Source organism: Metopolophium dirhodum, chromosome 1 (genome assembly GCF_019925205.1).
Source record: "Metopolophium dirhodum isolate CAU chromosome 1, ASM1992520v1, whole genome shotgun sequence".
Taxonomy (NCBI): domain Eukaryota; kingdom Metazoa; phylum Arthropoda; class Insecta; order Hemiptera; family Aphididae; genus Metopolophium; species Metopolophium dirhodum.
Window position 1 is genome coordinate 145,900,420 of NC_083560.1, and position 127,578 is coordinate 146,027,997.

The 127,578-nt window shown below is 29.6% G+C and overlaps 8 protein-coding genes and 2 pseudogenes across 10 annotated transcripts; 9 read left to right on the forward strand and 1 right to left on the reverse strand.

Moving 5' to 3' along the window:
- Positions 1–1,934: 1,934 nt before the first annotated feature.
- On the forward strand, positions 1,935–7,226 carry LOC132933180 (uncharacterized). Its single transcript, XM_060999496.1, has 11 exons — positions 1,935–2,062; positions 2,906–3,115; positions 3,185–3,253; positions 3,455–3,523; positions 3,590–3,691; positions 3,864–3,974; positions 4,034–4,087; positions 4,359–4,540; positions 4,663–5,512; positions 5,755–6,021; positions 6,087–7,226. The coding sequence occupies exons 1-11, from the start codon at positions 2,014–2,016 to the stop codon at positions 6,965–6,967; spliced, it is 2,844 nt and encodes a 947-aa protein (XP_060855479.1). The 5' UTR covers positions 1,935–2,013; the 3' UTR covers positions 6,968–7,226.
- A 29,215-nt stretch (positions 7,227–36,441) lies between these two features.
- LOC132933181 (uncharacterized) lies at positions 36,442–38,216 on the forward strand. The gene is made up of 2 exons (XM_060999497.1): positions 36,442–36,816; positions 38,112–38,216. The coding sequence occupies exons 1-2, from the start codon at positions 36,442–36,444 to the stop codon at positions 38,214–38,216; spliced, it is 480 nt and encodes a 159-aa protein (XP_060855480.1).
- Positions 38,217–47,935: 9,719 nt separating this feature from the next.
- LOC132933183 (tigger transposable element-derived protein 4-like) lies at positions 47,936–52,479 on the forward strand. Its single transcript, XM_060999498.1, has 2 exons — positions 47,936–49,318; positions 52,369–52,479. The coding sequence occupies exons 1-2, from the start codon at positions 47,936–47,938 to the stop codon at positions 52,477–52,479; spliced, it is 1,494 nt and encodes a 497-aa protein (XP_060855481.1).
- Positions 52,480–53,044: 565 nt separating this feature from the next.
- LOC132933184 (tigger transposable element-derived protein 4-like) lies at positions 53,045–61,339 on the forward strand. The gene is made up of 3 exons (XM_060999499.1): positions 53,045–54,506; positions 60,411–60,695; positions 60,843–61,339. Exons 1-3 carry the CDS (start codon positions 53,045–53,047, stop codon positions 61,337–61,339), a joined length of 2,244 nt encoding a protein of 747 aa, XP_060855482.1.
- An 81-nt stretch (positions 61,340–61,420) lies between these two features.
- LOC132933185 (uncharacterized) lies at positions 61,421–65,642 on the reverse strand (the record flags this gene model as incomplete). The annotated part of the gene is given in 3 exon segments (XM_060999500.1): positions 61,421–61,468; positions 63,166–65,309; positions 65,312–65,642. Coding segments are annotated over 3 exon segments (2,523 nt in total), but the record flags the coding sequence as incomplete, so codon positions are not given.
- Positions 65,643–67,055: 1,413 nt separating this feature from the next.
- On the forward strand, positions 67,056–69,741 carry LOC132935457 (uncharacterized). Of its 3 annotated transcripts, none has more exons than XM_061002013.1 (5): positions 67,056–68,237; positions 68,313–68,371; positions 68,486–68,584; positions 68,797–68,996; positions 69,065–69,737. In XM_061002013.1, exons 2-5 carry the CDS (start codon positions 68,324–68,326, stop codon positions 69,219–69,221), a joined length of 504 nt encoding a protein of 167 aa, XP_060857996.1. In that variant the 5' UTR covers positions 67,056–68,237; positions 68,313–68,323; the 3' UTR covers positions 69,222–69,737. The 3 variants fall into 3 exon arrangements, with proteins under 3 accessions (XP_060857996.1, XP_060857997.1, XP_060857995.1); XM_061002012.1 differs by having other exon boundaries at positions 67,068–68,237; positions 68,483–68,584; positions 69,065–69,733; XM_061002014.1 differs by lacking the exon at positions 68,486–68,584 and having other exon boundaries at positions 67,057–68,237; positions 69,065–69,741.
- Positions 69,742–71,639: 1,898 nt separating this feature from the next.
- On the forward strand, positions 71,640–83,523 carry LOC132933186 (uncharacterized). The gene is made up of 3 exons (XM_060999503.1): positions 71,640–71,746; positions 71,783–71,887; positions 81,618–83,523. The coding sequence occupies exons 2-3, from the start codon at positions 71,877–71,879 to the stop codon at positions 83,521–83,523; spliced, it is 1,917 nt and encodes a 638-aa protein (XP_060855486.1). The 5' UTR covers positions 71,640–71,746; positions 71,783–71,876.
- Positions 83,524–87,344: 3,821 nt separating this feature from the next.
- LOC132933187 (zinc finger MYM-type protein 1-like) lies at positions 87,345–89,112 on the forward strand. The gene is made up of 3 exons (XM_060999504.1): positions 87,345–87,354; positions 87,412–87,546; positions 88,112–89,112. Exons 1-3 carry the CDS (start codon positions 87,345–87,347, stop codon positions 89,110–89,112), a joined length of 1,146 nt encoding a protein of 381 aa, XP_060855487.1.
- Positions 89,113–89,274: 162 nt separating this feature from the next.
- LOC132934088 (uncharacterized) lies at positions 89,275–117,625 on the forward strand (annotated as a pseudogene).
- LOC132934089 (cytochrome b-like) lies at positions 100,762–101,510 on the forward strand (annotated as a pseudogene).
- Positions 117,626–127,578: the final 9,953 nt, after the last annotated feature.

Consider the following 127,578-nt stretch of genomic DNA (forward strand, 5'->3'; position numbering starts at 1 on the left):
CGGCCGATTTAAAATGTTTGAGTTTTTAATTATTAAATAATAATATATTATTATATAAACAAATTTTAAAAAAGCGGTCAGTGGATGTCGCTCTGCTGTACTGTAGGTTAGGTACTATATTGTTATTATTTATTATAGCCTGGCCTGTAAGTTTAAACTAATATTGAAATATTTTTTTTTATTCGTGTCTATGGTGATACACAAAGCGTTAATTAATTGAAAATGTTGATAACTGCGAAGCTTTGAACATTTTTTACAAAATCCTTCGTACATATCGTATGATAAAATTTGTTTTTCTTAATCATGTAAAAACACAACATTTAACATGTACGAGACACGAGCCAATGGTGGGTGGTCCGGACTCCATGGACCCCCTCCCCGTAAATACGCCACTCTGTTCGATGGGAAAGTGAATCTATTTGGCGGATTGGGGGGTGATCAACATTTATATTTTCGGTAGTTTTCAAAAGCAACGGGAAAAACAAAAAAAAAAAATTAAGGAAAACAGTAATTTTACGTAAAATCGGTTTTCGACAAAATTGATTTTGGTTTTTGGTGTAATTCTATAACAAATGACTGTAGATACTTGAAATATACATAATATGTTTATTTTATAAATTCCGATACCTTCATGACAAAATTTTCTTCTTTAGCTTTTTTTTTTTATACCTGTCAATACAATTTTATTTGTAGGGTCAAAAAGCGTGAAAATATAATACAAGGTCCTGATATATTGTTACAATAATAACAGTTGAAGAATATTAAAAATAGATACCTATGCGAAATTTATTTTTATAAGCATTTAAAGTTCGAATTTTGACAAAGTTTATCAAAATCTCGAAAATAATCAATTATTGTAATCAAAAAAGGCACTGGTCTAGTTGACACCCCGCCAGAAAGGCAATTCCCCCGCCACTCAAGTTTACTTGACGGCCACCACTTACATTTTGTATTTTCGATAACCAATAATTTATATTAAAATGTACGATTAATAATACATTATACATTTATTAAAAATTATACATTTATGATTATACAGAACAATTCAAGCGATCAAAATAAAAATGTATAAAAAATATGGTAATAATAAATAAAAATAAAAAATAATAATAAAAATTATGCAGGTGGCCAAAACTCTGCTATGTCCAGAATAATTCATATATGAATAAATATTTAATATAATAAAATATGTAACGTCACGGAATTTTCAGCCTCATAAATTATGATAACCATCCCTGAACATACCTATTGCTAACGTTGTTGACAAGTCAACGCACCGTTATTCTTATAACCATTAGTAATAAAAGTAGATATCGCGCGCTAATGCACAAACGACCGCAGTGTTATGCAATAAATGCTCCCCGATCCCCCCGTCATCATGGAGTGTCCGTCGCCGACGTGTCGCGGTTGCCCGTCACCCGTCGCCTCCGGCGCTTTCGTCGCGTCCGCCGGTACGGCCCGCAGACAATACTGTACTCCCACGATAATATGTACAATCCCGCCAAACGACGACACTGATCCACCCTACTACCACGACAAAAGCTACGACACCAGCAACGGCCGGACGATCAGCTCACCATCTCATCGCTGGCTATTAAATTTTTTTCTGTCTGTCGACTGGTCACCCAGGGGATGGTAACTGTATAGTAGTTATACAGACATTGGACGTTCATTCACCAGGCACCACGAGCGCTCTAGTCACCGACACCGCCACCCACCCAATGACCCATCATATCAGCTGCGTACCGCCGCTGATACCGATTACCGAATTACTGTTATCTGCATTTTGCATTTCTGCTCTGACTGTTCATCTCAGTACTCACTGTTTCAAATTTTTAGTATTCTTGTCTATGATTCAAGTAGTGTTCTTGTTTATGCTTGTTTTCTGCTGTGACTGTTCAAGTAGTATTCTAAATTCTTGTAAATAGTTCAAGTTAAACTTTTCAAACTGTTGTGCCGGCTTGACTACATCGCCGCCTCTTGTTTTTATTTGGTTTTTGGCAAATTAAAACGATGCCAAGATACGCTTACAAATGTTGTGTGGTTGGGTGTTTTTCAACAGGTTTGTATATTATATTGTAGTTATTTGATTAAAAAATATTAAATTATATAATTTTTAAACCAGGTCCCATATTTTAATTTCATATTTCGAAGTAGAATATTTTCAGATTGATTTAAGTATTTAGAGTTTAAAAAGCGGAGTAGTAGGTACTTAGGCAATGATTTCAATGATTTCACTTAACTACTCACATCTGAACATTAAATAAATAAATAAATAATCAGCTAGCGCTATTAGGCCAAAAATTGTCCGTCTTCATAGAGTAATAAAGCCATTTAGAGTAGAATCTTGGAAATTTAAAAATGTATTAAGGGGTTTTTATGAGTGGTTGCAATATATCTTTCATTCATCATTTTTATTGGGTGTATTTTTGTATATTAAACATTATATAATGAACTTGTGGTGTAATGTAGAGTAAAATAAGTTTTTTTACTACTGGAAATTCCTTACGTAGAGATTATAGAGTGACCTTTTTCATAACTTATCATAAAATATAATTATTGGTTTAATAATAATATAAGTAAAATAACTTAATTACTGGGAATTCCCTTTGCAGACCTTATCTTACTATTATTTGAGTCAACAAAATGTGTTATGTGTCAGTGTTGTTAAATATTATAGAAATTATATTCTTTAGATAGCATAGATACAATATAATATTTATTATATACAGGGTAAATCTTTTAACATTGAATACTCAGTAGATACATGCTATTCTATAATTGTATAACCAAAGGTGGGCATTAACTAGTTAAAAAGTTAATTATAATAACATAATTTTGTAAACAAATTATACCTTCTCTAAACTTCATATTAAATACTATAACATTATAATTTGAATTTAAGGCACATCATCACATCGTTTTCCAAATCCAAAAAAAAATAAAGAGTCTTTTGATAAATGGGTAGAAATTGTTGGTGGAGATTTGAGATCTCTCGATCCATCAATAGTCTATGAGAAAAAACGGATCTGTTCGAGTCATTTTCTAGACAATGATATAAGTCCAGGGACCAAAAAATTGAAATGTTTGGTTGTCCCTTCTTTACATTTATCTGGTAAGTTATTTACTATAGGTTAGTTTCAGTATTATAAACTTATTCATTTTTTGTTATTATTATTTATAGTTCCTATTGTTGATAGTTTTAAGACACTGTCCACTTCTTGTAGTGATCGACCACAGTACAAATCATCTGGTATGCTAATTTAACTGATATGTAACTAGTATAAAAAATCTAATAAATTACATTTATTATTTACAGTTCCTATTGTTGATAGTTTTAAGACACCGTCCACTTCTTGTAGTGATCGACCACAGTACAAATCATCTGGTATGCTAATTTAACTGATGTGTAACTAGTATAAAAAATCTAATAAATTACATTTATTATTTACAGTTCCTATTGTTGATAGTTTTAAGACACCGTCCACTTCTTGTAGTGATCGACCACAGTACAAATCATCTGGTATGCTAATTTAACTGATGTGTAACTAGTATAAAAAATCTAATAAATTACATTTATTATTTACAGTTTCTATTGTTGATACTTTTAAAACACCGTCTACTTCTTGTAGTATAGAAGACACTGATTTAGAAGAAATTTCAATATTTTATGAGGATTCAGTTATTCAACGTATGTATTTTAATTTTTAATTTTTAAAACAACAAATAATTATTAGTTATAGTTTAATGCATATTAATTTTTATACAAATATATGTTTACTAATTTAATGAAATTATAGAATTTTTTAAAAACAAACCCTGGCAGGCAAGTTTTTCAAATGTTACTGTTTTGTTGTTTATAGTTACTTGTACATCAGACAAAGTAATAAATGCATTTGACCTAGGCTCAACTTGTTTACCATCATCTACACCATCACATCTCAACAGAGAACTTGTTGAATGTGAATCCTCAGGTATGCCTATAAAAAAGTCTTTATATCTTCCGTTCAATAAATTTAATTTTGTTCAACAGAAGAATCTGAGTTGGAAGGAATTTCCAAGCTAGACGATGACTCGTTTCTTCAATGTATGTATAATAAACTAGTGTATTTATGCTTCATCTCTTTGCTTGATTTTATTGCTTTGTTTTCAAGCTAATGCAGTAGTTGTAAAATCTATCAAAAAACCAGTAAAACGCTTAAAAAAAACTGGTGATTATTAATGTTTTTCTTATTTTTATCCTTATTGATTGTAGCTTTTAAAAACCAAAAAAAATTTTTTTAATGAATTAGATTTTTTAGTTACAATTAATAGTATTTAATTCAAACATTTTAAAATTGCTTTGAAAATTTTTTTAGGGGTATTGACTAACATTGGTGTAAGAAAAATGAGCCAGTTAACACCAAAATGCAAGTCACTATACAGAGGAAGTGTATTGCTGAGTAGACGTTTGCGATGGGAACAAAAGAAATCATTCACCTTCAAAAGTCGTTTGTCAGCAGCTGAGAAATTTTCTGAAGGGTTTTTAAATTCAAAAGCCGTAAGTCGTATGACTTTTGCAGCTGCCATTTTCACTAATTTACAACTGCGTGCAACAAATCAAAAAGCGCGAGGTAGAAGATTTACTTTAGATGAAAAACTACTCAGCTTATCTCTCTACAGAGTGCAAAATCATATCGAACATTAGCAAAACTATTCACTCTACCTGGCAGAAAAACTTTGACGAATTTACTATCCAAAATCCCAGTAAATCCAGGAATTGATCAAACATTGATGAAAGTTTTGAAAACCAATGTCGTCAAGTTAAGTGCTAGGCAAAAACTCTGTACAATTTTATTCGATGAGGTCAGTCTGGACCCAAATTTAACTTATGATCATAATACCGGCATGATAACTGGTTTTGAAGACAATGGTATAGGAAGGACCCAACATTTTGCTGACCACAGCTTGGTATTCATGATTCGTGGCGTGGTTAAAAAATATAAGCAACCCATATCTTATACTTTTTGCAAGGGCACCACCAGTAGCCACGATTTGTCAAACCAAATAAAAAATGTGATTCAAGCAGTGCACGAAACAGGGTTGCATGTTGTTGCATCTGTTTGCGATCAAGGAGCCACAAACAAAGGTGCCATTAATATGCTGCATCGTGACACTAGAGCGGAGGCACTAAGAAATAATATTCAATTTAAAGAAGAGTTTTACAATGTTCAATGTGGGGCAGATATATTGAATGTTGTACATATCTATGATCCACCTCATCTACTGAAAGGAGTGCGTAACAACATTCTCAATAAAAATGTTTTATTCACCATGGACGGACAACAAATGGAGGCCAGCTGGAGTGACATTACCGAACTATATGAATTGGACTGCAAGATCGAGGATGTGAGAATGCTACCAAGGCTGACAGCCGAACATATAATTCCTAATAAAATTAAAAAAATGAAAGTCAAATGTGCTGTGCAGGTTTTATCCGAAAGAGTTGCATCCATAATGTCATTTTTAGCTTGTAAGTAAAAATATCAGCAATGGACCGTCATTGAGCATTAAGTACAAATGTATCTAATATAATCTAGTCTATAAAAAAATTTTTTTATTTAGTTATTTTAGTTATTTTAGTAGCATGTTTAAAAATGTCCAAGCTATTTAAGCATAGTTATCAATACTGTTGTACTTAACACTCAATAATATTTTCCGACATTAAAAAAATGCATAATTCTATAAGTACGATAATTGTTCATCATGTTTCAGCAAAAAAAATTTTAAAAGAAAAGGCGAAAGACACTGCAAAATTCTGCCAGTTTTTTGACAAATTATTTGATTCAGTAAACGGGAGCTATGACAAGGTAGTAGATGGAAAAATATATCGCACCGGCCTGAAAAGGTACTCTCCACACCATGAGTTATGGGAAGTGTCGCTCAAAGTGTTGCAGTCAATGTATTTCATAGATCCTGTCAGTAAAAAAAAGACAGTTCCTCAACCTCCAACAATTAAGAATTGGATAAAAACTATTAAAGGTAAATATTAATTGTCCATTTCATTACACGGAGTATGTAACTATATATATACTTAACATTTGTAGGATTTCAAGAGGTATTTAAGTTATTGAACAAGATGGGTATAAAATCAATTCTCTTAAGAAACTTTAACCAAGATTCACTAGAGAATTTTTTCGGAGCATTGCGTGCCCTGGGCTACAGAAACACCAATCCGACTTGTTACCAATTCATTTCCTCATACAGAACTCTGCTTCTCAACAACTTAATGTCTTCACATTCTCCTGGGAGCAATTGTGAAGAAGACTTCAGCGACGGTTGCTTAACATCGTATAAGACATTGTTTGAAACGTTTGAAGACAACTTGCCAGAACAATGTGATGAACCTGAACCTAGAGTTTCGGATGGTACTCCAAAACAAATAACAAATTTTAGTTCAGAAATCTTACAAGATTTACAGTTCCAGACTCACAACTATATAGCTGGGTTTGTAATTAAAAAATTAAATAGTATTTTATTTAAAAACTGCACAGTTTGCTTAAATCAAGTGTGTTCCTTAACAACAGCTAAGGGACATCAACTAACTGTTGCCAGAGATTACAATCCAAATGGTAAACTTTTATTAAAGTACCCTAACAAAATTTTTTGTTCTTTAGTAAAAAAATCAATTGACTTGATTGCTCAGTTTTTGCCCTCAATTTGTCATCATAAAACATTAAAAAATGAATTATCAAAAATATTGACACACCAAATTAATGTTAATGTGATAAATTGTGAAGAGCATGGTCAATTGTTTCCTAAACAGTTTTTCGATTTTGTAATTAAATTAATGGTCCACAATTGGTGCACTCAAATCAATAGAATTTTGTCTGGAAAACTGGGCATTGGTAAAAATGAAAGGGACCAAATAAAAGTGAATGCCTTTCATCGTTACCAAACTTTTTGTAAAAAGTCTAAATACAAATAATTTTATTTTGTTACTCATATTTTTAGTATTGTGAATATAACATATTATATTCTTACGTACCTTACTATTGTACTTTTAATTTTAAATTTTATCAATTATATTATTAATATTGACTATGTGTATAACCTCATGTGAATTTTTGGTGACGTTGAAAACATGCAAGACTACATTTTTATTATTTATTATAGTATTTAAGTTGAATTAATATTATAATGTTATAATTTTTTATTCGTTGCTACAGTGATATATTATGTCATAATTTGTCTTAATTGTTAAATAAATAATGAACATGTTAATTAAAATTATTTTGTCATAAAGCATGAAATTTAGTCATCAACGCACGTTTTGTTTTCTATACAAAATTTTTAACGCGTTAAATATGAACATTTTACATTAATATTTTTGATTTACTAAAAAATTGATTTACAAGTACCTCAATAATCAAAAATTATTATTTATTAATATCATTTAACCGAAAAAAACTACCAAAACTAATATGCAAATGCATGAACTCCCGAGCCCTGTTAATAATTGATTATTTACTTACTTTATTGGACTAAATTTATACCTAAAACCTGCTCTATTTTAGTTTTTCGTTTTAGTAGCTCTTCTTTAATTAAAAAAAAAATTCATGACAATTGAATAAGTAGATTAGAAACTAACCCGTAACAAAGATTCCACACCACTATTATATGCATAATAGTGTAGTATATTATAGATATTATTATTATTATTATTATTATTATTATCATTATTATTATTATTACTATAATATTATACTATGGATTATTAAATATAATTAATAATAATTATCAATTGGATGATTTATACTATTTTTGTATGTTATATATATGATTTAATTTTGACTGTCACTAAATTTACAATATTTCATGAACAATTATGATTAATTTAATTTGTTATGGTTTGCCTAATAAATGTGTATATTATTGTTATGTATATTATGCTGTTGAATATTTTTAATAAATGTTTTATATTGAAAAAATATGTTTTTATTTTAATTTCTATTGTTTTCAAAACACCTAATAATTAATAAAAATAAATTGGTAAGGAAAAAAAGAATTTCAATTGGTTAATTCAAAAAAAAGCGGGAATGTATTCTGGCGGCGGCGGCCGCCGCCGCCGCCGTAGTTCTAACACCAAGCACCGGTAGCGGGGTTTGCAATACTCCAATAATTAACACGGCAGTTGCCTATCTATTAGTATTCTTGTCTATGTGGTCACCACTTAAGGCACTTATCGTCTGCCGACACAGTTTATCGTCTGCCGACACAGTTTTTCGTCTGCCGACACAGTTTTTCGTCTGCCGACACAGTTTTCGTCTGCCGACACAGTTTTCGTCCGCCGATACAGTTTTCGTCTGCCGACACAGTCCGTCTGCCGATTCCACCTGGCATCGACCCGGATCCGTCTTAAAAGAGTCAACCACGCTGTCCACAACAAAATGATGGGCTAAGACTAACCACGAGGGCCCGGGCGGCGGCCGGAGCGGACACGTCAACCACGTCAACCACGCAGTCAACCAGTCGTAATATGTCATATCTTTCCCCTTATTCCCCCCCCTTTACCAGCACGTGGGCCACACGTTATGCGAAATTCACGTTCGTATAACGTGTGTGCCGGAGGAGGCGTCGCAAGACAAGTCCCTACAAAAGGTATTCCCCCTGTTTCCCGACTAATGTAAACCCCGCACGCTTTCCCGGTAACCCTGTGAGGGCATACCATGATTGATATGGCGTGTCGCCTCCCGTGGGCCGGGGAAGTATGCGCCAAACTTATATACTTATTGTATTTGCCAAACTTATATACTTATTGTATTTGCCAAACTTATATACTTATTGTATTTGCCAAACTTATATACTTATTGTATTTGCCCTGTGCCCTTATATTATTATTTTATAACCGACATGTAAAATATACCCACATAATTACCCTAATACTATTATTATTTATTTTAATTAACTCATATTCTTTTTTCTCTCCCAACATAAATCCTCTACATTCATTTGTAGTTGCGTGTATCAAAGCCTGTGAGTTCCACCGACTTGACCCTCGGGTCTCACGCGGTGCGGCTCACAGGTCATGACGAAAGTGTTCCCCTTTCGTCATGGGTGGTTTTCGGAGCTCTAAAAAGCGACGAACTCTCACAAATATAATAAAAATAATAATAAATATGAATATAATAAAAGACCTTTTTCTGTTCGACATGATCTTAAATGACATCGCCACCGACCCCTTTGTGTATCCAAAACCATTTCTTGTTCACTGTCACAAGTCCTAGTCTTATGGATAATATTTTGGTTTTGCAAAAAAATTATTGCCGATGAAACATCATGCACTATGTCACTATAAATTTTTCGGAAATTAATTTTATTTTTGTTCAGATGACGACAACTGAATAACTGAGGTAGGTACTTCATAATATTGTATACAGCACCCGCTGTTATACCTATCTTATATAATTATTCATTTTATTACACGGATTTTACCAAATATAATTCTTAAAATATCTAATTAAAGAATTTCACACAAATACCTAACGTATATGATTTCGTACCTTTTTTATCTGCACTCAGATGATGCATAGTATATTATTATACATTTTATAACATCAAAAATACGAGTGGCGGGGGAATTGCCTTCCTGGCGGGGGTCAACTAGACCAGTACCTTAAAAAATTATAAAACAAAGATTTTCATAAATAGTTCATACTGTAACCAAAAAATCCAAAAAATATATGAACACAGTAATTTTATACAAACATTTTAAATTCAAATTTGTACAAAATTACATACCTACTAAAACCAATCATCTTCATTCCTGAATGCATGATTCGCAGCATTATTAGGTATTTAGGTATTTCTTAGTATGTTTTTATCTACTCTCTTAATATTCTTTCTTAATATTACAGACGTTCTCAAAATCTCAACCATTCCGAATGTGAATGCGACCAAAGATATCAACCCAATGTTTCATGACATTAATAATACAAATTATTATAATTAGGTACACGAATTTACGAAAAAATGTTTAAATATAAATAAACAAAAATAACAATAGGTATTACAGTAGTCACTCAATAATTCGAAATTCAGGGGACCTAGTTAAAAATTCGATTTATCGAGTGTTTGAATAATCCGCGATCACTTTTTTTTTTGTCGGCTATCGACAAACACGTCTTGTACTTTACGGGACCCATATTGCGACTGACTACGTTTAATTCGAATTTATATATTTACGTAGAGCCTTGTTTTAAATTTTCAATCCTTAGCCATAAAAGTTAAAAATTTATACATTTTTAACTACAAAATAATTAATAAATTATAAATTTGATAAATGTTGTCAAAATTTGAACTTTAAATGCTTATAAAAAAAAATTGTGCCTATGTATTTTTAATATTTTGCAACTGCTATTAGAACGATATATCAGGAGCATTATATTAAATTTTCACGCTTTTTTACCCAACAAATAAAAATTTATTGATATTTATACAAAAAAAACTAAAATATTGAAAACAGACAATGTCCGTAAACAGCTCAAAAAGAGTCAAAATATTTTCAACATTTTATGGTGTATAGAAAATGCTAATATAAACATTCAGTGAAATTTTCAAGTATCTACAGTCATTCGTTTTTTAATTACAATAAAATAAGAAAATTTTTACATGAGAAATCGAGTAAATATCAAATGTTGTAAAAATATAAATTTCAGACGCTCATAAAAATTTAATTTAAGTTTCTTCTAGACATTTTTTTTTTGATAAAGGTAGACAAACTTATAAGTAATCTTATATTACATTTTCAAATCTTAGATTTAAAAAGAAAAATTTTTATGAATTCTCATCAAAATAATTTGCTATTTTTCGTGATTTTCCGTATTTTGTCAAAATTTGAACTTTAAATGCTTATAATTAAAAACTGTGACTAAGGATTTTTAATTTTTTTCATCTGCCTTTGAAACAATAACCTGGGAGCCTTCTATTAAATTTTCAAGCTTTTTTACTCAACAGATAAAATTTTATTGATATTTATAGAAAAAAAAACTAAAAAAATTGAAAACTGACAATGGCCGTAAACAGCTCAAAAAGAGTCAAAATATTTTGTAAATTTTATGGTGCATAGAAAATGCTAATATAAACATTCAGTCAAAATTTCATGTCCCTACGGTCATTTGTTTTAGAGTTACACCAAAAACCAAAATCGATTTTCTCGAAAACAGATTTTGCGTAAAAATTCCCGTTTTTCCTTAATTTTTCTTTTGTTTTTCACGTCGCTTGTGAAAACTACTGGGAAATTTTTACTTTTGACCCCCCAAAGTACCAGCTAGATTCACTTTCCTATCAGAAAAGTTACTATTGAAGAAAATCCAAGCACTTTTACTGTCCTAAAAGGTGATGACAGACACAAAAATAAAAAAAAAAATTAAAAATTAAAAAAAAAACACATCATTGTAGAATCAATACATTCATCGCTTCACTTAGAATCTAAAATTAGAATTGTAAAGTGTGTCCCACCGACAGACATTTTGATTTATCGAGGAGACCGGAATACAAGTATTTTCTTCTAATTATAGAGGTTTTCTCAGGGGACTTGGCGTTTAGTTCAAATTATGGAGTTTTTCGATTTATCGAGGTTCGAATTATCGAGTGACGACTGTACATAGTCAAAGACTCAAAAGCCAAATTTACATTTTTGTAATAAGACACTAGTCTGTAAAATTAGTATATATCATAATATTATAACGCTTAAGTTGGTTTTTCCCCTTAAGATAAATATTTTAATATACACATATACGATATAGGAATCGCGGTAAAAAAAGTCTGTAGTAAAAAAGTCCTAGTAAAAATGTCCGAGGCGTAAAAAGTCCGTCGTAATAAATCCATATTAACTAGGTATATCGGATGTATAATATAGACTATATATGGTACGAGTAAAACTTGACAAACCAGATAATTGAGATAAAAGAAAAAGTACTTGATTACTACATGCAACTAAAAGTCAAGCAGTGTTCAAAGTCCAAAAAAGTAGTTATTAGTACATACACGATTATTTATTAATTTTGTCAGGTAAATAATTTAGTTCCAATGTATATTTACACTACTTGGAAGTTTGATAGTGCATCACACGGTATTTTTCCTTTTACCTAATTATTTATTATATGTTTCGGACTTTTTCACCTTTGACTTTTTATGCCTCTTAATTTTTACCTCGGACTTTTTGGTAGTATACCACTATATAGACGTCTTTAGAAAGAAATAAAAATTTGCAAAGGTAAAAATTGATTTATCAAAATTCAACGGCTGATTTAGGTAACTATATTGTCTATAATTATACATTATATATTTTTAAATTTCTTATTTTATTTCATCATTGGGATAACTAGGGTAACCACATAAAGTATTGTAAGTAGGTTCCGAAGCGACATTAACTTTGGTTTATTAATTGTGACTCCTTCCCATTGACCTACCTACGTTTTCGGCTAAAATACGGTTCTGATGAAATATTTTTTTTTTAACAAAATGCATAGATATTATAAAGAATGGATAGGCCATAAATTATAGATACATTAATAAAATAGATAAAAGTGTGCCGGAATGGGGAAGAGAGAAAGACTGTTTTTTACATGGACTTTATACTAATAGTCGGAACATCCTTGTGGGATGAGGGTGGGTGTGCGGTCTGTTCTACAGTGATATATATATATAATATATACAGTAATATACAGAGTATTGTTTCATCTAGAGCGCATGTGTGGTGTACGTTTTACTACCTTGATCAGCGCTATCACGCTTGGACACCGGAATTAAAACCACGCACCGTCTATTATAGTATATATTACTCTATGATTAAAATAGTATAAGGTCTATGGTTTTTTATCATTGCCTCTCATTCTAACAGAGGTCTTATCATAAATTTTATACAATTATACATATATCTATTTGTGTTAAAACCTCTATAACCTCAAAATATTTTCATGTTCGTTCCCGTATGATAAGCACAAATGGCTCCATTCTTTAATATCTATGTTCGGATGATACAATTTCGACTAAAATATTTTTCGGATAAAATAAGGTTCGGATGGTATATTTTCGACAAAAATATTTTTCGGATAAAATACGGTTCTGATGAAATATTTTCGACTAAAATATTTTTGGGATGAAATATTTTTCTACTAAAATACGGTTCGGATGATACATTTTCGAATTAAATATTTTTCGGATGAAATACGGTTCGGATGAAATATTTTTCTACTAAAATACGGTTCGGATGAAATATTTTTCTTCTAAAATACGGGTCGGATAAAATATTTTTCTTTGTAAATATTTTCTTATAGTATATTTTTCGGATAAAATACGGTTCGGATGAAATATTTTCTGCTTTATTATTTTCGATGACAATATTTTTCGGCTAAGATATGCTTCTGGCATTATATTTTTCGTATCAAATATAGTTCTGAGAAAATACTTTTCTCAATGTATATTTTTCGGATAAAATATTTTTCGGCCAAAATACTGTTCGGACAAAATATTTTCGGACATTTTACGCGCTCCCATTTTGGTTTTTCTTATTCGTTTAACCTCTTCTAATTGGGTATGTACTATTCCTTTCTGAGTCCGGGTACCTATTTTTTGTAATTCCGTTTCACTAACTAATATCGGTCTTATACTTGTATTCAACAAATTCTTTTCCCTGATGGCTGTTAAATATTTTTCCCTATCGAAATCTACAGAATATTGATATCCTTCGTCTGTACTTAAGTCGATTAATAAATCCTTATTATCGCTATTTGTTGTATCTTTTTCCTTGTCAGTTCCTTTATTTAATTCACTATCACTTGTTACTTCAGTGTTTACGGAAACTTTAACTTGATCTACTATTTGAACACTTCCGGTTTCGCTTTCAGTTAGGCTAACATTAACTTCTTTTTGACTCATTAAATAATAGTCATAATAATTTAATTAAATAAATATAGAATTCTAATTAAAATAGATTAATTTTAAACTCAACTAAAACGTAAATGACACACTAGCGTAAAATAAATTAAATCGTTTATAATAATTAAATATACAATTAATAGCAGCGATGAATAAATACTAAACAAAATATTAAATTCGTATAACTAACGATAATTAATAACACCGTTATTATATTCCCTATTAAAACCCATTTAATTTTTTTTTTTACTTAATTAATCAATCCTAGGACATCTATACTTAAATAGTGACTCCTACCAATTAATTAAATTAATTCAATTTTATATTTAACTCAACACTTAAGGACTTATTCCTGCCTTATATAAAATAAATCTCAAAATATAGACTCACTGTCTTCAAATAAATTCACAAAATATCAGGACTTACAACTTGGCCTATAAAATTCAATAACTCGACTTCAATTGTCGTAATAACTCAAAATTCAATAAAACTCGACTTCAACTTGTCGTAAAAATTTAATATAACTCGACCTCAATTGTCGTAAAATTCAATATAACTCGACCTCAATTGTCGTATAAATTCAAAATTCAATATAACTCGACCTTAACTGTCGTAAAAATTCAATATAACTCGACCTCATTTGTCGTAAAAATTCAAAATAAACGGAAGGACTTACTACACGGCCTATAAAATTCAACAAAACACGACTTCAATAATTGTCGTAAAAAATCACGTAAACAGAAGGACTTACTACACGGCCTATAAAATAATCTCAACGAAGACTTCAATGTCTTAAATAAATTCAAAAATATAAGGACTTACTTCTCGGCCTTTAAATAAAATTCTCAAATAAATTCACTAAATGTAAAGACTTACCACACGGCCTTAATAAATTCCCCCAATATGGACAACAAACGTCCTAAAATAATTCACAAAACGTAAGGACTTACTACACGGCCTTAATAAATTCCCCCAATATGGACAACAAATGTCCTAAAATAATTCACAAAACGTAAGGACTTACTACACAGCCTTAATAAATTCCCCCAATATGGACAACAAATGTCCCTAAATAATTCACAAAACGTAAGGACTTACTTCCCGGCCTTAATAAAATATTGTTTCAAAATAAATTCCTAATTTTTTTTTTATAGATTGTGGCTATATTCAACAATAAGGACTTGACTGCCTTTCAATAATTAAAATATCAAATAATAATTCTCAAAATTATTATAAATAATAAGCACGGTTTAATTCAATTAATTGTTACGTAAAATCTGGATTTTTGTTTAACCTAAATAATTTAATTTATTTATTAATGAATCGTAAAAGTTTTATTTAAATATCTAAAATAATTAATTCAATTTTTGTTTTATTTCAATAATTTATTTTTTAATTTAAAAATAATTATTAATTTATTTATTTACGCGATGAATTTTCTCTTTAAAAAAATATTATTTATTTACGTATTATTAGTTTAAGTCCTGAATAATTATTTATTTATTTTATTAAAACAATTATTAATTTATTTATTTAAAATGATTGAATTTAAAAATAATTTATTATTTTATTTTAGTTAAATGACTGAAAATTTATTTTAAGTTATTTTAAAATGTATTTAATTATAGTAATAATGTTTCAATAGTAATATTTTATTTTATTTAAATGATTGGAAAATTATTTAAGTTTATTTCAAAATTAATTAATTATATTAATAATAATATAATAATAATACTTTATTTTATTAAAAGGACTGCAAAATTATTTTAAAATAAAAATAAAAGTATTATTTTATTTAAATGATAATTATTTTAGTTTATTTTAAAAATGTATTTAATTATATTAATTATATTATATTAATATTTAATTTAATTTAAATGACTGTAAAATGTTTTTAATTAAAAGTAAAAATTTAAAGTATTATTTTAATTTTATTAAATTGCTCTAAGTTTATTTTAATATTAAATTTATTTAATTTATTCAATGTTTGTAATTTTATTTTATTTAATTATTTATTAAATTATTATTTGTTTTAAAATATTCGAACTACTATTTAATTTAATTCAATTTGATTCTAAATTATTATTTTATTTAAGTTAAAAGGTTGAACAATTTTATAATATGTTTTTAATAAAATCGAAAATTCATGTTCCACAATCTTAATTAACACAACTTTTTTTTTTCTTGTAATAATATACTATGGTCATACGCTATACCATAGGAGACGAACAATGACGGAACTTAACTAGATACTTACAACAACGCAGCTGGTATGATTGTTGACTTTCTCGCTGGCAATTCCATTGCTTCGACGTATTGACTAGTAATTGTTACTTGTACAGGGTCCTTTCTCGGAGTTGTTGGTAGGTGATCGGTCTCCCAACGGTGTTTCGATGAAGAAATTGCCTCCTTGAATGGACTTAGATTGAAGAAAAAATTTCAAAAATTTTCGAAAATTCGAAAAAAATTTTTAAATTATTTTTTCCTGTTCTCTAAGTATCTATTGAGATACCCTGTCCACAGCGCCAATTGTAACGTTCCCCAGTCAATAGGATTGAAGGATGATGGAATAAATGTAAATCTCGAGTGTTTAGTATAATATGTTTGATTTATTTAACTTATTCAACTGTGACTGATTATAACAAAATTACTCTAAGTCCAAAATTAAGGAATGAAGCTAGCGAGATGTGACATTAGTTTACTGATGACTGTTCCAAAGCTCGTCGGTTGCTCGTCTGATGAACGCTTGTCCATCAGCTCTTCTCGATAGTTCTGTCCCTCTCCCTACTTTACTCTGGATGACCATACATAGTCATCTTGCGGTTAGGCCTACCGTGGGATTGTCACACGCTTGCACACGGCCGGATGAACATATATGTGTTGTTGTTGCACATTTGTGGTGTTTGTTTTATTCCATAAAACCACACAGATCTATACGGTCATTTTACACGAGTTATTTATATACGTAAGCATATAGATATTGACGCACGCCGTCCAGGGTCACGCGCTCGATATTCGCTGTACTACTACACACGCAGCGCGGACGCTATTACTATTACTATTAATGTTACGCGGCGCGTACTATAATATATGATTATATATACACTTTTTCACTGCCTAAATAAGTGTTATATATTGGGTAATATGATATTAAGTCACAGCTCGCTACAGGTACAGCAGTGGTTAATTCTTTAATTCTATACAAAGAAGTAACTGGTAAAAATATTCAAATATCTGAATTCATTCAAAATATTAGTCAAGAGTTGAGTCAGCTGGGTGACATTAGTTCTCCATCTTCACAAACTAAAAAACATTATTTAGTTGAAGGATCAGAAGTCAATAATGGCAATAGGAAAAAACGCCGTAGATGTGGTAAATGCTATATCAATTTGAGTAAAGTATTTGGGAGAGAAGAGGCACAAAAAAAATGTAAGCAAGTATATACTTATTGTTCTACATGTGATGACAAACCATACCTGTATTTAGAACATTTCCAAAGGAATCATAAATAAAATTACATTGTTAGTTATTAAGTTGTTTCAATTATTATATAGCACTAAAAGTTATAGTGTTTTCCATAATTATTTTATGTTGTTTTATTAACTGTTAACTATGTATACACAAAGGATAGTGTTTATTTTAATGTTATTTCAAGTTATTTAATATTTTTTTTTTAATTTAAAATTTTTCTTTTAAACTTGTTTTTTTGATTTTGAGACCCGAGTAGCAATTTGAAGGTGCAACGTCTGTGTATTTACACGGTGCTTAAAAGACCGTTCATACACGGTGTGAGCACTGTGCAGCTTCAATAAACTCTAACATTTATGCTAGGAAGGGTTGACGGTGTAAGAATAACCAATCAATAAAAGTGTTAATATATTCTTGGGTTGAATTGCGTGTGTAAATGTGAAAAAAACACGGTGAAATAACTGTGAGAAAATTGTTTCAAGTACGGTGTTCTCAGTGTGCTATATATAATATATTACATAGAGGCGAAACCGTGAAACATATTTATAGGTATTTGTGTTTTTGGTCGAATACCGTGTGTCCGTGCTAAGTACGCACGGTGAACTTACAGTGTGGAAATTGTTTCAAGTACTGTGTCCCCACAGTTGTTTATGTTTCTGGTTGAATAACGTGTGTCCGTGCAAAGCACACACGGTGAACTTATAATATAATATTATATGATAATGGGCAAATTATTTAAACCACGTGATTTAGATTTAGATTGATAATATAGCGAGTAGGTATAATAATATTATTATTGAAATCATATAATTATTTTCATTCTGTTGTAGGCGTTCCGCTTTTCACTATTTGGCGCGTGCCGCGTTGTTTTCTTTGTTAACCTTTCAGCTGTGTTTCTAACCTAACCTAACTACCTAATTATTAAAAATTATAACGTTATTAATTATTATTTCATACCGTTAAACAGTTTATATGTGACTTACTGACTTATGTGCATTCAATATTGAACAAGTGTGAAGTGTATGAATATTGAATTCTAGCTAAGGACAGTTTATATATTATACTATAAATTATATAATAATATATATTCAACATTTCAAAATGTAAGTACAATATATGTAAATAATACAGTGTGTTATATATTATATATAAGGTGTTACAAATATATATATTTATATATCTGTTATATATAAACAGCAGTCTACTGCACATTATATATTATTATATATACCTACCTATATAATTATCTTATATTACATACATAATTATTAGATATACCTATTTAACATAACAATCGTTAACATATCTCGATACATAGCATATATAGGTAGTTGGATATAATAATATACCTAGTAATATTTTATTTAAGTTTAGCAATTGTTTTAATAGTAATATTATTATATTATAATATTATTATATCTCTACCTTAATCATTTATACCTACTTCTCAGATATTGTATATTACTTAATATGTAGTTATATGTGCATGGTAAACACACTATTTATATATTTAGCCATGGTATTATAGATTTGGTATAATTATACAAACTTGGAAATCAAAATATTATAATATAGGTAGGTATATATTACATATTTTGATTTCCAAGTTAGTAAAATTATACCAATCTAGTATCTTATAACTTATACGATATATATAGATACTTAGTTATGAAAAGTACCTATAGGTATAATATTCACATTCTAAATTTAATTTAAAAGAACCAATTTATATAACTTAATTTATTAAAATAATATTGGGTCTTATAAATTTTAAAAAGACTGGAATGATTGAATGATGGTTTTATTTATTAATTAAGTATAGGTTCCTAATTCAAATTTATTTTTTTACTTATAAAATCTTTTATAGTACCTACAATACCTCGTACAATACATATGTAACATAAGTTTAAATTATTTTTATATAGGTACCTATGTATAAATCTGTAGACTGCCATTTGAATAGTAATTATGTTTAGTTAAAACTAATCATAATATGTAATGTAATTAGTCAGGATGGTATACTATTATATTAAATTTAATTTAATAACATGTCATCATATTTTAATTAGGTAATTTTTTTAGAAATTACATATATATTATATACTAAATTTGGATTAAAATAATATGTATAGGCACCATAATTTTGGCTTGCTTTAAAATGTCATCATTAAAACAGAACATTTTATTACTTTTATAATTCAATACCGAATAGAATACATTAAAATAATATGTTTAAATATCTATATATAGTTATTATATGTTATTGTACCTAATTTGTGATGAAATGTCTATTACATAGTCTATATAGATACTATATAGTATATCTATGAATACAAAAAATAACAGTACGCGTGTTAACAATATAAAGTTTAATTTGGTTGTGTTCTTATTATATAGGTCTAAAGTGGACTTAAGCAAATCTAGTCGGTATCGCAGAAGAAAGCGAGCTGCTACAGTTCTTACTTCAATGTATTCATCATCTAGTTCTGGTAATGAGTTTAATAGTGATCCTCATCAAAACCCCCTTCCTCATATTCCATGTCCATCAAATTCAGAAATTTATGAACGTTGTTCATCACCAATAGTACACACAGAGGAAGAAGTAACTTTAACTAATGATGTTGAAGATTGTAGTGAACCAAGTTCTAGCTATAGTTCTTATGATGAAAAAGAATTTAATCCAGAAATTGATGGTGGGGTTAATTTAACTATTGCTAAATGGGCCATTCGAAATAATATTACTCACATGGCTTTAGACGATCTTCTCAAAAATTTATTAAAGTATCCATAATTTAAGGAATTACCCATAGATTCTCGAACATTATTAAAAACACCCACCAAAACTATTATTAAAGAAATTAAAGGGGGTAGTTACCATCATTTTGGAATCTTTGATCAAATTGAACATTTGATAAAGTCTGGTACTCCACTCCCTTCAATAATCATGCTAATGGTTGGAATAGACGGATTACCCATCACAAAAAATCCTTCAAGTCAATTATGGCCTATTTTAGGGTATTTTTCAAATATTTCTGACCCTAGTGTTTTCATTATTGGTTCATATTATGGTAAACCAAAACCAGAAGACAGTAATGAATTTTTCAGTGATTTTGTAAATTAAATCCGTGTGCTGATTAATGATGGTGTGACGTATAATAATATCCATGTAAAACTTCATCTAAAAGCTCTTATATGTGGTGCCCCAGCAAAATCGTTTGCATTAAATTTTAAGGGGCACACAGGAAAAAAATCGTGTATTCGTTGTCATACTATTGGTTCTTTTGGGAATAATCGTATTTATTTTCCTCAATTAAATGCACCACTTAGGAATCATGAAGAATTTAGATTATATTCTGATTCAGATTTTCATTGTGGAAAAACAATTTTGGTAGATATACCTAAATTTGATGTCATTTCTTCTGTACCGTTTGATTACATGCATTGTATTCTCATTGGTGTCACCAAAAAATTACTGGTTCTGAACTGGTGGCATAAAACAACACAATCAAAATCTTCCAAAAAATTTAATTTCTGCAATTGATAAAAAATTGACCAATTTATCGCAATATATTCCTCAAGAATTCCAAAGAAATTTAAATGAAAATAGTAGAAAGCATCCTCTACAAGATGTATCCCGGTGGAAGGCTACAGAGTTGAGACAATGTCTCCTCTATACGGGGATGGTAGTTTTTAAAGATTTTCTCAGTAAAAAAACCTATAATCATTTTATGGAATTATGCGTCGCTATAAGAATTCTCTCTACAGACAATATTTCAAATGCATATATTATGTTTGCTAAGGAACTACTTACACACTTTGTTTCAACATTTGGACAAATTTATGGAAAAACATTCATGTCACACAACATTCACATAACTCTACATGTAGCTGATGATGTGAAAGAGTTTGGACCCTTAAATTGTTATTCTGCCTTTCCGTTTGAAAGTTTCATGCAGCCATTGAAAAAAAAAATTAAAAATTGTGTAAAACCCCTTCAACAGTTGGCTAGAAGATATACTGAATATAAATTATTACGGGAACACAGACAAATAAATGAATCTAAATTTGACTACCCAATAAAAGTTTCATGTAAAAATAAAAATAGACCACTACTGCAAGAAGCTTGTGATCCACAGTATTCAGGATGGAAGCATAAACATTTTACAGTTAAACTTAATGACGCTAATAACTGTTTTGAATTGGAAAACGGTGATGTAAAAGTAATCGAGAATATTGCAACTTCAAAAATTAATAAAAACCTGTTGGTCATTGGAAGACGGATTTACTAAATTGTTAGATTTCTTCACCACTTGTTCATCAAAACTATTAGGAATTCAATCTGCCTCGGAACTTGGACCACTTCAGTCATGGGATTTTAAATGTTTAAAAAAAAAAATATGTGTTTACCTCTCAACGAATTAACATCAATTGTTATTCCACTGTTACACTTCCAATGAAATAGTATAACTTTTTTTTTTACATTTACCTACCTTATTACTGTTTATTAGTTTAATAATTTAAGTAACGTAATTTATAAAAATGTTTGATTATACTTTTAATTATTGTACATTTAAAATGCATTTTACTTATATGAATTTTCAAATTTCTCAGGTCGTGGCTAGTTGTTACATTTTTTAAACACAAACGAAGTACAGCATGTACCATTTGTGTGGTTTGTTAAAAAATCAAAAATGAACCAAAGTACTTGTTGGTTTCCGCACATGAAATCTGATTCCAAAAAGGTATCAAATACATCTGCTGCAAGGGTATTATTTAGTGGATCCCAAATTGCCAAAATGATAACCATATGCATTGAACCTAATGAACGTGATGGGTCATATTATGAAGCTTCAAGAACTGCAGGACCATTTGGTTAGTGTTAGTTTAACACATGATTTCATAATTATCAAAAATATTAAATCATATAATTATCTATAATTTTAATTTTATTATTCCAACTATACAAATATTAGTTCTCATAAAACTCTATAGTTACATACTAAATGCAAGTCATCATTTAAATGTGTTTCTTTTGTTTATAATTTATTAAATTAATTATTACCTAATTTGTAAACATAATATTTTTATGTAAGACCTCTTGAAAAAATAATTTTACTAAAGCGTATTACAGAAATGCTTACATTGAGAATCTATCAAATAATAATATTCAATTTATTATCTGACAAAAATGTATATATATATGTTTATAATTTCCATCTGTTATTACTTAATTCACAAATATTTCTTTAAATAAAGCTAATGAAATTCAAGCGAGAAATGTAGCCAAGGCTTGTTCAGACTGCGAAACATGTGATGAAGAACTAATTAGTTCAGATATAACAGCTTCAACAAGAAAAAGAATGCCCAAAATATTGTATTCGCCTGAGATTCTAGTTAAAAAACCCAAACAAATTTGTTCTATAACAGATACAGAAGAAACTGATGAAACTATTGAATACTCATTACCGAATCCACCATTAGTTGCTGTTACTCAATCTGATTTAAACGAAAATACAAGTACCTAAATCAATGCACTATTTATTTTATATTATACTAAAATTAATTGTTATAACTATATTGCAGCAAATGATCTAGAGCCAAAAGATTATAGATCCTTAGAATTAATTTCAATTCAAATTAATGATTTCATAGATGTGGCATCTCAACCAAGTTTATCAGGTATTAAGTCAGTTTATATGTGTCAATCTCATGTAATTAAACCTCTATGCATTATTTTTTCAAATATACTTTCAATTGTTTATTGATTGCTAATCTTATTTTGTTCAGGTATTTGTAATGATGGGTTGAAGGATGCTGAAACAAATCTCGAAAAAGACATTATTTCAAATTTTTTAAAAGAAAGTAGTAGCGCTGAAGATTTTTCAGCATTTTTAAATAATAATAATGATGATGATGCTAACATGATAAATACAAATCTTGATACTACACTTCATTGTAATGAAACTTCCAACACATCTGCAGTTACCTTTTCTTCTAACACAGGAAATACTACTGAGACGAGTAAGTTAGAGAAAACTTTTATTTAATATAGTTCATATTATAAGTAGGTATGTTAATATTTTTACAAAGTTGGTTAAGTATATTACCTAAATCAAATATAACTAAGTAATATTTTTAAACTCTATTTTTTCATACAAACCTTAATTACTCAATATGATATCAAATATAAGTAAAAAATAATTTAAATTAAAAACTGAGCTTTATTTTATCAGAACAATTTTATAATAAAATATTTATCTTGCCGTAATTTGTGAATTTATATGGTTATATTGTCAATCATTTAACATTAAACAAAACTTTTATTTCATATAATGTAGGTTGTTGCTGCAAAAGTATTTTAGATATGAAATCATACTTCAAATCTAAAGATAAACAATTAATGGTTCAAGTAATGATGCTAAACAATTCAAACACCAAACTTTGCAAAGCAGTAGAGAATATGGACAAAAAAATTGTTAGTATAATGAAATCAGATTCACGAATTAGAGCTATGGCTGTCCCACTTCCAAATATTCCTCCTGCGTTCATTGGTATCTTACCAGTGAAAACGATGGATGAATTAAAAACTGTAGAGACATTATTATCTGATGGTAACGAAGAGGCAAATAAATATAAAGAAGAACTGGTAATTTATAATTATTATTTAAATATTAATATTGCAGTTATTAAAAAAAAAAAATATTTCTTTGATTCAAAAAACTTTTAAATTGTATTTAATACTCAATAAAATAAAATATATATTAACATATTAAGAATTATGGATATTGAGAGTTTATAATCTTAAAATTGTGTATTCCATAAGTGTTAAAACATTAAAACTATAACATAAGTTGTACAATAGTACTATTGTAGGTACTCTATACTTCATCACACGGATAAAATGTATTGTAAATCATTTATTAGTCATTGTGCGTTGTGGTTGGTATATTTGTAATTTTGTACTATATGACCCATGTAGTCATATATATATATTTAATCATAGAACATCCACAATAGTTTAGGTATATATTATTATGTATAATTCAGATAGAATCTAAATAATTGTTTTTTTTTTCTACTGGTTTTATAAATGCCATTTCAGAAGTTCTATTTGTTGAATAAAGTTGGCGGGATGCCATTTAACACTGCCATAAGGAAAACAATTGACTGTTGTTTTGAAAAAGAATTACTAACAAAATTTAGTTATAAGGGGAAAACAAAAGAAAAATGTATTGGCCTCCAGATATTCTCAGTCATTTATGGTAACATTACTATCATTTATAACTTATAAGATTTATATTATATCATCATTTTATTAGATTCCTTGTCAAGTTTTCGCCGAAGTCTTGAAGATGAAACAAAATTTCATTCTATTGCTGACAACTACATAAGACATGCCCCTCTTTATAACTGCAGTGGTAAGAGTGAAAAGAAAAATATAATGATTATGTAAAGTATTATATATTTAAGTATTATATATATGTTGTGCGACGGCTGCACATCAAGCCGGGTTGACGCGTGTAGGTATGTGCATGCGCTGAAGGCTGCCTACAAGTGTCGGATCGTGTGTGACTTAACTCGTCGCTGCTGACCTGTCGATAAGCCTGTAGGAGGGGGTGGGTGGACTGTATAGCGGATTAGGTTTGAGAGTAAGAAACGTAAGGTATGAGGTGATGAATAAAGGCTATTCAACAAGAACAATATTTACGATATGAAAGGGTATGATATACAATTTATTATAATATGCTGCAAATAGATAACTTAATACTAGTGTTAGTAGATACTAATACTACGATCACATAACGATCGGCATAATTCAATGACAACGAATAAATAAGAACGTCGCGTAGGACGAGTAATAATTACAATGACAAAATAAACAAACAAATGATAACGGTGTGTACGACCTGATACGACGGCAAGTGATAACACGGTGATGTGGTTGTCCCGGAACGGTTACGACCAGCTGTAGATAGGCAGGACTGCGACAATGCTCCGAACGTCGCCTGCGACGAATAACACGACAACTCGTTGACGTGCGACTGATGGTCGACCGGTGGAGCGGAGGTAGTTTAAATTAACTGACCGACGCGTGTGCGAAAGAGTACTTATGGTTGACGAAGTAACTCAAAATCGTCACGCGTGGACGTGCGTTGGCACGATATGAACGGCAACAAAAAGTCGGTTTTACGCCACGGTTCGCACTGCGTTGAAATGGACGGGCGAAACACGTGATACACGGGTACGTGGATGAGCAGGGCTCGAATCACACACTTAACGATCGAACGACAGGAGCCACTACAATATTTATGGCTCGTGACACGGGCGGTTGAAACGATGCAACCGGGTGCACAGCGCACGATAGCAAACAATAACACGGCGGCTACGACACGGTTCGCACTGCGTTAGAAACGGACGGGCGGAACACGCGGTATGTGGACGAGCAGGGCTCAAGTCACACAAAGATCGGACGAGCGACAAAGGTCGCTAGAAACACTGTCATATCGCGACACGGACGGTCGAGACGAGAAAAACTCGTACAACGCCGGAGCTTGGATGCTCGACGTAAAACAAAAAAAATGGCGTATAAACGGCGACGACGCACCGGGTCGTGGAAAAGACATAAAAAAACTATAGAACGCCAAGACGACGGCTGAGTAACGACAGACACGGCGGTGGCGGGTGTCGGCGACCAACGGCTAGACCGCGACAGTACCCGTCCCCTCCTCATAGTAAAAGGTTCGGTTCGCGTAGATTTCGTCAGGGTGACAAACATTGCAACAAATTCGGATCGCATGCAGCGCGCCGGATTTAAAATTTGATTGTATATCCAACATATATAGTATTATATGTCAGTTTTATTTTTCAATTTTATAATTTTTAATTAATTCAGTTCCTATACTGTTGTGAGAAGATAATTTTTTTTTTTTTTTTAATATTGAATGTAAAAGAAATAATGTTACTAATGTGTATTTTTGTAATAAAGAATACAATAATTGTTAAAATAATAAATATTGTTATTTATGTTATTTTTTAATATTTATACTCTATAATTAGATTATAATAGTGTGCTGTTAGTTTTAATATTAGAGTGAATTGACCTATCATCAAACCTCTAGGTAAGAACTTTATATGTGCTCTAGTGCAGTCGGTGTTTATTAAATATTTTCATTTTCAAGTGAAATTTTTAATTTGTGATATTTCACATAATTGTATTTATTACATATACAAATTAAAATATCAATAATTCATTGACGCTTGAGATTTTTACTTTAAGTTTTAATAATAGGCAATTTATTCTAATTTAAAAACAAACAGCACACTATTGAAACTATAGTGATCGAAAATTTGCTGTCGTATGTTGTAGGTAGTATCAGGTAAAACAGAGACAACAAACTCGCGCGTGGTTATATAGTATCCTCTAATAATTATATAAGCTGGTATATAGGCCCAGGCCTGTACTTAAGGGAGGGCCAGGATGGATCATAGCGCTCCTCATGGTGGAACTTGGAGGACGGTAAATTTTCATGAACTTTTTTTTATAATGATGTAAAATAGTTTTTCCTTTTATTATGTATATTGTGATTTAGTGGAAATTTATTCACGCTAGGTAACTAAAGTAAATTGGTTCCTTTATTAAAATACAAGTAATGTTTTATAATTTTATATAAGTATTCATAATTTTTATTTTTAACATTAGACATCCCCCTCCATGCTAAATACGGGTCTGGGGCGTATAGCTATAGTCAGTGCTCGAATTGGGGGTGGACGCAGGGGGACGGAGCTCCCCTTCAAATTTTAATTTTTTTTAGCGTACCCCTTCTTATATTTTTAATTTGAATGGGGGGACGGTACGTCTCCCGTGTAAATTATTATTGAAAAACTTATAAAACGTTTATTTATAGATATTTATTATGTATTATCAATTTGAACAAAATATGCGATAAATTGTAAATTTCATTAATGATAAAAATCAAAATATATAAGATAATTTATTATTATAATCACGGACCACAGACTATAAATCTTAGTCCGTGATTATAATACAGGCTTACATATACTGATATACTAATAATGTGTATAAATAATGTATATTATATCGAGATTAAAATTAAAACCACCAGTGCACATGTTTGTACCTGAGCCTTATGTTGTATCATGGATACAGAGAGGCAAACAATGTGCTGATGAAGTTAACTGCCCTAAACGACAAAATATTGAAGAGAACCATTCATATGTAGAGCTATGGAATATATTAAAAATTTAAAAATTTAAATAATGTATAAAATATCTTAAAATAAAATAAAAGATTTGTTTGTAATTTAATAATATTTATTTATTGTTGTAGTGTAACCTTTGTTTAATTTTAATGATTGTTTGATTTGGGTTGAAAATACTACATGGGGGGTGTTGGGGGCGAAGCACCCCACGGGTTAGTTTGGTTTAAATCATTGAGTGGAACGCTAAATTTTTATAAGTTCTTTAGCACCCCTTCTATTATATTTCCAATTCGAGCACTGGCTATAGTTAATTAATACACTGTTGCACGGTGTTGAACCAGACCTACACACATACAGTACATGGTGTTTCAACCGACAAATGCCCAATAAGTACACGGTGAAATATTAACATAGTTGCACAGTGTTTGAACTGACAATAGCACTCTGAGTGCACAGTGCTACCCATGTAAAAATTTGGTATTCAAAATGACTGAAAACACAGTGCAGGGACAGTAACTACACCGTGTTCTACACAATTAATTTATTGATGATTTGACACAATTATAGCACAGTAATTGCTACTCGGGGAGTCACTGGTGATACCCCAAGTGGATCATATAATGATAACACAATTTACAATAATTTAGTGCAAGAATTATTGAGAACAGCTGTTTGGATTTACCAGTGTGACCACGTTAAGTGGAAAATATGTGAGAGTCACAGGTAACTCACATGGTACTTCGAGAATCGTGCAACGTGAGACACCCGTGACTCCTATGGTATATGAGAGAAGTTCTTTCTTATCTTATCTGGTACGCTAGGATAGTGTATGTGAGAGTCGCCCGTGATCTTCATGGTAGCCAACGTGTTAATGAATTTGAATGCATATTTTCAATTTTTTATGTGCATATTTTTCCAATTTTACCTCCTATAACTTCTCTGCCCTATGTTTATTTCTGAAATTCCGCGTTTTTGGTCGAGTATTATTTATAAGTATAAGTATAATAATTCAGGCAGTAAGCACGAATAAAGTATTATGTAACACTAATATTATTAACTTTTTCAAATAAAAAATTGATGCCCCTTGAAATTTGATGCCCGGGGCGATTGCCCCCTCTCGTCCCTCCCTAAATACGCCACTGCCTTGTTCAACTTTAGCACAACTAGGCCAGGACCTCCCATTTTTTTTACGTTTTTGAAATTCAGCTACTGCTACGTCTCAACATAAATTATACCAGTCAACTATAGTTGGTCTTGATTTTTTCTAAACGCCTCGGCTTGTGTTACCTTTATTTGAAATACCCAATACCAAACAAGTTCTACGATATCACACAAACTTAAACCACTGTTACACTTCCCATTTTTATCCATATACGTAAAAAAGTTGTTGTTCTTGCGTATGGAATAAAATGTTTGGCATCCTTTTTTCGTACATCGATTATAAATTGTTTTCAAAATATTACCTTCCGAATCACGTTTTCGACTATTTTTCAGAACTTTTATTAACTCACCACAACAAATTGCTTGGTTTTTAATTTTTGTACAAGTTTGGTCGATTGGTAATAAACCGCGTATACTTAAAAAATTTTCGCACATCTCTTCATTTTGAATTATGTGTCGATATAAATAACTCTAAATAATAATTATTAAATAATATTTAATAATAAATAAATCACAGTAAAACCACGTATATAATCGACACGAAACAGAAACACACACGAAACTAACCTACCTAACTTACTTAGGTATAAAATATAAATATAATATGATTTGAGGTTTCAATAAAAGCTTAATCTTAAATCGTAATTGCAAAATGATAAAGTATGTATAATATATTAATATACAGCATACGGGCATACGGTAGATAGCATATTGAACGAGTACCAGTAATTTATATATAACCTATTTACGTGGAGCCTTGTTTTCAATTTTCAATTCTTAGCTATAAAAGTTGAACATTTTATAAATTTTTAACTACAAAATTATAATTAAATTATAAATTTTGTCAAAATTGGAACTTTAAATGCTTATAAAAAAAAATTGTGCCTATGTATTTTTAATATTTTTTGATATATCAGGAGCCTTATATTAAATTTTCACGCTTTTTTACTTAACAAATAAAATTTTATTGGTATTTACAGAAAAAAAAACTAAAAAAATTGAAAACTGACAATGTCCGTAAACAGCTCAAAAAGAGTCAAATTATTTTCAAAATTTTATCGTGTATAAAAAATGGTAATACAAACATTCAGTAAAATTTTCAAGTTTCTACAGTCATACGTTTTTTTAATTACAACAAAATAAGAAAATCGTTACATGAGATATCGAGTGAATATCAAATGTAAAAATATTAATTTCAAACGCTCTTAAAAATTTAATTTGACTGTCTTGTAGACATTTTTTTTTGATAAAGGTAGACAAACTTGTGGATAATCTTGTAAAACATTTTAAAATCTTAGATTTAAAAATAAAAATTTTTTTGAATTCTCAACTCAAAATAATTTGCTAATTTTTGTGATTTTTCCGTATTTTGTCAAGATTTGAACTTTAAATGCTTATAAATAAAAACTGTGATTAAGGATTTTTAATTTTTTTCGACTGCCTTTGAAACAATAACCTAGGAGCCTTCCATTAAATTGTCAAGCTTTTTTACCTAACAAATACAATTTTATTGATATTTATAGAAAAAAAAAAACTAAATAAAATGGAAACTGAAAATGTCCGTAAAGAGCTCAAAATAATTCAAAATATTTGGAAAATGTTATGGTGTATAGAAAATGCTTTTATAAACATTCAGTCAAAATTTCATGTATATACGGTCATTCGTTTTAGAGTTGCACCAAAAACCAAAATTGATTTTCTCAAAAACAGATATTGCGTAAAAGATCCTGTTTTCCTTAATTTTCTTTTTTTTTCACAGTGCACCTGAAAACTACCGGAAAATGTTTACTTTTGACCCCCCAAAGTACCAACTAGATTCCCTTTCCTATCAGATAAGTTACTGTTAAAGAAAATCCAAGCACTTTGTAAGAATTTGGTAGATTTTACCCTACCAAAAACTACCCACGACCAAAGGGGAATACTTCAGTCGTGACCTGTGAGCCGCACCGCGTGAGACCCGAGGGTCAAGTCGGTGGAGCTCACAGGCTTTGTTACACGCATGGGCTAATGAAAGCCCAAGATTTATGGGGGGAAATAAGGTAAAATAAAATAAGTAATACAAATGCTTTTTTACGAGTCATTAGTGATTAATTTATAAGGTGGCACATGGCAAATACAATTTAAAGAAATATAATATAAAATAAGGTGGCGCATAGCAAATACAATTTAAAGAAATATAATATACGAACGAAACATGGGGACACTTTTCCCGGCCCACAGGAGGCTACACACCGTATCAATCACGGTGTGCCCTCACGGGGTTACCGGGAAAATGTACAGGTGGTTCGTTTAAACCGGGGAAAGGTTACAGCGGGGCCATGTCTTGCGACGCCTAATATCGTGCTTTTCAGGGGGGGGACAAGGGAAAGATATAGTTACGACATCGACGGTGCTGGTGTGGTCTGACTTCGCCCCATCGGGCCCATGGAGGTCGGCTTAGCCCATCATGACTGGTATGGACCTCGTTGAGACAACAATAAAATCGAAAAACTGCCGTCCGTATCGTGGGTGACGTGACGCTGAACAAGCGTGCGCGATCACGTGGTCCGTGGTAACCGTGAGACCGGAGCGATTGTTACCAATTTGTTATGAAGAAAAGGCACGTCCGACGTGTTGGCCGTTGGAAAAAGTATTAACTCGTCGGTGGCCAAGCAGTCAGGCCGTTGCTGAACTTGGTGTTGGGTCTTGATGGAGTGGGGCAGGTCAGTGTCGTAAGTTTGCGGGAATTTATACAGTAATTGGGATATAGAGACAGTATTGCCTGCGGGCCGTGCCAGCGGACGCGACGAAAGCGCCGGCGGCAACGGACGGCGGGCAACCGCGACACTTCGAACGACGGACACTGCATGGTAAAGGGGGGATCGGGGAACAACTATTACATAACACTGCGGTCATTAGTGCACTACAAGCGCGCGATATCTAGTTTTATTACCCATGGTGGGAAGAATAAAGGTGCGTTGACTTGTCAACAACGTTAGAATAGGTATGCTCGGGGATATTATAATATATTAAGGAGGCTAAAAATTCCGTGACGTTACAACTTTTACTGTCCTAAAAGGTGATGACAGACACAAAAAAAATTTTTAAAAAAATTAAAAAAATTAAAAAAAAAACTCACATCATTGTAAAATCAATACATTCATCGATTCGCTCAGAATTTAAAATTAAGGAAAAACTGAGATTTTTACTCAAAGCCAGTTTTTGACAAATTTGATTTTTATTTTTGATGTAACTTGTAGATACGTGCAATTTTTATTGGTTGTTCATACTACCGTTTAATATACTTTGTATCAATGTATACTTTATATATAATTTTAAATGTTTATCCTTAACTACTTAGATATTGGGTATTTATAATTTTTTTACTGTTAGGACTCTCAAAAAAGAATTGCCCCGGGCATTAGAAATTCTAAATCTGGCCCTGCCCACAAACATATGTTGACATTGTGTACCTGTTTGCATTTTACTATTTTAATTTTAAGCATGTGCTATACTATTGTAACATATTCAATAACTTCTCAGATATTGAGACGGTTTATTACCTACTGAGTATGCTACCTTATACGTTCAACGTTTAATATTTTACAATATTCACAGTTTGATACACTTCCCTATGGTAGTAGGGTTTTTGGTACGTGGACCACTTGAAAATTTTAGTGTATTTAGGTATGAGAATTATTAACAACAGAATACAAAGACACTTTTTTAACTTTTAAGTCGATAAATTATTCATAACATGAAATATTAAATAGTATAACAGTATTATAGAAAAATAAAAAAACTCCAAACTCCAGTGACAGCACCTGAACTTCTTGTCTGGGTGGCCAAGTAGAGGCCATTTATTTATAGAGAGTACCAGTAGCATAACAGGTCAACAAAAACATAAACAGTCAAAGGTGGATATACCAGTCAATTTTAAAAACACAATAAGCACCTCCCTCTTTGGTACGTTACGGTGAAGGACCATAATTAAGGCAGTGACCTATACTTCTTTTTAATAATAATAAACATTTTCAAAATTACAATGTTCCACATAACATTTTATGTAATAAACTAATCAAATAAAAAAAAAAATTTAATAATAAAAACAAATTTCAAACATTTTGAAATTATTGAATTATATAAATATTAATATACACTATACATGACCACATAAGTAATATTCAATTACAAAATATTTGCAAATAATGAACAATATATTTTGATATACCTATAAATTACAATTCAATATATTATAATAAAAACAATGATATTTGTTTTAATAGTATTCTACGATTATTAGAGAATCAGCAAATTTATCCAAGTATTACCTACCTATATTATATATTAATATATCTAAAAGCTTAGAAAAAGTAGGTATTTAAATTGGAAAGATTTAAATTATGTAGCATGGAATTTCTTAGATATTTCTTAATTATTTTCATACCAATAAAAGTTCCTTTATATAAATACTACAGATTAAACTGGTATAGTGGTATGCTAGGTAATTGCTTAAATCATTCAGAAAATTCCATTTCATTTTGCATTAGAAAATCATTTTTATATCATAATAATTAATTTCAAATTGTTTAATTTACTTTTAATGATTTTTAATTCTGAGTTTAGTGTATCAATGTGTCATCTGTAAGCTAGGGCAAAATGGCAAATGGTCTAACTTGTTTTTCATTCAAAAAATTATAATTTTGTATGTTAAATGTACACATTTTATAATAGACAGATCAATATTAACTTTAGAAACAATTTCAGAATTTAACATTGTATATTATTCTAAATGAAATTCAACTAAATGTTTTTTTTTCTTTATAGAAGAATGCTTTATATTTAATTTACTTGCAATCAACTTAGATGCACAATGTTTGCTTTTGGGTAGTAAAAAGATTATTGGAATTCAGGTTAGAGAAAAGGGACATTAGTCATTAGGTTAGGCTAAGCCAAAAAAAAAACAAACAAATAAACAATTAATTGCTCGGTTGCATAATATATTGAAAAAAAAGGTTAGTGTGAAGTCAGTGGAACTTTTTAAAAAAATTGTATAAAATAAATGGAGATCCAACAAACCGTTATTATTAATTTTGAATAGTTTTTGATATGTTTAATTTAGTGATGGCCGTTGATGGGAAATTAGCGACGGTTTTAGAAATTTGTTTATAACTTTTTAACGATTGTCTCAGAAACTGTAAAAAGACTAATAATTAAAATTGAGACTAAAAAATGTTCTTAATCAATGATAAGAAATCATTGGAAAGTTCACCCACACATTCATTAAACTAATGTATAGTATAATGTGGAACATAAACTACATTTTTCAATTTTGTAAAAACTCTCCAACCATTTGAACTCAGAATAATTTCCAAGCGTAAACAATTTAAAAAGTAGTTTACTTAAACGGCCTTTACTGTTTTTACTAATGTCTTTTCTAGCGGGAGAGGTAAAGTTAAGTGCAGCAACCCCTTCTCAATTCTGCAATATTTATGCATTAAAATCACATATTAAATCAAATCTAGTTTTAATTTTTTATCATTATTTTACTTTAAAATAATATTAAATATAAATATAAATTATGAAAATAAATTAAAATTTGAAGATTATTTGTATTTATTAAATGAGTATAATATATAATTACAATTTTTTTATAATATGACAATGTCTAAACCTGCCGATAATATTGAGAATAAAATAAACATTTTTTTTGTTTTTATTATTTTTTAATATGTTAAAAAGTGTTTGTGATTTACCTATATTAAATCTATAATACAAAATTGTTTGTACTTTAGAAATCGTTCCAGCTACAAATTATGTATGGACAGAAATAATTTGTCATCTTGATTGGTGTGTAAGTAAAAATGCACTTCATACTTTTGTACAGCAAGGCCGTCACGGAGTGAAAGAAAAACTTGGTATTTCATCTGAAAAAATTATATCAGCTATTCCAAATCTTAGCGAAACAATATCTAATCATACAGGTATGCACAATTTTAAATATTTTTGTAGTAATTATATTATATTATTTATTTTTATACATAGATGAATTTAGATTTGATATAAGTAGTGATGAGGAAATGTTACCAAAAAAAAAAATTTGTTATAACATTTTCTGAGAGTGAATGGGTTAAGATACATCCACAAGAAGTTGCGTATACCAATAATGACAAAACACGTTCATTCCAAAAATTAGGACATATAACGTTTTGCCAAAAAATGTGTGGACACCTGTAGTTGCCGAACATTTTTGGATCCACACACAGCTTTCTTGCTGTCTATCATTTCAAAGAAGTAAAGTTTATCCGAGTGGATCCAACTTTGTAGTAATTGTAGGACGATGTACAATTTGTGAGTCATATCTCAAGGGTATAATTGCTGAGAAACCACCAGAAAATGCTAGGTATTTAAATTTCTTATGTATACATTTATAATATAAATTCTATTAATTTATAGTTATTATTTTATAATATTCTTATGCTGGGTTGCATAAACAATTTATTAAATTTAATGGTTCACTAAAAATTTAATGGACCAATCGTGGGCCACTAAATCTTGTTTAAGGGACCATTAGCTCACTATTGATTAATTAAATGTTTTGTGAAAATAAGTGAAGTTATAACTGAATATAAATTAAATACATTGGGTTTTAAACATTAATTTAATAATTACAGAGTATTAATGGAATGTACATACACTGGAAATTTTTATAAAATGCACACAAAAACTAAAAAAAGAAGATTGATTGGGCCTACGTCTGAAAAAGCCTTAGCATTAATGATAAATGAAGGGATATCATGTGAGACTTTCAGAGAAAGAGAGGCAGGTCGACTAATGAAAGAAGGAATTTATAAATGTAATTTTGAACAGGTATGATTTTAGATAGGTTTTTTTAATATACGCTGTATTTAGTTGATAATAATGAAGATGTAGATGTAATAATAAATAAGGTGTGTATACTATATATGATTAAGTGGATGATTTCAACAAAAAAATATTTTTGAATCTATCGATTATGACATATTCTGATACTAAATAAAGAAATATTGTTATAGATAGTTATTTAAATCTCCTGTGTGAAATTTGGAAAATATTTTTGAAATTTACAACTCCATACATAAACAGCTACACGCATTTATGCGTCGAGGGGCTGGCTACTAAATATTTCCCAATAAGGGGTAAAAAAAATAATAAACACAATTTTTTTTAAATATAGTAGGCAGTTAAATTATTATAGCGGCTTCTCATATTTTGCAACTTATCTTAAGTTTAATATGAACAAACATATTAATTTTTTAAATGATTCTTTTATTAGGTGCCCCAGAACCTGCCATCATTCCAACTGGAGTTGCCTAAAGGTGGCTACACACGTAACTGCAAGCTTGTCAATCATGCACATACTATCTTTTTGTACAAGCATACTTGAGCGTCTGTATGATAATTTTGTGCAAGCATTGTGATTGTACAAGCGGAATGAAGATTGATGATATTTTCATCTGCATGCTTGTACAAGTCACGCTGGTACAAGCAAATCTGAACGTGTGTACGTACGTCGCGATGTGCGTATAGTACGCGTCGTACAGCTAATCAGAACAATCAGTAATAAACTGTGATTAAACGTGATTACGTCTTGTTTTGTTTTGTGGAGAAATTGTAGTTTGTGGTTAGTAATTTTAAAAAAAATTACATAAAGATGACTTCAGATATACGAAAAGGGCATAGAGAACTTCTTGAAGATTTTATTCGTGCTTACCAAGGACAACCATGTTTATGGCGGATTAAATCTAAAGAATACCACGATAAACCGAAAAAAGAAGCGGCGTATAAAATATTATTAGAAAAATATAAATTAATTGATCCGAACGCAGACCGTGATGCGGTTGTAAAAAAAATAAATAGCTTCAGAACTAATTTTAGAAGAGAAAAGAAAAAAATTGAAGAATCTCGTCGCTCTGGTGCTGGTGCAGATGATGTATACGAACCAAGTCTTTGGTACTACAACTTGTTCGCCTTTCTAAGCGATCAAGAGACACCAAGAAACCCATTCTCTAACATTGATGAAAGAGAGGTACATTTTATTTATATTTGGTTAATATTTATTTTATATGGCATATTTTTATAGTTTTTATTTATTTTTATGTTGTATCGTAATTGAAAATAAAATCAAATCATATAAAAACTATTTTTGGTTTGATGAATAATCACATTATATTGATATTAAAATAACAATTAAATATTATTACAAAAAATTATATAGGACCTTCTGATAAGTAATAAGCAATAAGTCCATAAACAAAATAAATATGTAAATATCAAGAAGATTGAAAAAAATACATTTTTTTTTAGTTACATTTCAATTTTTAAATTACAATTTTAAGTAAATATTCTAATGTATAAAGTTATCCTGCCAAGGTACTTGTCCATCAGTGTTAAAGTAGTTCATAAATTCACGCCTTACTTATTTTGCGTTTGTCGGTATGTTTCCAATATTTGCTGAACATTGTAAAGGCAACATGTTCGAATTACTCGATGACAATCCTGTGCGGAATGTACCATTATCTATGTCTTCAGAGTCCATATATTCTGATGGAGCGTACATTTGACCGACGGTTGACATTAAATAATTATGTAAAGCACAACTTCCTTTAACTACTGAATCAATATGTTCTAATTTTAAATTTATTGCGGTGTGAAATATTCTAAAGCGTGATGTTAAAATTCCAAATACATTTTCAATAATTCGCCGTGCCCTTGATAATCGATAGTTATAATTTTTTTTTTCATTACAATTTAAATCATTCTGTCTAAATGGTTTAAGTATATCAGACCTTAGAGGAAAAGCATCGTCTCCAATAAAAACATATGGTAGTTTTCGAAAACTATTTGTGACTTTTGTTTCTTTTGGAATATTTAATAAATTATCTTTTAGTTTTCTATAGAAAACTGTATTCTGAAGAATACCCCCATCGGATACTCGGCCGTTAGTACCGAAATCGAATAAAATTAATCTATATTTTGCATCTGCAATGGCAAGTAGGACCATACTATGTCTTTGTTTATAATTATAAAAATATGAACCACTACCAGAAGGTGGAATTATCTCAATGTATTTTCCATCTATATATCCAAGGCAGTGAGGAAAATTCCACCTCTTTTCGAATTCGCTCGCTATAATATTCCAACCATTTTCTGTTTGTGGGAATTGAAAAAATATGAACGATTTCATGTTGAAAAAAATAAATCACTGTAAAACCAACTCTTTTATTTCATTGCTAATCTAAAAATACGTATTAATAAATAATTGTTCAGATATTTTATTTATACTATGCAATTACATTATTGAGATTTTATTATTAATTTTAGGAAGAAAATGTATTAGATAATTTAGAGGAATCTGATACCCAGGAAGCTGATAATAATTATACAAAAGAAATCAAATGTTTTCCATCTGAAGATAATTCAATTTAATCAACCTCGTCTAAAAAATCGCCAAGACCCTCTAAACGAAGTAATGACAAATGCGATTCATTAATAAACACAATTGAACATAATTTCAAAAAACCAAAAATAAAGGATGATAGATATGATGTCATGGAAAAACATGTGGCTCTAAAAATGAAGGACATAAAAGATAACAATCAAAAATTGTTCGCTGAAAAAATAATAAATGAAGCTCTATTTATGGCGGAAACAGGTCAGTTAACCATGTTACATTCCATAACATCTTCTATGCAATTACCACCGCCATCAATTTTCGGATTTGGTGATGAAACAGCAAGTTCAGCTGCAGTAGAATCTACTTTTAGAAAAATAAAGAATATCACTTTTAAAAATATTGTTCTTCCAACAAACATAGAACATTTCATTGAACATCATTCTGCTTCACTCAAAGGTACATCATTATTACGGTCAAGTCATTACACACCTACATCAAACGCAAATGATTTGGAGAAAGTTATACCAGTTAGTACAGACGATTCTATCGATTTCGTCAAATCGCCAATTCACCACAACAACTGTGATGAACCAATAGATGGATATTTAGTTGTATCATCAACTTCAGTTCATCATAATGTTTCTACTGAAACTTGTAGTGATTGCCCATTATGCAAAAATGGAGATTTTCCTTCTGAAAACGGATCACACAAATGCTACAAATCTCATGTTCATGCTCTTCTATTGTGTTCAACACATAAACAAGGACAAGAGGAAAGACAATATTGTTTAAAGTGCTCAAAGAATGGTGAATATATAACTATAAATTATTTAACAGAGAAAAACAACTCGGTCGAAAACTGGAATAGAAAGTCCAATAAGCAACGCAATTCTAATTCATATCTTTGTTCAAATCCAAACTTGTAGCATCTTCAAATAAAGAATGCAAACAATATTCAATTTTTACCTTTATTAAAGAACAGATCGCGTGTGCAAGAATTGATGAGTTGTAGAATTAAAAACATTAGGAAAGTTATTCTAAACAACACTTGCACATTTTATACAGTTTCATCTATTTTGATGGTAGCCATCTGTGATAGCAGTCAATATTATAATATGGTTAATGAATTTGAAAACTTATTTTATACATTTATCCTGGAATTGGTAAATAGTGGTATCACTTCAAAGACATACACTACAAGAGCTGACTTATTGGTAACATTTCAACTTTTTATCAAAACATAAACAAAACAAAATAAAATAATAAGTTGTTTTTAATTACAGATGCCTATAATGATGTCAATCACTGTTATAATGTTTTTGATAAAATAATTAAAAATGCAATTAATAAATCTACTACTTGCATAATATTGAGAGCAAAGAACAAACGTTTAAAAGAATGGATGACTAATGGATTATTAACCTCAGCCCGTCACAAACAATTTCTTTCAATGAAATGCAAAAAATATCCTAATAATTTAACGCTAGCTTTGCATTATAAAAAATATAAAAATAATCTCACAAAAACTATAAGGCTAGCTAAAAATAATTTTTATGAACAAAAATATAAAAATGCAAGTTCTAATCCAAAATCGACATGGAAACTTATAAACGAAGTTACAGGTTCTAAATTAAGATTTAAAGATGATATTGTGAAACTAAAAAATATTGAGTGTGAAGTAAATGTGAAAAATGATCCAATAAGTGCATCTAATATGTTTAACAATTTTTTTATAAATATCGTTCAGAATAATATAAAAAAACAAATCATTTCAGATAATAGTCATGTTCCTTATAACGTTTTTTTTAATGATGTGTTCCTAAAAAAAATCGAAGCGTCGGACATACTTGATATTATTAATAGCTTTAAAGAGGATACAGCAAGTGGTTTGGATAAAGTGTCAGTAAAAATGTTAAAATGTATTAGTAATTTGGTAGTGGATCCTCTTGTTTATATTTATAACTTAAGTATTGAACAAAGTATTTTTCCTGATTCCTTAAAAATAGCTGATGTTAAACCTTTGTTTAAAAATGGTGATAAATCGATTATGAGCAACTATAGGCCAATATCCATGTTGAGCAATTTTTCTAAGATATTTGAAAAAATTATCAAAGCCAGACTGATTGAGTTCTTAGAAAAAAATAACTTATTATCAAAAAACCAGTATGGCTTTAGACCTGGGTTAAGTACTGAGAATGCTCTTTATAAAGTCACTCAATTTTTATACAGTTTGGTAGTGGATCCTCTTGTTTATATTTATAACTTAAGTATTGAACAAAGTATTTTTCCTGATTCCTTAAAAATAGCTGATGTTAAACCTTTGTTTAAAAATGGTGATAAATCGATTATGAGCAACTATAGGCCAATATCCATGTTGAGCAATTTTTCTAAGATATTTGAAAAAAATATCAAAGCCAGACTGATTGAGTTCTTAGAAAAAAATAACTTATTATCAAAAAACCAGTATGGCTTTAGACCTGGGTTAAGTACTGAGAATGCTCTTTATAAAGTCACTCAATTTTTATACAGTAATCTAGATAAAAGCAATAAATCATTAGCAATATTTTTAGACATAGCCAAAGCCTTTGATACAGTGAATCATCAAATCTTATTAAACATACTACCTAGCTTTGGAATTAATAATTCGAGTCTAAACTGGTTTAAAAGCTATTTGCATAATAGAAAACAGTCAGTAAAAATTAATGAAGTAAATGGTAACACATATACAATTAAAAATGGTGTACCTCAAGGTAGTGTTCTTGGACCCATTATATTTATAATATATATTAACGAAATTTGTAATACTAATTTTGATGGGTCTATAGTTACTTATGCTGATGACACTTGTCTTCTATTCTCAGACAAATCATGGGATGGGGTATATGAGAAAGCCTGCAGAGGTTTCAATCAGATAATAAACATTTTAAACAATAGAAATCTATCTCTAAATGTTGTTAAACTGTGTTTATGCCATTTTCAATAAATAAAACAGATTGCAACTTCAATACTATAGCAGTACATGGCTGCGTCAATAATAAAATATGTAATCAGGAAAACTGCAAAATAATTAAAATTGTTGGAAAAATTCGATATCTGGGTGTTATATTTGATAACAACTTAAAATGGAATTATCATATAAACAATTTATTAGGAAAGCTACGTTTTATTACATTTAAATTGATCAAACTTAAAAACATGGTTCCTAAACAAACTATGAAAATAGTATATTTTGCTCTATATCAATCAAATTTCCAATATGGTCTATTGGTATGGGGTGGCCTTCGGGATAACATATTAAATGCACTAATAGTTAATCAAAATAATATAGTCAGAATTTGCCTAAATAAATTCACTCTAGAAGGATCTACGAAAGCCAACTATAGAGAACTTGGTGTTTTGCCAATAAGGTTATTGTATAAAAAAATTGCTATTATGAACTTGGTCAAGAAATTTAATTTAGATAAATATCATAAAGAGTCAAGCAATAAAAGAGAATTTAGGAAATTTGATTTGACTGTTAATTATACTAATAAATGTTTTGTAGATTATCTTGGACCAACTTTTTTTCAATTCTATGCCTTTTGATTTAAAAAAAAAAATATTTGTAGATAAAACGATTAATATTAAAGGCTTGATATATAAATATTTATTTCTTGAGTTAAACAATGAGTTACTATAATTTTATTTTATATTTAAGCTTAATAAATATTAATCTATGAGGTTTTATTTGTGATCTTAGACTAACATGTTTATTTTATATTTCTTTCTTTATCAGTACTTTTTCTTGAAAAAATTTCTAAACTTTATTTGTATATTTAGCTTTATACGTACTTAGAATTTATACTCTATATTTTGTGTATTCTATAATTATATTATATAATAACTCTCTTTCTCCAACACAAGCATTGCTTAAAGGAGAAAGATAATCGAAAATAATGTTACTCAATAATAATGTATGTATTTATGTCTTTTTCGATTTTATAAAAAAAAAAAAAAAAACACAGATAAACAATATGCACCCAGAATTAGAATTTTTAGAGTACAATACAACTTTAGTAAAATGTGAAACCGCTGGGAGTAATATATTTAATTCGGCGTTAAAAGGGTTTCCAACAGCCTATGACTATATAAATTGTAGTATTTCAACTTGTGGAAGAACAATTGATACTCCAGTTCCAATAATGATAATTTCCTATACCATAAATAATGGAAACTTAGTCTACAGAAGTATCTAGATTCTAGAATTGATTTAGAAAAAACTAAATGTGGTTATAACGATGATAATGGTGAATCATGCCTGGGAGTTAAAACTAAAAAAACTATACTGTCCGCTTTCATACTTTTGTCGATGTAATAAACCGGGAAGGTATGTATTGTTAATTTAGGTAAATGTATTAAAATTTACAAATTAGGCTGTTTTATTATCTCAGGAAATAGCAGTTTAAATTATAGTAGTGAAGCTCTTCCACAACCTACAATCTCACTAAAAAATATACCACAGATACTATTAGCTTCAGGCAAAATATACGAGTTGAGAGGTGTGGGTTGTTTCCGTCGAGGACTAAGTCGTCTAAGGACATCTATTGGCCATTATTATGCGTGCTGTAAAAGAGGACACAAGTGAGAAGTATATGATGATGTAAACAAGAATGTTAAATACATAAATGCAGAAACAAAAGTTCCATGTGAATTTTTTATTTATACAATTTAAATAATACAAAATATTATCATTCAAAAAAAATAAGATTGATAAAAGCCAGATTTAATTTTAATTTTTTTGAATTGTAACGTAATTTAAACCATTTAATATTTATTATTATATTATGTAGTATGTATTATGTTCGTTATAATATCTCTAAAAAAAAGCAAATATATCAAGATATAACCACATTTATATTGTCTGTAACTAACATCATAGATATACTTAGGCTTATTAAATTGGTGAAATTATGTGTTTGGCAATAACTTATTGGAAGGTTCTGTACAACTGATTAGCGTACCTCTTATAATGTATCTATATAAATTATTAATCACCTACAGCTCAAATGTTTTTTTTCAATTCGAGTGAATAAAATAATATACAGAGAGCTATTGAAATAAATATGTAATCATGTGCTTAACATAACATTGTATATTTATTTATACAAGTATAAAGGTAATCAAAATTGCTAATATAAAATTATAATTAGGAGATGAATTTATTGTTTTAAGGTGGTAACAATTGGCCATATGTAAATATAAATGTATACCAGTAATCAATTATCTTTTGGTTAATTTGCATGGTGCAAAAACAATTTCATTGCTTTTCCTAGTGCGAGCAATTAATTTTAGAGTACAGTTCTGATAAAATATATAATAAAAAATGGTTGGTAACGGTTCCAAGGCTAATGAATGTCTACAACTTCCACTCACTGTTCATAATATATAATTAGTGTTAGCTAATATCATGCTGACAAACTAATCAAGTACAGGTATTGGTACTAGTATTAGATGTCAACAAAATACCGAGTAAGAGCTGCCATTAAAAGTCAAAATCAGTTGAATTTGATTACCTACCATATTCATATTATCCATCTCAAAAACCTCGAACCTTGTAAAATACTAAAATACCTATGTATTATGTATAAAGTAGAATTTAAATAGTAAAACAGTATAAATCTATAACTAGATCCCTATTGTGCGTCAAGAAAGTCAAAAAGGAAGTACCTATCCTATATTAATATAGATTTTAAAATAAAAACATAAAAGTTAATATTTAATTAAGACATCATAATGTTTGCATAAAGTATAATACCTAATTAAGTAGGTATGTACTAAAAACTTATGTTGTAATATATATATTTGTTTAATGTACGTATTATAATATTATATTTTCAAAAATACCATTGGAGAATTTTTATGATGATGACAATGATTATAAGTTCTTCTTAAATCAATAATGATTTAGGTCAATTTTATTAAGTGACTGAAGTTTATTTTGTTAATATAATATAAATACTACTTAGTATTGTTTTTCTTTGAAAGTGCATCAAGATGTTTTTTATTTGATTTAGTATTTTTTTTTACTTTGAAAGATGAAATTCATTGCATGCATAATTATTATTATTAATAAACAATATTTTTATTTTTGAAAGTTGTGTTTTAAAAAAATATTTAATAAATTAACATGGTGATTTTTTTTTGAACGAGGCATTATTATGGTATTTTTTTTATTTGTTTTTGTACAATTTATTTTGTTATTAAAGATTGAAACTCGTTGCATTATATTATGTAAGATTATTATTATTATTAACAGTAATTATTTTTAAATTTATGTTCTAAAGAAACATTTTATAAGCAAACAAGTACTGGATGTCAATCCAATTCTGAGTAACGACTGCCCTTGAAAAGGCAAATTCAGTTGAATTTGAATTTGATTGCCATTATATTTAAGCTAATAGTTAAGACCCCACGGGGAAATTACGGGTTTCCCAATGTTGAACAAAATTCAAAACCGTCAAACAAATTCAAACAAATAACGTACTAAATATTGGCAAAAGAAAAATGTAAAAAAGTCGATTATTTACTTATGAGGGTGGCTGGTTTTCTCAGCCCCCCACGGGGATTTGAATATTCCGGGGTATCTGATGTCAAACAAATTCTGATTCGGGTCAAACAAATTCAAAGAAATAACGTACTAAATATTGGCAAAAGAAAATTCACAAAAATTGATGTGGGGTTTTTTTTTGGTTGGGGGGGGGGGCTGGGGAAACGTACGTCACAGGCGCGTTTCTCGTAGTTTACAGTTTACACGATGCTAGTTTTCTAGCGAAGCTAGTTCACTATCTAATAATAAAAAAGCATTGTCTAGTTGTCTAGAAACCCACCGATCTATCTCGAACGAGAGCAGCCAGCGGGGGACCGTCAGCCTGGCGCCAGGGCGCCCTGACGTAACCCGTCGGAGGGATGTTTCCGCGTCACCCAAAGGCGTGAAGGAGTCGCCCTCGCGACATATGGCTAAAGGTGTAAAAACCCCCGAGGGAATGGTCTTATAACTCCCCGTCACACAGTGGTTAGTAATGTCTAGTTGAGTGTGCTAGTAAACTAGCAAACTATTTTGATACTAAACTAGTTTACGAGTTAAGTTAAAATATTTCAACTTTACCAGCAAACTAGCGCGCTATTTTATCCGATGCGAGTAAAAATAGTATCGTGTAATTGGGCAATAGTTGTTTATTTTGGACTAGTAGCTTGTATTTCCCCGGCAGTGTGTGTGGAAACAACGGCAGTGAATTTGTGAAAACACTAAAAACGATACCGAATATTCATTATTCAGTTATTATTCAGATATTATAATACATTTTAATTATTTATTGTTTCTGTTAATTTTCTTGTTGAATATATTATCATAAACAAATTCATGATGAGTCAAGTGAAGTGGAACAATGATGATATTTTCCAATTTCTTGATGTATACGAACAATTTTCAATATTATGGAACTTTAAACATAAAGATTATTTAAATAGAAACTTGAAAATCAGTAATTTTGAAAAACTTAAAAATAATTTAAGTAGTATCGGACTTGTTGTGGACAGTGATCAATTGCGTCTTAAAATTAAATCGATTCGTGACGTATACAGACAGGAAATCGCAAAAATCAATAGGAGCAAAAAAACTGGAGCTGGTACTGATTCCTTTTATAAACCAAAACTTATTTGGTTTAATCGAGCCAATACCTTTTTGAGTGAAGTTACCTCAATGCGTGAATCGTCGTCAAATTTGGTAAGTTTTACCTAACCTAACCTCAGCCTGATAAGTGGTGGATGGTGAAGAATATATTGAATATGAGAGAAAAAAGATAGTAGTAAGTCATAATGTTATAAGACCACCAAGAAATATTAAACCAACATGTATGTCTCAGTATTGTCAAAATGCAAAAAATAGATTTTGTAACATTTTTGACAAAACACAAAGATTAGAAATTTTTTTTACATTTTGGAAAGCCACCTGGGAAGAAAAGAAAACTTTAGCACGTAGTTTGATTAACAAAATAAAAAAAAAACGATCTACTAAAGGCAACAGTGATGATAGTAGACGAGGAAATACTTATGACTTTATGATACTATTGTCTATTCAAGTATAATGTTGCGTGCACCCGTTTTACAGGAGAGATGGTAGTAGCGTCAAATGATCAACAAACTGTAGTTCGATGCAAATGTTTATTTAAAAATTGTAAAAGACAAATAAGTTATACTGTTTTAGCTATTCGAATTAACGACAATCACTGGTGTCTTAGAAAATAAGCGATTGCTCGAATATTCTCCAAGTCCGAAATACGCCGTTAATTAAAATAAACTAAGTCCAAAAGAGAAAAATGGTGATTTACCAGAAGCGAAGAGGTACAGGAGTGCGTACGTACGGTGGCAAGATCACGTCTAAATAATGGGCCGCTCGCCCAGGGCTCCTATATAGTCCTATCCCCTCCCTTTACTAGATCCCTGGCGGACATTGTCGGTAGTCCGTAGGGCCTTCCATAATTAGATGGTTGATCGTAGTGCGAACACTGACCTATGACTCAGGGTTGCAGATGTGCCTTTGGTCGATACGTGGTATCGTTATAATAAGTGCGTATACCCACGGCCATGTTGTCACAGTGATCTAATTCATAGAATATATTGCGCGTCGCGGAGTTCCCGCAGATATTCTTACCGGCTCGGGTTCTATCATCTGGCCGTTGGCGGATGCTGAATCTGTTGCTAACAATTATAATGTTGCTCTCCCAGGGTTTTGTGCACTACGCTGATATCATCCCAACCATCTATGTGTTACCCTAGTACATTAGATATTCGTATATTATAACTATGTGTAGGGGCGGAGTAGACGGATCCCATACATAGCACCTCCCTCCTTGGAAAAAGGATTTATGTCTCTAAAGGACAGAAATCTTTTCAAAACACCATCGCATTTACAAGTTTATGCAATTTGTTAACAATTTAGTTAATTCCAATTACATCATATACATGGTTACAATTAAGTTATTATGTATTTACAATGTTGATGAATTTCATTACATCAGTATTATTTACAATTTAGTTGATTTTCATTACAATAATCTATGTTTTATAATTTCGTTCCAATAATTTTCATTTTACAATTTTCATTACAATAATATTTGTTTGTTACATTAAAGGTGTGATTCCTTAGAAGGCGTCTAGTGACGCGCGACAGGCGTGGCTGACGCGGCGCGATTCTATTTTTGGTCGCGTCGGGACTGCTTTGCCTATTTTTAAATGTAGGCGATTCCCTACAATGCGTCTGCCACGCGCGATGTTATGCGCGTCTACAGCCGCGCGACTCTGACCGCTTCAGAGGCAGTCGAGACGCGGTCGCGCACGCGTTTTAATATATAATTATATACAGTAAAACTCGCTTAAGACGCTCTCGCTTAAGACGCTTTCCCGCATAAGACGCTGTTTTTAGTCGGTCCCTAGACATTTCCTATACTAGTCAATGTAAAAATCACCTGTTAAGACGCTCAGTTTTTCTCTGTCTAATCGGGTAAAACGCTCTTTTTTTCAGCAGATTACGATAAATTTTAGTAGTTTTGTGAAAATAAAAATAGAATTTTTAGTATTATACGTGTTCTTATCGTTTTATTTTATCGCTATACCTATTTTATCATTACTTATTATAACAGTTTTACTGTATTTCATCGTCTTATGAGATTTAGTAAGTGCTGTTCGTTCGCATGTGTATAACCGTAATTTCGTTATGGCTAGTGGTATAAAACGTAAAGCGCTAACGATTTCGGACAAACTCAACATTTTGAAAAAGTACGATGAAGGATTGGCTGAGAAAAAAAAACAAAAAGATATTGCTAATGAACTGGGGATACCTCCTTCCACTTTAAGAACTTTATTGAAAAACAGACATGAAATAGAACAAAGCAGCTTGTTAGGTGGCAGCAAACGACAAAAATTAAAACACGGGAAGTATGAAGAGTTGGAAAATATTTTATTGGAGTGGTTTCAACAAGCTCGTAGTTTAAATTATCCAATAAATGGAGGTATAATCACGGAAAAGGCGATGGAGATTGCCGCACGTCTCAACTTAACCGAATTTAGTGGATCGACTGGTTGGCTGGATAGATTTCGGAGTAGGCATAGCATTGTGTACCGGCAAATATCAGGTGAGGCTGAATCTGTTAATAATGATGATATAGCTTCATGGAAAAATAACGTGTTGCCTTCATTACTGCGTGACTATGCTCCTGACGATGTATACAACGCTGATGAATTCGGATTGTTTTTTAAGCTTATGCCAGATAAGTCTTTTGTTTTTAAAAATGAGACATGCCATGGTGGAAAGTTGAGCAAGGAACGTCTCACGGTTTTAGTATGTACAAATTCTACCGGAACCCATAAATTGAAGTTGGTCGTCATTGGAAAAAGTAGGTCTCCTCGCTGTTTCAAAAATGTTCGTACGTTTCCATGTGAATACCTTGCTCAAAGTCGTGCTTGGATGACAGGAATACTATTCATAAACTGGATTCAACAGCTAGATGCATTTTTCGGTAAACAAAAGAGAAAAATTATTCTATTCGTCGACAATTGTCCGGCTCACCCTAAAGATATCCCTACTACCAATATAAAACTTGTTTTCTTTCCACCAAATACTACATCTAAGTTACAACCCCTAGATCAGGGTATCATTAAAGTGATAAAACAAAAGTACCGAAAAAAGTTAGTTCAGCGGTACTTGAGAGACATGGAGAGTACCAACCAAATTTCAACTAAAGTTAACGTTTTGGACTCCATACATTACGTTAGTGCCGCTTGGGATGAAATTAAACCAGATGTAATAATAAACTGTTTTCGGAAAGCTGCATTTGGTATGTTGAACAACTCTGAACAGGCTGATAGCTCACCTTTAAAAGAAGAGGACTTTCAGCTTCTGCAAAATTTTGCTGATTATGCAACAGTAGATGATGAACTCGTAACCAGTAGCACTCGGACTTTAGATGAAATAATCGCTGATACGAACTTAGTGGACAATGAGAAAGAAGACGACGATCAAGAAGAAGAAGATCAAGACTTTCCAGTATCTACTCCTACAATAACTACTGGTTTGCAACATTTATCGGAAATTCGGAAAGTATTATTCTGTGTTGAAAATTCCGAAGAAATGTTAGGTTGTCTTAATAAAATTGAAAACTTTCTTGCTGAAACACATTGTCAGAACCTTAAACAATCAAAAATAGATCATTTTTTTAATAAACAATAATAAAATATGTATGTAATAATAATATTTTTTTAAATTAAATTCAGTAGCACAAAAATATAAGTATGTATGTATATCGTAATTATAATTAATTTTTAAGTGTATTTCTCATTAAATTATGTTTAATAATAAAAAAATAAACTCGATATTTCAACCACATCATTTTGTTTCATTCCCGCATAAGACGCTTTCCCGCATAAGACGTTTTAGAGAGCTGGTCCCTTAAAGAGCGTCTTAAGCGAGTTTTACTGTATTCGCTCCCCCATAGATTGTCCCTTTATTAATACAGCCCTGAAGATAGGGTAAGAGATACTACAAAATTGTTAAAGGGCAAATAACAAAAAGATGCGGGTAAACGGATGTCGCTCTGCTGTACAGTAGTTTACAAGCGGGTCACTGTTATGGATGGTGTAAACAGTTAAATTTGAATTCAAGGATATTATATCAATGTATATAAGAAAAACGATTCTGAGTGAAAACGGTCAGTCAGCCTATGATATTACCAAGTATATTTGATGATATTATTGTGAATAAAGTAATTTATATATAATCTATTTACGTGGAACCTTGTTTTACATTTTCAATCCTTAGCTATAAAAGTTGAACATCTTATACATTTTTAGCTACAAAATAATAATTACATTTTAAATTTGATAAATTTTGTCAAAATTTGAACTTTAAATCCTTATAAAAAAAATTGTGAACATGTATTTTTAATATTTTTCAACTCCTATTGTAACAATATATCAGGAGTCTTGTATTAAATTTTCACGCATTTTTACCCAACAAATAAAATTTAATTGATATTTATAGAAAAAAAAACTAAAAAAATTGAAAACTGACATGTCCGTAAACAGCTCAAAAATAGTCAAATTATTTTCAAAATTTTATCGTGTATAGAAAATGCTAATATAAACATTGAGTGAAATTTTCAAGTATCTACAGTCATTCGTTTTTTAATTACAATAAAATAAGAAAATTGTTACGTAAGATATCGAGTGAATATCAAATGTTGTAAAAATATGAACTTCAAACGCTCATAAAAATTTAGTTTGAATTTTTTTTTTTTTATAAAGGTAGACAAATTTATGAAGAATCTTGTATTACATTTTCAAATTTTCGATTTAAAAAGAAATTTTTTCATCAATTTTTAACTCAAAATAATTTGCAAATTTTCGTAGTTTTTACGTATTTTGTCAATATTTGAACTTAAAATACTTATAAAAAATTGTGACTGGGTTTTTAATATTTTTCATGTCTTTGAAACAATATAGTAAATTTGGAGCCTTCTATTAAATTTTCAAGCTTTTGTATCCAACAAATGTAAAAATTGTATTGATATTTATAGAATAAAAAAACTAAAAAAATTGGACTGAAAATGTCCCTAAACAGCTCAAAATAAGTCAAAATATTTTAATAAAAGGCATGGTATATAGAAAATGCTAATATAAATATTCAATAAAAATTTCATGCATCTGCGGTCATTTGTTTTAGAGTTACACCAAAAACCAAAATTGATTAAGCAAAAAATCAACAATACATACTTTCAATCAAAATTGTACAATATTATAGATTACTAATAATCGTAAGTTGGTAACGATCTGCTGTTCATTAGGTGTCAAGTCTTTAAATATATAATAAATAATATTAGGCAAACATATTTTAGGGCAAGGGATGCTGTAGCACAGTGGTGGCGGGATACAGGATTATTTGAAGCAATTGCTTTACGTCGTCGGCCTAATTCGCAAAGGTTGTATGTCCAAAATAGTAAATTTTACAGGAGAGAAAAAAATTTATTTGTAAATTCACATTATTAAAATAAGTATTGATATGTTTTTCTTTAATTAAGTAATTATATTTTTGTTATAATTTATCAATTTAAACTTTTTTTTTTTTTTTAATTAAGATTTAAAGGACTTACGATTTTTTCTTCTTATAATTCCAAAGAAATGGAGATACGACTTAAATAAAATAAAATAATGGAACATCATTATTATTATTATTATTACTGTGTTTAATGTAGATGAAATGTATTTTTATTTAAATTTAATATCATAATAATAGTATGACCTTTTAAATAATCTTACAAATTAGTATTGTATAAGTATAAAATAAAATGTATTTCAAGTCCTTTTGATTTAATCACTGTTCATACTTATAGCTAAAATGTAACATCCTTTTAAATATTATAAAAAATAACATTATCCAATTGTATACCTAACAAAATTAACACTCTTAAACATAAATATTGTAAGTAAAAATAAAATGTATTTCAAGTCCTTTTAATTTAATCACAGTTCATACTTATAGCTAAAATGTAACAATCTTTTAAATAATATAAAAAATAACATTATCAAATTTTATAACACAATCAACAAAATTAACACCCTTAAACATAATAAAAATACTAGTAAGAAATAAATATTATAATAATAACTGTTTATTATCACATTCGTCACTAATAATAATTAAAATAATTTTACATCATTGTTTAGGAAGATTATCAAAAAATGAATGAAAGTCTTTTTCCATGGATATTTTTAATTGTTGCAAATGTTCATACTTCTCTTTTTTGATTTTTATTCTTTCTTTGTACAGCTGGGGCAATGCTTCAAAATTAATTTCACTTTGTTTACTGTTCCTTAGTAGAGGAAGTACTGACCAATCTTCGGAAAATCCAAGTTTATAATTTATTTGTTTCTGAGGTTCATACACCAATGCTTTAATATTTGTCACTACTGGATCACCTTTTTTATTCCCTGGACGAATAGATTTGCAATACTGAAGGGAAGTAAATGATTTAAAAAAATCATGTGATAAGTATTCAACAGTATAGGGACTTTTAGTACAGGCACTTTTGCATATAGATACATAATCTGCTGGTACATTAATTTTTTTATTTCTAATTTTTCGTTCTATTGTAGGATGCATACTGTCGACCTCCATTTGAGTGTGACCACTGTAGTAAACCGCCGTTTCAACAGAAAAATGGCGTTCCAAAGTCCAGGCGGCTAGATCAACATCACGCCACCTGAATAGGCCACTAATGCCGACACCTCATTGGATGATGCCGATCAACTACGCATCACGCTATTCCTATGACGTCAATAACTCTTCCTTCTCTCCTGGCATGTCTCATATAAATAGGGGCCCTGTTTCACAAGTCTTTAGAAGTAGTTATCCCAGCTTTCAGTACTTGTGGGTCGCGGACTAGTATCAGCCGCATCGCCGCCCACGCTAAAAGTACAGTAAAACTCGCTTAAGACGCTCTCGCTTAAGACGCTTTCCCGCATAAGACGCTGTTTTTAGTCGGTCCCTAGACATTTCCTATACTAGTCAATGTAAAAATCACCTGTTAAGACGCTCAGTTTTTCTCTGTCTAATCGGGTAAAACGCTCTTTTTTTCAGCAGATTACGATAAATTTTAGTAGTTTTGTGAAAATAAAAATAGAATTTTTAGTATTATACGTGTTCTTATCGTTTTATTTTATCGCTATACCTATTTTATCATTACTTATTATAACAGTTTTACTGTATTTCATCGTCTTATGAGATTTAGTAAGTGCTGTTCGTTCGCATGTGTATAACCGTAATTTCGTTATGGCTAGTGGTATAAAACGTAAAGCGCTAACGATTTCGGACAAACTCAACATTTTGAAAAAGTACGATGAAGGATTGGCTGAGAAAAAAAAACAAAAAGATATTGCTAATGAACTGGGGATACCTCCTTCCACTTTAAGAACTTTATTGAAAAACAGACATGAAATAGAACAAAGCAGCTTGTTAGGTGGCAGCAAACGACAAAAATTAAAACACGGGAAGTATGAAGAGTTGGAAAATATTTTATTGGAGTGGTTTCAACAAGCTCGTAGTTTAAATTATCCAATAAATGGAGGTATAATCACGGAAAAGGCGATGGAGATTGCCGCACGTCTCAACTTAACCGAATTTAGTGGATCGACTGGTTGGCTGGATAGATTTCGGAGTAGGCATAGCATTGTGTACCGGCAAATATCAGGTGAGGCTGAATCTGTTAATAATGATGATATAGCTTCATGGAAAAATAACGTGTTGCCTTCATTACTGCGTGACTATGCTCCTGACGATGTATACAACGCTGATGAATTCGGATTGTTTTTTAAGCTTATGCCAGATAAGTCTTTTGTTTTTAAAAATGAGACATGCCATGGTGGAAAGTTGAGCAAGGAACGTCTCACGGTTTTAGTATGTACAAATTCTACCGGAACCCATAAATTGAAGTTGGTCGTCATTGGAAAAAGTAGGTCTCCTCGCTGTTTCAAAAATGTTCGTACGTTTCCATGTGAATACCTTGCTCAAAGTCGTGCTTGGATGACAGGAATACTATTCATAAACTGGATTCAACAGCTAGATGCATTTTTCGGTAAACAAAAGAGAAAAATTATTCTATTCGTCGACAATTGTCCGGCTCACCCTAAAGATATCCCTACTACCAATATAAAACTTGTTTTCTTTCCACCAAATACTACATCTAAGTTACAACCCCTAGATCAGGGTATCATTAAAGTGATAAAACAAAAGTACCGAAAAAAGTTAGTTCAGCGGTACTTGAGAGACATGGAGAGTACCAACCAAATTTCAACTAAAGTTAACGTTTTGGACTCCATACATTACGTTAGTGCCGCTTGGGATGAAATTAAACCAGATGTAATAATAAACTGTTTTCGGAAAGCTGCATTTGGTATGTTGAACAACTCTGAACAGGCTGATAGCTCACCTTTAAAAGAAGAGGACTTTCAGCTTCTGCAAAATTTTGCTGATTATGCAACAGTAGATGATGAACTCGTAACCAGTAGCACTCGGACTTTAGATGAAATAATCGCTGATACGAACTTAGTGGACAATGAGAAAGAAGACGACGATCAAGAAGAAGAAGATCAAGACTTTCCAGTATCTACTCCTACAATAACTACTGGTTTGCAACATTTATCGGAAATTCGGAAAGTATTATTCTGTGTTGAAAATTCCGAAGAAATGTTAGGTTGTCTTAATAAAATTGAAAACTTTCTTGCTGAAACACATTGTCAGAACCTTAAACAATCAAAAATAGATCATTTTTTTAATAAACAATAATAAAATATGTATGTAATAATAATATTTTTTTAAATTAAATTCAGTAGCACAAAAATATAAGTATGTATGTATATCGTAATTATAATTAATTTTTAAGTGTATTTCTCATTAAATTATGTTTAATAATAAAAAAATAAACTCGATATTTCAACCACATCATTTTGTTTCATTCCCGCATAAGACGCTTTCCCGCATAAGACGTTTTAGAGAGCTGGTCCCTTAAAGAGCGTCTTAAGCGAGTTTTACTGTACTTAATTCCCAGTCATAGTGCATAACATAATTACTCTCCGGTAGTATTAACATTCTACCGACAAATTTCTAAGTAATAAATTAATATATATAATGACGTAATAAACAAGTGTTTCATAAAATTATAATTGTGTTACAATATTATTATATCCAAAACTCATCTACCGTCTTCCGATCTAGAGTACCGACGTGTACGTGCCTTCGTCGTAAAAGAAGTGTGCAGTAACCAATCGGGTGAGAGCGACGGGTTACTACATAAAATTTGGTGTCAGGTGTGGGGTACGCTTCATCAAACGAAAAATTTTCGAGTCCATCGGAAAAAGTACTTTAGTAGTAGTAATTTGGGGAGTCTGAGTTAATTTTTACGGGGAGATGAAAAAAGTTCAAGCGGGAAAGTCCCCCTTGCAGTACATTTGATCACCGTATACCTAAAAATTCTAATATATATGGTTGGGGAGTCTGAGTTAATTTTTACGGGGATATGAAAAATGTTCAAGGAGGAAAGTCCCCCTTACAGTACATTTGATCACCGTATACCTAAAAATTCTAATATGTATGGTTGGGGAGTCTGAGTTAATATTTACGGGGAGATGAAAAACGTTTAACCAGGAATGTATGCCTTACAGTGTAACCAATATCCCTATAATTTTCTTGGGAAAATTCAAAACAATTTTTAATATCATTTTCTGAAATAAATAAAAATATTTTTTTTCTTATAATCATTTTGTTTATTTATTTTTTAATCAGTTAATAGTATTTTACAACAAATATTAAAATGTACAATTTTGATTTATTATTTAGACTAGTTTCCTTACTTCTCTAGTAAAAGGTACATATTCAACAATTCGATCATGAATTAATAAACAATAAGCAGTTACACCTGCAAGCGATTCTGATGCTTCAATTTCCAACTGAACATCTACTGTTGAAGCTGTGGCTGAATCGTTCTGTTTTGATGTGTCAATAACAATAATTGGAGCATTTACTAGAAAAGTAGAAGGACTCAATATAGGGTTCCGATTACTTTTTTCATAGTATGATTCTTGAAATGATGTATACATATCATATAATAAGGTGAAATTTTTTTTTGTAAAATCTAAATTCAAATTATCATATGGATAAGCTATCGAGTTCAACAATACTTTAACGTTTGTTAGATTACAATGATCAAATATACTGCAATCTTTTTCAAACAAATTTTTACGTCCTTTTTGTAAACCAATTATGATAAATCGTGGTTTTTCTAATTTTGAAGCAGTTTTCAAATTCCATACAACTTTTTTAGAGGTCCCGAGTTCGGGATATTCAAAAGTTTCAACTAAAAGGAATAAACAAACTTTTTTCTTTTTCAACAAGTTTCAATAATTTTAACCTTTCTTCATCGTCAACAGTAATATGTGGTACCCTCCAGACTATTTTGTTTATAACGACTTTAGCTGTAGAAGCAGTTATACCACTTCTAAAGCTTAAAGCATTTAAATCAGAATGACTTCGAGTTAATATTAATTCTAATCTAGTGTTAACTAGTATTTTTTTAAAGTCTTCAAACAAACCTAGCCAATATTTCAATGGAATGCAAGCACTAAATTCACCTTTATCGTTTTCTGATTGTGTTTTGTTTTTAAAATTCCAGCCAGAATTTTCATAACAATTATAGTTGTCTGGTGTACCAGATAAGTAACCTTTCAACGAGCTAGTAATTCCAAGAACACGTGTGCTATCTACTTCTATCCCATTGATTTCTAATCGTATTTGATCGAAGAGGTAAGAGTAACCATTGTTAGTTAGTTTCACTTTTTCATGTTCTGTAATAGTTCCTTCCAAAAAAATAAAGCTTTCGTGTAGATATGGATAAACATCTGTCTGCTGGATTGATATACGTATTTCATCATTATTATTAAATGATGTTGTATACGGTGTGTATGAATGATATTCAATTTTAGTAATTTTAGAATCCGTTTCGTAGCGTGAACTTATATCTAAAATATCACTCTCAGGCATTCTGCTTTAATCTATAACCTAGAGCCTGCAAAATTTTTTTATTTTTCACCGTCAATTGTTTTTTTTTATTTGATGTTGCTGCTAGCACATTAGTCTTATGACTAGTTAAACTGATTCGAAGTAGCGGGTTTATATTGAATTTTAATCCCATCTCAAGACCCGTAACGTTTAATATGTAACACAATTGTCAATGTCTCACCAAAATTATCAATCCGATTATGATCTTGATCAACTAGCTGAACGGTTATCGTATCAATATTTGTTTTATTCAATTTGTAATATATTAAATTTGGTGGTGACTGTACTACTTTCGATCCTGACCTTTCACTCGGAAAAAACTCATAAATCGAATGACTTTGAAGATGGTTGCTGAATGATCCTTGAGCTATATTGCACATTACTTTTATAGAATTAATTGTGTTTAAATTCACAGCTTTTTCTGATCTATGAAATTCATACTCTGGCTTATATTTTCGTTTTTCAAAACCCAATACAGGTGCTATGCTATGTAAAATTTCAAAGTGAAGTATTCCATTACATTTTATATATGATCTGAAATCGTTTGGATCAACCGAAATGTCAAATGTTAACTTGGCTTTGAATTTCTCATTATAAATATTTATTTGATCCATAACCCGTTGCTTAATATCTTTGATTTCATAACATCCCTCTTCCAGTTTAATATAACACCACGCACGATCATTATTATTATGGTCAACTACTTGTATAGCAAATTTATTATTATCTTTGTTGATATTCGGGAATGAATTAAATGTCTGCAAACATAACAAAGCTATTTCTGAGTCTTCGTAAAGGTTTATAGACGGAAAATAATTCGCAGATAATATGGTTGTGTTCCCGGTTAAACTTAAAGTAACTGACTCGTACATTCCGAAATCTGAGATACAAATTTAATAATGAGACTCGTGACGTTTAATATGCAGAACAACTGTCAATGTCTCATTTAAGTTATCGATCGGATTATTATTTTGATCAACTAACTGTACAGTTATTGAATTAATATCTGTTTTGTTTAATTTGTAATATATAAGGTTTAACGGGGATTGAATAACCTTTGTTCCTGTTCTACCGCTTGGGAAAAACTCATATATCGAATGACTTTGTAGCTGGTTGCTGAATGATCCATGTGCTATATTACACATTACTTTTATAGAGTTAATTGTGTTTAAATTAGCAGCTTTTCCCGACCGATGAGCTTCATACATTGGCTCATAGGTTCTTTTTTCAAATCCAAAAACAGATGCTATACTGTTTGAAATATTTAACTTTAGTCTTCCATTACATTTAATGTATGTTCTAAAATCGACGGGGTCAATAGATACGTGGAATTTTAGCTGTGTTTTAAATTCATTATTAAAATGAAATAACTCTTTCATAATTTTGTTGTTAATATCTTCAATTTCATAACATCCTTCTTCCAAAATAAATATAAACGTTTTTATGATAAATCTATTACTTATTGAAGGAATAACCTCTATCTCTAACCGATTATTAGCTGAATTTATATTTGGAAATAAATTGTATGTTTGCAAACATAACAAAGCTATTTCCGAATCCTCGTAAACGTTTAGAGATGGAAAATAATTTGTAGATAATATAGTTGAATTTCCAGTCAAACTTAATGTAACAGATTCATACATTGTAAAAATTCAAGACATAAATGACCACAGTTAAATGTATTGAAATCTTGATAGTTAGAATAGTTATATACTATTTTAAACTCATGAAAATAATGTTGCAATTCAATTGGTGGAGGTAAATCGCCAAAGCTATCAAAATATACAACATTATCTTTATTTTTATGGAACGCTACCCAATGACTTCCATCACCTGAAGATATGTCTAAGTTTAATATACCACATTCAATTGTATGCGGTTTCTTAGGTAAGTTATCACGTGAAAAGACTCCACGGAAATGATTGATTTTCAACTTTTCAACATATTTTATAATATCTTGAGACGAAAGCGGTCTGTCAGGTAGCGTGATTATAAGTTTTTTTTTGACCCCTTATTGTTTAAGTATAAGCCATTACCTTTTTTCTTTTTGAATTTTGTACTGCATTATACACACTGCTACCACCAGACATCAAACTACCAAGTGCTGACAATCCTGCAAATATAGGTATTAAGGGAATTACACCTCCTATCTGTCTTGGTGATGAAATCATTCTTTTACCACCATTCTTTTTCTTTATAGATCTTTTTTTTTTTTTTTGCTGCTAGTATACCATTTTTTTTTGTAGTATGTTTCCATTTACCTTTACAACCCATACCTATTTTTCTTTTAGCTTTCATTGCGTTTGTTACTGCGTATGCAACTAATTTCTCTTTTCTAGGAATATTTTTTTCTTTAAATCTTTCCCAAGCACGATTTTCTAGTACTTTATCAGCTTTATGTCTATCGTTTAAATTTGAACTCGATGCATAAGCAATATCATGATCTCTACAAGCAGTATCTAATGGGTTTATTCCTTTGTCACCGCGATCTAGTCTCTTTTTTAATTTTGTACCAGGACCACAATACTGATAACCTGAAAAATGTGCTTCGAACGGAAGACTATTTATAATAGAGTTTAGAAATCCTTTACCAGTCTTGTTCAATTTGTACATACGAGTTGAACACACCATCTATAACTGATTATAAATTGAAATTTCTAGAGTATTTATAAGAAAAAATGGATTTGATTGAGCAGAAAGATAAATTAGATATAATAAATGTAGATGTTCAGTTGGTAAAAAAACCATCGAGACATGGCTCGTTATTACCTGATACTATACGTTCTATACTAGTTGGTCCCAGTGGTTCAGGAAAAACAAATATAATGTATAATCTCATTACTCACGAAAACGGGTTAAGATTTGAAAATATTTATTTATACTCTAAAACCTCTAATCAGGAAAAATATGTTTTATTAAAAAAAATAGTAGATGATATACAAGGTGCTAATATTTTTATATTTACAAGCGCTGATAAAGTCATAAAACCCAACTTGACTAAAAGAAATTCAATTATAATATTTGATGATGTAATATGCGGTCCACAATCTGTAATCAGAGATTATTTCAGCATCGGCAGGCATTCAGGTGCTAGCTCTGTATTTTATTTAGCGCAAACATATTCTAAAATATCAAAACAGTTAGTAAGAGACAATTCAAACTTCTTAATAATATTGAAACAAGACGATACAAATTTACGTCATATATTCAATGATCATTCGTCTGCAGATATGGATTTCTCAGAATTTCGGAAAATTTCACATTTATGTTGGAATCATAGTGATTATGGTTTTATGGTTATCGATAAAACTCGAGAAATTAATGAAGGAAGATATAGATGTGGATTTCATACGTTTATTAAAATAAATTAGTGTTGTATGTGAACAATATAAGAAAATAATTTTTATAATATATATATACACCATGACACTGATATTATCTACATAATGTTAACAGTAGTCGTACGATACAGTTATATTAAGTTTATTATTTACAATGAATACAGAGAAAGTTTTGTTACAAAATTTAATAGCGTCAAAAAAAAATATTAAACGAAAAATAATGGAAATGAAACGTGGTGTTATAGATTCCGACAATTATTTTCGTGAAGCATTTAAACCAATAATTGAACCATTAAATACACATACAGAACAAAATGCTATATGTAACAAACAGTCGACTGAACTAAAAAACAAATCAGAAACCTCATACACTAGTGAAGAAGATGATAACGATGAATTAAATTCACCATACCAAAATTTTTTAAATAACCGTCCTAAATCAACACGTTATGACAAATCTTATGGTATGCATTATGATAAAGGTAGTGATTCATATAAAATAGGAAAGCATACTGTAACTTTTAACCACGGTAAATTACTGTTGCTTAATAAATACTATCAATTTACACCAGGACTATGGTCTTTATTATGTGAGAAGGAACCAAAAAATACAACTATAGAAGATATAGAATCTTATTACAATATTTTGAAAACTTCCGGAGTCCATTTAAAAGCAGACGGGAAGCCTAGAACCTCGAGATACCATAAATGGATGACCGTTGTAAAACCACTGTACGATCGGATGAAAATTGAGGAAAAACAGTTTAATGAAGAAATAGCTAAAATTAATGAGACTGCAACTCCTCGAATTAACTTGACATCATTTAACAATACTTTATCTTCTACCCCTTCTAGCTTATCTAGAGCTAAACGTAGAAAAATAACGAAAGAAAATGAACCATTTGATTTTAATCAAACAGCAAACAGTTCTTCGTCTACGGATCATATGACTCCAAAGATGTTTAATTTTACTTCATCACCTGAGTCTAAGATAGGTAATGGTTTATATAAAGATGTATTGCCACAAACACAATTAGTTTATTATGATGATCCGAATGAACTAGTAACTAGATTAAATCTTTTGTCATCATCAAAAAGTGTTGGTAATACTGGTGTTAATAATGAAATTATATCTATTTTAGAGGAACTACGTGAGAGAAATATTATAATATAATGACAATTTTAGAAAGTATAGCTAACGAGTTACATCAACCAGCGAGAAAAATATTTCCTAGACGTAGTGTAATAACTCGATTTAAAGATGATCTTTGGCAAGCTGATTTAATTGATATGCAGACACATGCTAGAAAGAATAATGGTTTTAAGTTCATTTTAATTGTTATTGATACATATACAAAATATCTTTGGTTTGAAGCACTGAAAAATAAAACAGCAAAGGAATGTACAAAAGGAATAATAAAAATACTAAAAAAAAATCAACCAAAATTATTACAAACAGATAATGGTACAGAGTTTTATAATAGCGAATTTCAAAGTGTTATGAAAAAATATAATATTAGACATTATTCAACATACAGTAGTATTAAGGCAGGGATAGCCGAACGTGTAATAAAAACTATAAAAAATAAAATGTACAAACATTTTACATCAACGGGTTCATGGAATTGGTACAATTCAATTTCAAAATTAGTATATAATTATAATAACACAAAACATTCAACAATAAAATGTACACCACACGAAGCTCGGACCAAGCCGATTACAATAAATAAAAAAAAAATACAAATTAGTACATCAAAAAAATTAAAATTTAAAATTAATGATAAAGTAAGAATATCAAAGTATAAACATAATTTTAGTAAAGGTACACCAAATTGGACAACAGTGAATTTTGAAATGATAATAAAAATTAATTAATGTTTTGTTGTATTATTTGTATGTTTTTTTTATTTGATCTACATTTAATTTACTTAGTATTAATTTTTACATTTTTTTTTTACATATTATTCACTTTTATTCGATTAAAAATAAAATACAATATGTACTATTTTTTTAAAAGATAGTGGCCATATGCAATAGTATTAATACCATCATGCATAATAATTCTTTTATCATCATTAGCACTAAGAGCAATTTTCTTTACAGATTTAGAATAAACAAAATGGTTTTTTGACTGTATAAAATTCATAGTTTTACATATTTTTTGATCAGATAAATTATTGGTATAAGCATTGAATATTTCCAAATATTCGTTGAATTTCATGTGTTTATCAATTACATACTTTTTTACACCTTTAGCTTTTTTTACTTCTTCGTTATTTATTTTATATGCATAAAGTTTAGGACGTAAAGCAATGAATTCTAATAATATTTCAGACTTCATTTCATCTTTAAATTTCCCTGGTTGATTTTTTCTAAGATCACTATAACAATAGTGATTTTTAGGATAGTTTGAAGTATCAAAGTAAAAAAACAATTTATGTTTTATGTCATCGAAAAAGTTTAAAGTTCTAATTTCAGTGAATCAGTATCTGAATATACAATATCAATTTTATTTCCATACACGTTTTTCATTATATTATAATGAAAATGATACATTATCGTTTTTGAAATATCTAATATTGCAAATCCAACATAAATAGGTTTATCAAACTTAATTTTTTCTTTATTCATATGAATTGCCATTAATTTTTTTGAGTAAATTGTTCTATCTTTAAATGTTACTTTACACATTAAACGATGAGCTTTTTTCTCGTTAGAAACTAGTGTCATTAACATCCGTTTTCTAACATTTTCCATACATTTTCCAAACACACTGTTAACCAATAACTTCCAAAATTGACGTTCAAACTCATTTCGTGACTTTACCCTCATATTTGAACATAACTCAATATATGGTGCCATCCATTTTGATTGCGAAAAACGAAGAATCCTATGAACTTTTTTTACTTTTAATCCATTGGCAATGGCTTGTTTTAAATTTCTATAATGAACTACATAATTAAATTTTGATTCTAAAGTTGTTAAAAGTTTTTTTACTTTAGAATTTGGTGGACATTTATTTTCTGGTAAAAATGGAAAATCGTTATGATTTTTATGTAAATGTTTAGGGTAAATAACATCTACTTCTAAAATATAACCATATTCAGCATCATCTTCAATTTGTGTTATATCTATAGATAAATTGTCAAACCATTCAAAATTTTTATAAGGTAAAGCGGATAGCATAGACTTTCCATATAGATTTACACAGTCCAGGTAAGCTAACCACGTTACAGGCTTATTCGAATCATAATTAATATTTTCGATATTAGGAATGTTTGCTTTTACATGTCTTTTAACCGAATGACAAATGCCACCGCGTAATCCATTCTCCAGAAATAATTGGAAATCGTATTGTTTAAGTCGTTCTAGTCGGACATTAGTATGTTTCAACATGCAATCAAATGCAAATCCTGGGGCGGTCATGTAATGTGAAGCATCTAATTTAAGTGTTTGCAAACAAAGATCTCTAAAATTTTCAAAAACGTCAGCAAGTAAACATACATCAGTGGCTAAATATAAATCACTATATTCTCCTAATGTTTTTAAATTAAATCTTTTCCAAATCTTATGAGCATGGGTATAATCTTCGTCACTAATTTCTTCGTCTCTTAACGAATTATAAAAGGATTTTTTTGGTGGCAAACATGTTTCATTTAATTTACTAGGATGATCAATATATTCATAAGGAAACACACCTTTACGTGTAACTAAATTTAAAGTCGACAGAGAAAATATTTTTAAGGTTTCCCTAAATCTAGTTTTATCATCAGATAAATTATCGGCTAATGAACTAAGAGACTCTGACATAAAACGAAATGTATCAATAAATTTTATACTAAATTTATCTTGAATTGATTTACTAAACGATATATATTTTTCTGATGAATTAGGTATTACATGAATATCATTTTCATTACAACCAAGTTCACGAACAATGAAATGACTGTCATAGGCTAAGTTATGAAAGTATATCGGTAGAAACGAAACGTTACACAATTCAAAGTTACAATTTAAACAAACAACTGATCTAAAACGTCCTGTAAAATGATTATGATCTCTTAATTTAATTAATTTATTTTTTTTAAATGATTTGGAACAGCATTCACATATTTTTGCATTTTGAAATTTAAGCTCTTCGTTATTAGTTAATTTATTCATAGGTATATTTACTTGATAAAGATTATAAACCTTTGTACCTATATCTATCATGGTCTTTAAGAAATGTTTTGCAGCATTTTGATTTCTGTAAACATGAAGTTTCGTAGGAATTTTATATTTTTTTATTAAATATTTAGGTATAATATTATAATCTATTTTCACGTAATATGCATAACTCATTGGTTTATGTTTATGTGTTATCAGTGTTTTAATTTTACAATTTTGTTTGGTGAATTTAGGTTTTAAATAACATTCAAAGTCAGAATAAATTACTATTGGTATTCGTTGCGTTCTTTTAAAATTTTTAAAATAAATAAAATCATCATCATCGTCTTCAAACATTACAGGTCTTCCTAGTTTGTGCTTTCCACAATTTTTTTTATGTTTTTTTAATCTATTAACACCCCACAATTTATATTTACAAGGAGTATTACTAAAAACTGTAAAACATCTTTTACATATAATTAATTTAGATTTATGTTTTGTCTTTTGACTACGAATAAGTCTGTCGAAATTATTAATAAAACAATAATGCGATGTTTCACCACGATTAATCAAAAGCAGATCGAAATGATTTTTACTTTCTACATTATTCATATATAATGGGAAAACAACATTTGTATCATCTAAACTAAAAACATTAACTGACACATAATTTAAACGTTCAAATATTTTAATTTGTTTGACTGGTGTCGGATAATCGATACAGTGAAAATTTAAATCACTTTTCTTTTCAAGCATTTTAAAATATTGTTCGTTAAATTGACTTTTATTTGAATGATTATTAAACTTAGATAAAATTGCATACTTAAAACATTTTTCATCATTGTTTTTTACATTTATAACAGCTTTCTTATTACGTATTGAGTCAGGTAAAATTAAATAACTAGATCCATTTAACGGGTTTACAATATTAATTCTTAACTGTAAGACATCAATTGAGTCTAAACTCCAACCACTCCCTCTAGTGACAAAGTCACTTCTTCCTTAATAAGTTTATTAAACATTTTTTTTAATAAATTTTCGAAATTTGAATTTGTAAACGCTAACATATTTTCGGTTTTAAATGAAATATCTCGGCGTTCCTGTGTTAACACATGCACGTAAACACAATCAAGATACAAGTTAAATTTAATACTTGATTGCTGCGTCATTTTTTTTAATTTACAAATTATCATATCAAAACCGTAGTCAAAAAATTTGATAAAGTCTATAAAATTATAATCATTTTTTAAGACATAAGTTTTTGAACATTTTTTAAACCGATCTAACTGAATGAGTCCGCTTCCAATTATGTTCATGCGTGTTTTTTTTGTTAAGCATATTGCATGTTATTACAAGTCATAATCTAATTATAAATTATAATGTGATTTATGATAGTGATATTTATAATATATTCATGTTAAAATATTAAGTTAGGTATAACTCTATAGATAAAGGTTAATTTTCAATTTTAAAGTGCAATGCATACTTTACTTAAAATTTTCTGATAATTATTTTTTGAACATAAGTAATTGAAAATACATTTCGTTAATATTACATCATTAACTGCGCCGTGTATAAAAGTAATATCATGGTTAAGATCACAAATTAAATCATGAGTTTCTTTCAATGATAAATATCTGCCATTTTTATTTATATAACCTAATTTATAGCTTAAAATAGTTTCATTACTTTGAAAATTAACTAATTTTAAATAAAATATTTTATTATTATCAGTATCGTATGCAGTCATATTCAACATTATATAGGTATTAAGACCTAATCTCAATAAAATATTTTTATCTGAACTACCATTCCATAGTAAAATAATTGAATTTTGATTTTTAAAATTAAGATAGTTTTTTAAATAGTTTTTGGTTAAGTTCGAAGTTTTTGTTTCCATAGCTAAATTTAATTCATTCAGTATAGTTTGAAGTTGATCTGGTTTCTTTTCAAAAATGTTTAGTAACAAATTTCTAGTTTTCAAATAGGTATAATTATTCATTAATGTTATTCTTCCATCAGGCGATATTATCAAAGGTCGACCTCGCATACGTTCAATTTTTGATTTAATATGAGTCTGTGATATTGCTGCAGAAATAAGTATGAAATCAGTACGCCGATAATTTGTGAATTCAAAATCAATAATTATTATTTTATTTTTCGGTTTTTGTCTGAAAATATAAAACATTTATATTCAACATAAGTATTTTATATTTTCATCTATTTAATATAGTATATAAAAAAGTAAAAACACAAACATAATATTTATTTTTTTATTTGTATTGATTAAAATACATTATAATAATTTAGTTTAGTTCAATTTATACTCGGTTTTTATGTATGGTCTCATACCAGTTACAGTAGTTAACCTATAATATATTATTAAAAAATAAAATAATATTTTTTACAATAATTTTCACATTTTTTAAGTTTATTTTTTTTTTATACTAATTTTATTTGAAATTGATCATGATATAGACACTGAATTATTAATATTTTTATTTTATTCAAATTTTATATTATTAAAAAAAATTAATATTATGTTATTTTATATTTTATTAATCATTTAACATTTAACTTACATATTATTGTTGATATGATTCATTTGATTATGGTACAAATCTTCAATTGTTAATGTGTGTTCAGTTTGTCGACGTTGATTAGGCTGTAGTAAAAATAATGAATTTACATATACATATATATATATATATTTGAGAATTAGTTATATTTTATATTTCATTATTAATCTGATTTTTTATTTCACTGAAATTTAAAAATTATGCGTTAAACATATTTATTTTTATTTGATTCATAACTTACTTATAATAGTAGGTATTAATCTACTTGTTTGCTGAACAAATCTTGAATTGCACGTTCACGTTGAATAGGTAGTAGTTAAAAAATGAATTGATACATACACAGATTATTTAAGAATTAGTTATATAACTGTAATCATAGACCTAATAAACTCTAGAGTTCAATGAAAAATGAATCTATATTTATATATACTATCATATTTATTGAAAATATACAGAACATCATTGAACCACATTAGCACTAGTTAATACATTTCTAATATTAGATGACATGCTGATGCAGTTATTATACATAGGTCTTGATGTTTTTTTATAAAAAATTGGAATTAATATGTAGATAAAAAGTTTACAAATATAAAAAAATCATTACTAATTATTGAATAAAGTGGGTAATCTAATCAAATGATGACAATGTGCAACACAATTATGCATTGCATTTATTTTATTTATACCTAATTAATCAGACCCGTTTACCTGAAAATAAAATAACCATGCAATATTACACCACATCATAATATTAGACTGATTATAAATTGCAAACAGACATTTTTTCATTATATGTATATTTATGCAAAAGTTGTTTAAAATTATAAACTAACATAGGTAATCTGATAAAAGAACCTTTATGTTCAATTAAATGTGGAAAGCCTAAAAAAAAATGAGTACACTGCATTTATTTTATTTATACCTAATTAATCAGACCAGTTTACCTGATAATAAAATAACCATGCAATATTACACCACATCATAATATTAAACTGATTATAAACTGCAAACAGACATTTTTTCATTATATATATATGTGTAAAAGTTATTTAAAATTATAAATTATCATAGGCAATCTGGTCAAAGGACCTTTATGTTTAATTAAATGTGGAAAGCCTAAAACAAAATGAGTACACTACATTTATTTTATTTATACCTATAATTATCTGACAATAATACATAAACCGATGATCACTTACACACTCATACAACCTTATTAGATTGTATATAAGCAGTCGGCATGCATTGATTATAGACAGTGTTAAATCTCAACATCATTTACTAGACTTGATGCGTCGTCGCTTCACAACATTACAAAACCGCTACAAGACTACATAACAAGTAATATATTTTGATCTGGTACAAGTTTTAAAAACTAGTATATTAAAAATCTTAACTCGTAAATTTTTATTAAAGGTAAAAATACAATGTCTTCATATACCAATGTTACTGACGAAAGCTCATCAAATGAAGATGTAAGTATTCCCATTTCATTGTGTTTGTGTGTGTGTGTGTGTGTACATTTATTATAATAGATACAAAACATAATTTTATATTTATATTATTGATATTTTATTAAATAATAGCAGGAAAGTTCATATTCAGTAAAACCTGTTAAACCAAAAATCAGTAAAAGAAAAAATGTTGGCGAGTCAAAAACTGGTAGTAAAAAGACCAAGATCGGAAAGGTAATAATTAATATTATTTCTAAAATATTATACACACACACACACACACACACACACACACACACACACACACACACACACACACACACACACACACACACACGCGCGCGCACGCGCACACACACACACACACACACACGCGCACGCGCACACACACACACACACACACATTTTTAATATCAATTGAAATGTTACTTTATTTCATATATCAGCAATCGGAATCATACAAGGATATTTTTATGGATTTGATATCAAAAGGGAAAGTTGAAAATGATGTATTGAACACATTAACAATGAAGGAAGGAAATAATTCATACACTTTTAAATGTCCTGTTGCACCACACTGTGAAGACTACTATGTTATTCAGCATTACAAAATTAGTACAATTCAAGATATTCCGTCAGATGAAAGGTTAGTAAAAAACTATGGACTATAACATGTTTAAAATAAAAAATATAAAAAGTGAATTTTTATACTAGATGGAAACATGCGGAAGCTAGTATTAAAATTCATACATCTACTAGAGATACAAAAGATTCGAACATTTCAAACAAAATCAATGACGTTGTTCGTGAAATATTGGACCGGTTTTCAGCAGATCCTAAGAAAAAAATTATTAAAAATACTAAAAAATAAATTAACAACAATTTAAATGTATATACTATATTATCAATATTGCAAATTATAAACATTTATAATTTAATGATTGTATAATAAAAATAGTAACATTATAATAAAATAATTAATCTTGTTTCTATTTTTACAATAATATTGGTAATTTTTATTTAGTATTAATGTAATATTATTAATAGTATAAAGTTTAAAGAGTAAAAAAAAAAAATAATGTTAGAAAAGTATAATGTTATGATTATGTGCAATACTTACAGAAATAAATCATAGCACTAGAAACACAACGGTTGTCAATATAAAAATTAATAATAGTCATATAATATAATATTGTTATAATATAACAATAGTCAGCAGCTGTATGATCGCAACTCGTAAACAACCTGCTGCTGCAGCTGATGATAAAGCAGTCGTAGATTGCAACGTTATATTTTAATATCATTTAATATTATATCTGATAGTGAATTATTGTGGAATTGAAGTATTTCATACATAAAACTAAAATCCTCGTTCTGTACAAAATAATTGCTAAAATCAAAATTTTGTATATACTGGTTTGTAAAATCATTTCGCTGACAAGATAATGGTAGAATATTAATGCTTGATTTAATTAATGAATACACTGTATCAAAAGTTGACTTATATGAAACCAACTTTTTCTGCTTTTCAACAATATACGAATTTATACATTCTTGTAATTCTTTTATTCGATGGAGATCATTATATGATAACGTGATAAATTGGTTATTAACATACAATTTGATAGTAAGCTGATTTAAATTAACTGAATAATACATGATATCTGTTATTTTTATACGTTTACAATTATTAGTATGTAGATTATTAGTTATTGAGCTATAAATTGAATCCGAAATTAGTGTATACCACTGTATTAAATCGACCATTATCATTTTTTTTGTGAAATTACATTGGAGTAATATAATAACATTAAACATATTTTTATCAACCAAAAATCCAACAGTTGCACTTTTCTTGCTAAGAGGTCGTATATCGATTACTGACTTTGAAACAACAATTGGAATCATATTGTACTGCTACGTGTTCTTTCTGATATAGTCGATTTTTTGATAATTTTTTTAAAAAAACGCATAAATGTAAAAAATATTTTAATTTTAAATAACGTGGAATAAAATAACGGATGATCCTTACAACACACATATTTGAAAACTGAGTATATTACTTGAATCCTGTATTATTATATACAAAACTTATTTGGTTGAAATTGATATAAAAACTAAAGTGACCATGAAACCAAATCAAATAACGCGTAGAGAGGGGATACTTACCTGGATCTTTGAACCTGTAACTTTATTGAATTTTAAACCTACTATATTTAATTATGACTTGACGCGTTATCCTACTCGGCTACAGGTCCACGACATATAAAATCAATTATTAACACATTTAAGTTGATTAATACAATATTTATTTTTTAAATGATTACAATTTATTGAAGTGTAATTAATTTCTTCAAGTAAAATAACATACTATGAATAAGACTGATTACAATCACAAACATGTGTAGATTTTAAATATTCGTTTTTTACATTTTCTATAAATTCATAACCCTTACAAAGTAAAACAAATATACATTTAGGATTCCATTTTGCGTGTTCAACAAACGGAATGTCATCTTTGGTCCATTTTTGTAAGACCAGTCCACAACAAAAACATTCGACAATGTCAGCAGTTCCTGAATACTTAAATCCGGCCTCAGATAGCGAATATTTATTTTGATACAAAGTAGGTGGAAATGATTTATACGATTTTAATCTCGATAAAAATGTAGTAAAATCTGAATGTACTGGATACGAATTATGTCTTATTAAATAAACCAACGAAGGAAAATCGTTAGAAAACTTCTGTAAATTCATGGTTTTTAATAAAACTAAAAATAATTGGTTGGAAAAAAAATCGAATGAATAAGATAATTTACTAAAAAAAAAAATAACACAACTTGATTGTACAACGGTTCGATAATAACTGGCTAAATGTTTTCAATAATATCTTGTCTGCCAAATAAAAAATCGTTTTGATTTTTTCCCAAGAAAATTATAGGGATATTGGTTACACTGTAAGGCATACATTCCTGGTAAACGTTTTTCATCTCCCCGTAAAAATTAACTCAGACTCCCCAACCATACATATTAGAATTTTTAGGTATACGGTGATCAAATGTACTGCAAGGGGGACTTTCCTCCTTGAACATTTTTCATATCCCCGTAAAAATTAACTCAGACTCCCCAACCATACATATTAGAATTTTTAGGTATACGGTGATCAAATGTACTGCAAGCGGGACTTTCCCCCTTGAACTTTTTTCATCTCCCCGTAAAAATTAACTCAGACTCCCCAAATTACTACTACTTACTTTGAGACCCACCGACGAAACCACGTTCACGACAACAAAGGAAAGGACGACAACAGAGCATTCAAACCAGGTCCATTCAAGGAGGACAGCAGAGCATTCAAACCAGGTCCATTCAAGGAGGACAGCAGAGCATTCAAACCAGGTTCATTCAAGGAGGACAGCAGAGCATTCAACCCAGGTCCATTCAAGGAGGACAGCAGAGCATTCAATTCAAGGGCGATCCAGGAAGGACGTTTTCAAACAAAATCAATTTTTCGCGGGCAATTGGAAAGATGCAAAATTTGTAAGTTATCTGAATAAAATATTGTATGTCTGCATCGAATTCTAATTGGCAAATAGTTGCATATAACCCCGTTTCACTAAAAATTAAAATGGTTAACCCGGACCAGCTAAGTTTTGAGGGGGCACTCAAGTTAGTACCTTCATTCTCGGGAGGACCAGAATCGGATTTAGCTTTATTTTTGACTAAATGCGAATTCATTTTTAGGAATATTCCCGAGACATTAAAACCAATTATTTTAGAATCTATAATAGCACAATTAAAGGGTAATGCATTCGAGGCCGTTAGGTATAAAGAAATTACCACTTGGGACGAATTAAAAAGATTATTCAAAACTGTTTTCGGGTCAGCACATTCTGTGTCGTACTTACAAGTACAGCTGAGCCAAATGCGCCAAAATCCAAAAGAATCGGTTAAGGAGTTCTCTATTAGAATCGAAAAAACTACGCACGAATTAACACACGCGTTAACGGTAGATAAGGAACAAATTCAAGCTAATATAATAGCTCAAACGGTACAAGCGCACGCACTAAGCGTATTCATAGCGGGAGTCTCACAATCTATCGGAATAATATTAAAAGCGCGCAATAAAAAGGTATTTGAGGAAGCGGTTTTACACGCGATGGAGGAGGAAAAAACAACTGAATATTACAACAATGCGATCGGAAATAGTAAATCTCAGAATAGTAAAAATAAATTCGATAAAAACAAGTTCAATGATAAGAGCACGATTAAATGCCATCGTTGCGAGCGATTAGGGCACTACGCAAACGAGTGTAGGACAAGCGAACATAAATTACCTACCTTTAGAAATCCGAACAGTGGTCAAAGTCCAAAAACGGAAATGAAGCGTGAATATTCTAGTAAATTTTGCAAATACTGTAAAAAACCAAACCACGACATTAGCGAATGTCGTAAATTAAAATATAACGAGAAAAAGAAACTCGAAGAGAAAAATAGTCAGGGAAACCAGAATAGGTCTATTGAAGAAATACAATCCGGAAGTAACATACGCATAATAACGCCTATAACGCAGGAACACATAACCTATTTTTCCGATAAATTCGTTAAAGGTGAAATCAAATTTTTAATTGATAGCGGTTCTGAAATGAACATTATTAAAATCTCAAGTTTAAAAGGGCATATAATCGTAAACGAAAACGATAAGAAAAAGATTAAAGGTATTCATGCAAGTCCAGTAGAGACAGTAGGATCAGTAGTGATTCCAATTTATATTAACAAACAACCTTTCATAGTAAAATTCGACATTGTACAAAATATTTTTCCAATACCCGAAGCAGGTATAATAGGCATATCATTTTTAAAATTGAATAAAGTCGTATTAGATTGGGATAAAGAAGTATTAATAATTCCAGAAAAAATAGGTAATAATGCATTAATTATTCCACCGAGGAGTAATTGTGTATTACAGATTAGAGCCGACGAAAAAATCGATCACGAAACAATAACGATAAAAAAAACGAAATTAATGAGGACGTAATTATAGCTAATAGTATCAGTCCGGTCAAAGGTGATAAGATTATAAGTAATATCGTAAATATATCCGAACAACCGTTTGTAATTGAACAATTAACTACGAGTAATTTGAAATGGGAACCGTACCATGATAACATTTTTCTTGCTAGCGAAAGCAGTAACTCATTTAATAGAATTAAAAAGATCAAAGAAACTATTAATACGGAACATCTTAATAATGAAGAACGCGATAACATATTAGACCTGTGTAGTCGATTTTATGATTTATTTATTTTCGATGGTGACCTTCTAAGCGCCACTGATATAGTTACACATAAAATTAATACACCTAGGTGTGTTAAACCGATTAACATACGTCCATATAGGCTACCGCACGCGTATCAGGACGAAATAGAAAAACAAGTGAAGGAAATGAAAGACGCAAGTATAATACGCGATTCGTTATCACCATTTAATTTTCCACTCGTAGTAGTAAAAAAGAAAAAATATGCGGACGGTAACCAAAAGTTACGAGTTTGTGTAGATTTCCGGAAATTAAACGAAGTTACGGAAAATGAAGCATATGGCCTACCGAATATATTAGAGATACTCGAGTCCTTAGGTTCATCTAAATACTTCAGCACGTTAGATTTGGCGAGCGGTTATCACCAAATAATGATCGATAAGGGGGACACCCATAAAACAGCTTTTTCTACAAAATCTGGGCATTACGAATTTTTACAATTACCCTTCGGACTTGTTCCGCGCCAGCAACATTTACACGAGCTATGAAATCAATTTTAATGGGTTTGGAAGAATTATGTACAGCGTATCTAGATGACATTGTAGTCCACGGGTCAAGTTTAGTAGATCATCAGAATAAGTTAGAACAGGTGTTTACGCGATTACGACTGCATAAGCTAAAATTACAACCTAGGAAATGCATGTTTCTGCGTAAAGAGGTTTTGTACTTAGGGCACGTTATTAACGAAAACGGGGTAACTCCAGATCCTAACAAATTAACTTGTATTAAAGAATATCCGAGACCACTAAACGAGAAAGACGTCAAGTCGTTCTTGGGTTTATTGAATTATTATCGACGCTTCGTTGATAACTTCGCCAAAATAGCAAAACCTCTAACTAGTTTATTAAAGAAAAACACACCGTTCGTGTGGACAGACATGTGCGAAGACGCATTCCAAGAATTAAAAAACGCGTTAATGAATCCACCTCTTCTTATCTATCCCAACTGGGAAAACGGAAATTTTAACCTCATGACCGATGCGAGCCAATATGCGATTGGAGCGGTCTTATCCCAAGGTGACGTACCAAAGGATCAACCCATAGCTTATGCAAGTAGAACACTGAATACCGCTGAAACGAACTATAGCGTAATACAAAAAGAATTGTTAGCAATAGTATGGGCTGTAAAATATTTTAGGCCTTACTTGTACGGAAAAAAATTTAAAATAATAACTGATCACCGTCCATTAACGTATTTATTCAATATAAAAGACGTTTCGTCTCAGTTAATGCGATGGCGATTACAACTAGAAGAATACGATTACGAAATTATCTATAGAGCAGGCTCACAACATTCGAACGCAGATTGTTTGTCACGTATACATGTTGTTACTAATGATGAACCAATTAGCGATTTCGAAGAATTTAAAAGAGCAGAAGCTAAGCCTATTTTTAATTCTAAAATAACAGAGATAGAAGGTAGCATTAAACACGTAAAGCACGGTGAAAATGTAATTTTACCTATTTCGGATGATAAAATAATAACCCATCCGGCGATAAGAGAATTAATAAACAATAACAACTTACCAACACAGGTAAATTTCGATGTGAATAACAAATTCGTTATGACCAAACAAACCGACAAATTGATAGTATTCTACAATCTTAAAAGTAATCATTACACGGAAATTAACGCCGAAAGTTATTACAATGCGCTTAATGAAATAAAAATATATTGTATCGATAAACAAATTAATAAATTCTCGACAATCAGACTAGAAGGGTTAACAACGTTGACCTTTTACGAACGCGTACGTACAATGTTCCGTTACGTATTCCGTAACACTAGTATTGAAGTAATAATTTATAAAGAACAATTTTTTACCGATAGCGAGAAAAATCAGATCATTAAAGAATATCACGATACATTAGTAGGGGGTCACCAAGGTACATCCCGAACCGTAAAGCGTTTAAAATTAAAATATCAATGGAAAAATTTGAAACAAGACGTAGCAACATATATTAAACAATGTGCAATTTGTCAGAAAAACAAATCGGGTAAAAAAATAAAACAACCCATGTTAATTACTTCAACAGTGACCACGACATTTCATAAAATTTGTTTAGCCATAGTAGGTCCCCTTCCACAAACTACTGCAGGTAACATTTATATTCTAACATTACAAGACGAGTTATCACGATACGGTGTGGCCATAGCGTTAGCCTCAACGGACGCAGCCACGGTAGCGCAAGCTTTCGTAGAATGTTTTATATGCATTTACGGTATACCCTTAACAATTCTAACGGATTGCGGAACAAATTTTCTATCTAATTTGTTTAAAGACGTTTGTAGACTATTAAAAATCGAAAAAACGAAAACAACGCCGTGGTGCCCACAGTCGAATGGTTATCTTGAAAGATCTCATAAAACTCTAAAAACCTACCTGCGGAGTTTCGTAGACAAGGATAATAATTGGGACACACTAATCAGCTACGCAATGTTTTGTTACAACACTACAGTACACACTTCAACTAAGTATACACCTTACGAGTTGGTTTTCGGGAAAAAACCGATAATTCCATCGGCCTTTGTACAATCACCGAAACCATAATATAATTACGATGATTACGCGTTAGATTTAAAACGAATAATGCAAGAAACGCATCAAACTGCTAGAGATAACTTAATTGAAAAGAAAAATACGAATAAACAGTACTATGATCAAAGTTCAAATCCACTCGAATTACATGTAGGAGATAAAGTGTTATTAAAAGAACATAATAAAAAGAATGCGCTATGTTTAAATTGGACAGGTCCATACGAAATAACTATGGTACATGACAACGAAAATATAACAATAAAGAAAGGGAGGAAGGACTATAGGATCCACGTAAATAATACAAAAAAATATTTCGAGACCGATTTATGAACACTTTGGTGTCATAATATATGTGTATATTTTCTTTAGCTATAGGCAGTGGTGTAGTGGAGGGTACACGCGGGTACACGGCGTGTACTCACCTCCCAATTTTAGATTAATGCGTGTACCCTTAACGAAAATCGTGGTTCGCGGGTACACGGACCATGAACCATACGTATAAGCGTTACCTAGTCAATACAATTTATTTAGAAAATATTATTGGGTAATATAATTTATTAAATTTTGATATTCAATGACAAAAAAAAAAAAAATAAGCGTAATTTGTTTACTATTGTCATAGAACAATATAGAAGCGAAACTCGATCAGCTGATTTACGTTTACCTCCTAAATATAATCTGAAGTCTGAAACTAGAAAACGACTAAACCATGGACTAAGATATAATGGACTGGAAACGACAAGGTGGGCGGGTAACGGCCCGCAAAAGGTTCCTCTGTTATCATCAACACTCATAATCGAATGTTTTCAGCGCTACCAGTTGTTTTATTTATATCTTAGTCCGTAGACTAAACTGACTAAACGAGCCCGACAGGCGGCAGTCCATAACCAACATGATGTTAGATCCTTGTTTACCCGTATTCAGAAAACGTTTGCGCGGTACGTTACGCAGGGTCGGCTCTTTTACCATCGTGAAGCGGCCGTCCAACGCGAACACAGATCTATTTTTAAATCATTAATTGGTAACTTTTACATTATTGTTGTTTTGTCCAGTTTCCAGTTATCAGTTATCGTTTCGAATATCCATTACAAATTACAATAAAATTATATCATAAACCTGCTGTCGGTTATAAAATAATAATATTATTATTATTATATTATATTCTTATTTTAATGTTCTATGAGTAATAATTAATAAATACCGTGTTAAGTATTAATTAATTATTAATGAATACTATACTTATACATTAACATACAAAATGGAAAAGTTTCTTACAAAAACGACCAAGGTAAGAATATTTTAATTAATTATTGATATGGCATCAAGTTTTTTTTTTTTATGTTATATTTTAATTGGTCTCTACTAGAGAGCCTAGATAATAAAGGCACTCTATATAGTCTCTACTATCTATTTTTTTCAACGTAGGTAGGTAATTAACTGTTACTAGACAGAACCTATTACCTACCTAATTTAGAAATGTTGAGCTCTAAAAAATATGGTTGGTTAAATATGATGGATCATAGATACCTAAATATGATATTTACAAATGTTTTTTTGAATTTTAACCTAACCTTTTTGTGTTTAGGTTAAATGTAGTAGTAATAATTCAGATGTTGAAGATGATCCATCACCAACGAAAAAATCTAAAGTGGTGAGTTGTTTTTAGATTTAGTTATTTGAGTAATTTAAAATTTTGATTAGATTTTAATTAGATTTTTTGTGTTTAGGTTAAACGTAGTAGTAATAATTCAAGTATTGAAGATGATCCATCACCAACGAAAAAGTCTAAAGAGGTAAGTTGTTTTGAGATTTAGTTATTTTTTTTTTTTTTTTAGTTATTTTGAGTTATTACTTATTAACAATTTAGTATTTTCTGTCCATTTAAAATAATTAAGGCTTATTGATATATTTTCATTTTACATCAGTAATGAATAAGCTCAATAAGCTATTAAAATAAATAAAAGTTATATTTAAAAAATCTGTATTTAGGTATCTTAATATTGTTGAAACAATTATTAACAAGCAACAAATTTAACCTTGGTAAATAATAATCAAATTTAAATTATTGAAATTTTTCAATTATTCCAAGAGTTTTGAAGCTATAATAATAATATTAATTTTCTGCATAAAATAATAAAATTTATGCTATATGGAATAGGTTTACTGATAACTAGTTCTTAATTAATTTTTATTTTTCAGGTATGCGATAATACAATTCAACTGGGAATCAAAGTACCTTGGCCATCAGAATGGTCTTATAATCAATGGGTTGAAAAAAAAAACAAATACCCTTGGCTCATATGCATTGATGGAAAAATTGGTTGTGAATATTGTAAGTCAGTAGGTACATTAAAAACATTTCAAAGCAAAGGTGTTGAAATATCAAAAGAATGGTGCTTAACAATGATTGATGGTGGTTCCAATACAGTTAAAGCTGCCAGATTGACTAATTTACGGCACAAAATTTTAAAACATAAAACCTCCAAAGCCCATATGGAAACTGAAAAAATTTCGCAACAAAAATGTTCTATCTTGTTAAGCAAAGCTTCTTTTCAAACTGGTAAATCTAATTTCTACGATACAACGCAAAAAGTTTTTCGATCAGCTTACTATATTTCTAAATATAATAGACCTTATGATGACCACTCAAAATTAATTGAATTACAGCAGCTCAATGGACTTGACATGGGTACTACATTGCATTCAAGGTACTCTAGTACAAATATTATTTCCCATATTGCAGACAAAATGAAAACTAAAATAGTCCAAAATATAATAGCAACATCATCTAAGATTTCTATTCTTATAGATGAATCCACTACTGTTAGTTCTTTATCAGGTATGGTGGTTTATGTTAAAGCATCAATATTAAATTCAGAACCTGTTTTTTTATTTTTGGATTTGGTAGAATTAAAAAGTCAAACAGCTTCTAACATAGTCAACCAATTAATAGAATGTCTTCATACTTCTGGATTCACAGAGAATTTTTTGGTAGAACATTGGGTATCATTTGTAACGGATGGAGCTAGTGTACTTCTTGGTAAAAAAAATGGAGTGGCTGTACGTTTGAAAGAGAAGTATCCCTTAATTTTTAGCTGGCATTGTCTTAATCATCGGTTAGAGCTAGCAGTCGGTGATACTTTAAAGGAAATAACTGCTACCAACCATTTTAAGTATTTTTTAGATTCTTTATATTCTTTATACAGTAGATCTCCAAAAAATCAAATTGAGTTAAGAGAACACTGCACAAGTCTAAATGAAATTTTTTTAAAAATTGTAAAAGTTCTTGATGTTCGCTGGGTAGCAAGTAGTTTTAGAACAATTAGTGTAATTTGGAAAATATATCCAGCATTGTATAATCATCTTGTTCAAGCCTCTAAAGATACACTTCGTGATAGTAAAACGAAATCTAAGTACAGTGGGCTAAGTAAGCGTTTAGGATGTATACAATTCTTGTTAGACTTAGCCTTAATGTGTGATATTTTATTTGAAATATCACAATTATCTCTTGACTTACAAAAACAAGATATGTCACTATTACAAGCTGATGTACTAATTAGAAGAACAATTAGAGTTATTGAGTCATTGAAAACCATGGATGGTAAATATTATTCGGAAGCTGTTAAAGCAAAAGAAAAATTGATGTTTAAAACTGTTGTTTTATCTAGTAATGAAAAGATAACTTGTATAAATAAGAACCAATTTATAACAAGTGTTGTAAATAATTTAAATATGAGACTTATACCAAATAAAGGTGAAGAAAAAATAATACTTGAAGACTTTCAAATATTTGATAAAAAATTATGGCCTTCAGAAGTTGATATACGGCTTTGGGGAAAAAGAAATACAACGTATATGTAACAGATTTTGTATTAATGAAGTAAAGTCGTTAAAAGGAATGCGAATCTATGTTGATGAAAATGATAAAGTAGATAATATAACCTTAATATAAGAACTTAAGGACATAAATATTTTAATTAAGACATTCCCATGCTCAACAGCAGAGTGTGAACGTGGGTTTAGTCTTATGAACAATATATGTACAGATCTACGTTCAAGACTGCTAATAAAAAATATTTCAAATTCAATGTTCATAAATATTAATGGTCCACCTTTAAACAAATGGAATCCTAAAGACTATGTTGAAAGTTGGTTAACCTCGCATAGAGATGCTGATGACAATAGGTCAAGAAAAGTTGCCACTACAGTCCCAAACCAAGACCTAAAGTCCAAATTATGGGAATTACTATAATATTATAAATTATAATTAAATGTTTAAAAATATCTTATAATAAATAAACAAAAATAATAATATGTTTCATTGATTTGTTAATTATGTTTTGAAAAAAATGATAGTTTTGAATTTTTTTAATGGCTTATGAGTTTAAAATATACCAATCATAATATAGTTTATGAGGTTTTATTGTATAATATATAGACAAATAGATGAAGTATTGTATGAGTATCGAATAATGGTGAGGCGATTGGGGGTTTGGGGGGCGTAGCCCCCCAAGTTATTTTTTACAATGATTAAGGCGTGTACCCATGATTTTTTTTAGGACTACATCACTGGCTATAGGATCCTCTAAATTTCTTTTATTGTTATATTGGTTGTAGGTATAAAATAGTCGTTATTATAGTATAGTTTTTTTTGGTGTTTTAGTAAGAATAAAAAGTTCATCATCATGGATTTCGAATTTTCGATGCTCGATAGGACAAGCATTGTACTTATTTCTGGAGCAATGTCAAACAGTCTAGACCGGGTTTAGGACAATCAAGATCGAGGGGAAACCCTTACTTCTTACGAAAACTCAACAGGTCAAAACAATGAGCGAAACAGACGTAATTAGAGCTATCCGCGAAATATGTAGAATCTTTAAGAAAAAAGAAGAACTATTATTTCCAATTTTAAAAGTATAAAAAAGTATTTAGATAAGGGGAAGGAAGAACCCATAGTAGTATTTTGGAACGGTAGTACGGATAAGAAAATCATGATAAGACTAGGTTTTTACTAAAATATACTATGTTAGAACTAACAAGTTTTGATGTATATAACAATCGCGTTTTCTATCTTCAATTAAAAATAATGAGTACAAAACAAATTATAGTCCAAGAAGAGATAGGCTATGCCGACAAAAGCGGCCGTTTATTGAATCTAACGGAAACGCACAAATTAATATGTAATCGGGATCACCCGATAACATACGCGCATGACCCGTGCACAGACGTGATATGGACTAAATGTTTATTTGATAGATTAATGCGCGCGTGTAGGAAAAAGCATAATAATGTAACCGTTTTTATATAAGAGTAAATTAATATTTACGTGTAAATTATACGTAATCATGTAGTTTTAATTTTAAAAAAAAAAAAAAAACCACAACACAAGTCCTATAATTCGTACATTTTTTCAGACTAATGTATGTACTAATGGGCGTATGTTCCGCTCACGGCGTTGAAAAATATACCGATGAAAAATTAACTACGCAAGCCGGCCTGTATTTTGAAAACCAAGGTCCGATGAAAATAATGACAACACAGTGGACCATAGTAGCTTCGTACGATATTTCACACTTTTACGAAAGGAAAAATGTAATAGACGAATATATGGGGGCAACGTACAAATTGTGTAATTATTTAAAAGACCGGAATATCACTCAAACCAATTGTGAGACTATTTATTCATTAACTAAATTAGTTGCATTTATCGCAGAGGAAAAAAGAAATATAATATACGAAACAATAGGTCGCTCCCGTATCACAAAAAGGGGGTTCCCGTTGAAAATGATAGCAAAGGCAGCCCAGATTATATTTGGGTTATGTGACCAATTCTGCGTTCTACGCCACAACGCTAATGTAAAAAAACGTATTGATACAAATACCTCTGAAGTAAACGACGTAGGAAAACAACTAAGGGTTATCAAGCTCGAGGATGAGCACGAGAGGGGGCCAGCTGTTTTAATTGATTTAAACGATGCTATCCATCAGCTGACAAATATGACAAACGAACTGAACATAAAGAGCTATTTAGCTTATCATTTTTTTCAGACGAACCTCGTCTTACAATTATATTTATCTGAGACAACTATGTTGTTCGACGTCATACAAGCAGCTAAGGTAGGGTTAGTTCATCCCAGTCTAATGAGTGCACCAGAATTACTAAAACAATTCATGGTCATTAAAATAGGGTTACCCAGTGGGACAGATCTACCCATGGAACTAAACGTAAATAACGTAGAAGAGATGATGCCTCTCTCAGACATTACAATATATTATTCAGACGACAAAATTGTATTTATTATAACTGTACCTTTAGTATATCAACATGAATTAACTCTTTTTCAGCTTATACCAATACCAATTTGTAACCAAAATAATTGTTTATACGTAAAACCTAATCATAAGTATTTAGCAATAAGTAAGTCAAAAGAATTGTATTCCACTTATGACGAAATCGATAGAAGTCAATGTAAGCATGCCAATGATTTCCTCATGTGTCCTGAAATATATCCTTTACATCCTAGAAGTGTACGCCCAGTATGCGAGGTACTTCTACTACAAGATCCGAAGGAAGTTCCGGAGAGTTGTGAGATAATGCATGTCCAGTTACAAACGAATCTATTTCATAAATTAAAGTTCAAGAATGATTGGATCTACGCTACTCCAGGAGAAACCGTATTTATCACATGCGATCACGACAAGCGAAGCAAAAATCACTTCTTAGAGGGAGTAGGAATATTGTCAATTAACGAGACATGTAGAGCATACGCAACACGAGACATATTGATTCCACACAAAATAGAAATGGACAACGAATACGTCGATTTCATACCAAATTCCAAAATAAGGGAATCCACGGAAGCATATATTGGTTTAAACAATAACATTTTAAAAAACAAACACGTACGAACAAATCAAATGTTCGACTTAAATATAGTTGCACAGTCTACATCGGAGATAAAAGAAAAAATGTCACGGGACGTCGAAGCGGAAGAAATCAAAACCAGTAAAACCAAGCATGACTATTTACTATATGTAATTAGTGCTATAACTATTGTCAGTCTCATTCTGTTCTTAGTAAGTTGCATCGAACAATTACCTTGGTGCGCCCAGACGCGCCCTACACGACAAACGCACGCAAACAGTCTCGGACAAGAAACAGAAGTTGTCCGACTTCCGATTTACGAGCAACCCGAGATAACCGAGAACCAGCAGGCAACCCTCAGTTCCAGACATTCGCCGAGAAACGAAATCCAACAGGAAACATTAATACCCAGGAGCACGGCATATTCCGTGTACCCGGCCATCCCATCTTTATGATACGGTGTATCATTCTTACAAGGGAGGGATGTAGTAAACCGCCGTTTCAACAGAAAAACGGCGTTCCAAAGTCCAGGCGGCTAGATCAACATCACGCCACCTGAATAGGCCACTAATGCCGACACCTCATTGGATGGTGCCGATCAACTACGCATCACGCCATTCCTATGACGTCAATAACTCTTCCTTCTCTCCTGGCATGTCTCATATAAATAGGGGCCCTGTTTCACAAGTCTTTAGAAGTAGTTATCCCAGCTTTCAGTACTTGTGGGTCGCGGACTAGTATCAGCCGCATCGCCGCCCACGCTAAAAGTACTTAATTCCCAGTCATAGTGCATAACATAATTACTCTCCGGTAGTATTAACATTCTACCGACAAATTTCTAAGTAATAAATTAAATATATAAAATTACGTAATAAACAAGTGTTTCATAAAATTATAATTGTGTTACAATATTATTATATCCAAAACTCATCTACCGTCTTCCGATCCAGAGTACCGACGTGTACGTGCCTTCGTCGTAAAAGAAGTGTGCAGTAACCAATCGGGTGAGAGCGACGGGTTACTACACCACGCTGAAGAAATTTTTGTAAGATTGTGACACCACTTAGGATAGACAAATTTAGTAGGCCATTTGCTAATGTTGAGTTGCGATTTTGATATGTACACCCATCACTGAATAGTATAATATTAACATTGTTTTCTTTTGCTACTTCAATAACAAATTTTTGAAGAAAGTATACTATAATTGTAGTGAATTCATTGGCACCTTCAGACTCATTCCATAAGAAACAGTAACCTAATTTTTTTTTATATCATAAATAGTGAAGTTGTGAACAATTAATTTTGTTTTGTAGTAAAGCGATGACACATTAGACTTAGGACAAAGAAGTACTGATTGCAAGTCCATTGTAAACACCTCATTAATGGACACTTATCATTTTCTTTTTCCTGTCTTGCTTCATTCTTCATCTGATCATGTATTTCTTTCTCCTCTATACTAAGGTTACCTGTCTGAAAAGCGGTGCATATATCACATGCATCTTTTTTTGGCTGAAAAAGTGAAATATTTTTTTCCTCTAATAGATTATCAAATGCAGCACTACTCATTGGCTTAGTATTTCTCGACTGACAAAAATCTGAACAATAAAAATCATATAAACTTTTCTTAGTTAGCCAATTGGGTTCTAGATATAGTTTAGAGGAACTAGACCTACAGTACCTAATGGCTTTCCATGTTTGGTAGTGAATCCAAAAACGCATGTAGTAATCCTTTTCTCTCAGATACATTATTTGCTTCAATAACATTAGTAAAATTAACACTGTCTAAATCGTTGTCAATAATATCATTATTAGAAATGACATTTTTATTGCAGACCAAATTTCTAACTATTTTGTCACTAATACCTAATGTGTTTAAAAACATAGTTTTGCAAATTCTAATTCTTTTGTTATTTGCTAGTAAATAGTATTCAATAGACGAGTTTCTTCTTGATTGAATTTCCAAAGTTCTTTTTCGTGAAGTTGCTGTTACAGTTGTGTAGTTGGTTACGAATTGTGTTTTTGAATTTTTATCTAAGTCCCAGTATAACTTAAATACTTCATGTCTTTGATCATTTGTGAATTCACCACATTTCAATTTTGAATTATTTTCATTTTTAAATTTACAATTGCATGGTTCTTTCATAGTTTTAGCAGATCGTTTTATTTCATAATTCCATTTACCATCTATCAAATTATTGCCATTATATGCTTTCCCTTTTAATCTATTATGTTTGTTTGCATTAACAGCCCAATCTTCATGTTTAGCCTTTCTTTTTCTGGTTTTAACGGACTTGTTAGCAGGTTCAGCTATAGGTTGATCACTAGTTACAATCTCTTCAGAAAATATATTAAAGTCCGATTATCATTAATTATATTGTCAACGTCATAGTTTTCAGGCTGTTCATGAAAATGTGAATCTAAAATTTCACCTACTACATTATCATTTACAGTATTTTCTAATTCGTTGCTAAATTCGATTATGTTTTCTGTTATATACTTATCAACATCAAAATCTATAAAATCAAATAATATTATTTATATTTACCTATATAGAAAACTGTATTGTCAGTAAAATAATACAACCTTCTAAATTATCATCTGCCTGTAAGTTATTAGAAATTACAGGGGTATTGCTATTAACAGCTTTAGAAATATCTGTTTGTATATTTTTTAAAAGCTTAGTTGTATTGGAAACAAATACTTCATCATGCATTTGTTTAGTTAAATTAGAAGTGGTAAATTTATGGTTTTTAGCCATTGACAGTAACTTTTGACTTCTAGAAGACATTTCTTACCGATAGCTTTACTTAATAAATAATATATCACATAGTAATTATTAAACACTATATTACAATTAACTAACTAAGAAACAGTATAATATATTATTATAAATTAAAGTTAAAACTTAAAAATAATTAACAAACTTAATGTTATTTTGATAAGAATAATATTATAATATTTTATTGATATGGAGATACGACTTTTTCATGATCTCATCATATATTGGATATACGACGATTTCTAATTATCAATTTCTTGGAGGATAATATTATAAAATCGGAAATTTGATTGTATCAACAGACGCAGTTTTTTTTTCTTTATTTTATGAGTAAATAATCCCAAAATGACAAAAAATGGAGATACGACTTTTGCAAATTAGGTCGACGATGTCTGAAATGGGTGGGTGGTGGGTAGCCGGTTCCGGGTGGATGTATAATTGTAAGATCTCAACATAAATATCATGACAAATATTATAATTAGTATAATATAATATAATATGCAGTATGCTAGTATACTACCAAGTCACTGTATCGACATGCGTGTGTTGTCGTAGTTATTTTAGTTCTGTTTTATCTAATCCAATAACAATTATAATAAGAATTAAGAATACAAACTCGGCACTATAAAATGTATCATGCATGTTTAGTAAGTAATATGCTCCGTATATTTTTCTATTTATATAAAAACTACGGAAATCCCAATATGTTACATCGATTGTGCCTGCGACCCTCACCGTCACACCATTACTATAACAAAAATAATATGGTCGACATTGGTTAGATATACACACTAACACAGTTACAGTTTATAATTTATATTATTACTTATTAGTTCTAGAGCGTATAGCGTATTTGATTAATGGATAATTTGATAATCATAAGCATAACGTTTTGTTTTGTACTTGACAATGTTGACTCAGAGATTTTTTTAAATATTATTCCGTGGTTTTGTGCAGACGTGCAGTTAATAAGTATTTTTAATTTTATATATTTCTTTTAATTTATTAAATTCTTACAAAATATCAAATTTTTTTTTTTTCAAAAAAAATTTGTCTAGGGGAGGGCAAAATATTTTCCTTTTTAAATTTTTTGTTTTACTATCCTATTAGTAATAAAATATTGTTTTTGATGTTTTCTTTCATATTCATATAGGTAGTAGATGTAAAAATTATTTATGAATTATTTATAGATATTAGATATTAAATATTATTGCTAATTACTAGTTAAAACTTTATCTTACAGCATTAACTTTAATTAATTTTTTATATAATTTTAAATTAGCAAATGCATTTGTTTTTATAAATAAATTGTTTATATTTTAAATATTTTTGTTAATCATTTTTTATATATATTATATATTATAATATTTTTAGCAAACTGTCATAAAGCTCAGTGTTGGTTTATTAAAAAATTGTTTTACATTTTTAAGATTTAAGTCTTTTATTGCCGAGAAATATGTGTACTGAAACTGAATCATCAAACTTGAGTATTGAATCATGGGTTCAGGTATAAACATAATTAAGATATTTATTTTATTAAATAATAAAATTATACATTTTATAGTTGAAGAGCCTGAGTTAGAAGTTAAAACAACGCGAACGCCAACTAAATCTTCTCATGATTTAAGTCATTTAATGCTGAGAAATATGTGTACTGAAACTGAATCATCAAACTTGAGTATTGAATCATCGGCGTCAGGTATAAATTTTAAATATAAATATTATTTATAAATTTGTAATTAGATAGCTGTGTATTTTTTATCCATTTTTTTTTTTTTTTATTAAGTTTAGTGGTATGATTTTTTTGTAGTTTTAATAATTGAAATAGTTTATATTAAAAAGTTTAACTACCGTCAAATGTGGTGAATAGAAACAGTTATTAACTTCTAAAGCTTGTAGCATCTTAAATATTTTACATAGAATAATGAGTAGTACTTTAAAATATGGGTCTTTGCGAGTATTTTATTATAGCACCATTGATAACATTTAATATTTAATGCTTGATTTTATATATTTTTTTAAGTGTTTTATTTCTATTTACCTGCCGAGTGGGGTGAAAAGAAACATGTATTGTTTTTATCAACTTTTGCGATTTAAACTCGTAGAAGGTGAATAAAAACAAATACTTAAATTTTTAAAAATATTTACTAAATATTTAACACTTAATCAGTTATAATAGTTCTTTTACTGTTTATGTAAGTTAAGTAATAATTAGTAGTAATTTAACAAAATTAAAGAATAATAGATAAAATTTATTATCACAGATAAAACCACAGTAATATTTGATGATGATCCTGGTAAATGGCCAAAGTTGATACCCAGTGGTTTAAAAGGTTATTTCTTAAATCTTGGTGTTTGTCAGCCTTTCCCTATGGAGTTGAGTAACTGGCAGTTTCCAAAAACAAATGACTCTCATGGCAGTGTTCGTTGTTTTCATGAAAAATATTATTTTAAAACACAGTCATGTGGTGAAATTATCAAACGTTCGTGGCTATCATACTCATCATCTCTTGACAAAGTATTTTGTACTACCTGTAAAATATTTGGTTTGCCAAAAGCTCAAAAACTTACAATTGCCTCAGATGGGACTGGAGATTATAGAAATATAAAAAGAAATATTGAAAACCATGAAAGCTGCAACAATCATATTCAATCTGTTTTAAGTAGAGTATTGTATGAAAGTCACAATCGTATTGATGCACAAATTATCCAAGGTTCTAATATACAAGTTTCTGAAAACAGAGAAATACTTAGGGTTATTATTAATTCTTTAATATTTATGGCTCGACAGAATATTGCACTGCGAGGTCATGATGAATCGACATTTTCAACCAATCAAGGAAACTTTTTAGAATTAATTAAAATGTTTGCCAAGTATCATCCAACCTTACAACACCATTTAAATACAATTGAACAGCACAAACGAAATCGACTTACATTCTTATCACACGATACCCAAAACAAACTATTAAGTATATTATCAAATATTGTTCGTTCAAAAATTTTGAGTGAAGTTAAAAAAGCTGGTATATTTTCAGTAATAATTGATACCACTACTGACGTATCAAAATTAGAGAAATTTTGCTTAGTTGTCAGATATGTTTTTGATGGAGAAACCTATGAACGTCTTCTATTTCTAACAACCACCCAAGATGCATCTGGATTTGGCATGTTTCAGGTTTTTTGTAATATAACTGAAAACAATAATTTGAACTGGAAAGAACATCTTTGTGCTCAAGAATATGATGGCGCAGCATCAATGTAAGGAGTGTATTCCGGTTTGAGAACACATATACAAAACCATAACCCACGAGCAATTTATATATGGTGCTTTGCACATGTACTTAATTTAGTCATTGTAGACACTTGTAACATATATTTAGAAACTAGGAACTTTTTCGGCGATGTACAGGCATTAAATGAATACATGAAAGCTCATAAAAGAACGGCAAAATTTGTAGAATTACAAAACAAGAACTATCCAAATAAACCTATACGCCGTCTTAAACATTTTTCGACAACTAGGTGGACTTCTCATGATAGAGCATTAACTGTAATATTTGAAAAATATAAAGCATTAGTACAAACATTAAAATTTTTGCAAACTTCTGATGATTCTGACCGTGACTCTTTATCAAAAGCAACAGGTTTAGAAACAGCTATAAACTCTTATATGTTTGTTATTACAATGATTTTTATTCAATTACTTCTCCACTGTCTAAATATCTTCAGTCTAAGAACTTGGATTTTATACAAGCATTAGCACTAGTCGACGATTCCAGAAAAAGGTTGCAAAGTCTTAGAACAGACGAAGAATATTTGAAATTAGTTGACGAAACTAAATTGTTTGTAAATAAAAATAACGTACGTGAGACAGAGTTTAAAGTTCTCCGACCAAGACGGCGGAAAGTAATGCCAGGAGAACTTGCTGTGGATGAAGTAAGTTTATCACCTAATGACCGTTATAAAACTGGATTATATTTTATTGTCCTTGACGCTATTGTAATGTCCATTTCTACGAGATTCGACCAGTCAAGAGAAATATTAAAAGATATATGTCTATTATCTCCTCAACGAATTTTGAAGTACAGTGATGGTATAAGCAAGACATTACCAGAGGATGCATTTAATGAAATTGAAGATTGGTTACCTGGGATTAATATAAACGATTTAAAAAATGAATATTTAACTTTGAGCTCATCATTAACCCTTTATAGGGCACAGAAAAAAATATCGTACGATTTCTACCAAATTTTCAAATTTACTTCTTAACAGATGTAAGTTACTGTAAAAAATGTAAAAAAAATTGTAACTTTATTTGCATTGGTAAAAAAAGGGTGGGGAATAATTTCCCACTGAGCACTTAGTGTCATAGTTATGGACCATGGGCAGAGGGAAATAATTTCTCACTTAACACCATACTACAATTTTTTTTAATTTTAACTATTTTTATGCAAACAAATGTATATATGACATGATAAATAGGTATTTAATTGTATTTTAAGATTTATGACACCTGAAGATACAAATCTTCTCAACTGATAAAATATATTCTCATGAGATTATAGTAAACCTTATACTTTATTATAACAATAGAAAAAACAAAAAAATAATTAATAATGAAAACATAAATAAAAACCTTTGTAGAATTATCTTGATTCATACATTTCAGACCACATAATATAAAATTATAATAAAAAATAAATAAAATTAACTTTCTAAAAAAAAAACAATATCAACTGTAGTACCTAATTTGGCAATAAAATCAATATAATGTACTAAGTTTTATGGTATTCAGCAAAACAATCTTTGCATAAAACTTTGTTGCAAGTTGCACACATTACATTGGATCTTTTGTCATGTTTTTTGGTACTACATCTAAAACAGCGTCTATATGTAACAATTTTAGTTGCAATATGTGGTTCAAAGGTTGAAATTACCTCCACAATTGATTTTGACCTTTTTTGGGATGGTGATATAGTAGGTCTTTTACGAGATGAATAATTTGAAATGAGTTCATTTGCTAATGTAGATCTAAACTCTAAATGTTTCATATATTTTGTTTTATGACTATTGCAGCTTTTTTTATACATCAAAAATGAATTTACTATAGATGTATCTAATAAATAATAAAATATTTTTACCCACCAACGGCGTGATTTTTGACAAATACTGTAGGAAGCCATATATTGGTCAAATTTATCAACACCCCCCATATATCTATTGTAATCTGCAATACTAGATGGACATGAAATTGCTATCTTTTCACCTCTAGAATTTTTTCTGTGTACAATTTCTGAGTGGGAAGCATTATGCATACTGCTAATTACAGTTACTGGTTTTGAACCCCTGTCCTTCCATCTACAAACACTGATATCATCACACTGAGCAAATTCAATATCTCCAGGCTTATAAAGTGAATCTTTTTTCATTAAATCTTTTGGGTAATATTTTTTATTTATTCGAAAAGTCCCACATGAGAATATATCATTATTTAATAACTTTTTAGCAAGTGGCAAACTAGTAAAAAAATTATCAAAATAAATGCAATGAAATTTCATTTCTAAATATTGGGATAGATTTAGTACAACATTTTCTCCTAATCCAAATTCTGTTAAATTATTACTGTTTTTACCAGTATAGATTTCAAAATTAATAAGGTAACCACTTGCAGAGTCAGCATGGGCATTACATACTTTGAAACCTCTTTTAATTGGCTTCATTGGCATGTATTGTTTCATCCCTGATCTACCCTTGAAGGCAATCATACTTTCATCAATTGATAAGTGCCTAGAGGGACATTCTAAACTTGAATACATTGTTTGTAAATGAAAAATTAATGGTCGAACTTTAAATAACTTATCAAAATAAGGACCTCGAGGGGGCATTTTAGAATTGTCATTTATGTGCAAAAATCTTACTAACTTTAAAAACCTTTTTACTGTCATAATACTTGCAACTCTATAACAATAAAAGTGTTTATCATTAGACCAATAATGACGAATACTTGGTAATGAATTGAAACCCATAATTATAAGTATCCCGATGAATGCTTTAATTTCTTCAGGAGTTGTATCTAACAAATTATTAATTTGTTCAGCATAAAGATTTGATTCTCTAACAATTAAATCAATAAGAGGAGAAAATATTTTTTCCCAAATGTTTACTGGAGTTAATTGAAAAATATTATCACTTATAGGACTTTTCATTTGGAAAGTTGATTTTGAAAAATGTTCAGGTTGTTTACCAATTTTTGTAAAATGAAATGTATTAGTGTTGGAATCTTTTCTCAATTCATTATCTACATAATTACTAGTAGATCCTTCATTTGAAATATTTCTTTCATTCAAATCAGTATAACTATCATCAGCATCGTCATCACTGAAATTAATATTAATTTAATTTGATACAGGACATGGCTGATAATCTTTGTCTTTATCCGTATCATCTGCATCTGACTCAGAATTTGAATCCCATTCATCTGTAATATAAGTTTTAAATTATGTACATGCATGACATAAATAAGTAAAAACTAAAGATTCATACTTAACACATCTGAAGCTGTCTCAACAATTTTGAATAAGCTTCGTCTAGTTCTAGAATTACAACCACTTGAAGATGGTTTATCTTGATCAGAAATACTGGCATTCACTAAGAAAAAATATAACAATTTATAAACATATTCACAACTTTTATTATTATATTTTAAAAGTACACTTTTATTGATTTTATAAATTATAAATTTTATTATTATTATAAATATATATGTACATAAAACAAATAAATATACAATAAATACATATTTTATATAATATATTACAATTTATTTATAAAACATAATAAAATTAATAAAATATGTAAAAATAACTTGCCTAAAGTAGTAGTACATTGTCCATGAAGATCAATATTTTCACATTGATTAGTTGTTTGCATATTTGATCTTGTTCTTTTACCTAAACACATGTAAAAATTATAATATTTCATAAAAAATAGCATCTGCCTAGTGCCTATTTTAGATTCATAATTTGATATTGGAAATTCTATATATTACTACCTAAGGATGTTTTTTGTCGACTAATTGGTGTAATATCATCAGCATCAGAATCTCCACCAATGTCTGAATCTATTGCCATTTCATCTGTTATATTAAATAACTCATATAATATATCATCATCCTTAAGTTTATAAGCCATCTGCAATTAATGTAAAAATTAAATTGATTATTCATTAAAAATTCACAATTAAGTGAAAATATTAAGTTTGTGGTGTATGTAATACACTTACTGTGTATATATATTGATTCCTTAAGACTTATTTGTTAAATTGATACATACTTTGAGTTCCTAACAGCAATCAATCTTCTGTTGTAGTCGTTTTAGTTTGAATAAAAAAAAATTGATATGAAAAATGTGTCACGAACAATTAATAATAATAGTACTTGAAGTACGATATGATATTTCATTATCACACTAAAATAAAGAACAAAAACTAAGCTATTTAATCATACTGATAACAGATAAATTAAACGATTTCATCAACAATAAATTTCAATTGAAACAAAATTATAAATAACTCTCGGAATAATCAGATACCGTGAGTGTGCAGTGGGAAATTATTTCCCACCTGGAACGTTTTATTTCAATAACTCATTACTAGAGTGCGCTAGGGTAAAAATTCCTATATAATAATAAAAACAAAAAATGATGAACATTCGTTTGATATAAGTGGGAAATTATTTCCCTACGATCACAAGCTACAGGATTTTTTTTTCTAAGGTGGGTGTTGCGGCTGGTACGCCCGACAAATTATGTTGTGTTCTCTTTGAATACATCTAAAAAGTTATTTAGATCAGGTAACGATTCATTTTTTATGGGAGTAAATCCGAATAACTTGTCCAAGTGCGCATAAAGTATAAGACGTGTACTGTCAAATCAATGCAGTGCGTTCCAGGCAACTTCGTAATTGGGACCAGTAAGAGGGACCGAACGTACCACAGTACTCGCACATCCGGAGACTGAAGCAATTAAATAATGAAATCGCTCAACACTGTTAAGATCTGAATTTTCGTGGACAAGCGATGTGAATGTGTCACGATAAGACCGCCAATTAATTATGTCACCATTAAAGTGCGCTAACTCAATTTTTGGTAAATTAATGTGAGAACCTGATCTGATTACCGTATCCAACTTACAACCGGCCACCGCACCCGCCACGGCTTGTATAGAATAGTATTGATCGGTGACAACAGTTTCAATGACACTATGTTCCCGTATGAACTCCTCAATCCGCCCTAGCTCTACCATTTGATCCATAACGTGCTCCTAGTCGAGGCGAAAATCTGACATGAGTGTTTCCAAATCCCGTTTACGTGCATCGAACATAAGTTTAATTGACGGATCAGAGGATTTGAGCATTTGAGCATTGGATGCATTGGAGCTAAAAACTGAATTACAACTTTGGAAATCAAGTTGGATTAGAAAAAAAAATGAAGGTAATTAAATTAATAGGTAGTATAAAAACTTTTTAAAATTGAATAATGAGTAAAGTACACATAATATTTTTTTCTCTTTTATTTTTAGGTGAATGTATTGACTGTGATGCCATTAAATGTATTTCAGATTGTAGTGAAATAGTTTTTCCTAATATTAAAAAACTTCTTGGTATAATGGCTTGCTTGCCTATAAGTGTAGCATCTGCTGAACGATCCTTTTCTACTCTAAGACGGTAAAATTTTATCTTGTCATACCTATTTTTTAGTTAAATATTTGTATTCTATTATAATAATAGAATACAAATATAATAGATTGCCTTATAAGTTTTAAAAATATTTATAGGACTAAATATTATTTTTAAAAAGCAATTGAATGCTTAATGCTTTTATACTTTCTACTGCTTCAGTACTTTAGTTTAAAAAAAAAGTTCTTAAATGTCAAACATTTATAGAACCTATCAGCGTCGGGTTACCCTACAGGCAAAACAATCAGGTGATTGGAGCGGCAAATTTGTTAGGGCGGCAAATTTGCCGCACTTAACAAAAAAAATGTATTTATAAAATTATATTATAACGTTTTATAAGATGAGTATTAGCAACTATGTTATTAACTCAGTAAAATACTGAAATGGTTTTGGTGACTAGAATTGTTATTACTAGAATTGTTATTATTAGCGAATCTATGTTTTTCCCGGAAACGGTTTATATTAAATATATATGATTACACAATACACATATTATACATTATGGCGATAGCCGATATGAACTAGACGAATGTAGTTCTAGAGCAAATGAAGTAACTCAGAAAACAACTGGAAATGAGACATTCTGGGTATGAAAATATTTACGATAAATTCAAATTTTTGATCAACATAGACAATAAGTCAATTGATACCGATGATATTGTCCAAGGAGCCAACAAACTCCAACAGTTTTATGAAACGGACATTGACGAAACCACATTTACTCAAGAATGCATACATTTCAAAACTTATATGCAAAATGCAACAGAAAAAAAACAACAACATCAAAGTTTGTTTACATTTTTTAATGTAAGCATCGCTTTGAGAATATATTCCTGTATGGCGGTTACTAATTGTTCAGCAGAGAGATCGTTTTCGTGTCTCAAAAGAACCAAAACGTATTTGAGATCTACAATTGGCGAAAATCGATTAAATAATTTGGCTCTCCTTTGCATTGAATCTGAATTAGTGTCGACAATTGATTTTCAAGACTTAATCGAAACATTCGCTAACTTAAAAAGCCGAACAAAAATATTTTAATAAATTTATTATATAATATTTATAATATTTTAATAATATTTGACGATTGTATTAAATTTAATATAATAAAGAATTATTAAACTAACAATGTATTTCTATATGTATTTTGTTTTAAGTATAAAATGAAAGGGCGGCAAATGCCCTGCTTGTAGGCGGCAAATTACTTAATCCGCCACTGGAACCTATTATTTATAAAGATAAATTAATAATCTACAAAATTGGCTTATAAATCTAGGTACCTATACACCTAGTACCTACCTATTGCTGTCTGCTTTTTAGTTATTTATATTTATTATTTGCTTTATTTTATGCTTGTGCTGTAGACTAAAAACATGGCTACGTTCAAAAATGGGCCAGGATCGCTTATGCGGGCTTGCACTATTGCACATTTATCAAGAGATAAATATACCAGTGGATGAAATTATTGAACGATTTTCTCGTATGAAAAACAGAAAATTAGACTTTGTATTATAAATTATAATTATAATAAAATTATTTTATAACATGCATTATACTATATTATTAAATTAAACAATAATTTCTTTTTTATGTACCTATTAATATTAAAATGTTTTATTTCATAGGTATTTTATAAGTATGAAATTTCCGTTAGGTTAGATTAGCTGTGACGTAAATTTTTAAGATATTTTAAGAATAGATAAAAATATATTTCGCCCCCCCCCCCCCCCCCCCCGTAAGAGAGGCCTAGGTACGCCACTGGATCAGACTCAACTGTCTTCGATAAGTTGAACAAGATTAACATCTGATTAACATGCTTATCTCGTTTAACAATAGCGCGCTGTAAGGATCGCTCAACACGTTCCTTTTCTTGTTGATCTGTTGGCGCTATCGCGCAATATTAATACCTACGTATCTAGATAGCCACCACGCACGCTACCATACAACAATACAATAAATAGACTCGAGACAGCTATGAACACCAAGATGATGACTAAAATTCACTTGTTTTATCGAATGGTTAAGTAAATTAATTAAAGTGGACTGTATTTTCGATATCCGGCCCGAAGGACCAAATGTTGCGGCTGGTACGCCCGACAAATTATTATTGCTCAGGAGATTACCAACAATATAGGAATATCAATGAGATATATAATAATATGTAAATAATATTCGATAATAATTATAATAATACAAATGACGCCTTAACCTATGTTAGTACCCTTAACTCGGGCGTTCACAGACGATCCACCGTAATAATTACAGCACATATAAAATATAGACAATTCAATAATAGGTATAATAATAAGATAAACAATAATAACGATACTATCACGGTACGACCTGACGCTGGTGATATGGCACCGCGGCGGAACAGCTGGTTTATGACGACGGTGTGATATCACGTGTATGTGCGTGTGTGCCAATGATAATATTATATAATACTTGAACGGCTGGCTCGCGCTGCGCTTTCGCGGACGGGCGACAATGATGAGCCGTAAAAACACTTAGGTAATGCATTCGCACTGCGACGAGGGACGGGCGATAATGCATAAACCGAGCGAATTTCAGTCGTGCGAAAAGTCGGACTGACGACGGTTGCATGCGTATTACACTACTACATGCGTACGAATCACGGTTGTACGAGCAGCCGACCGCGACACACTCGTTGGGGCAACCACACCGGTACTGGAGAAGCGTACGCGGAGTCACCGCCGCCGTGACCGGTCGGCCGACAGATAAGCTTATCGGGCCTTTGGTGGTGGACACGGCGTGCAGGTGCAAACGTTGATTGTGGCGTCAACAGTGGGAAATAATTTCCCTCTACCCTATAAAGGGTTAAAGGGTTTACTTGATAGCTGTCCAACTATAATGGAATTTAATTTACTAAAAGTAAAAAATCCAATATAAAGAAAATTATTTAAAAAAAAATTTACCTTAAAAAATAATAAATTTCATATTAATCTAAAAAAAAAAAATATTAAATAAAGAAAATATATATTTTATAGAAAATAAAAAATTATTAAGTTCAAAAAAAAATCAAATTCTAAAAAATACCTAAACATAAAATCATAAATATAAAACTTATTTGACTTAAAGTAGAAAAAGCAATAATTTTCTTTAAATCAAATTCAAAAATTGCATTTAAACCAGATATTAATATAGTTAAACAAGAAATTACTATTAAATAATTTAAAAAAGAAAAATTTAAAAAAATTTCATTAAACCGAATTATTAAATAAATACCAGCAGTTACTAAAGTAGAAGAATGAACTAAAGAAGAAACAGGTGTAGGAGCTGCTATAGCTAAAGGCAACCAAGAAGAAAAAGGAATTTGAGCTCTTTTAGTCAAAGAAGCAAATATAATTATCAAACTAATAAAAAATAAATAATTTAAATTTCTATAATAATTAATTAAAATAAAATTTCAAGAACCAAAATTTAATATTCAAATTATAGATATAATAATAAATAAATCACCTAAACGATTTAAAATAACAGTTACCAATCCCGAACTATAAGATTTTTTATTTTGATAAAAAACAACTAAACAGAAAGAAACCATTCCTAAACCATCTCAACCCAACAAAATTCTAATTAAATTAGGACTAAGAATTAAAAAAAATATAAACATAATAAAAAAATTTATTAATATTAAAAATCGATTCTTATTAAAATCATAATTTATATATTCTATTCTATACAATAAAATTATTGAAGAAATCAAAAATACAAAAGAAATAAATATTAAAGATATTCAATCCAATAAAATAACATATAAAACTATACAAGAATTAAAAAAAAAAATATATACTCAATAAAATAAAATTTATCAAAATAAATTAATAATAAGCCTAAAATAAAAAAAATAATAAATGATATAAAAAAAAAAAAAATTAAATTAAATTATTTAAATATAACATATAATCTTTAATTCCACAAATTAATATTTTAATTAAACTATTTAAATAACAAAATAATTCTATAATTAAAAAAATTATATTCAAAGGTAATCAATGTATAAATAATAATAAATATTCTGTTAAATTAATATAAACTAAATAATTTATATTAAAAAATAATTTACCATATTGAGTATATAAATATAAATAAAGACTATATAAAAATATTAAAATCATAATTAATAAATAAAATATATAAAAATAATCTAATCAAATTATTAAACTAATTAATAAAAATAATTCACCAAATAAATTTAAAGAAGGAGGAAAAGATATATTAGAAGAACATAATAAAAATCATCAAAATGATAAAAAAGGATAAATATTAATTAAACCTTTATTTAAAAACATTCTACGACTTTTAAAACGTAAATAACAAATATTTCTTAAACAAAATAATCCAGAAGAACATAAACCATGACCAAATATTAAAATTAATGAACCAAAATAACCTCAATTATTTAAAGTTAAAAACCCAATAATAACTAAACCTATATGAACAACAGAAGAATAAGCAATTAAAATTTTAAGATCTCTTTGAAAAAAACAAACTAATCTTAAAATTATTATTCCTAATAAACATAAAGAAATTAATAAATAATTAAATTTAAGATTAATCTTAAAAATTAACATTAAAATATGATAAATACCAAAACCACCTAATTTTAATATAATACCAGCCAAAATTATTGAACCACAAATAGGAGCTTCAACATAAGCTTTAGGTAATCAAATATGAAATATAAATAAAGGTATTTTAACTAAAAAAATTATTATTAAAAATATATAAAAATAAAAATTTAAATTATTTAAATAATCAAAATAATACATAAATATAAAATTAAAATTATTTAAACTTAATAAACATGAAAAAAAAGGTAAAGAAAAAAAAATTATATAAATAAATAAATAAAATCCAGCTTTAAAACGCTCATATTGATATCCTCAACCATAAATTAAAATAATTACAGGAATTAAATTAATTTCATAAAAAATATAAAATAAAAAAAAACTATTTCTAAAAAAACAAAAATAAAAAATAATAACAAAAATAAATATTAATAAATTAAAATAATTAAAATAATTATTTTTAAAATTAAGTTTAGAAATATAAACTAATCTAATAATCCAAATACCTAGTATAAATATTAAATAAGAAAATATATCTATACCAAATAAATATCTAATATTTAAAAAATAATTGAATATTGGAATCTTAAAATATATAAAAAAAAAAAAAAAAATTCTGGGCTAATCATCATCTTTTAACCTTCAAGCTAAAAAAAATCATTCTAAAAATAATTAATATTAAAATTATTAACATTGTAAAATTATTAATGATTTTATATAATCATTTCCATATATACGAACTATTAAAATCAAAATTGTTAAACCTAATACTCTTTCACTAATACAAAAAATAAAAAAAACTAATAATAAAATATATTGCTTAATAAATATTATTAAGTTTAACAAAAACAATAAAGATAAAATTAATAATAAATATTCTAATCCTAAAAGTATTATTAATAAATGATTAAAATTAAAAATATAAAATAAAACTCCAGAAAATAATATAAATATTAAAACTAAAATAAATAAATTTATCATTTTAATAGTTTAAAAAAAACATTGATATTGTAAATCAAAATTATAAAATTATTTAAAATAAATCAGTATAAATATATACATATTATCATTAATCTCCAAAATTAATATTTTAATTAAAATATATACTGAATTTTAAAAATTATTTTATTAACTAATTTAATTATAGCAATTATATTAACAATAATGAAATCACCTATTAGATCAAATTTAATTATTTTAATTCAAACAATAACTTTAACTATAATAATTAATTTAATTAATAAAACATCATGAATTTCATTTATAGTTTTCATTTTATATATTGGAGGATTAATAATTATTTTTTTATATATCTCAAGAATTGCTTTTAATGAATTAAACATTAATAAAAATTATAAAAACATAATTTACAAAATAATTTTTATATTTTTAATATTAATTTACTTTAAATTATCTCTAAATATAGAAAATATGATTTATGAAAATAAATTTATATTTGAAGATAACTTTTACTTATTAAACATATTTATAATACCTAATAATATTTTAATTTATATAATTATATTTATTCTTTTTTTTATATTAATTTTAATTATCTGAATATTAAAAATTAATAAAGGACCAATTCGACAAAAAACCAATTAATGAAAAAAAACATAATAAAAATTATATCACCAATATTAAACTTACCAACACCTACTAGAATTAGTTTTATATGAAATTTTGGATCTTTATTAATAATCTGCTTAATTAATCAAATTTTAACAGGATTATTTTTAGCTTTCCATTATAAAACAGATATTAACTTAGCTTTTCAAAGAATTATTAATATAAATCGAAATATTAATTTTGGATGATTAATTCGTTCTTTCCATGCCAATGGGGCATCAATATTTTTTATTATAATTTATATTCATATTAGACGAGGAATTTATATAAATTCATTTAATTTTAAAATAACATGAATTGTAGGAGTATTATTATTATTATTAACTATAATAACAGCTTTTGTAGGATATGTATTACCATGAGGACAAATATCATTTTGAGGTGCAACAGTAATTACAAATCTTTTATCAGCAATTCCATATTTAGGAAATTCAATTGTAATTTGAATTTGAGGAGGCTTCTCTATTAGTAATGCTACATTAACACGATTTTTTTCAATTCACTTTATTTTACCTTTTATTATTATTTTATTTACTTTTATTCATCTTTTTTTTTTACATATAACAGGATCTAATAATCCATTAGGTATTAATAGAAATTTTGATAAAATCACATTTTCACCTTATTTCTTAATTAAAGATTTAATTGGATTAATTATATTTATATGAATATTTTTCATTTTAACTTTAATTTTTCCTTATTTATTAAATGATCATAATAATTTTGATATAGCAAATTCAATAATTACACCTAATCATATTCAACCAGAATGATATTTTTTATTTTCATATTCAATTTTACGAGCAATCCCTAATAAATTAGGAGGAGTTATTGCCTTAATATTATCAATTTTAATTTTATTAATTATACCTTTATTAAATAAAAAAAACTTTTTAAGAAATAAATTTTATCCTATAAATAAAATTCTATTTTGAATTTTTATTATAACATTTTTTATATTAACATGAATTGGTATACAACCTGGTATACCAATCCTTTTATTTCAACAAGTCAAATTTTTACAACAATTTACTTTTCATATTTTTTTATTAATTTTTATATTATAAAAATATGAGATAAATTATTAACTTAATAAAATCAGTTAATTAATTTATTTAAAATATTTATTTTGAAAATAAAAAATAGAAATTAATTCTATTAACTTAATACTAAAATAAATGATATAAGTTAAATAATTTAACAGAAAAATTAAATATAAATAAAAATAAAGATAAAGGTAAAATTAATTTTCAAATTAAATATATTAATTTATCATAACGAAAACGTGGTAAAAACCCACGTAATCAAATAACTAAAAATATAAATATTAAAATAAAAATATTTAAATAAAACTTATTCATTATTAAACCAAAAAATATTTCACATAATAATATACCTATAAATATAATTCTTATATATTCAGATATAAAAATAAAAATAAAAGATAAACTTCTAAATTCAATATTAAAACCAGAAACTAATTCTGATTCTCCTTCAGAAAAATCAAAAGGAGAACGATTCATTTCTGCTAAAAATCTAATTAATAATAAAATAAATATTAAAAAAAGAAAAAAAAAATTTAGAATTTATTTGATAAATATAAAAATCATTTAAATTAAATCTATTAATTAAAAATATTAAATTTATAATAATAATTATTATTCTCACTTCATAAGAAATTATTTGAGAAATAAAACGAATTATCCCTAAAACTGAATAATTAGAATTAGATGATCATCTAATTATTAAAAAAATATAAACTATTAAACTCGAACAACAAAACATATAAATTAAACCAAAACCTATAATATAATTTATACCAATATAAGGATAAATAAATCAAAAAAAAACAGAAATTAATAAACCTAATATAGGAGAAATTATAAAAATTAAAAAATTTATATTTATAGGATAATTAACTTCTTTAAAAAATAACTTTAAACCATCACCTATAGGTTGAAAAACACCTTTAATAAAAAATTTATTAGGACCTTTACGTAATTGAATATAACCTAAAACTTTACGTTCTAATAAAGTAAAAAAAGCTACTCTTATGAAAACTATTAAAAATAAAATCAAAAAATTAATAATTATAATAAATATAAAAATTACTATCTATAATTAAAATTATATAATTAAATTCTAAATTTAACACAATTATCTGCCAAAATAGTTAAATTAATTTAATTCACTTAATAAAAAAATTTAATTTAATTATTTAATCCTTTCGTACTAAAATAAATTATTTTTTAAAAGATAGAAACCAACCTGGCTTACACCGGTTTGAACTCAAATCATGTAAGAATTTAAAGGTCGAACAGACCTAATACTTAAAATTTTGCACCTAAGATTAATCTTAATTCAACATCGAGGTCGCAAACTAATTTTTAAATTTGAACTTAAAAAATTAATTACGCTGTTATCCCTAAAGTAACTTTTTCCTATAATTAAAAATTTTAATTCAAATAATCACTAAATAATGTAAAATTTTAAAAAAAGTTTAATAATTTTTTTTATCACCCCAATAAAATAAATAATAAAATTAAAATATTTATAATCCAAAAAAATTAAAATTAATATTTATAAAGTTTTATAGGGTCTTATCGTCCCTTTAAATAATTTAAGCTTTTTTACTTAAAAATAAAATTTTAATTATATAAATAATAAAGTTTATTTCTCATCAAATCTTTCATACAAGTCCTCAATTAAAAGACTAATTATTATGCTACCTTTGCACAGTCAAAATACTGCAGCATTTAATAAATCATTGAGCAGATCTGTTCAGACCCAAGCACTAGAGCGCGCCAGATAATTCGGATAAAAAGAACGTTATCGATTCCGGTCACGCCTGCGCCGCTATCACCGGTATACGACTGTCCTGCTCGCGCTATACAGTCGTAGTCGTGTGTTGTTGTCGATACTTGTCGCAGCTGTTACCGACCCGTCTCGTTATTATTCCAATGCGCAATAGTGTGCCTTTAAAAAACCGCGTGTGCCGCCTTTGTCGATTCGCCGTAAAATCGGTGTGTAGCCGTGTCTTTTGTGCCGTCGCCACGATTGTTGGTCCTTAGCGTTACGCGTAGATAACGTCTTCGTGTGTTGTTGTGTCGCCGCCATTAGCGTCCGTTACGCACACGCACGTTTGTTTGTGCTCGGCACCTTCCGCCGCCTTGTTGTTATGTCACAGGCGCGGATAGATGCGCGTCGTTGAAATTCGTGGCTCAGCTTAAATCGTAATTTTACCGGTTCGGTTAATTTTTTAATTCGACATCACCGTGTACACTTGATACCCACGTGTTTGGATACGTCGTACTCATTGTCCACCGTCGGTACGTCGCGTAGTGCAAGTATACACCTCCGTATGGGAACAAGTGCTCCGGTCAACTTCAACCAGGTCAGACGTATCATACCCATACTGTTTATTATTTGATAATTGTTATCAACGCTGATACGCAGTTGTTTGTATTATTAATTTCATGATTTAATTTTTTAATTATTTGTAATTTGTGTAGGACTAACATAGTAATAAGTTATTCTCATGTATTCCAATGAATGAAATCCTATATGTACAATAAATTTATACAGTCCACTATTCAGGATATTTTGTCGTTTCTTATTAATTTTATACATATATATTATTAAGACTCAATCAGGTTTTATTTACCAGCAAATAGTTGAGATACAACCGTGTTCATTTGAATCGGCTATCATGACTAAACATTTGGTCCTTCGGGCCGGATAATTTGTGTAATTTTAATTAATTAATTTGTCCGTCTTATCTTGCTTGCTCTTTATTCCTTAAAAATCGTGTAATATGGGAAGGCCTAAGCGTCAAGATTTGGACAATGCTGCTGATAGTAAACGGTCGTTAGTTCGTGCTCGTGCATCGCGGGATGCATCGTTGCGGTCAATTAAAAAAATAAATACTATAGCCGAAGAAGTTAAATTAGATGTTGATCGTCGCGCATTATTTGAGGCTCACTATTTGTCATTGAAAAGGTTCGTTGATCAATTTGAGTTAGAACAGCAAGCAGTATTAAATGCCCTTGTTGATTTAGATAATGTAGTCGAGTTTGAAAATGTTGATGCTGTTGTCACTGATACTATGGAAGAGGTATGTGCAAACATTCAACTTATTGCTACTGGCTTCCATAGCACTTCTGTTAATGTGACTGCAGATAATAATGTTTCTACTGGTGCACGACAAACAGCACAGGCAATTGTGTTACCAAAAATTGAATTGCCAAAATTTGATGGTAATGTCCTGGGTTGGGTATCGTTTCGTGACATGTTTCAATCACTAGTTCATGACAACCCTGATATTTCTAATATTCAACGTTACCATTTTTTAATTTTAAGTCTGTCCGGTCCAGCACTTACAGTAGTGAAAGCGATCCCTTTGACGGCTGATAATTATATCATAGCTTGGAACGCATTGAAACAGTCGTTTGAAAATCAAAGACTATTAGCTTCGGCACACATTGACAAATTGTTTTCATTTGTGCCATTGAAAAAAGAATCATTGTCGTCACTGTCGTCATTTGTTCATGTATTCACTGAAAATGTCTCTGCTATTAAAGCACTTGGTGTCAAGGACCTAGCTGGTTTTATTTTGTTTCATATTGGTGCTCGTGTAATTGATACAGAGACAAGGCGACTGTTCGAAGCAAGTATTGAACAAAATGCAGTCCCTAATTTAGATATTTTATTACAATTTGTCGCACACAGATGCAAAATTTTAGAAAATGTGGGAACGTCGGTTGGAATTAATGACAAACCTGACAGCACTCTTAAAGGTAGTAGTAAGAAAAACAAAAGTGGCTCCCTTGGCAAAACTTCACTGTCAGTGTCTTCTACATCCACAACATCAAAATGTTTATTTTGTCAACACGAACATCAGATTTATCGTTGCTTTGTATTTAAACGCAAACCAGTTACAGTACGGCGCAAGTTTGTGAGCGATCATAATTTGTGTTTTATATGCTTAAAAACGGGACATAGTGTTGGTTCTTGTACTGCTTCTTTTACATGTAAAAAATGTGAAGGTCGTCATAATACACTGTTACATATAGAAAATGTCGGTACAAAAAATAACAGTGAGACGACACAGAAAGAGAAGTCAGATGTTCAGTCCTCTACGTCCAAACCTGTTGAAAATAACACTGTGTTCGCAGGTACGATAGCGACACAAGCAACTGTAGTGTTAGGTACTGCGGTTGTTCGTATACAAGATGACACAGGTGTTACTCATCAGGTTCGAATTTTATTAGATAGTGGGTCACAGGTTTCGGCCATTACTGCAGGTTGTGCCACCAGACTTGGTCTTAAACGCACCAGGAGTCATGTAGAGGTAGTTGGCCTCTCTCAACAACCGGTGTCCAAGGTAAAAGGTGTTACTCAGTGCGCGTTTTTTCCGCTTCAGTCAGATCAACCACTGTTTAAAGCAAATAATGTTATAATATTGTCCCAAATTACTGGATTAATGCCAATGTGTTCACTCCCTGCTACGGTGCGCACGCGATATCAACACCTAGTACTAGCTGATCCGGAATTTGATCATCCTGGCACCGTGGACATGTTAATAGGAGGTGATTTATACCCGATGATTTTGCAGCCCAAAGCGGACATCATCCATACGCCTGGATTGCCGTCAGCAATGCACACAAATCTCGGTTGGATAATTGTTGGTTCACTCAGGGATCCTACTTCATTACCTCTGATGTCGTTGACTATTAGTGCAGTACCAGTCCTGAATGAAACGTTGCAACGATTTTGGACGGTTGAAGAGCCGACTGCCCCAGTACACTCGACCACCGAAGACGAACGATGCGAGGAGTGGTTCTGTAAAACAGTGTCACGGGACACATCAGGCAGATTTTGCGTTGCTCTCCCTTTTCGGTCTACAATAGAAGTTCAAGGTAATCAAAATCAGGACTTGAGTACGGCTAGTGGTCTTGGTTCTTCGCGTGCGATGGCTCAAAACCGGTTGTTTAATATTGAACGTCGCCTAGCAAAGGATCCTGAACTATATTCCGCGTATCGTGACTTCATGGATGAATATCTGTCGCTCGGTCACATGCGCCTAGCTGAGAAACCAGGGAAGTATTTTATCCCACATCATGCGGTTGTTAAACGGCAAAACGAAAAATTAAAAATTCGGGTAGTCTTTGATGCGTCGGCCAAGTCATCTTCTGGTTTATCACTTAACGACTGCTTGGCAACTGGACCAAAATTGCAGAGTGATATCACCGACATATTACTTCGTAGCCGTTTCCACAAGTTCTTGTTCATCGCAGATATTGAGAAAATGTACAGGCAGATCCGAGTCAATGATGCAGATTGTGCGTATCAACATATACTTTGGCGAAATTCGCCCACTGAAGAAGTCAAAGAGTACGAATTATGTACTATCACTTATGGTGTCAACGCAGCTCCGTTTTTGGCAATCAGATGTTTACACCAACTGGACTCGGAAAATGGATCTGAATTTCCTTTGGCAGAAAATTTGTTGGTTACATCAACGTATGTTGACGACATTGTGGCAGGTGCTGATACCGAAAAGGAAGCTCTGGAGCTTCAGGATCAAGTCATATCCCTATTACGCAAAGGTGGGTTCCATTTACGAAAATGGGCCAGTAATTGTGAGGCAGTATTAAAAGGTATAGCTGCTGAAGACCGCGCAATGGACCCATCCTTTGAACTTAAAGATGACCAATCAGTAAAGGTATTAGGTTTACATTGGATTACTACGTCGGATGCCTTAGGCTACCACATTAACATCAACAAGGTCGAACCAACCAAGCGCACCATACTTTCAACCATCGCTCGTCTATACGATCCTGTTGGAGCGTTGGGCCCTGTGGTATTCTGGGCCAAGTGCATTATGCAAGAATTGTGGATAGAGAAATTAGATTGGGATGCTTCGCCTTCGTCCGACATAATCGATAAATGGCATAAGTTCACAACTGAACTACCTGCGTTATCTTCCTTCTCACTCTCTCGTTATATCAACGCATGCTCATCAAAGACCATACAGTTATTGGGTTTCGCGGATGCTTCTCAAAAGGGATACGCGGCGGTGGTCTATATGAGAGTCATTGATATGCAGGATGAGGTAACGGTGCATTTTCTTACGGGTAAAACAAAAGTCGCCCCTCTTAAGGCATCACAGACGGATGAGTCACTGACAATACCACGGCTAGAGTTGTGTGCCGCCTTGTTACTTGCGCGACTGCTGTCTCATCAACTCTTCGTGCTTCGTGATATCGTAACGATAGATTGTGTTCGAGCATGGAGTGATTCTACCATTGTCTTGGCTTGGCTTAATGGGGACCAAAAGCAGTTTAAGATATTTGTTACTAATCGAGTGGCGAAAATTCGCTCTCTGCTGCCACACTGTGAATGGTCTCATGTACGATCATCGGATAACCCTGTAGATCCTGCATCTCGAGGCATGCTGCCAGAAGAACTTCTTACCAATCGATTACATTTAAATGGTCCAGAGTTTCTGCAAGATCCCAATTGTCAGTTTTCAAGTTTGATGCCGAATGAGTTTTCACCTGAGCAACTTCCAGAGATAAAAACCTCAGTTAAAAATGTTTTATTTGTTCAGGACAGTATCCAGCCTTCAGACATGATCAGTCAATTTTCAACATTAACAAAAATGCAACGTGTGTTAGCGTACTGTTTTCGTTTCGCCCGTCGTCGAAATATTCCGAAGAGCAGTGGACCAATCACTCGGATGGAATACGAACGTGCCATGAACGCAGCTATTTTATGTACGCAAATGACATACTTGTCGGATCTACAAAAACAGATACAAAATCAAGGTTCCATAACTCCGACAACGATAGCCCAGCTAGCTCCCTTCATCGATTCGAATGGAATCATTCGAGTTGGCGGAAGATTAAAACGGGCGCTATTAGACGAAAATGCAAAATATCCAATTCTTTTGCCTCAAAAAACACATCTAACAGAATTAATCATTCGACATTTTCATCATATCTCGTTACATGGAGGATCAAGATTGGTACTTTCGATGATCCATCAAAAATTTTGGATTATTTCTGGTCGAGCAGCTGTCCGTAATATTACATATTCTTGTATTCCTTGCACAAAGTTTAGAAGTATAAACCCGCGACCTTTCATGGGGGATCTGCCAGCTGCTAGAGTTGTAGCGAATCGACCATTCTTTAACGTTGGAATGGATTATGGCGGACCTTTCATGGTTCGTGAAAGTCGACGTCGCGGTGCACGTACGAATAAAATATATTTAGCTGTATTTGTGTGCATGTCAGTGAAGGCTGTGCATTTGGAAGCCGTGTCAGATATATCCACAGACGCGTTCCTCGCCGCATTGGACAGATTCGTTGCTCGACGTGGAATTCCCGACAGCATGTACACCGATTGCGGGACAAATTATGTAGGTGCTGCAAAACAACTGAAGAAACTGTTTGATGAAGCTTCCAATCAGCATAGCTTATATGGTCGTATACCGTGCAAGTGGCACTTTAACCCACCGGGAGCCCCTCATTTTGGTGGGATATGGGAGGCTGCCGTCAAAAGTGCAAAAACCCATTTAAAAAAAGTGATTGGTGCCCAAGTATATACTACCGAGGAATTCACAACACTCATCACGCGAATCGAAGGCGTGTTAAACTCTCGGCCGATTGTACCGCTGTCCAGTGATCCAAATGATCTAAACGTGTTAACCCCAGGTCACTTTCTAATTGGACAACCATTGCTAGCACTTCCAGAAGAGGATGTAGTGAACACTCCAACCAACCGTTTAGGTCGTTGGCAATTACTCCGTCAAGCTCAACAATCATTTTGGCGTCGATGGAGCCACGAATATCTGCATACACTACAGGGGAGGCAAAAGTGGTTTAGGCAGACACCAAATCTAATGGTTGGCGATCTTGTAGTTATCAACACACCATCACGACCACCCATGTCCTGGCAGATAGGTCGAATCATTGAGGTTCATCCAGGGGAGGACAACATTGTGCGTGTAGCGACCGTTAAAACCCAAGAAGGCACCCTCAAACGTCCTGTCATCAAGTTGGTAAAACTTCCAGTTGATCCAAGACCTTAAGAGGGCTCCCATATTACCGATATCCTTAACATTTTTCCTTTGTATATACACATTGTAATTATAATTATAATTTTTTTTTGTTTGTTTGTTTCTTATATGTACTATGATACAGTCTGACCGAGAAATGTTTTTTCCTTTTGAAAGCATGCTTTCAAAGGGGGGAGGATGTTCAGACCCAAGCACTAGAGCGCGCCAGATAATTCGGATAAAAAGAACGTTATCGATTCCGGTCACGCCTGCGCCGCTATCACCGGTATACGACTGTCCTGCTCGCGCTATACAGTCGTAGTCGTGTGTTGTTGTCGATACTTGTCGCAGCTGTTACCGACCCGTCTCGTTATTATTCCAATGCGCAATAGTGTGCCTTTAAAAAACCGCGTGTGCCGCCTTTGTCGATTCGCCGTAAAATCGGTGTGTAGCCGTGTCTTTTGTGCCGTCGCCACGATTGTTGGTCCTTAGCGTTACGCGTAGATAACGTCTTCGTGTGTTGTTGTGTCGCCGCCATTAGCGTCCGTTACGCACACGCACGTTTGTTTGTGCTCGGCACCTTCCGCCGCCTTGTTGTTATGTCACAGGCGCGGATAGATGCGCGTCGTTGAAATTCGTGGCTCAGCTTAAATCGTAATTTTACCGGTTCGGTTAATTTTTTAATTCGACATCACCGTGTACACTTGATACCCACGTGTTTGGATACGTCGTACTCATTGTCCACCGTCGGTACGTCGCGTAGTGCAAGTATACACCTCCGTATGGGAACAAGTGCTCCGGTCAACTTCAACCAGGTCAGACGTATCATACCCATACTGTTTATTATTTGATAATTGTTATCAACGCTGATACGCAGTTGTTTGTATTATTAATTTCATGATTTAATTTTTTAATTATTTGTAATTTGTGTAGGACTAACATAGTAATAAGTTATTCTCATGTATTCCAATGAATGAAATCCTATATGTACAATAAATTTATACAGTCCACTATTCAGGATATTTTGTCGTTTCTTATTAATTTTATACATATATATTATTAAGACTCAATCAGGTTTTATTTACCAGCAAATAGTTGAGATACAACCGTGTTCATTTGAATCGGCTATCATGACTAAACAAGATCCTATATTAAATTAAACTTAATACAATGTTTTTGTTAAACGGATGAAAATAATTTTTGCCGAATTCATAATTTATAAGTATAAATTATACTAATTTAATCATTATTACTAAAAATTTAATATTAATTAATAAAATTTAATAAAAAAAATAAATAAATTTATAATAAATTAAAACTAAATAAATAATACATTTTTACAAACTTATAATAAAAATTTCTATTCCTATAAATTATTAAAATAAATAAATTATTATATAAAAATTTTAAGCTTATCCCTAAAATAATTTAAATTTAAAATATTAATATATAAAATCAAAATAACTTTTAAAATTTTAAATTAAATTTAAATCTTAAATAACTAAATATAATATAACGAATTAAATTTCAAAACTAATATTGTTTTATAAATATTTATAAAACAATAAATTAATAATAAAATTAACTCTATAAATTTTGAGAAATTAAAAAAAAATTAAAAATTTTAATTGACCCTGATACAAAAGGTACTAAAAATATTCTTTTTAAAATTTAACTAATTCTTTTACAATACTATTAAACTATAAATCTAAAAATTAATTTTTACTTAATACTAAAACCCTAAATAAATAAATTACTTTTATAAAAAATCAATAAAAAATAAATATATTAATAACTTTAATTTAAATAAAGTTTAACAACATCCTATCATTGTAAATGACATACTTAAATTTAGATATTTATTTATAGAAAATATAATCTTTCTAAATACACTTTCCAGTACATTTACTTTGTTACGACTTGTCTTATTTTTAATAAGAATGACGGGCAATATGTACATATTTTAGATCTTTATTCATATTAATTAAATAAATAAATTTACTATTAAATCCAATTTCATTTTAATTTTCATCTAAAATCCAAAAATAAAATTTAATGTAACCCATTATAAACTTATTTATTAACCACATCTTGACTTAACATAAATCATAAAAATAAACAAAGAAAATAAATTTTTAAATATATTCATGACAGCGATATATGAACTATTTAAAATAAGTAAAATTAATCGTGGATTATCAATTAAAAAACAGGTTCCTCTAATAAGACTAAAATACCGCCAAATTTTTTAAATTTAAAGAACATAACTATTCATTTTTTAGTAAATTAATTTAAACTTTTATAATAGGGTATCTAATCCTAGTTTTAAATAAAATTTAATAGAATAAAATAATTATAATAATAATTCTTAATTAAATTTTACTTTATTAAAAAAAATTAAATTATAAATTATACTTAATACTAATAACCAAACTATTTTACTTGTATATTATGTTTAACCGCAACTGCTGGCACATATTTAGTTTATACTTAAATTAATAATTAAATCTAAATCTCTTTAATATTTAATATTTAATACTGAGAATTATTAAAATCCTTTAAGAACTTATAAACAATCAAAAAATTTCATGTATTTTCTTAATTAAATAAAATTTTATAATAAAATAAATTATATTTATATATCAAATAATAATAATATGGTTTAATGTTATTAAAATAAACAATTTTTAGTTAAATTTTAATTTTATTGAATTTATAATAAATTACAATTTTTAATTAAACAATAAAACTCGAATAAATAAAAATAAATTTTCCAAATTTGAAGACAAAATCATACACAATTATGTAGTTATACCCAAAAATTTCTCACAAAAATATTTTAGTTAACGAATTATGATAAAAAATCGAATAAAGAATTTTTATTTTTGCAATTTTTGAAAAACCAAATTATACAATTTTTAATAATTTAACTCAACTTTTTAAAATAAAAAAACTAAAATTGTAATTTTTCAACATATTTTTTTTTAATAATGGACATTTCTAACAAATTAAAATTAATTTTATAGCTAAAAAAAGTATACTTTTTTTAGTTAATTTATACGACTATTTACATATATTTAAATATTTATATACTGATTAATTCCTAAATTAAAATTTTAATAAAATATAAATATTTTCTGTAATCAGGTTTATACATTTAATGAGCTAAAATTTTAAATTAAACAATAAAACTCGAATAAATAAAAATAAATTTTCCAAATTTGAAGACAAAAATCATACACAATTATGTAGTTATACCCAAAAATTTCTCACAAAAATATTTTAGTTAACGAATTATGATAAAAAATCGAATAAAGAATTTTTATTTTTGCAATTTTTGAAAAACCAAATTATACAATTTTTAATAATTTAACTCAACTTTTTAAAATAAAAAAAACTAAAATTGTAATTTTTCAACATATTTTTTTTTAATAATGGACATTTCTAACAAATTAAAATTAATTTTATAGCTAAAAAAAATATACTTTTTTTAGTTAATTTATACGACTATTCCTACTTTAATTTTTCAAATAATTAAATTTTCAAACTAGAAACCTTATATATATATATACAATAAATATATGTATATATTCATATAAGGATTTATATACATATATATATATATATATAAGATGTATAGATAATATTACTATATAAGGATTTATATATATATATAATATAAGCTATATAGATGTATATATGTATTATATATATATACTATATATATATGAAGTCTATATATGTATACTACTATATATATTAATAAATCCTCTATATACTCTTTCTTCTTTCTTTTTTTTTTAAAGGAGGGCTACGCCCCCCTTTTTAGACAATTACAAACGTCATGCCTCACTAAAACATATTTTTTTTAAAATTTTATTGAGATTATTCCCAATCTCTATCTAAACCAAGAAACATTTTTTTACTAAACAATATTTTTAAAAATAAAATGCCTCAAAAAGGGTTACTTTGATAGAGTAAATCATGTATTATATATACTTTTATTATACTTTAAGAAACTATCTAATCCATAAATTTCAAAAATGTATATGCATAAACACCTAAGTATATATCATAAAGAAAAATAAGCTAAAATAAGCTTTTGGATTCATACTTCAAATATAGAATAAAATTCTTTTTTCTGATAAATTTAAATTTAACAAAAATTATATTTTTTACATTATTAATATTTAGAACTTTAATATCAATTTCAGCATCAAATTGATTATCAATATGAATAGGATTAGAATTAAATCTATTTTCAATTATTCCAATTTTAAACTTTAAGTCATCAATTTACTCAATTGAAGCTACAATAAAATATTTTTTAATTCAAGCTTTTGCTTCAATTTTATTACTAATTTTTTTAATTAATAAAAATCTATTATTTATAAATAATGATAATATTTTAATTATAATATCACTATTAATAAAATTAAGATTAATACCTTTCCATTTATGATTACCTTCAATAATAGAAGGACTGAATTGAATATCATGTTTATTAATAATAACTTGACAAAAAATCACACCTTTAATTATAATTTCTTATTTAAATATTAATAAAAATATAATTTTTTTAATTGTATTAATCTCAATAAATTCAATTTTTGGTTTAAATCAAAATTCAATACGTAAAATTTTAGCTATATCATCAATTAATAATACTACCTGAATACTATTTGCAATTTTAATAAATGAAAATTTATGAATTAATTACTTTTTAATTTATTCTTTATTAAATTTTTTAATTATTAAAATACTTAATAATTATAATGTTAATTATATTAATCAAATAAAACTATTTAATTTAAATTTTTTTTTCAAATTAAATATATTAATATTAATTTTTTCAATTATAGGTTTACCTCCCATAATAGGATTTTTAATAAAATGAATACTAATTAAAACTTTAATCTATAATAATATATATATTATTATAATAATATTAATTATACTAACTATTTTAAATTTACTTTTTATATTAAATTAACTTATTTTATATTATTTAATTTTAATCTTTTTAATAAATGATATCTAATATATTAAAAAAAAACAATTATGATTTCATTATATTAATAAATTTTTTTAGATTATTTTTTAGTTACTTATTTATTTATTAAGGTTTTAAGTTAACTAAATAAACTATTAATCTTCAAAATTAAAAATATTATATTTTAAACCTTAATTAAATAATTAATACCTTTAAATTTGCAATTTAATATCATTTAATATGAATATAAGATTTAATGATAAAAAGATTATTTAATCTATATATAAATTTACAATTTACAACCTATTATCAGCCATTTTATCTATAAAATGAATTTTTTCAACTAATCATAAAGATATTGGAACTTTATACTTTTTATTTGGTATTTGATCAGGTATAATTGGATCATCTCTTAGAATTTTAATTCGTCTAGAACTAAGACAAATTAATTCTATTATTAATAATAACCAATTATACAATGTAATTGTAACAATTCATGCTTTTATTATAATTTTTTTTATAACAATACCAATTGTAATTGGTGGATTTGGAAATTGATTAATCCCTATAATAATAGGTTGTCCTGATATATCATTCCCACGTTTAAATAACATTAGATTTTGATTATTACCCCCATCATTAATAATAATAATTTGTAGTTTTTTAATTAATAATGGAACAGGAACAGGATGAACTATTTATCCGCCTTTATCAAATAACATTGCACATAATAATATTTCAGTTGATTTAACTATTTTTTCCTTACATTTAGCAGGAATCTCCTCAATTTTAGGAGCAATTAACTTTATTTGTACAATTCTTAATATAATACCAAATAATATAAAATTAAATCAAATTCCTCTTTTCCCTTGATCAATTTTAATTACAGCTATTTTATTAATTTTATCTTTACCAGTCTTAGCCGGTGCTATTACAATATTATTAACTGATCGAAATTTAAATACATCATTCTTTGATCCAGCAGGAGGAGGAGATCCTATTCTTTATCAACATTTATTTTGATTCTTTGGACATCCTGAAGTTTATATTTTAATTTTACCTGGATTTGGATTAATTTCACATATTATTAGTCAAGAAAGAAATAAAAATGAAACATTCGGTAATATTAGAATAATTTATGCAATATTAACTATTGGATTATTAGGATTTATTGTATGAGCTCATCATATATTTACAATTGGTATAGACGTTGATACACGAGCATATTTTACATCAGCAACTATAATTATTGCCATTCCTACAGGAATTAAAATTTTTAGATGATTAGCTACTATTTATGGATCTAAAATTAATTTTTCACCCTCAACAATTTGATCTTTAGGTTTCATTTTTCTATTTACAATTGGTGGCTTAACAGGAGTTATTCTTGCTAATTCATCTATTGATATTATTCTTCATGATACTTATTATGTAGTAGCTCATTTTCATTATGTATTATCTATAGGAATTGTATTTGCAATTATTGCTAGATTAATTCATTGATTCCCAATCTTTACAGGATTTTCTATAAATAACTTTATTTTAAAAATTCAATTTATTTTAATATTTATTGGAGTAAATTTAACTTTTTTTCCCCAACATTTTTTAGGTTTAAATGGAATACCTCGACGTTATACAGATTATCCTAATAATTTTTTATTATGAAATATAATTTCATCAATTGGATCAATAATTTCAACATTTAGAATTATCATTTTAATTTATTCAATTTGAAATAGAATTTTTTTAAAAAAAACAACAATTTTCAAATTAAATTTAAGAAACTCTATTGAATGAATTCATAATTTACCTCCATTAGAACATTCATATTCAGAATTACCTTTAATTATTAATTTCTAATATGGCAGAAATTATATGCAATGAACTTAAAATTCATTTATAAAGAATAATCTTTTTTTAGAAATTATAACTTGATTAAAACTAAGATTTCAAAATAGAAATTCGCCATTAATAGAACAATTAATTTTTTTCCATGATCATACAATTTTTATTATTATTATAATTATATCAACAATTACTTACATAATATTATTTATTATAAACAATAAATTTATTAATATTAAAATTTCAGAAAATCAAATAATTGAATTTATTTGAACAACAACTCCACCTATTATTTTAATTTTTATTGCTATACCTTCTTTACATTTATTATATTTAATAGATGAAATTAAATGTCCTATTTTAACAATTAAAATTTTTGGGCATCAATGATTTTGATCTTATGAATACTCAGATTTTTCAAATATTGAATTTGAATCATATTATACTGCATAAGAACATTTCTAAGGAACAAAATGAATGCTCTGAAAGTTCGACCGATAGTGACGGTGAAGAAAATACATCAATTACTCACAACAAATTATTAAAGTTTTATATAACTACAATTTGAGTCAAATTTTCCCCAATTTATACTTGGCTTACAAAGGTTTACTGACAATACCTGCCTCATCTGCATCTGCAGAGAGAGCATTTTCAAAGGTAATATTATGTTACTAACATAATTATTGATTTTATTTAATTTGTTATCAAAAATAGTTTGAACTTTGAAGTAATAGTCTTTCATGTACATTTTATTATACAGGTTAAATTAATCAAGACTAGACTACACTCAACCATTGGAAAAGACCGATTGGAAAGTCTGATGATTCTTAGCTGTGAAAGAGATATAAGTATCAATTATAAAGAAGCAATTAACGCATATGCTATGTCATCAGATTTATTAAAAGATAAGCTGATATTTAAATAAATGTGATTATGCCACTTTTGCAGTTATAAATGTATACATATATCTATAAAATTAAGTTATACATTAATATGTACTTACACTAAAGAAAAATGTATATTTATATAATATTATAAAATATTATATATAATGTATTATTATTTTTATTATAATAATGTGTGAAATTATTGAGGTTTTATAGTTGCCTATATCAGTGGTTCTTAACCCAATTTTGGGTCGCCAATAATGTTAAATAGTTCGATTATTTTATGTCCCCCCATTGAATATTATTTATAAAAAGGTTGCATGAAAAATTGGATAAATATCTTGGGTCGCCACTACGGCACTACTCAAAGGTTGAGAACCGCTGGCCTTTATGATATTCAGAAATTTTTTAATTTTTCGGTGGGGGGTGAAGTGCCGAAGTCCCTTGATACTTATTTTGGTCCAATGAGGGGGTGGTGGTCAGAATTTTTAAAATATATAATATGCTTCAAAGACTAAAAAAGTTCGCACCGCCACTGCTGTAGCATCCCGGCCAGTCCGCACCTGGGCACCACCACCACCCCCAAAAATCAACGGAGCCGAGGCTCAAAAAAAACCGACACACCACTATTGAATACTGACAAACAATTTATTAAATAATAAATTATTTTTTTATGAATTTTAATTTTGAGCTGTAATCAAAATAAAATATTTTTCAACGAGTTTAGCTACTGTATATCAAATGTTACAATTTTATTTTATTTATATCATTACATTTTAATAAGTATTACTTAATTATATTGATGCAGTTGACGATTGTAAAAAGCACTGGAAAAATATTAAGGACACATACAATAAAAAAAGGAGAGGTAGAAAGTTGGGTACTGGGTCTGCTACGAAAGAAAAACCATCAAAATGGATTCTTGAGGATGCTTTATCTTTTATGGATACAGCAATACAGGGTGATTCTTTTATCAAACAACACTTATTATTTGAAAAAGTATTGACTTTTTTCAAAAATTTTTTTTTTCAAAATTGTAGATTTACGCTGTTCTAGAATTGAATATTTTTTTTATATTTTTCACCCTTATATTTATTAGGTAAACCACCATCAACTTTTGATTTTCAAATGGTAACCTATACTTAAAATTTCATAATTGAATAAAACTATTTTTTTCATTAATTATTACGTTCAAATTTTCATTTTTCGTTAATCCGTTGATGAGATATTGTTCCTCAAAGTTGGGTGGTTTTGGGAGGTAGTTATTGTGTGTAAATGTGTTATACCTCGTCAGTAGATAATATTATCTCTACTAGGATTTTTATTTCCCAGGGTTAAAAGATATTACACTTTTCAAATCAGTTCATAAAGTACTTAGAGCCCCTAAATGTATTTTATTATGCCGATTTTTCAGGGAGTCACACAGTTTTACCCCACGAAGGTGATTGCGGCACTGGTCATTGGTCGTAATAATTATTATCAATTATAAAGACCAGAAGTTATAAGTAATAAATTTGGATATCGTTCGACCCAAGATATAGCGGTGATTATCTTTGTACCTGATAGCTGATAATACCTACATACAATAACAGACGATCATATTATTGGGTATACGTATACCTAGCTAATTGGACTGCTTCTGTTTGTAGATTTGATCACGATTTAATCTCTATTCTATGCCGACTACAACACACCATAGAGTAACATACAGAAATACAGAATTATTTTAGTCCATAAGTTGTCCATGGTTTATCACTCTTATAATCTAAGACCGTGATCATTACAACTGTCTATCATAAAGAAAATACAGTGTTACCAGTATGTGTATTTACAAAATAAATAGTAGCAGTAACTTACTGTTAATTTATGTCACAAATAAAATCCTGTTTTTGTTACTCAATTAGACAGTCTGTACTACAGTTGCAACAACTAGATTACTGATAATAAAACTTCTAAAATTTTTAAAAATCTGTATTTCAATGATAAATGTATACAATAACAATTAATAATAAATGTACAAATTATGATATAATGGACCATAATATTAACAATAACTTAACTTAATTTTTGTTTTATACATATTTTAATAATATACATATAACTGTGTATAGCTTTGGTAGATTTAACTAATACAAAATAATGTGTTAATTATTATTATACATTTAATATTTATATTTTCTACTGTTTACCATATGGATACTATAAACATGTAAATACCAGAATACCTATGAGGATTTAATATTTTTAATAATAATTTTTTTTTTTGAACAAATCAAATATTGTACCTCTTCTTATACATATAAAATATCATTTAGGCACATGCACATCGAATAAAGAAGTTTGACAAGTACATAACACTAGGGTCTGTGAGAATTTAACATTTTAACTTTTTTTATAGTCCCGAAGAATCAAGATAAAAATTAATTTTACACATAATATAACACTAATTGTACAGTGGTATTAAAATTACAATTTATTACAAATCTGGAAATACAATACCAACATAAATTTAAATAATATTTTCAACAAGTTAACATTATATAATACCTAATAAATATAACTCTGAACTAATTTAATATTAGGTATAAACAACTTTTTTTTATGTTTACAATTCCAAATCAAATATTAGTATAATATAAATAATTCGCCATAGGTCACTTCAATAGTTGTAATATACTTGGTAGGACTAGGTCTTTTTAACCAATCACATGAATTTAATCAATAGGTAGGTATTTAAATAATAATGATATACATGCAAATACATAAGGCACTAATAAACTTAAATAATTATAAAAAAAATCATATTCTCAATGTCATGAACAGGGTTTGAGACCATTGTCACAGAAGGGTCTTTAGCACGCCAAGCTCTAATTTAGCACCCCTTGTTTTTTTAGATTTAACTATCATTATTATAGTGAAATGCCATCAATTTAATGTTTTTAAAATATGAAATATTATAGCACCCCACATTTTAGAGTGTTCTTTTTAACACATTTTAAATTTTTTAATGTATATTTTCTACTTTAATATGATGCAAGTGATAACCACTAACAAAAACTAGGGAGAGAATAACCATTTTTTAGATTGCTTAATTTTGATTATTTAAATGTTTGATTTGATGATTTTAGGTTCTGTTTAGCCCTGAACCCTGTTCACGACCGAATTTCTCACATTTTATACTGATATTATCGTGAACCATTAAACAATTTTACTTTAATAAGCCCAGGACTATGAAAAATCTATTTCAAAATGATGATACAGTTTAATCAAAATGTTCGTTTTGCAGTTATGCAAAATATGAGTAAAGATAAAACATGTATTCAAAAAATTAAAACAAACTTTTCAATCACCCCAGACTTAGTAAAATTTAAAAATGGTGTTAATAATATTCTTATTTGAATTTAGTACTAATTATTATTTAATGACAACACCAATCATTGACAAAAGTAATTAAGTATTTATCATTATACAATGTAATACTAATATCATTAAAAAAAATATATGTATATTAATAATAATACATTTATATTTTTTTAAATACTTTACATTGAGCATTTATACTATTGTTAAAGTAATAACTGAAAAATAATTATAAATCACATACCTATTTTATTTTTTTTTAAATTCTTTTAATTAAAAATATTTATACATACTTTATTTTGTTCTGTAGTCTGTTGAAATATTTAAATCCAATATGTGAAAAATTATTTTTATTTTTCACAGTTACCATTTTAAAATGTAATTAAACATAGCAGTATGAATATAATTTTAACATACAGGATCTTCTGAATTGTGTGTCATAGGTAGCTGATTCCATTATGGCATATTTAAATTAGGTAAAATGACCTATGTGAAACTGATTTTGAATCATCACATATTATGTAGATAAATAATTTTCTATTCACTTTTAGTTTAGGAACTAAAAAGTGGAGATTTTGATATAACATTTGTAGAGTAGGTATAGACTTTCATGAAAAACCCAGTGTCCAGCTGAGTATTGTAATGACTAATTTTAAATAATATGGAAATATTATCACAATATTTCTGTGTTGTCATATTATGCCACTTCATTGTATAACAACTCATGTATTATCCAGTAAGTACCAGTGTTCCTTGGTTAGGTATACATTTGAACAAAAATAGTGTATTATGTATAAATGATTAAACTGAAATCAAAATGTCTAAAGTTAATGACATACTCATTGTATTATTTATTTTAATTTTGACCACTACCAACTAGTAAAACTTAGTACTTACCAATAAATTGTACAAATGTAATCACCAAGCATCTAATTCAAGTGTAATAAGTAAATTTAGGTACTTATATGATTGATAAAGTATTAAATTATTAAATAAAATACGTAAAATACAATATGTGGTGAATAAGACAATAATTATATTATATTATACAAGAACTAATAGGTATTTCAAAAATAAAATACCTACGACCACGAGTCACGATTAAATTAGGTCCGAGTTATTATCTTAACCATTTGTCTACTAACGGATTGTTATGTGATTAACGCTAACCCAGTATAAGGTATACTTCCATATCATGTAACCACGGAACCACGATATCAGCGCAGAGCACGATAAACATAGTAGATGATAGTAGGTACTATCTAGTATCTGTTATTACCTAATCGCAAATCCACCATAGATATTATAAGATATATGCGCATATCAGTCTAATCACTAATCAGACAACAATCACGTATCGTTGTGTCCGTTGTCACAAATTGTCGGTACTCCATACTTAATAGGTATTTAATGGGGTCGACGGAATTACACGCGAGTATGCGCAAGTGACACTAATGGTCCAATTACTTAAAATATGACATTATGACAATAAGTTATCAATTATCATTACCTTGGGTTCGAACGATATAGGATTTAAAACTTTTAACTTCTGGTTTTTATAATCGATAAGAATTATTATGACCAGTGACGAAATCACCTTTAGTGGGGCGAACGGCGGACAACCAGCCAAATGGATATTATACAATACATTTAGGGGCACAACTCAACCTTACTGCACCTACTTGAATTGATTTTAAAATGTAATATCTTTAGCCCCGGGGCATACAAATCCTAATAACTGCGGTATCTACGGACGAGGTATAACACATTTACTGTACACACACCCAACTACCTCCCAAAACCACCCAACTTTGAGGAGCAATATCTCATCAACGGATTAACGAAAAATGAAAATTTGAACGTAATAATTAATGAAAAAAATAGTTTTATTCAACTATGAAATTTTAAGTATAGGTTACCATTTGAAAATCAAAAGTTGATAGTGGTTTACCTAATAAATATAAGGGTGAAAAATATAAAAAAAATATTCAATTCTAGAACAGCATAAATCTACAATTTTGAAAAAAAAAAATGTTGAAAAAAGTCAATACTTTTTCAAATAATGAGTGTTGTTTGATAAAAGAATCACCCTGTATATGAGAGACAGTATAAATATATGATACATTTTTATTTTTTGATGTATGTAAAATGTAATATAAATACTAATAATGTTATCATTATGATACTGAATAGGAGCGTAACAAATGTGTCCCACGAAGGAGATGAAATTGAGGAAGATCACATAAGTTCAAATGATAATAGTGTTATCACACAAATGGAGCCTGAAATTGAAAATGTATCATCAGTTTTAACTTTTGAGCCAATAGCGGTAGCAGAGAAGTCGGAGAAAGAATCAACTAGTCAAAAACGATAAAAAAAACGGAACTAGTCGACATTTTAAATAAAAGAAGCGAAGAAAGAATCCGTTTAATGCAAGAGCTTACAAAAACAGAAGAAGCAGAGGACTCCATCGATGTTTTTTTTTCAAAAGTATGGCGCTTATAGTCAAACAGTTTTCGCCAGAACTCAAAATTAAAGCAAAAATGGATGTACTCAAAGTAATAAACGAATTGGAACTTAAGAATCTAAAATCTTTGGATCAAACTGGCAGTACTTCCAATTATGTGATTCCAGAAAATCAAACTTTTAGTCCTCAAGCATTTGTTCCAATAAATTATACATCCTATTCAACACACTCCTCTGAACTTGATGGAAGTTCTTCAGAATCTAGATGGACAGAACATTTTCATAATAATTAATCATTATAATCATTGGAGCCATATTATCATAGTTTTTATGTTTATGTTTCAACAGAAGTGTTTTTTATTTATTTATAAATTTGTTTTGTTTATTTTAAAAATGCTATAGGTACTAGCTAAATGACAGTAATGTTATTATTTTTATTTTCATTGAGACAATGTTTTGTTATTTTTATTAGTTATTTTCCTCAACTAAGTGATTTATACCTCAACTACTTAATTTATAGTTAACCTTGGTTTAAAATTTGAAACTATTTTTAATTATATTTCTTGTTTATTCTTGTTACAGAGTATCATTACCTAGTCATAAGTATTTAGAATCAATCGATGGTTATATTTTATAATAGTGATTAGCGAGAGTGCGAGACTGTTATTCATAAACTCTCTTTTTTTAGAACATATATTATATTTCAATACATTTAAAACTAATATTATAGCACTTAAAGTTATAGAATTTTCTGATTTCGTTATTTTATATGAATAATTAAAACATTTACGTAAAAACGTACTAAAGTTATGTGTTAATCATGCGGCTGTTTCATATTTGAACAAAAAAAGCTTACCTTAAAGTTATAGCTAATTTCTCCGCCGGTGAAATAGGCTCTCTCACTCTGTTGGTGCGATTTGATTTTATGTCGTCTTCAATTAAATTAAGAACATAGTTAAATTGTTCCCAGCTTAATCTAAAAAATTCTCTCAATTTCTTTTCATCGCTAAACAAATGTTTTTCAATTAAGATACTAAAAAATCCTTTTTTTTTTCTGGATTGAAACATATCATGAACTTCTTTCGTCATGACTTGATCAATAATAATTTCTTCGTCTTCTATTTCTTCTAATAGAAGATTAATCAAAACATTGTTACGCAACATGGTTCACAATTAAATTATTAACAAATTATCGGAAATAATCAAGACACTAGTGATCAATGCAACGTGCAAGGTTGTAATGATTGAATTAAATATGAATATTATGAATATAATCTAAATTCAAAATCCGTGCCGCGCGTCTGTTGCGGCGCGTTTCGCAGTTAAAGGATTCCGCAGTCAGCCGCGTGGCTAAAATTTGAGCCGCGCCGGTCGCGCGTCACTAGACGCGTTCTAAGGAATCACACCTTCAAGGAGCCAATGTAATGAAACGCAATTGGTTGGTAATAAATTGTTTTTATTTATTGAAATATCATGTTTTGAACCAATGTGCTCATCATCTTAGTTTTGTATAATTCAAATGTTTTGTATAACAATATTTTATAATTTATTTTAATTATACTCATCAGAGTGTACAATAAAAATAGTTAATGGGGTTACATAAAGGGGTGGGAATGCGAACATATAACTCACAGTTGTTCGGTAGCTGGTGAAGTATTGGCTCTGCTCTCAGTTTACTACTGTACTACTGTCAATAATAACGGCTCGTACAGTGGTACGGTAACACTTTATAGTGACTTACCGGCGTGGACGGTGAATGGGGTGTAGATGAGGACGGCGGCGGCGATGGCTCGGCGTTCTCAACTTTACTCAGTGGAATATAACGATATGACGGCGGCGAGTTCTCCCGGCACGAGAAGGGGAACAGGGGAGTCAACCAGACTTAGAGAAGTCTTAGGTTGGGGGGAAAAGTCTGTAGCATATACGTGTCTAACGGTCACGAGTACCGTCCGGCTTATGCAGGCCAGGGAGTGGTGCTGTTGTCAGTACAGTAATTGCATCCGTGTCTAACGATCTCAAAGTATCGTCCGGCTTGAACATTTAACTGCACTCGGCAGGGAGTAAGGTGGTCTGTACTGGGTCCGCTGGCCTCTATTTATGATATACCTGACCGTTGTGATATATGTAATACATGTGTGGCGGTCTTTGTACATCTTGTTCATGCTGTTCGACTTAAAACCCTTTTCAAGATTATAGAAGGTAGATGCTCTTCTACTAATTCAGAATATTGAAAGATTTTGGTTTTAAGTCTGGGGGTTTTCTGGTAGTGGATGATTTCCCGGAGGGCGGCGGCCGTTCGAAAACAGTATACTGCGTGGTACGTGATCTGTATTTATTTCGAACAATCGCTGTTGCGCATTCGACCATGTTTCGGTCGTGGCGTGGGCGTGAGAGCGCGCGGTGGTGCAACGGGGCAGAAACGCAGTAACGAGTAACGAGAGTGCACCACCTAAATGGGCACTCCGTTTTATCTCGTTACATAGTCCCCTTTTTCATTATCTCAAAATATGGAGGCTCGAGATATTTTGAGAGAATGGAAACTTTGTATGTGATGGTGGCTGACTTGAGATATTGGTTACGGTTGGTGTTATCTCTTCAGGGCTGTAATATGTTTCATTTTTTTTTTTTTGGTGTATATGCGTTTTTTTTTTTTTTTTAAATTTTAAATTTTTTTGTATTATTGTAAAATTATTTATTGTTCTGAACTGGTGGATATACGAGCTGGTTGGTCATACTCGTTATACGGTTTGATATTCTTGTAGTTATATGTTTTCTGATGTCCAGACTGATTTCGTACGGTAACCGTATTATTGTGTACCTCACAAATCTGGTAAGGGCCATGGTATAGAAGGAATAGTTTATGAGTCTCATGGTCTTCAGCTGAAGATAGCCGGTGTTCTTTTACCAAAATCTTCATACCTGTTTCATACTCAGGGAATATTTTTCCGCGGTCTTTGTATTTATTCCGGATTTGAGATTTTTCCTTAGTTCTTTTGATAACAATTTGTATGATGTCCGTAGTAGGATCCGTTATTGTGTATTTTGGAAATGCTACTAATTGAGTTATGGATAATGGTGTGTTCTTTCCAAACATGATGAACTGAGGTGTGAATCCAGTAGTTGTGTGGGTGGTGTTGTTGATCCAAAATTCCACATTATCCAGCCAACGTAGCCAATTGGTGTGTTGTTTGTGGCAGTATGTCCGAAGCAGTCTTCCTATTTCTCGGTTGGCGCGTTCGACAGGATTACTTTCTCGATGGTATATGGTAGTGTGAATGCTTCTGATTTGCAAGCGCTCCATAATTTTGGTCCATTTTTGACTGGTGAATTGGGTGCCATTGTCGGTGAGTATTTTCTTGAATAATCCCATGGTTGGGATGTAGTCACTTACTATCCTTTTGATAATTGAATCGGTGGTGGCTCTCTTCAGTGGGTAGAGCTTGATGTATTTGGAAAAAATGTCAAGGATGGCCAGGATGTATTTGCATCCCCCCTGTCCCCTAGGCAGTGGTCCCATGAGATCAGCGGAAACCATCTCGAGTGGTTGTTCAGGAAGTAGGCTTAATGCTGGTCCCCTGGCTGTGATACTGCTGAATTTTGTCCGTTGACAAAAGTCACACGCTTTGACAATACGTTTTACGGTGTGGTACATACTCTGGAACTGGTGGTTTTGTTGCAGCAGTTGATACGTTTTATAGGTACCGCAGTGTCCGTAGATCTGGTGAGTCTCGATTAAAAGTGGTTGTACTAGTTCTTTTGGAACAATGATCTGGTACTCCCCTTGGTCAGATTTGCGAAATAGTAATTGATTATGTATGATTAAGTTGTGGTCGGCTCGGTTATCCAAGCGCTGTTTCAACTTGGTAATGTGTTCATCTGCATGTTGTAGTGTGTGTAGCTTCTTGAATTTTTCCCTTAATTCCGGGCTATAGTCTAACAGGGCTAACTTGTTAATGATGATAGTCCTATTACTGGTTTGTGTGTCTTCATTAGTGGATTGGGGATATCTGGTCAAGGTATTGGCTCTGACATTTTCTTTACCAGGTATTTATTTATTTATTTTTATTTATTTATTTATCGACGCCTCAGGGGCATTAGTTTAGTACAGATTTTAATAATAGAAATTACATAATGTTACAAGGTAAGAATAAAGTACATTGGTGCA

What these genes read in the sequence shown, in the direction of transcription:
- LOC132933180 (XM_060999496.1), top strand. Translation starts at nt 2,014, where the DNA reads ATGCCAAGATACGCTTACAAATGTTGTGTGGTTGGGTGTTTTTCAACA. An exon ending in ACCACAGTACAAATCATCTG is followed by an intron (nt 3,254 to 3,454) that starts GTATGCTAATTT and finishes TATTATTTACAG; the next exon opens with TTCCTATTGTTGATAGTTTT. An exon ending in ACCACAGTACAAATCATCTG is followed by an intron (nt 3,524 to 3,589) that starts GTATGCTAATTT and finishes TATTATTTACAG; the next exon opens with TTTCTATTGTTGATACTTTT.
- LOC132933181 (XM_060999497.1), top strand. Translation starts at nt 36,442, where the DNA reads ATGACTTCAGATATACGAAAAGGGCATAGAGAACTTCTTGAAGATTTT. An exon ending in CTAACATTGATGAAAGAGAG is followed by an intron (nt 36,817 to 38,111) that starts GTACATTTTATT and finishes TATTAATTTTAG; the next exon opens with GAAGAAAATGTATTAGATAA.
- LOC132933183 (XM_060999498.1), top strand. Translation starts at nt 47,936, where the DNA reads ATGGCTAGTGGTATAAAACGTAAAGCGCTAACGATTTCGGACAAACTC. An exon ending in ATTTATCGGAAATTCGGAAA is followed by an intron (nt 49,319 to 52,368) that starts GTATTATTCTGT and finishes GTTCTATTGTAG; the next exon opens with GATGCATACTGTCGACCTCC.
- LOC132933184 (XM_060999499.1), top strand. Translation starts at nt 53,045, where the DNA reads ATGGCTAGTGGTATAAAACGTAAAGCGCTAACGATTTCGGACAAACTC. An exon ending in CTTTCTTGCTGAAACACATT is followed by an intron (nt 54,507 to 60,410) that starts GTCAGAACCTTA and finishes GTGGTGTTATAG; the next exon opens with ATTCCGACAATTATTTTCGT. An exon ending in TACTGTAACTTTTAACCACG is followed by an intron (nt 60,696 to 60,842) that starts GTAAATTACTGT and finishes ATTTAAAAGCAG; the next exon opens with ACGGGAAGCCTAGAACCTCG.
- LOC132935457 (XM_061002012.1), top strand. Translation starts at nt 68,324, where the DNA reads ATGTCTTCATATACCAATGTTACTGACGAAAGCTCATCAAATGAAGAT. An exon ending in AAAAGACCAAGATCGGAAAG is followed by an intron (nt 68,585 to 68,796) that starts GTAATAATTAAT and finishes TTCATATATCAG; the next exon opens with CAATCGGAATCATACAAGGA. An exon ending in GATATTCCGTCAGATGAAAG is followed by an intron (nt 68,997 to 69,064) that starts GTTAGTAAAAAA and finishes TTTTTATACTAG; the next exon opens with ATGGAAACATGCGGAAGCTA.
- LOC132933187 (XM_060999504.1), top strand. An exon ending in TATTGAATCATCGGCGTCAG is followed by an intron (nt 87,547 to 88,111) that starts GTATAAATTTTA and finishes TTATTATCACAG; the next exon opens with ATAAAACCACAGTAATATTT.